The sequence below is a fragment of the Bos grunniens genome, chromosome 16 (genome assembly GCF_055505025.1).
Source record: "Bos grunniens cultivar Pamir isolate PY7600 chromosome 16, Bosgru_T2T1.0, whole genome shotgun sequence".
Taxonomy (NCBI): Eukaryota; Metazoa; Chordata; class Mammalia; order Artiodactyla; family Bovidae; genus Bos; species Bos grunniens.
Window position 1 is genome coordinate 20,588,515 of NC_141180.1, and position 102,961 is coordinate 20,691,475.

The 102,961-nt window shown below is 43.4% G+C and overlaps 2 protein-coding genes across 11 annotated transcripts; both read right to left on the minus strand.

Moving 5' to 3' along the window:
- Window positions 1–726: 726 nt before the first annotated feature.
- TOR3A (torsin family 3 member A) lies at window positions 727–27,441 on the minus strand. 5 transcript variants are annotated; one of them, XM_086343634.1, is made up of 6 exons: window positions 27,111–27,441; window positions 25,669–25,782; window positions 24,801–25,066; window positions 22,999–23,177; window positions 2,103–2,227; window positions 727–1,578 (listed from the first exon to the last, which is right to left on the minus strand). In XM_086343634.1, exons 1-6 carry the CDS (start codon window positions 27,376–27,378, stop codon window positions 1,322–1,324), a joined length of 1,209 nt encoding a protein of 402 aa, XP_086199760.1. In that variant the 5' UTR covers window positions 27,379–27,441; the 3' UTR covers window positions 727–1,321. The 5 variants fall into 5 exon arrangements, 4 of the variants coding, with proteins under 4 accessions (XP_086199760.1, XP_086199763.1, XP_086199762.1 ...); XR_015143208.1 differs by lacking the exon at window positions 22,999–23,177; XM_086343637.1 differs by lacking the exons at window positions 727–1,578; window positions 2,103–2,227 and adding an exon at window positions 5,221–5,352.
- Window positions 27,442–29,869: 2,428 nt separating this feature from the next.
- Window positions 29,870–75,146, minus strand: FAM20B (FAM20B glycosaminoglycan xylosylkinase). 6 transcript variants are annotated; one of them, XM_086343628.1, is made up of 9 exons: window positions 70,438–70,617; window positions 70,228–70,342; window positions 61,372–61,875; window positions 55,749–55,835; window positions 51,897–52,006; window positions 38,786–38,957; window positions 38,380–38,571; window positions 36,271–36,330; window positions 29,870–33,739 (listed from the first exon to the last, which is right to left on the minus strand). In XM_086343628.1, exons 3-9 carry the CDS (start codon window positions 61,746–61,748, stop codon window positions 33,508–33,510), a joined length of 1,230 nt encoding a protein of 409 aa, XP_086199754.1. In that variant the 5' UTR covers window positions 61,749–61,875; window positions 70,228–70,342; window positions 70,438–70,617; the 3' UTR covers window positions 29,870–33,507. The 6 variants fall into 6 exon arrangements, with proteins under 6 accessions (XP_086199754.1, XP_086199758.1, XP_086199753.1 ...); XM_086343632.1 differs by lacking the exons at window positions 70,228–70,342; window positions 70,438–70,617 and adding an exon at window positions 75,095–75,146; XM_086343627.1 differs by lacking the exons at window positions 70,228–70,342; window positions 70,438–70,617 and adding an exon at window positions 74,861–75,056.
- Between the last annotated feature and the right edge of the window lie 27,815 nt (window positions 75,147–102,961).

Sequence of the window (102,961 nt, forward strand, 5' to 3'; positions counted from 1 at the left end):
CTGCAGACTGTTCCCTAGATGCCCTAGACTGAGACAGGCACCTAAGCCTGACCCCCCATTTCACTGTGCAGTTAGGCCAAGTTTACTTCTGTCCCATGGGTGGTGCGAAACCGAGCTCCTTTCACGCGTTGTGTATTGATGGGGTATCTAAGGTGGCTCGGGCTAGGTGCTCCTAGCCGCGGGGCAGCTGTTGGAGTAAATTAATGTAATTGTTAAATGGGAGAGAAGCAGAAGCATTTTCCTTTTACTCGGGCTACAGGTGAGAGGGTGGGTAGGACTGTAAATAAAAGGGCCACCTGAGGTGATGACACTAAAGCAGAGCCGTGTGTGATTCCAGAAGTGTGGCAGAAGGGGAGAGCCAAGGGAAGGGGCAAAACGGTGAGTACCTCCTGTGTATCTAGAGGCACAGTGCTCACATCTACACGTGGCCGTTCGGTCCTCAAGGACGACTTTAAAGCCGGGAGCACAGGAGTGCTGTTTTCATATATAAGGGCAAGATGCTGTGGAGGCCTCTTACTTCAGTAAGAGGCGGAAATAGCCCGGCTCAGTTGATGTGGTCACGCAGCAAACGGAGGTAAGTTGGCAGAGCAGGTGACCCCCCTGTCAGCTCTGGGTGCCAGCACACACCCCGTCTCCACCAGTCCCCATCCATACCACATGGCGCATGGAATTTTGCCGCGGGAGCATGATTACTAGGGCTCAGTAAGAAGGTAAGCCAGCCGAGGGTTTTAGAAAAAAATACAAAATTTTAATCTTTACATATGTTAAGGTCACTAATTTAAATCTTAAAAATCTGCAGAGCAGAAGAAATCTTCACCTATACTGATTAAAAAAACCAAACTTCCCCTGTGCCCTTTAGCCTGAAGCTGTGGCCTGAGCTCACAGATAGAAGCTGCTCAGCCTCCCTCTGGGAAACAACTTGAAAGCTCGCCCACCCAGCCTGCAAACGTGAGGTCAGCCCCTGCCACTGGTAAGCAGAAGTTAGTCTTTCCCTTTCTGTCACCGAGCATACTACAGCCTCAGGCCCAACACCAAGGCCAGGCATCTGCGGGCAGATGCTAATAAATCCTTGGGATGTCTCTCCCACATCACCTCTCCCAACCAGCTGGCTCACATTTCAGAACGTGGCTCTTTAAGGCACCAAGTGATCTGAAGCACTGGCTCTGTCTCTGATCTAAGGCCTCCCCTCTACACACTGCTTGTGTGCTCCTGACTGCTGGTTGCTAGCCTGCCCTTCCAACCCGTTATGTCCCGGACAGTGTGCTGCCACGACAGCCCAGGGTCCATTAGAGGAAGGAAGGCAGCTTCGGGCAGTTTTCATCTAGCCCTCAGGCAGGACATAGCTAATTCTCTGGGAGATAGATTTGCATCCCTGAGAAGAGAAGAGCTGTTCTTCCTTGGGGACGTACACCATCATCCTAGCCATCTCGTCGAGGGCCTCTTCTGTATACAGGAGGTCCTGGCTCAGGAAGGCGTCGCGTGCGCACAGCCTCACGTGACGGAACTCCAGTGGCAGGAAGGGGATGAAGAGGTCAATCAGGTTTTCCTTCACAAGACGGCTGTGCCCAAAGCCACTGTCTGAAATCAAGAGCAGGGTTACATGGGGTCTGAGCTGGGGCTGAGCCCAGCTGGAGTCGAGGTGTTCCCCCACCCTAAGGCCAACTCCGAGAAGCCTGTCTTAAGTCTGTGTCAAGAACTATGCAACTATGTGTCTCCCTTTAGGGAGAGAGGGCCGAGAGGAGCTAGACGTGTGAGAGGGAGAGACAGTGCACGTGCCTGCCAGGCTATGGTTTCATCTGATGGCAGAGGTGCAGCGGCCCTGCCTACGACTGGAGGCTGAGCCACTGGGACTCACACAGTGACTTTCTTCTTCAAGGGTCTGTATGGCCAAGGCCAACTGTTCTCTTTTTAAGGAATAGTTTTCAGAAAAGGACTTTTCTCATGCCTACGTCAAGCTGACGACAAGAATATTATATGGTACCGCCTCTGTGGTCCTGAGTACCCTGTCTGATCTCATGAGCACAACTTCCAGCACATACACGTTTTTCTCTACCTCCCCTCTCACCAGAGGCTTATGTTCTGCAAGGCTGGCCATCACTTACCTGTGGATGCCACAATCTCAGCTTGGAGGCGGGACTCCAGGTGTTCCATCCTGACTTCTTCCCGGGACTGCCCAGCCTTAAGCAGGTTCAGGACCACCTCGTTGATGATATTGCCCCCAAGGTTACTGAAAGAGACAAGTCCTGTTAATAGATTCTGTTGGTGGTGGTTTTTTAAAAATTAGAGTTGATAAACAATGTTGGGTTAGCTTCAGGTGAAACTGATTCAAACTAATCACTTTGAATAACAAAGTGATTCAGTTATATATATATTTTTCAGATTGTCCACTTTGGTTATTATAAGATATTGAATATTGAGCCTTGTGTTATACAGTAAATCCTTGCTGCTTAACTATTTTATATATACTAGGGTGTATCTGTAAATCCTATACTAATTTATTCCCTACTTCCCGTTTCCCCTTTGGTAACCACATCTTTGTTTTCTGCATCTATGGATCTGTTTGTTTTGTATATAGATAATTTGAATAATTATTTGAGATTCCACATATAAGTGATATAATATTTGTCTTTCTCTGACTGACTTCACTTAGTGTGCTATTCTCTAGGTCCATCCAGCAAATGGCAATATTATGGGTGAGTAATGTGCCATTGTGTGTGCGTGTTCCTCACATCTTCTTAAAATAATCATCTGTGGATGGGCATTTGGGTTGTTTCCATATCTTGGCTTTTGTAAAGACTGCTGCTGTGAGCATTGGGGTGCATGTATCTTTTTGAATTACAATTTTCATCATATCTGGATATATGCCTAGGAGTGGGACTGCTGGATCAGATGGTAGCTCTATTTTTAATTTTATAAGGAACCTCCAGACTTTTCCATAGTGACTGCACCAATTTACATTCCTACCAACAGTGTAGGAAGGTTCATTTTTTCCATACCCTCTCCTGCATTTGTTATTTGTAGACTTTAATGCTAGCCATTCTGAGCAGGATGAAGTGATATCTCATTGTGGTTTTGATTTGCATTTCTCTAATAATTAGTGATGTTGAGCATCTTTTCATGTGTTCATTGGCCATCTGTATGTCTTTGGAGGCAGGTCAGTTTAGGTATTCTTTCCATTTTGGGGGGCTTCCCAGGAGGCTCAGTGACAAAGAACTCCCCTGGAATGCAGGAGATGCAGATTTGATCCCTAGGTCGGGAAGATCTCCTGGAGGAGGACTTGGCAACCCACTCTAGTATTCTTGCCTGGGAAATCCCATGGACAGAGGAGCCTGGCGGGCTACAGTCCATGGGGTTGCAAAGAGCTGGACATGATTGAGCATGCACACATGCCAATTTTGTGGAGGGGGGCAGTTATTGAGTTGTATGAACTGTTAGATATATTTTGGAAATTAATCCCTTGTTACATTGTTTACAAATTATCTTCTTTTCTGTAGCAGGTTGTCTTTTCATTTTGTTGATGGGTTCCTTTGCTGTGCAAAAGCTTTTAAGTCCCATTTGTTTATTTTTGCTTTTATTTCTTTTGCTTTGGGAGACTGATCCAAGAATATATTTCCACAATTTATGTTGGAAAACGTTTTGCCTATGTTCTCTTCAAGGAGTTTCAATGGTCTCATGTCTTAGATTTCATTATTTTTATATTTGGCTTCCAAATGCATGATCTGACCACTGGAGCTGTTGGTGACTGGAAGAAAGGAGGTTGAGGGCCCTGGGCCTCCCGTCCTCCAGGAAATCTTGTCACAACACAAGTCTACAGAAGAGGCACTGTCCTGCTTGGTCATCCATTCTCCCTGCCTTGCTCTCTTCTGACCAACACTGAGACTGTACTATATGCAGAGTGCACAAAGAGTGCACAAGGATGTCGGTCTTTCCCTCGACACTTCTCTGTATGGAAAGAGAGGCCCATGTGTATGATTCCAGAGCAGCTGGGGCCTGGGGATAAGACTTCAGAGGGCAGAGGAGGGTTCTGGGCACATGCAGACCCCACAGTGCTCATCAGACATGAGGCAGGAAGGGCACACGTCCAGCCATGGGTGGTCAGAGGGCTTGTGGGGGTCAGGAGCTGCAAGCTGCTTAGAGAGGCGTGTGGAACAGAGGCATGGAGGGCAGGCTGAGGCTGGCATGAGGCCTTTGTCAGCCAGTCACGTGGATTTTAGCTTATAAGCCACGGAGAGCCGTTGAAGGGTTGTGAACTTGGGAGTACAGGGTAGTAAGGTGCCCTGAGCGGCTTTACTTTCTAATAACATTGTTCTTGGGCCACAGTGGTTGGATTGAAGAGAAAACTAGTCAGGGAGCTTTGGGCCATAGTGCATGTTTAGAGAGGATAAAGGCAATGGAGAAGGGTTTAAAGTTAGTGTAGGAGGCACAACTGAGAGGCCCTGTAACTGACAGACGTGAGAAGACAGAGGAGGCCACCAAAGAGAAGTGGTGTCTGCCTGGAGGGGCCTGCAGCCTGCGCAGCAGAAGTGCGGTTTCAGAGAAGAGGGGCGACGCCAGCTTGGATTTGCATACGGTTGAGTGTTGTGCCCTTGCCTGTGACCTCACTAGGGGTTGTAATTTCACTGGAATTGTGGGTCTAAAACACAGGAAAGAGGACTGTGTTAGAGTGATGAGGGGTAGAGGAAATCTTAGAGGCGGGGGAAGCTGGGAAGGAGGAAGTGGAGCCAGGAGCTGGCGGCAGGTCATGCTCCCCGCTCCTGGCGTCGTCCTCTCTGCCTCACAGTACTCACGTCCCCGCCCCCCAGGCCATCTGCTAGCTCCTTACACAAACCGAGCTCTGCCCTGCTTTTTTCCTCCAGCCCAGTACAGTGAGGGAGTACGAGTGATGGAAGCAGGGAGGCAAGGGAAGGGGCAAAGATCCAATATTTCCATCCTGTCCTCATCAAGCTCTGAGCGGCTGACACTCGGGTACGTTAGCTCATCTGTCTGCTCATTCAGCCTTTGAGTGTGTCCTGGGGGCTGGGTTTGGGACACAGAGGAGGAGCTGGGTGGTTCTCTGCCTGCCTGCCTCCACGGATGGACACCTCCTGGGGCAGGCATCCTTTCCTGCCAAGGGATGCAGTCTTCCTTCCTTTAGGGGCCAGTGTGCCCGTCACAGCTCCATTTCACTCCCGAGGCCAGGAACCCCCAGCTGGAAGGCCTGGTATGGATGAGGGGAGTCCCCACCCCTTGTCCCCTGCTCAGCCAGACTTCCTCTGACCTCTGCGGGTGGGAAAGCTGCTTACGTCGACTCTCTTCTACTTCCTGAAGCTGCGATCCTCCTCTTCCTGTAGGAAGGCCTACTGGGCAGGTCATCTGTGTACACGCCAGACCACAACTGCGTCAGCTGAGGCGAGACCTACCCATCCTGCATAACTCACGGGAGGTAAAGGCAGGTCTATACGTGTGCAGGCTGCAGGGCAGGCATCCAGGGCGAAGGGGAGAGGACCAGGATTCACTCACTCAGTGCCAGGCACAGACTCCAGTGCCGTCCCCATTTGCACCTAGAAGGCCACCTGACAGGACGCCTGAGGTCTCCACCTCCCTTCTGACTCTTCTCCTCTAGTCCCACAGCCAAGGGTCTCTCTTCTTCCTCTAGTTTCAGGCTTTATCTCACCCACCAGTATATAATCAGGGCCCCTTTTCTATTCCAACCCAACCCCAACATTATACTTTTTAACAGAGCTTGCCCTCGCAGAGCGCTTCAGTTCCCTCCACATCCTCCCAGGTCACCTGCGGACTGGGAGGTCTGAAGGGACGTGGGACGGAAGGCCTCCCTAGTGACGTGCCCTCTGCCCTGGCTCTGGGAGGGGATAGCATGTGGTCTTACTAGTCCTAAGACCACAGAGGACAGGGACTCAAAGGATTCTCTAGAACTGTGCTCGCCAACCCCAGCCTGGACCACTAAGTCTTCCCTAAAGAACAGCCACAAACTCGACTTGAGCGTCATCTCCCCGAGCCTTCATTTCCTAATTTGTAAAAGGACAGACCAGAAGCAGACGATTAAGAAACCCTCCTTAGGTCACCTTAGATTTGATTGTCGGTCAACAAATAGACATTTCCACAAGTACTTTCTGTGTGCTGGGGTACAAGGCCTTTGATTCCATGAACAATTTACACTTGTATAGTTCTTTTAATTTTTAAAGCCCTTTCTATCCATTCTTCTCCTGACCACAGCCCAAAGAGAACAGGTATTAATTCTCTCTTTACTTTACAACTTCAATGGGAGGACCGTGGTTCTGATCTCCAGAGTTCCACGTGCCTGTCCAGCCCTGTGACACCATTCCCAGAGCTTCTATACTTGGTAGAAATAGGCAAAGGTAGTCAATGTTAGTTTTCTGGTACCCAGCCAGGGGCCCTGATTTCCTCAGGCCCAGGGGCAGGACTGGCTCTGAGGGTTGGGGTGACTCTAGCTGCAGCCCCGCTCCAACTGCCACCTCGTTTCTACCATCAGGCACCACCACGTTGCAGGGGGGCCAGCAAAGCCACTAGCACTTCAAACAGCACGCTCAGGATTTGCTTCAGGGTTAAGCCGCTGGCCTTATACCAGTGATTTGTTTACACCATCCGTGCTTTCCTTTCAAATGTAAGAGTCCTCACCACATAGGTAAGGTCACTGTAGAAATCAAGTCCAGAGACACCGTCTTCCCCCGCCCATCACCAGAACACCCGATGGGGTCTAGAGGTGCTGGGCCACAGGGTCAGTCTGGCTGGCCCTCAGGCTCCAGACAGTCCACCCAGGCCTGTTGGGCCCCACTGGCTCTCACAGGCTGGGCCCACAACAGAGTCAATGGAACTGGAGGCTCTGTCCTCGCCTCCTGTCACCACTGTGCATCCTCCTCCCCAAGGGGCTCAGAGGCTCCTCCAGGGCCAGCAGGGTCTCTGCATCCCCTGCCAGAGCAGGCCCGGTGGGGGCAGCGTCTCCCCAGACCCTGCCCACACTCTGCCCTCACTGGGACCCTCTGGCCTCGGACAGGGCACAGAGGCCGGGGTAATGGGGGGAAGGGCAGGCAGTGGGTTAGATGAGGGCAGTGCTGGCGGGTCAATGACTAAAATACTACAACGTCTGCCTAGAGTTAGCAGGGGCACCTGGGTCACGTTAGGAAATCCTGCCACCAGTGAGGGTGGTTTTCTGTGCCAAGAACTGGCGGGAAAGTCAGCGTCTGGGCAGCTTGGGCCAAGTTGGGGAAAGGCTGGCCACGGCCATTGCCAGGAGGCAGGAGTGGGCTCGGCCGAGGAGGAGGAAGGAACCAGGCAGCGTGGAGGGAAGAAGCCATGCACAAAGGCAAAGGATCCTAGCACTAGGAAAGGGCACCTGAGGCGGCCGGGCTCCAGGCTTCCTTCTATTCTGAAGGAAGAACTCCCTTCAACAGTGGTTCTGGGTCCCCACCCCTGTCAGGGCTTGGGGACCAAGATGACTCCTTATCTGACCCTGCATTTTGGAGCCCCCACCTAATTGATCACAACAGAAAGAGATCCATAGTTCCGGGCTGCCTCAAAAGGGGATGAGTAATACACAGCTGAGGAGGAGAGCTAATTCAAAGCATTTATTGTCCTTGCCTCCTAATTCTGAACCACAAATCACAGCAGAAAATCTTTCCCTGCTTTCCTCTTAAAATAACCTTGGCGGCTCCTCCGCCCTCCTTCACAATGCACTGCAGTGTCCTGTCAGCCTTACAGACCAAAATCCCAGCTCACTCCTCCATTCTTTCCAAGCCTCGAGGGAAAACCAGACCCCTTAATTCTCTTCACAGTGAAAATCGCGCAGTTGTGTCTGACTCTTTGTGACCCCATGGACTATACAGTCCATGGAATTCTCCAGGCCAGAATACAGGAGTGGGTAGCCTCTCCCTTCTCCAGGGGATCTTCCCAGCCCAGGGATCAAACCCAGGTCTCCTGCATTGCAGGCAGATTCTCTACCAGCTGAGTCACCAGAGGGGTATGCTAAAGCTGGGGAAAATCCCCCAGTGAGCATGTACTGGCCTGCGGGAGGAGGGTGATGGCAGGGAGAGTGGTTTGGCTTCCACTGAATGCAAGATGCTGCTTGTGGCACTGAAATTAAAACTGTGATCAAAAACCTCCCCCACAGCAAAAGTCCAGGGCCAGATGGCTTCACAGGTGAATTCTAGCAAATATTTAGACAAGAGCTAATGCCTATCATTCTAAAACTCTTCCAAAAAATTGCACAGGAAGGAACACTTTCAAACTCATTCTATGGGGCCACCATCACCCAGATACCAAAACCAGACAAAGACAACACAAAGAAAGAAAATTACAGGCCCGTATCACTGATAACATATGCAAAAATCCTCAACAAAATTCTAGCAAACACAATTCAACACATTAAAAAGATCAAAAAACCATGATCAAGTCAGGTGTATCCCAGGGGTGCAAAGATTCTTCAACATATACAAACCAGTGTGATATACTAACATTGAAAGATAAAAACCATATGATAATCTCAATAGATGCAGAAAAAGCTTTTGACAAAATTAAACACCTGTTTATGATAAAAACTTCAAAAAATGGGCATAGAAAGAACCTACCTCAACTTAATAAAGGCCATATATGATATACTCACAGCAAACATTATTCTCAATGGTGAAAAACTGAAAGCATTCCCTACAAGATTTCTCACCACTATTATTCAACATAGTTTTGGAAATTCCTAGATATGGCAATCAGAGAAGAAAAACAAAACAAATCCAGATTGGAAAAGAAATAAAACTCTCATTGTTTGCAGATGACATGATACTGTACATAGAAAACCCTAAAGATACCATCAGAAAATTACTAGAGCTAATCAGTGATACAAAATCAATACACAGAAATCACTTGCATTCCTATATACTAATAATGAAAAATCAGAAAGAGAAACAAGGAATCAATCCCTTTACCATTGCAACAAAAAAATAAAATACCTAGGAATAAACCTACCTGAGGAGACAAAACTATAAGACACTGATGAAAGAAATCAAATACGATGTAAACAGATGGAGAGAGATTCCATGTTCCTGGGTTGGAAGAATCAATACTGTGAAAGTGACTATACTACCAAATGTAATCCACAGATTAAATGCAATCCCTATCAAATTACCAATGGTGTTTTTTACAGAACTAGAACAAAAAAAAATCTCACAATTCATATTTCCAATAGACCAATGAAACAAGATAGAAAGCCCAAACCCATGCACCTATGGATATCTTATTTTTGACAAAGGAGGCAAAAATATACAATGGGGCAAAGATAGTCTCTTCAGTAAGTGCTTCTGGGAAAACTGGACAGCTATGCATAAAAGAAATTAGAACATTGCCTAACACCATACACAAAGAAAACTCAAAGTGGATTAAAGATCTAAATGTAAGACCAGAAACACTCTATGACATAAATCACAGCAAGATCCTCTATGACCTACCTCCTAGAGTAATGGAAATAAAAACAAACAAGTGGGACTGAATGAAAAGCTTTTGTGCAGCAAAGGAAACTATAAACAAGGTGAAAAGACAATCCTCAGAGTGGGAGAAAATAATAGCAAATGAAACAACTGACAAAGGATTAATTTCCAAAATATACAAGCAGCTCATACAACTCAATGCCAGAAAAACAAACAACCCAATCAAAAAGTTGGCAAAAGACCTAAACAGACATTTCTCCAAAGGAGACATACAGATGGCTAACAAACACATGAAAAGATGCTCAACATCACTCATTATCAGAGAAATTCAAATCAAAACCACAATGAGGTACCATCTCATGCCGGTCAGAATAGCTGCTATCCAAAAGTCTACAAACAATAAATGCTGGAGAGGGTGTGGAGAAAAGGGAACCAACCCTCTTAAACTGTTGGTGGGAATGCAAACTAGTACAGCCACTATGGAGAACAGTGTGGAGATTCCTTAAAGAACTAGAATTAAACCATCATATAACCTAGCAATCCCACTACTAGGCTTATACCCTGAGGAAACCAGAATTGAAAAAGACACATGTACCCCAGTGTTCACTGCAGCTCTATTTACAATAGCTAGGACATGGAAGCACCTTAGATGTCCATTGACAGATAAATGGATAAAGAAATGTGGCACATATATGAAATGGAATATTACTCAGCCATAAAAAGGAACACATTTGAGTCAGTCCTAATGAGGTGGATGAATATAAAGTCTATTATACAGAGTGGCTGCTAAGCTGCTAAGTCGCTTCAGTCGTGTCCGACTCTGTGCGACCCCATAGACGGCAGCCTACCAGGCTCCCCCGTCCCTGAGATTCTCCAGGCAAGAATACTGGAGTGGGTTGCCATTTCCTTTTCCAATGCTTGAAAGTGAAAAGTAAAGTGAAGTCGCTCAGTTGTGTCCGACTCTTAGCGACCCCATGGACTGAGTGGAGTAAGTCAGAAAAACAAATATCATATACTAATGGATATATACGGAATCTAGAGAGATGGTGCTGATGAACCTATCTGAAGAGCAGCAATGGAGACAGAGAACAGACGTATGGACAAGGCTGGCAGGGGAGGAAGGAGAGGGTGGGATGTATGGAGAGGGTAACATGGAAACATACATTACCCTATGTAAAATAGATTACCAATGGGAATCTGCTGTATGACTGAGGGAACTCAAACCAGGGCTCGGTAACAACGTAGAGGGGTGGGATGGGGAGGGAGGTGTAAGGGATGTTCAAGTGGGAGGGGACATGGGTAAACCTATGGCTGATTCATGTTGATCTTTGGTAAAAACCAACCTAATACTGTAAAGCAATCATCCTTCAATTAAAAATAATTAAAAAAAAAGAAGCTGCTTGTGATGCATTCAAGTTGGGCCAAGAGGGACCCAAACTTGACTGCTAATAGAACTTGGGGGACTTTCTGTCAGCAGTGGGCACAGGACTGGAAAAGGTCAGTTTTCATTCCGATCCCAAAGAAAGGCAATGCCAAAGAATGCTCAAACTACCGCACAACTGCACTCATCTCACATGCTAGTAAAGTAATGCTCAAAATTCTCCAAGCCAGGCTTCAGCAATATGTGAACCGTGAACTTCCTGATGTTCAAGCTGGTTTTAGAAAAGGCAGAGGAACCAGAGATCGAATTGCCAACATCTGCTGGATCATGGAAAAAGCAAGAGAGTTCCAGAAAAACATCTATTTCTGCTTTATTGACTATGCCAAAGCCTTTGACTGTGTGGATCACAATAAACTGTGGAAAATTCTGAAAGAGATAGGAATACCAGACCACCTGACCTGCCTCTTGAGAAACCTATATGCAGGTCAGGAAGCAACAGTTAGAACTGGACATGGAACAACAGACTGGTTCCAAATAGGAAAAGGAGTACATCAAGGCTGTATATTGTCACCCTGCTTATTTAACGTGTATGCAGAGTACATCATGAGAAACGCTGGACTGGAAGAAACACAAGCTGGAATCAAGATTGTCGGGAGAAATATCAATAACCTCAGATATGCAAATGACACGACCCTTATGGCAGAAAGTGAAGAGGAACTACAAAGCCTCTTGATGAAAGTGAAAATGGAGAGTGAAAAAGTTGGCTTAAAGCTCAACATTCAGAAAACGAAGATCATGGCATCTGGTCCCATCACTTCATGGGAAATAGATGGGGAAACAGTGGAAACAGTGTCAGACTTTATTTTTTTGGGCTCCAAAATCACTGCAGATGGTGACTGCAGCCATGAAATTAAAAGATGCTTACTCCTTGGAAGGAAAGTTATGTCCAATCTAGATAGCATATTCAAAAGCAGAGACATCACTTTGCCAACAAAGGTCCATCTAGTCAAGGCTATGGTTTTTCCTGTGGTCATGTATGGATGTGAGAGTTGGACGGACTGTGAAGAAGGCTGAGCGCCGAAGAACTGATGCTTTTGAACTGTGGTATTGGAGAAGATTCTTGAGAGTCCCTTGGACTGCAAGGAGATCCAACCAGTCCATTCTGAAGGAGATCAGTCCTGGGATTTCTTTGGAAGGAATGATGCTGAAGCTGAAACTCCAGTACTTTGGCCACCTCATGCGAAGAGTTGACTCATTGGAAAAGACTCTGATGCTGGGAGGGATTGGGGGCAGGAGGAGAAGGGGATGACAGAGGATGAGATGGCTGGATGGCATCACTGACTCGATGGATGTGAGTCTGGGTGAACTCCGGGAGTTGGTGATGGACAGGGAGGCCTGGCGTGCTGTGATTCATGGGGTCGCAAAGAGTTGGACATGACTGAGCGACTGAACTGAACCGAGGACTTTCTGTTGGAGCTGCCATAAAAAGAAACAGTTGGACACTTGATTTCAAAATTCACTTTCTGCAAAGCCATTTCCAGAACCCATGGCACACAGTAGAGCAAAACAGGAAATGGAGTGCAGTGTTTATAAAGGGATCAGTCCTGCATTGTAAGGTTGCAGACCTCAACACAGTAGCTGGAGAGCTTTTCATTGACATTATACCCTGAATTCCAGGCCAGTGACTTCCTCTCATGATCAGTGAAGAAACAGACTTTCCAAGGCTGGGGAAAGAATTGGCCATGTTGGACTTCATGGGAAACTATTCTCCAACTGTTTATACCTTGGAAATTTTTAAGGGTCGTTTGTACTTAAATTTCAACTAATATGCTGACTTGAAAAATTAACGCCCTTCTAAGAGTCCCTTGGACTGCAAGGAGATCCAACCAGTCCATCCTAAAGGAGACCAGTCCTGGGTGTTCATTGGAAGGACTGATGCTGAAGCTGAAACTCCAATACTTTGGTCACCTCATGTGAAGAGAGTTGACTCATTGGAAAAGACTCTGATGCTGGGAGGGATTCAGGGCAGGAGGAGAAGGGGACGACAGAGGATGAGATGGTTGGATGACATCACCGACTCGATGGACATGAATTTGGGTAAACTCCGAGAGTTGGTGATAGACAGGGTGGCCTGGCGTGCTGTGATTCATGGGGTCGCAAAGTCAGACACGACTGAGCAACTGAACTGAACTGAAGAGGGGACTCCCAGCACATGAACTATTTTACAGAGCTTTAGTAATCAAAGCGGTATGATACTGGCATATAAACAGACACATAGATAAATGGAACAGAGTGGAGAGCCTAGAAATAAATCCATGCATATATGGTCAATTAATTTACAAAAGAGGAGCTAAGAATATGCAGTGGGGAAACGACAGTCTCTTCAATAAATTTCTTAGGAAACCACATGCAAAAGAATGAAACTGGACCACTGTCTTATACCATACACAAAAATTAACTCAAAATGGATTGAAGATGGAGATAAGATGGTAGAGTAGGACATGAGCTCATTTAAGACAACAAACTGCTGAATAACCATGGATGAAAAATGCTGGAACCAACCAAAAAAGGTATCCTACATCTAAAGATGAAGAAGGCACAATGAGATGGTAGGAGGAGCAAAACTGTGATAAAATCAAATCTCATACTGGCTGAATGGGTGACCCACAAACTGGAAAATAATTATATCACTGAAGTTCTCCCACAGGAAAGTTCTGAGCCTCAGGTCAGGCTCCCTAGCCTGGGGACAAGGAGACATGAGATAATCTGTCTTTCGAAGCCAGTGGCATTTGGGCACAGGAATTTCATAGGACTGAGGGAAACAGAAGCTGGGTCTTATCCCTCTTGTCAAAGTGTCAAGGTGTTTAGCAGGTAGCTCTATGCTCAGGAAGACTTTAAGCAGTCTGTCTGCTGATGGGTGGGGCTGTGTTCCCACCCTATCAGCCTGAGATGTCCCAGCACTGGAGCCTACTGGCGGTTGGGTGGAGCCAGGTCTTGGTGAGAAAATGGCAGCCTCCAGCAGGGCTCACACCAATGAATACCCCCAGAACTACCACTGTAATGGTCTTTGTCCCTGCAATGAGCCACAGCCACCCTCACCCTCTGCAGGAGGCCCTCCAATACCAGCTAATAGGTCTTGCCCAGGCTTTTATGAAGTCCCTGCTTTTTTCCTTGGATCCTGGTGCACATGAAACCTTGTGTGTGACCTCCAAGAGTAGGGCACAAGCCTCAAACCTACACAAGCCTATTAGCCTCATCCACCAGGGGGCAGACAGCAGAAGCAAGAACTACAACCCTGCAGTCTGTGGATGGAAACTGCAATCACAGAAAGTAAGACAAGATGAGATGACAGAGGAATGTGTCCCAGATGAAGGAACATGATAAAACCCCAGAACAACAACTAAGTGATGTGAAGAGAGGCAACCTATGAGGTGAAGAGAGGCAACCTATCTGAAAAAGAATTCAGAGGAATGATAGTAAAGATGATCCAAGAAAAAGAATCAGTAGAAAGAGAATGGAGTCACAGATCTAGAAGATAGATGAAACGAAGAAGTAAGGAATAAACAGCACTTCCCCAGTGGTCCAGTTGTTGGGAATCCACCTGCCAATGTAGGGAACATAGGTTTGATCCCTGGTCCAGGAAGATCCCACATGCCACAGCTACTGAAGCCCATGCATCTAGAGCCCTTGCTCTGCAACAAGAGAAGCCACTGCAGTGAGAAGCCTGTGCCCTCAGTGAAGAGCAGCCCCTGCTCACTGCAACTAAAGCCTGTGCACAGCAACGGAGACCTAGTGCAGCTTAAAATAAATGCCTAAAATTTTAAAAAAGGATAAACAAGCTGATGAACAGTTACTGAAATAAAAATACACTAGAAGGAATCAATAGCAGAATAACTGAGGGAGAAGAACAGATAAGTGAGCTGTAAGACGGGATGGTGGAAATCACTGCCATGAAACAGAATAAAGAAGAAAGAATGAAAAGAGGACAGTCTAAGAGACCTCGGGGACAACATTAAATGCAGCAACATTCACATTATAGGGGCCCCAGAAGGATAAGAGGAAGAAAGAGGACCTGAGAAAATATTTGGAGAGATAATATTAATAGCTGAAAGCTTCTCTTAGGAAAGGAAACAGTCACTCAATTCCAGGAAGTGCAGAGAGTCCCAGGCAGGATAAACCCAAGGAGGAACATGCTGAGAAACACAGTAATCAAACAGACAAAAGTAAAGACAATGAAGAATATTAAAAGCAACAAGAGAAAAGTAACAAATAACATACAAGGGAATTCCCATAAGGTTATCAGCTCATTTCTCAGCAGAAATTCTGCAGGCCAGGAGGGAGTGATACAATATATTTAAAGTATGAAAGGGAAGAAACTACAACCAAGAATACTCTACCCAACAAGTTGCTCATTCAAATTCAATGGAGAAATCAAAAGCTTTACGGACAAGCAAAAGCTAAGAGAATTCAGTCCACCAGACTAGCTTTGTAACTAATACTAAAGGAACTTCTCTAGCAGAAAAGAAAAGGTGACAACTAGAAACAAGAAAATTACAAATGGGAAAAGCTCATTGGTGAAGGCAAACATACAATAAAAGTAGAAAATCACCCACACACAAATACATGATACCAAAACCATCAATCATGGGAAGAGGCGAGTACAAATGCAGGATATTGGAAATGCATATAAAAGCTAAAAGACCAGGAACACTTAAAACACTCTTGTTTGTAAATACCAAAACCTCATAGTAACCACGAACTGAAAATCTACAATAGATACACAGGGAAGGAAAAAGAAATCCAAGCACAACACTAAAGTTAGTCACCAAATCACAAGAGAAGAGAACAAAAGAGGAAAGGAAGAAAAAAAGACCTACAAAACAAATCCAAAACAATTAACAAAATATAAGAACATATATATCAATAACCAAATTAAACGTGAATGGATTAAATGCTTCAACTGAGAGACCGAATGAATACAAAACAAGACTCTTTATATATGCTGTCTACAAGAGACCCATTTCAGGTCTGGGGAAACATACAGACTGAAAATGAGGGTACAGAAAAAGGTATACCATGCAAATGTAAATCAAAAGAAAGCTGGAGTAGTAATACTCATATCAGACAAAATAGACTTTAAAATAAAGACTTTACAAGAGCAAAGAAAGATACTACATAAAGATGAACGATAGAGCTATGAAGATCATATCACAATTGTAAACATATCACCCAAAATTCCTAAACAGGTTCTATGAAGACCTACAAGACCTTCTAGAACTAACACCCCAAAAAAGATGTCTTTTTCATTATAGGGGACTGGAATGCAAAAGTAGGAAGTCAAGAAGCACCTGGAGTAACAGGCAAATTTGGCCTTGGAGTACAGAATGAAGCAGGGCAAAGGCTAACAGAGTTTTGCCAAGAGAATGCACTGGTCATAGCAAACACCTTCTTCCAACAACACAAGAGAAGACTACACATGGACATCACCAGATGATCAATATCAAAATCAGACTGATTATATTCTTTGCAGCCAAAGATGGAGAAGCTCTATACAGTCAGCAAAAACAAGACCGGGAGCTGACTGGCTCAGATCATGAACTCCTTATTGCCAAATTCAGACTTATATTGAAGAAAGTAGAGAAAACCACTAGACCATTCAGGTATGACCTAAATCAAATCCCTTACGATACAGTGGAAGTGACAAATAGATTGAAGGGATTAGATCTGATAGACAGAGTGCCTGAAGAACTATGGACTGAGGTTTGTGACACTGTACAAGAGGCAGGGATCAAGACCATCCCCAAGAAAAACAAATGCAAAAAGGCAAAATAGTTGTCTGAGGAGGCCTTACAAATAGCTGTGAAAAGAAGAGAAGCTAAAGGCAAAGGAAAAAAAGGAAAGATATGCCCATTTGAATGCAAAGTTCCAAAGAACAGCAAGGAGAGATAAGAAAGCCTTCCTCAGGGATCGATGCAAATAAATAGAGGAAAACAATAGAATGGGAAAGACTAGAGATCTCCTCAAGAAAAGTAGAGATACCAAGGGAATATTTCATGCAAAGATGGGCACAATAAAGGACAGAGGTGGTATGGACCTAACAGAAGCAGAAGATATTAAGAAGAGGTGCAAGAATACACAAAAGAACTATACAAAAAAGATCTTAATGACGCAGATAACCACGATGGTGTGATCACTCACCTAGAACCAGACATCCTGGAATGTGAAGTCAGGTGGGCCTTAGGAAGCATCACTACAACAAAGCTAGTGGAGGTGATGGAATTCCAGCTGAGCTATTCCAAAACCTGAAAGATGATGCTGTGAAAGTGCTGCACTCAGTATGCCAGCACATTTGGAAAACTCAGCAGTGGCCACAGGACTGGAAGAGGTCAGTTTTCATTCCAATCCCCAAAAAAAGCAATGCCAAAGAATGCTCAAACTACCACACAATTGCACTCATCTCACAGGCTAACAAAGTAATGCTCAAAATTCTCCAAGCCAGGCTTCAACAGTTTATGAACTGTAAACTTCCAGATGTTCAAACTGGATTTAGAAAAGGCAGAGGAACCAGACATCAAATTGCCAACATCTGTTGGATCATCGAAAAGCGAGAGAGTTCCAGAAAAACACCTACTTCTGCTTTACTGACTATGCCAAAGCCTTTGACTGTGTGGATCACAACAAACTGGAAAATTCTTCAAGAGATGGGACTACCAGACCACCTGACCTGCCTCCTGAGAAATCTGTATGCAGGTCAAGATGCAACAGTTAGAATTGGCCATGGAACAACAGACTGGTTCCAAATTGGAAAAGGAATACGTCCAGGCTGTATACTGTCACCCTGCTTATTTAACTTATATGCAGAGTGAAAGAAAGTGAAGTTGCGCAGTCATGTCTGACTTTTTGCGACCCCGTGGACTGTAGCCTACCAGGCTCTTCCGTCCATGAGATTCTCCAGGCAAGAATATTGGAATGGGTTGCCATTTTCTTCTCCAGGGAATCTTCCCAACCCAGGGATTGAACCTGGGTCTCCTGCATTGGAGGCCGACACTTTAACCTCTGAGCCACTGGGCAGAGTACATCATGCCAAATGCTGGAATGGATGAAGCAAAAGCTGAAATCAAGATTGCCGGGAGAAATATCAATAACCTCAGATATGCAGATGACACCATCTTTATAGCAGACAGCGAAGAAGAACTAGAGAGCCTCTTGATGAAAGTGAAAGAGGAGAGTGAAAAAGTTGGTTTAAAAACTCAACATTCAGGAAACTAAGATCATGGCATCCAGTCCCATCACTTCATGGCAAATAGACAGGGAAACAATGGAAACAGTGACTGTATTTTCTTTGGCTCCAAAATCACTGTGGATGGTGATTGCAGCCATGCAATTAAAAGACACTTGCTCCTTGGAAGAAAAGTTATGACCAACCTAGACAGCATATTAAAAAGCAGAGACATTACTTTGCCAACAAAGGTCTGTCTAGTCAAAGCTATGGTTTTTCCAGTAGTCATGTATGAATGTGAGAGTGGGACTATAAAGAAAGCTAAGTGCCAAAGAATTGATGCTTTTGAACTGTGGTGTTGGAGAAGACTCTTGAGAGTCCCTTGGACTGCAAGAGATCCAACCAGTCCATCCTAAAGGAAATAAATCCTGAATACTCATTGGAAGGACTGATGCTGAAGCTGAAACTCCAATACTTTGGCCACCTGATGCGAAGAACTGACTCATCTGAAAAGACTCTGATGCTGGGAAAGACAACGTGGGAGGAGAAGGGGATGACAGAGGATGAGATGGTTGGATGGCATCACCGACTCGATGGACATGAGTTTTAGTAAACTCCGGGAGTTGGTGATGGACAGGGAAGTGTGGTGTGCTGCAGTTCATGGGGTCACAAAGAGTTGGACATGACCGAGCGACTGAACTGAACTGATGCACCCAACATAGAAGCTTCAATATATAAGGCAAATACTTTATATATAAGGAAAATATTAACAGTCATAAAAAGAAAAACTGACAGTAACACAATAATAGATGGGGACTTTAAAGGCCACTTTCATCAATGGACATATCATCCAGACAGAAAAATCAATAAGGAAATACAGGCTTTAAATGATACATTGGACCAGTTGGATTTAATTGATATTCATCGAGCATTCCATGTAACAGCAGCATTCTTCTGAAGTGCACGTGGAACGTTCTCTAGGACTGATCACATGCTGGGCTACAAAGTGACCCCCAGTAAATTTAAGAAAACTGAAACCATATGAAGCCTCTTTTCTAAACAATGCTATGAGATTAGAAACCAACTATAAGGAAAAAACCTGTTAAAAAAAAAACCCCACAAACACATGGAGGCTAAACAATATATGCCACTAAACAACCTATGAATCACTGAAGAAATCAAAGAGGAAATGAAAAAATACCTAGAGAAAAATGAAAGTGAAGGCACTATAATCCAAAACCTAGAGGATGTAGCAAAAGCAGCAAAAAAAAAAAAAGTTTATAGCAATGCAATCTTACCTCAGGAAATAAGAAAAACCACAAACAACCTAACCTTACACCTAAAGCTAGAGAAGGAAGAACAAAACCCCAAGTTATTAGAAGGAAATAAATCATAAAGATCAGAGCAGAAATAAATGAAAATAAGAGATCAGTACAAATAACTATATGCTAATAAAATGGACAACCTAGAAGAAATGGAGAAATTCTTAGAAAGGTACAATCTCCCAAGACTGACTCTGGAAGAAACAGAAAATACGAACCAATCACAAGTACTAAAATTGAAACTATGGTTGAAAACTCCCAAGAAACCAAAGTCCAGAATCAGATGGTGCACAGGCAAATTCTATCAAACATTTAGAGAATAGTTTCTGAAAATATTCCAAAAAAAAAAATCGCAGAGAAATGAACACTCCCAAACTCATTATGAGGCTCCATCACTTGATATCAAAACCAGACAAAGATACCACAAAGAAAGAATTACAGGCCAATATCACTGATGATCAGTCACAAAAATCCTCAACAAAACACCAACAAACGAAGCCTAACAGTACATTAAAATGATGAAGGGTATTTATCCCAGCAATGCAAGGATTTTTTAATATCTGCAAACCAGTGTGATACACCACATGAACAAACTGAAGAATAAAAACCATGTGATCATCTTAATAGTTGCAGAAAATGTTTCTGACAAAGTTCAACACTCACTTATGATAAAAACTCTCCAGAAAGTGGGCAAAGAGGGAACATACCTCAATAATAAGGCCATAGATGACAAAGCTACAGGTAACATACTCAATGATGAAAAGCTGAAAGTATTTCCTCTGAGATGAGGAGCAAGACAAGGATGTCCTCTCTTGCCACTCAACATAATTTTGGAAGTCCTACCCATGGTAATCAGAGAAGAAAAAGATATAAACAGAAATAAAAGGAATTAAAATTGGAAAAGAAGTCAAACTGTCACTGTTTGCAGATGACACACTATACACACAAAACCCTAAAGATCCTACCAGAAAACTACTAGAGCTCAATGAATTCAGTAAAGTAGCAGGATACAGAATTAAGACACAGAAATCTGTTGCATTTCCATATACTAGCAAAGAAAGATCAGAAAGGGAAATTAAACAATGCCATTTACCATTATATCAGAAAGAATAAAATGCCTAGGAATAAACCTATCTAAGGAGGTAAAAGACCTGTACTCCAAAAATTATAAGACACTGATGAAAGAAAGTAAAGATGACACAGATGGAAGATATATCATGTTTTTCTATTGGAAGAATCAATACTGTCAAAATAACTGTACCACTCAAGGCAAGCTACAGATTCAATGCAACCCGTATCAAATTACCAATTATATTTTTCACAGAGATAGAACTAAAATTTAAAAAATTTGTATGGAGACATAACAAAAGACTCCAGATAGCCAAAACAATCTTGAAAAAGAAAAACAGCTGGAGGAATTAGGCTCTCTGCCTTCAGACTATACTACAAAGCTACAGTAATCAAGACAGTATGGTACTGGCACAAAAACAGAAATATAGATCAATGAAAGAGGATAGAAACCCCAGAAATTAATCCATGCACCTAAATGTCCATTGGCAGAAGAATGGATGAAGAAGACTGATACATATATACAATGGAATATTACTCATCCATTACATAATCAAATAATGCCATTTGCAGCAACTTGGACGGATCTGGAGATTAGTCAGATGAAGACAAATATCATATGACATTGCTTATATGTGGAATTAAAAAATGATACAAATGAACTTATTACGAAACAGAAACAGACTCACAGACTGAGAGAACAAACTTAAGGTTACTAAAGGGGAAAGGTGGGGGAGGGGCAGAATAAATTAGAAGTTTGAGATTTACATGTACACACTACTATATTTAAAATAGATAACCAACAAGGACTTATTGTATAACACAGGGTACTATGCTCAATACTCTGTAATAGCCTCAATGGGAAAAGAATTTGAAAAAGGATACATGTATAACTGAATTACTTTGCTGAACACCTGAAACTAACACATTGTTAATCAATTATACTCCAATATAAAATAAAATGAAGAAAAAAATGGATTAAAGACTTGAACTTAAGACCTGAAACCATAAAACTCCTAGAAGAAAGCATAAGTGGTAATTTCCTTGACAGTGGTCTTGGCAATTATTTTTTTGGATTTCACACTAAAAGCAAAGGCAACAAAAGCAAAAATAAACAAGTGGACTACATCAAACCAAAAGCTTCTGCATAGCAAAGAAAACCATCAACAAAACAAAAAGGAAACCTACCAAATGGGAGAAGATACTTGCAAATCATATACCTGATAAGGGGTTAGTATTCAAAATCTATAAAGACCTCATACAACTCAGCAGCAAAAAATAATCTAATGAAAAAATGAACAAAGCTCTGAATAGACACCTTCCCAAAGAAGACATACAAGTGGTCAACAGAGACATGAAAAGGTACTCAATGTCAGTGATCACGAGGGAAATGCAAATCAAAAACTACAATGAGATACCACCTCACACCTGTGAGAATGCCTGTCATCAAAGAGATCAGAAATAACCAGTGTTGGTAAGGCTGTGGAGAAAAGGGAACCCCTGTGCATCACTGGTGGGAATGTAAACTGGTGCGACCACTATGGAAAACAGTATCGAAGTTCCTCAAGAAACTAAAAATAGGACTACCACATGATCCAGCAATTCTACTTCTAGATATTTATCTGAAGAGAGAATGAAAATACTCAAGGAGATATTTGCACCCCCATGTTCACTGTAGCATTATTTACAATGGCCAAGATAAGAAATGACGTGTGTCCATCAATAGATGAATGGATAAAGGGGCAAAAATGCATATATAATGGAATATTATTCAGCCATTAAAAAGAAGAAAATCTTGCTATTTGCAACAACATGGGTGGGCCCTGAAGGTATGCTGAGTGAAATAGGTCAGAAAGAGAGAAAAAATAAGGTGAATACTGTACAAACTTCAACTAGTAACTCATGGGGATGTAATGTACAGCATGGTGGCTTTAGTAAATAATACTGCATTGCATATTTGGAAGTTGCTGAGAAGAGTACACCTTGAAAGTTCTCATCACAGGAACAGAAAGGTTTTATAACTATGAATGGTGACAGATGTTAACTAAACTTATTGTGATCAGCTCACAATATAAACAAATAGCAAATCAATTACACACCTGAAACTAATATGTCCATTATACCTCAATTTAAAAAAACCACTTAATGTCCATCTAAGAGGGGACTCCCGGTAGCCCTCCTTCAGGAGGCCATGTACTAACTGGGGAGTCTGAGGGAGCCTCCCCATCCTGAGAACCAGGGAGGAGGCCAGATAAGGGACGGCTGGGTCTTCCCCAGGCTGGTCCGGGGAGTTGGCCTGTGCAGGTGGTGGGGGTGGGTCAGAGTCCCGCAGAAGTGTTTAGTAGAATCAAGGCTGGAGACCTAAGGCTCCCCACCCTTGCTGCCACCCAAGCAGCTGGGCTTCTGTTTTCTCTCCTGGAGTTTGTGTTGGTTTCCTTTGCGGAAAAGGACAGGCAGCCTAGGAGAGCATGAACCCCTCCCCTCCCCGCCAGCTCCCAAGCTTGGCACATGCACTGCCTGGACAGGGTTCTTCCTCCCCTCACCCAGTCCTTCTGACTTTTGTTTCTCAGGCCTCACCTGAGAAAAAGAAAGATGGTTCTCTTGGACTCGGCTCTGTGGTTGTTGGGGGCCTGGCGTTCCAGGTGTGGCCTGAGGGCCTCCAGCAGTCCTGGGTGCAGCTTCTCAGCCTCGTCTAAAATGAACAGGGTCTGGCGACAGTGCTCCTGCGTCTTCCTGATCTTGTCCGTCAGCTCCTCCTGCACAGAATACGGGGAGCTGCTGGGGAGCAGTGGGAGGCACCTCCCGGCCCTGAGGGCCCTAGTGAGGCACTGGTTTTCCCAGGGTGTCTACAATGGATCACCTGGAGCTGGTTTCCACCACAGAACCACCAATCTAAACCTCTGGGGATGGAGCTAGGGCATCCTCTTTAACAAGCCTCCCAGGTGATTCTCCTGCACCCTGAGATTTAAAAGCCAACTAGTGGAGCCAGCCTGGGGAAAGGGCCTTGGGAAATGGCCCCAGCCCTACTTCCTCCCCTCCAGGATGAGGTTCCATCCCAGAACTAACTGCTAACTCACCCTCCCCAGGGGTAGCAGTCAGGCTCACACAGGGATAACAGGTAGAAATAGGCTCAGGTGCCCAGAGGCAGCCCTGTCTTGAACTCCCAGGAGCAGAGCACCCACCACCTTCTTCCCTGAGATCTCAGCCCAGCCTGGTGCCCGAGGGACCCAACTCAAAACTGGGATTCCGCACCCTGGCAGGATAGTAAGCCCTGGACGAAAAGATGCTGCTCTGCAGGGTTCCCCAGGAAAACAGGGCCGGCTCCTGCCCCAGGGAGAGGTGTTTTTTTTTTTAATTAATTAATCTTTAATTGAAGGATAATTGATTTACAGTATTGTGTTGGTTTCTACCAAACATGAATTAGCCATAGGTTTACCCACGTCCCTGCCCACTTGAACATCCCTCCCACCTCCCTCCCCAAGGGAGAGGTGTTTGAGCAGAGCCCACAGTCTCCATCTACCTCTAGCCTTCCTGGTTTTTTACTTCAGCCCCATCTCCCCAGTGTGTGAGTATGAGAGTGTGAATGTGTCGATTTCCACAGTGGGGAAGCTGAGAGTCACAGGTGTTCTACTGAAAAGCCAGCTAGCTCTTTCTTGGGAGGCCTGACCAGCAGCCTGCCCTGCCAGGCCACACTGAAACTGCCATGGCAATCTGTCCTCAAAGTTACATAATCTTCCCAGGTTAACACACTCCAAATACAGAAACTAAAAGCCAAAGATACACACAGTCACCTCTGTCAGGCTGCAGAGGGGTTTGGTCATTGCATGGCTAACATGTCTGAATGAACAAAACCCAAAATAGCAGAGCAGCAGAAACTTTTTGTATGTGATGAGTCCACCTGTTGGCACGAAATGAGTACTTTTGGGAAGCCATGGAAAAACCACTTATGAGAAGCCTCTTTAAAAAAAGATTGTGGAATGCAACTTTCTGTCCAGTATAAATTATAAAGACATTAAAGAGCGCGGGGGAACAGCTTGAAGGAAGTACACCAAAATGCTAACTGGTTGTGTCCATGTGGGGAGATTACGATAAAGTTTTTGCATGCTCTGTTTCACACTTCCTGAGGCATTTCCACTACTTCTGTTGACAAATTAAACACATGGATTCTCTGGTTAAGCTCAGGCCCTCTTGGGCCTCACCTGCTGAGTAGCTGTCTCTGAGGGTAACAGGTTTCACTGCATTGTCCGCCCCCACCCTGCTGTCCTCCGACCTCCACACCGAGGGCTTGCTTCAGCCTCCCTCCCAGCACACAGGCCTGTGTCTCGGCTGCTCCGCCGGCCCAAGCCCTCACACTAGCTCCTCAGCACAGCCGGCCTCACCTCGTACAGGTCCACATTCTTGGGGTGAGGGAAGTGCAACGTAGAGATGAACACCTTGACACAGTCGCTCCTCAGCCCGTCCTGGTACAGGTTTTCCGCCAGCATCCGCGCCACGAAGTTCTTGCCTGTGCCAGACCAGCCGTGGAACGACAGAGCCAGGGCCTTGTCCGGCCGGGGCTTCTCTAAGTAGCCCCTCACCGCCGTCAGGACCAGCTCCCGGGCTAGGTGCTGGCCGTGCAGGCGCACGCGCAGGTCCGCCTCGAGGCCTAGGGGTGGGGAAGAGGCCACGCTGAGCAGGGACACACAGATGCATCCCCCCCCAGGCTTGGTGATGGCTGAGAGACTGAGCACCGCTGACCATCTCTGAGGTGGGAGCCATCCTGTCTGGGGACTCCACAATAAGAAGCCACTGGGCAGACCTTGCAGTAGAAGAGATTCAGTGCTATTTTCTGAAGAGTTTGAGAAATCCACATTGATTTCACCCTTTCTGAAGGTTCTGAAGACACCCCCCTAGCAGGGTTGCAGAGTCCTGTCTGGAGGAGGAACCCAGCCCCCGACTACCATGAAGTTGCTCCTGCCTGGAAATTTCAGGACCCCCTAAATATTTTATGGAGACCCCCTTATTTTATTCATTTCAATTTAATTCAGCCAACACCTACTGAAGCAGCTACTGTGGGCAAAGCCCTCTGCCAAGGCCTTCCTTTCAGCCATGAGGGTGCAGGGTATGGGAGGTATGGTGGAGACAGGGAGGGTCTCTACCACGCTGCCGGCTATGGGCAGGCTGAGGCTGGGGCCCTATGCCTTGGCATTCCCCTGAACTGCCTCCTCCCCGCCGATTCCTGGCCCTGAGGGCCACGTGAAGTCTAACCTGTGAAGTTGTTGATGATCTTGCAGTCCCCTCTGTCGCAGCAGTCCCAGAAGCTGCAGGACCACGTGCTCAAGATATCCAGGTACTGCTGGCCCAGCAGGGCAAGGCTCCAGCCTGGAAGAGGAGGAGCTGTGAGACAGGAATGGAGCCCAGGGCCCAGGGCGGGCTGAACACTGCCTCCCTTCAAGCCACCAGAGCGGTTCTTCCATCCTCTCTCCAGAACCGCTCCCCCCCGCCCCACCCCTTGGCTCTGCCCTGGGCCTTCCTCTCACTGCACCTGGGAGTGGGCTCAGGTGGCCTCTCCAGGATGAGGAAGCAGATGGCCTTGCTATAGATGCAGCTCTCGTTGCAGCAAAAGCTCAGTTTACTCAACAATAAATCTTGTTTTGTGCCAAAGGGTTAGTTACCCAGGCCCTGCCTGCAAGGAGTTTGCGGTCTCCGAGGAGACAAACAGTAACTGGTGATTGCCATGCTTCCCACTTGCTCTGGATTGCAGAATCATCTGATCACGGCCAACCCCAAGTGTCTCGATTCTTTTGCTGCGGTTCAGTCCCTAAGTTGTGACCCCATGGACAGTAGCCAGGCAGACTCCATTCTTCTGTCAGATGTCAATTTGAATATACTGAACATTGGCAAAAACGAAACAAAAACCATTCACTGGAAATGTAGAACTTTTAGGGACTTCCCTGGTAGTCCAGTGGTTAAGACTCTGTACTTTCAATGCAGGGAGCATAGGTTGGATCCCTGGTTGGGGAACTAAGATCCCTCAAGTCTGGAGGCCCTGCTCTCCTCTCCACCCCCCCAAAAAAGAACTTTTAATTTAAATGAAAGATGTTTCTAGCACTACTGCAGGATTATCACTACAGAACCTAGAGTTAACGACGTCCACTGCAAGGAGTCTCAGAGACCACCAGGGCCAGAACATTGATGTGACAACCCTGCCTCAATTTATCAGTGACAGAGAATAAATCAGAACTCAGGTCTGGGGGACTCGTAGCCCAGCTTCGGCTTCTGTAAGCAGCAGAGGAGGAGGACAATGTACTTGGGGGGAGTGCCCAACTGGGGATTTTCCTTAAAGTCATCAAGAATGTGGGCAAGAGCAGCTCCTTGGAATAATGGCAGGGCAGTTTCGGAGACAGGAGGGAAGTGTAAGCCGTGTCTGGAGGAGCCAGGAACGGGCGAGGAGTGCAGCCAGGACCGCTCGTCTGCATAAGGACGCAGCGCCAGCTGCTGTGATGAGGGTTCCTGGTTCCGAAGAGGCTGCCCTGCTCTTAGCTCGGCCTAAAGGCTGGGCGGAACAGCAGAGCCGGCGGCTAAGGCGCTCGTCTGGTGATCGCGACGGCCCAGGACAGGCGCGAGGCTCTGAACGCCGCGGCCGGATCCCAGCGGGCCTCGCGCATCCCTCCCTCCCGCTCCCGCCCTCCTGAGCCTGAGGGTCTTACCTGGGGGCCGCGCCGACGCCTCCTCATCCTCCCCACAGCCCTCAGGCCACACGCGGCAGCTGAAGAGAGCCCAGTAGCGTCTGGAGAGCGCGCCGGCCGCCCTCAGTCGCTCCCGCAGGCCCTGGAAGGCCAGCCAAGCCCTGGCCGAGCCCGCCTCCTCGGTCCCCTCCCTCGGCCTCGCCTGGCCGCCGTGTCCCCATGCACTCGGGGGCGGCAGCAGCAGCGACAGAAGCAGGAGCCAGAGCAGACGCTCTGTGCCCCCAAGCATGGCCAGGCCGGCAGCAGGCCCTCCACCGCTGGGCCTTCCCGGCCCTTTTCAGGGTCCGGGCCTGAAGGCGGGCGCCCGTACTTCCGAGGCCCGGATTGGCCGGGGATTGGTGTTGCCATGGGAACTGCAGGCGGGCCGAGCTTGTCTCCCAGGTGACCCAGGGCGAGACCGGTTGCGGCAGGAACCGAAACCGAGTGGTTCTTGAGACTGCAACCCGAGGCCACTTGCAGGCGCCGCCTAGCCGACTGGGGCCTCGCTGCCAGGCAGCAGTCTATTCTGGGTGATCGTGGTTGCAAAGAAGTTGAAGCCAGGCCTTGAAATGGCCACTGTCAATCACCTAGTTACTTTCGTTCGGCTCCGGTGGCCCACCTGAGGGCTACGAAGTACGGGCTCCCACTGGTGCCCTGTCCCGTGTCTGCAGATCAACTTCCTGCCAACCTGTTAAATGAAACCGGGCAACCGTCTCACCGGGAGCTTGAGTTAGCCAGGGGAAGTCAGCCCTGGGCCTGGCTTCGCTACAAAGGGAAATGAAACAGAGCAGCAAGCAATCAGCAGGTTTCCACAGCTGGAGAAGGTAATGGGCTCCAAACTGGAGATACTTCCATTTTGGAAACTCCCCGAGAGTCATGGAAAAACCACGAGGTCTCAAGTCAATGTAATCACAGCCTGTTGAAAACAAGCTAGACTGAGTACTGAATGCACTTTCTGGGCCTAAATTTGCAACTTTGAAATGCTGTGACTGAACAGCTTCTCAAGACACCGCTGGCATTAGACCTCTGGGCCTCTTTCCTGGGCCTCTCTTCTCCGTAACATGAGCATGTAACAAGCTTGCTAGATTTCCCAAGTACTTACTGCATTTTTTTCAAAGATCACCTGAGTTATTGAAGCCACTGACCTAAGAGCCATCTTGTCCTAGAAAAAAACTGGTGAATTCATGCTGATAAAATGACTAGTATTTACCCTGATTTCTTAAATAATAATAATAATTCAAATTTTAAGACTGTGGAAATAATTCTCTACTGGTAACTTTCATGGAGGGTTAACTGATAATATTTGAGATTCGATTTTGAGTTTGCATTTCACAGCATAAATAAAGCAGGTCTCTTGGAAGTTCTTGGACAATTTGATTTCAAGACATCTTTTTCCTAAAAGACTCAACGTTTTTTTTCAACCTAAGTCAGTCTCAGGTAGAAACAATGAATCCAAACACCAGTTGTAGGTAAGCCTCTATTTTCAGTAAATTTGCTATTTCATTCTCAGTGCTTGGAGACCCCTGGTTGTAAAGCTAGGAGCAATATCTCATGGATGATGGAGACATCTAGTGGCTCTTGTGAAAACTACAGGCATCTGTGTTTCCTTAGCAAGTAAACAATCCTGCTCTAGAATAGTCCAAGAACCACTGGCTTTGGCACTGCCCTGAAGCTTGTTAGAAATGCAAACTCAGGCCCCAAACCTACTCAATCAGAATACGCATTTTAGCAAACACTTTCAAAGAGCAAATGGGCACATAACACCTTTACTGAGGTCATCTGGATGGAACCTAGCTTTGCAATAGACAACCTCTCCACCTGCTGCAGGCCATCAAGAGCAATACCTGCCTTGAAAACAATCTTTACAACTGTTAACTTCATTCTCTTATTTCCTGGGACTTATAAAGCAGCTTATCTTACAAAACTCACCCATGCTAAATCAGTGGTTATGACCATACTTGTCTCTATTTTATAAAATGAGAGCTGCTAAAAATCATTTTTATAAGAAATACACTGGGTAAAAATAAGCCCATAATATTAATAGAACCACTCCTTCGCTACTCCCAGCTGCCTTTTTAGGCTTCCATACTGGTCTTTCTGGAATGCTTGAGAAGAAAACTAAGCCTGAAATCTCACCTAGAAAAGGATCGTATAAGGTGAGTCAGTAAGGAGCATGTTCTAGGCTTCAGCCTCCCTTTTGTATTCAAGCACAAGTGACTAAAACTGGCATAAACAAAAATGCTACAAATCAAGTCAAAATCTTGAGAACTCTACTCAGTTGTCTGGTTGAGGTTTATGATGTTGCATTTCCATTGCAAAATTTAGAAGTCTGGTGTCCCAAGAATCACTATCAGGACCTGGTCTTGTCTTCCAGGCCTCTATGGTAATGTGCTGACAAGTTCTTCGGGATTAATAATTCTTTAAAGAAGCTGCAAGAATGGAGTTAAGTATTAAATAAAAAGCACCTAAGAGTTATCCTACTGAAAATCTTGGTTCTGTCACAACCTAATAGGCAACTTCTGAAGGCTGAGAAGTGTAAAGAGAAGAAGTAAAGTGTAATAAGAAGTGTAAAGGTCTTATCTGTCGTTGATTCTGTGAAACAACCCCTGTGGAAGTTTATGCAGATGCAGAAGATGTAATCTTCTGTCCCCTAACAAAAATGGAAATCTGAATTGAAAACGATATACCGTGAACCAGCAAGTGGGGTGGGGGGATAATAAGAGGAAAACATGATACGCTGGTACTTATTAAAATCTTTATTCATTGTCTTTTTTTTTCAGAATTGAAACCCATAGAACACATTAGAAATTTAGGTGCATATCTGTCTTGTTTGATGTCTTACCAAGCACAACCTCTATTTGTGCAAGAGCTCTGAGAGGAAATCCTTGGCAGATTAGAACCGAGGGTCGTGGTTCTTAACACCTCTCTCTTAAGCAAATAAATTACTTCCTGGTAAATTATTCCCAGATTCCCCCCCTAAACATTTTGTATTTTTGAGTAACACCTTAGTTCCTTAAAAACCTGTGGCAGTATAGTATCCAGCCCCCACCTTTTCAACCCAGACTTGAGGAGTGGAAGGGAGGAAAACTGGCCCTCCCCTGCTGTATAGCAGTCTTACGAGGCGGGTCTATCTGCCTCGGGCACCGGCCCTGGCTAGCACAGTAGGTGTTTCCTGAATGGTTGGTCTTTATGTCACTTAGGTTCACGCTCAGAGACTGAGAACCTTTTACTAGCTTCAGGTTCTTCAGCAACATAAGTCAGTGTTTCCCTGTGTGAAAATAAATATTTTCTTGTTAGAATACATATATGACTATATACATACATATACCTTGACTCATGTTTCCTGAAGCCCAAGCTCACAAAACGACAGATGCTGTTTACCACCATTTGAGGTGTGGTCATGGACTGGTCAAATGAGAATATGGAAGCTGTGGAGAAGAGAGGGTGAAGGAACACGGTGGATACGAGGGGAAGGCCAAAAGCCTCTTTTTTTTTTTTTTTTAAAAGAAAAGATGGATTTCTTTGGAAGAACATGCGGCTTTCAGGTGACACTGAAATTTTGCCATGTAGAGGATTCATCTTGCCCAAAACAGTATACAATGGATGTACCTGAATTCTCCCATTTCCTTATTACATTTCATTTCACATATTAATCCTGAGAGCAAATACAGAGAAATGCCTTCTTAATATATTATTAAGCAATACTCTGAGCAAGTCAGATCCTGTCTATTAATTTGTTTTGCACAGAAAATTATTTACCCCAAACTAATAATATACCTTCATATTAAAGAAAAATTTTAGGATGAAACCTCTATACCCATATTCCCTCAAACTCTGGAATAAATATATTTAAAAAGTAGGAGGAGGAGTGCAGAAATGCTACTCAGTTCTGATTTTCTTAGCTTTATAATATTGAAATGTATCCATGTTTATCTTTAGATGTTAGCTAGGCATACCCAACTTAAGACTAACCAAAAACCCTTCCAATGACCTGTCTGATTGTAACAACCCTCAATTCTAAAAGATAAACCATAAAAAGGACAGTGTTAGAAAACTTTAAAAAACAATATGTACCTCTTTTTTGAATCAGAATATAGTGTTTATGAATTTTAGGACTAAGAGCTTATGGTTGGTTTTCTCCGAGATTTACCTAAACACACTTTTCCCAGCCTAATCCAATATTGACTTAGAACATAAATTTATATTCTAAGCATCAGTTCACACCACTCTCTCAGCACAATTCTAACTTTAACCACTATACATCTGAACACTTTTTAAGATCATATTAAAATAGGAGAATGAAGCAGTGTTTGGAAAAAAGAATGAGACGCTTTCAAAGCAGCCTTCCCTCCTGCATTTTTCCTCAACAGATCTTCTGCCTTCAGCATTATGAATAAAGTTCCCAAGTTTGAGAACAGTTCTTACTCATTCCACTGGGGCATACCAAAGAACAATATCACGTGTTTGAAAGAATTAGTTCAACTAACATTTACCAAGCACAGCAGCTGACTACCTTCTTACTGGCTCCCTGATGCTTTGAGGTGAGCACCATCCAAGCCCTTCTCAAGCTCAAATGTGTACTCCCTGGACGCACACAGTACACGACTTTAAAACTGAAATCAGCGCCTCTTCCTGTTAATACTAGCTCAGTGTTTTGTGCTGATACGTCTTCTTAAATCCATTTTAAATAATAACTAAGCCCATTCTGTGTACATCTCCAAATGTACAAACTAAGTACAAAAGCATCCTAATTTCATGTTAAAGTAGTTACTGGGTACTCAGTTGACTTTCAATTTGAGAAAATTAGAGCATAAATTCTAAACCACTTTTGAAAGGGCGGTTACCTAAAATTGGTCTCCAGTGGCTGGCAGTAGATTTGTTCAACCACACTGTTTAAATATTAGTCTTTGCTTCACAGAAGTCAAAACCCAAAGAGTCCCCAGACAAAATGCAGGAGAGAAGCTTCCAGCTCTGAGGACGCACAAGTGGACTCACCAGGCCAGCTCTCCTCGCCCTATATTTTAATGCCACTGGTTACATGTCAAAATCACTTTGCCAGAACACACAACTTAGCCTGTTTTAGCAAACTGATATTTCAAAGTGCTAATAGAAGACAGAAGAACAATACTACCTCATGGGTTCAGAACAATATTAAATGATGAAAACAGGGTATGACATAAATCAAAATCTTAAGGCTCTTCCTGGAACCACCTTAATTTTAAGGCTCAGAAGGCTTAAAATCTTTGTTTTTAGCCTTCTGCGTGGCCCAAATCACTAGACAGGTCCAGCCACCAGCAGGATGTGAACTATTAGCTACAGGAGTAAGCTGGCTTTTCTCCAAGAAAGGCACAAATAGGATTGCCAGTCTCTCGGGAACAACAGCTTTAACAACTAAATACCTTGAAGACAAAAGTGAAAATTCATTTTGGAAATCAGGATGGCAGAGATCGCAGGCAACCGGACTCTTACCCAAGATGTTATCTTCAGTTTGCTTTGTTAATCTGCAAAGGATTTGCCTGTTTGGGGCAAAAAAGAAAGTAAACCTCTATAACAGAATTGTGCTTGGGTTGTAACAGCAGGTTCTCTACAGACAATTTTTTTGGGTTAATTTGGACATAACCATGAGAATGCAAATCTTACTTAGGTACAAGTCATGCTTGCTTTTATATATGTTAAGAACTTAAATACAGGGGAACCTGTTTTTCACTAATTCAATCACTTCCTTGATTCTGGTTCTACCAAGCAGGTCTCTCTCTCTCTCCTTCCCTCCTTTAAGAATCATCAAAAGCACTACCACCTTCTTACTTAAAAGCCCAAACATCCTTCCTGCTTTTGTCCTTCCTTCTAATTCTACCTTAACAGCATAGTCCCTACTACTTTGGCTCAACAGAATGCCAGGTTCCTTGCTGCCACTCCCCAGGAAGCAGTAAAATCCCCAATTTGACTAATCCTGGAAAAAAGGACTCAAGAGACTGCAAAGTGTTTTTGGAAGATCCACAAGTGTGGAGAAAGGACTATAAGGATGAACTCCAAATACACACTCCAGAACCAACCACAGCATTAACCTAGTTGAATGTCACACCTCTCTTCATCCTTTGGCATGAGAAATTAAGACTGACCAACTGTGCTGCCCACTGCTAGGATGGGCAAACGCCGAGGAAGTCTGAAGGTGGTTCAGCAGGTACGGTTCCATGGTCTGAAGCTTGTAAGTCTTTGCTTTAGCTTCTACCACAGCAAACACCAAAGAAATCCAAGGCCACCCTATCCCCTATTACCAGAACACGCTGCTGGCCATTTCCAATCCATCTCATACCATCTGGAATTGATTGTGCTGTTTCTCTATCTTTGTAAAAAGCAGTTTCACTTATTTTGTGGAGAACTATAAGTGCGAGAGAGGCATCCTGTCTTCCACCAACACAGTGTCCATCCCAAACTGGTCAGTGCACTGCTTGACGGTGGCCAGGACGCTCAGGAGCCGCTGCTCCACAGCGTCCAGGTGTGGGTCAGAGAGCACTGGGGAGATGGGGTCGTGGGCCATGGCGGACTTTAAGGCAGACTTCAGCACACCATTCTTCAAGGAGTTCAGTCTGTTCCAGGTGGACACACGAATGCTGGGAGAAATAAGTTTTAGAACAGGTTACATAAAGCCTCTCACTGTCAAATGGAGACTGAAGCCTGCTTGACAGACAAATGTAAAGAAGTAATTATGTAAAATATCTCAACTAGAAAAGCCATTTCTGTTCTAGAAGCAGCTCTACATTATGAGTGACATTACCACATTTTGATATTTCCTTCTTAGTAACTAATAAGAGATACACACAATATTTACACATGTTCACTGCAGTGCTCTTTTTAACAGGAAAAATGTGAATCTGAATGTCTGAGAACTGAGAAATAGTTAAATAAACTATGGTTCATCCATTCAATGAAAAACCATGCAGCCATTTAAAGCAGTTACGAAAATTCAGTGGCATGAGGAAATGCCCATATAATATTGAATCAGGGGGGAAAGTTGGAAGGAAACTGTTTTACTCCAAATCTGTGGGGAAAGAAAATGTGTGTATAAGCACACACACAAACATACACACACGGTTAGAATGAAGTACTAGAGTGTTAACAGAAGGTATCTTTACATTTTAGCAAGTAATTTAAATTTCCTTTTTATGTTTCTGAATTAAAAATTCTAGCATTAATCTTACAAAGAGAAAAAGTTTAAGGGTATCTATTTTTTTAAATTATTTTTTGCCTAAAGCGGATCTTTTGTTTATTTGAGAAGAAAAGTACGAACTCCCCTGTAGGTAATGCAAGAACTACTAGGCATGCGTTAAGGCCTGACTCTGCATGAGGCCGGCAGCCTGTTCTGCAGCCATCTGAACAGGAAGAAAATAAGGATCTTTGGCTAAAGCATGGAAGGGATGGACAAGCACACAGGCAGTGTGGTTTTCCAATTCTGAAAAATATGAGTGCCTAGAGCATCAGAATTTCTCCTGCATGACAAAAGTATCACTTGACTTCCTTTCACCTCCAAATCCACTTTTCATGTATGCCCTGCTCTTGTGGACAGAGGTCCTCTAATTATCTCTTCTCTTAGGCTTTCTCAGTATAGGATGCTGGAGGGAGATGCTTCTGGCTGCTGTACAGGCCAGGAGTGTTCAGGGAAGGTCATCCAATGAAGCTCTTCCCTGGCCACACTCCCAGAGTAGACAGGTCCTCCATGACACTGCAGCTTCAGCCTGGCTTGGCAGTAACTTTCCTAAGGCCCTCTTGACATGGAAACCAGAGCCCCAAGGCCACGCACCCATGCTGGTACCCTTATTCCCTTCGCTGGCCCACAAATAAGCCTTGCCTGTAGCCTGGAGGGTTTCTACTGAGTCATGGCTCTCTGTGTACAGGCCACGTCCTGCGGATTGCCTGTTCCTTGCCTGCACTCTGCAGGGTTGCTTCCTGCACGCCCAGCATCTGCAAACTAGTGCACTTCTCTGCTAGCAAGTGGGCTGAACTATACCTTCTCCACTGAGGACCAAACCCAGCCTTGGGGCGGAGGTGGGGGTGGGGGGTCTCTTCCAAATTGGTTACTCTGCCTCGGCCCTATTTGTGTATCAGAGGGTTTAACCGTCCTTTATATTAAACTTTCCCGTTGAACACACCATGTCTTTTCTGTCTTCTAACTGCACCAGACTGATAGTACTGATTAACACAAAGACATCTTCCTTCACAGATGCAGGTTCTGACTGGATGTATCACTGCTTCCCAGTATTAATGAAGATAATTTAGGGTAGCCTAGGTAACACTTTCTGCAGAATCCTGTTGTTATTTAAGAAAAAGAGAAAGAAAAGAAAAGTAAAACAGACCAGCTGCCAGAAGGGGCAGTCTCATGCAATCAGTGTCTCTCTGGGAGTTGACCAGTAGTATCCAAGCAAGGTAGGTCCAAGCTGATTCTTGGTGCTCACGCTTTAAAGTCGTACTGGCAATGCTGATCTGAAACGGAGCTCCTTAGAGCCCAGTCTTTATCTCATTTTTTTTATTTACTTTTGAATTTCTTTGTTCTCTAACATAGACTTTCAAAAAATCAATTACTAAATACCTAGGGAGGGCTTCCCTGGTGGCTTAGAGGGTAAAGCATCTGCCTACAATGCAGGAGACCCAGGTTCAATCCCTGGGTCGGGAAGATCCCCTGGAGAAGGAAATGGCAACCCACTCCAGTATTCTTGCCTGGAAAATCCCATGGACCGAGGAGCCTCGTAGGCTACAGTCTATGGGGTTGTAAAGAGCTGGATATGACTGAGCGACAACACATAAATACCTAGGGAGATAGCTATTTTTGGTTACACAACTTCTGACTGAGATAAGCAAACCACACTGGGTTGTGGTGGTGAGAGGAAGGTGAACATAGCAGAGCAACTAGGGGCAGGGCCTGCACTGGATTCTGTAGGGGAGCAGGGACTATATTCTGATATTAAAACAAACTGATATACATCATTAAAGAAACTGATAATTTCTATTCATATAAAACTCAAAATGCTGTCTAAGCCTTGTTGTAGAAATCCTTCCCTGATCCCCTACATACCAGGATCTCCAGGGGGTTCTGGGTTAGAAAAGTACGAAAAGCACGCAGGCAAATGCATTTGATAAAGTAACTTACATGCAACACTGATAGAGAGGGGCGAGAATGCTTCTCTCATCCAGCGAGGGGTTCCCAAAGCTGAAAATTAAATAAAAACTTAGTGAATTAAATGAAAGCACCAGTTCCCTTCTTAGCATCAAAGTAAGAACAAATTCTATAAGAAACCCAAATGTGATCCTAGATAATTTTACGCCCACACAGCTCAAATCACTTAAATTAGAAATAAACAGGGTATGACCGATTAGACACAGGATTCCTAACAGCCTGCACTGCAGCGCTGAACAACAGATACACTCCTTTACCAGGGTCCTTTCTCCTGCCGGGACACTGCAAGGTGCTGGAGCATGACCGTTGTGACGAAGTGTGAAGTCCACAGACGGAGGGAGAATCTGAAGACCCCCACACTTGAGAAAGTTTTATGGGTGCTCAGAGAAATAAAGGCTATTCATATTAGGTTCTCACAAACAAGTAGAAAGTCATTTCCTGTAAAATGAAGTTATACTTGTTCTACTCCAAAATTACCAATAAGAAAAGACTTAGATTATCCTATTCCCTACAGCAAAGAATATGGTCAGATTTAAATTGGAAAAAACTGCTCACAGAGGCTGAGAAAATGGTGATTGGAAGCATATATAAAAATGCCTTAAGCAGTAATTCAGAGTTAGAAAAGAACTGATTCTGGAATAACTGTCAACCGTCCACTCTTTTCCTAGAAGCTCACCTTAATAGCTGGAGGGTCTGATAGCCCTCAGCGCAGTGCAGGCCCTCGAATAAAAAATGGCAAAGGCAATTATTTCCATGTATATTTCCACAGCACACATGATCACTTTTACAAGTAAGGATAAAGGTATTCAGGAACTGAAAATACAGTGTAAATGAAAATGAAAGACGGCACTGGCCACTTCCTGCTGGCCTCGCACTCTCTGTAACTGTCACTACCCTCCATGGAACATGAGGGGCCTGGTGCTCAGTATGAGGTGGTGGCCTGCTTAGTAAACGCTGCCCAAGCATTCTCTGCTGAGGATCCATGGCTCAGCTTATTCTCAGCAACCGACATTAACAGTTAGTGACCTAGAGTCTGGACAGTTCTGGCTCCAAGGAAGTATTCTATTTAGCAAACACTTATTAAGTATAACTAAAAGTGTGGCACTTAACTGGGTACCATGGGGAATGCAGAGTGCAAACTGAAAATACAACGTGCTCTTCAAATAGCTCAGATCTAAATAAGGACATTTCATTTATTCAAAATTAATAAAATTGTCTTATTCAAGATAGTGACTTGTCTTTATAATCACTAAACAACTGCTCTCCTACTCATAATAGAAAAAATCTGGGCCTAGACTGCCATAAAAATAGCAAAAACACCCTATCAAGTAAATTAATTTTTTAAACTGCATGACCCTTTAGATACTATATATTTAACAGTAACTAAATTTCATGTTCTGTTAACTATGTATTTCTCAAGATTCTAAACATCCTAGTCAAGAAAGAATGATATAAGTAGCAATAAATACAAGACTTTGGTTTCCAGTTGTCCATGAAGAGAATGAGAATCTTTGACTCCTTGGAAAAAATGACTTTTCCATTTTTATTAAAGTCTTAGACCCCTGAGGGTGAAAGGAGTATAAGCTCTGAACAAGCTGGAAGGATGGGTGCCCATGGCAAAGACCCTGAGTGGGAACAGGAAGGATGCCCTCTGTTGAGTCTGTTCTGGAGGTTTCCCAGGACATCCTAGACAGCATCCTTCTTGTATATACAAGACCCCTAATACAAGGAGATCCAACCAGTCCATCCTAAAGGAGATCAGTCCTGGGTGTTCTTTGGAAGGAATGATCCTAAAGCTGAAACTCCAGTACTTTGGCCACCTCATGTGAAGAGTTGGATCTTTGGAAAAGACTCTGATGCTGGGAGGGATTGGGGGCAGGAGGAGAAGGGGATGACAGAGGATGAGATGGCTGGATGGCATCACCGCCTAAATGGACATGAGTCTGAGTGAACTGCGGGAGTTGGTGATGGACAGGGAGGCCTGGCATGCTGTGATTCATGCGGTCGCAAAGAGTCGGACACGACTGAGCGACTGAACTGAACTGAACTGAATGGAGAGGGAGAAAGTCCTGCTGGTCCTACCTTTTGGCATTATCAAGAAGGATGAGCATACTAGCGCCTTCATCGTCTTGGAAACTCTCATAGTGATGGCGGTCAGCATTGCCAATCAGGTAATCAAAGACAGCTGTATCAATGATGTCCAAGAGGCGCGGGCCGGAGTCATAGGGAGATGTTTTCTTCACAGCATCGCAGTAGCTCTCATCATACTCCCACCTGAAGGCAAGCAGCACGGGGGGTGTTTACTGAGTGTCAGCACCGCATGTAGCATTGTTTAAAATACAGAGAAGACAAAGTCCCAGACTAGCAGGTTTCCCCTGAACCATCCATAGTCCTTTTTATTTGTGGACAGAACCCCTGGCTCCTACACAGGGTCAGCACCTGATTAGGTATGGGAGAGAATAAAGTAATGGCTCACAGGAGCATTTACCTGGCCAATTTGCCCTCTCGGTAAGTCCTGCCCCATGGGTGTCGGTGTTTCTGTAAAGGCCACACATCTGGAAGCCAAAGCGTGACAGACCCCTCCATCGTGTCTCCGTCAGCACAGGCTGGCTCTGTTTCTCGGCAGTAATAACACTTCCCATAGAAACAAGTATTATTTCCTAAAGGAGAGAATGGAACCAAATACTTTAAGAGAAAAAGGATGACTCCAAATTCTCTGCAAACAATGCAGAAGAGAGCAGCTCTATGTGAAAACAAAGATCCTGAACTGATTTCAAAATCTTTATTTTTTGTATAGGAAATAAAAGCACATGGTATAAAAAAAAAATTCAAAAGGATATACATGAAAAGATAACTCTCTGTTTCCCTCTCTGCCCTGTCTACCCAATCCCCTCCCAGAAGTCAACTACTGTCACAAGTATCTTTCTGAACTCACTTTAAGTAATGGCCTCTTCTCCTTTGACAGGACTGACATTTTGGCCAGAATGCCACGGGGAGGGAGAGAGGGCACAATGGCCCAGGACTTTGGTTTACATACTGGTTGGGGAGTGGGGTCTTGAGCAAATGAGTAAACAGACTGAGGATAATGGGAACCAGTTTTCTAATAGATAGATAAGGGAGTTTAACACATACAAAGGGAGAAGGCCAGAGTAAATCCTTCGCTGTTGAATTATAACTGAGGATACTGGTTTAAACAGATGGTTTAATACACAGAGATATAGAAGAAGACAAAATACCAATGTTTGTGTGTGTATATCTATGCATAGATATACACACACATGTATATATATCACATATGTTTTCTACCTCTGCCCCTCTAGAAAATCTAGAAACAGTGACACTCAGGTAGTAATGAACACACCTAGCACTCATATATTAGTTTCTAAATATTGTTTTGGTGCTAAATTAAAAATAACCAGGGTTCCCTGGAGAAACAGATGATCCAAGGGCAGGAGCAGAGAAAGTACAACATCAGTCTGGGTCATATTGCTATGCCAGCCATAAGGAAGCACTCAGAGAATGATGGGAACATTCCAAATGACAGGAGACAGTTTGTAGGGATTCCCCCTCGCCAAATCTGTGACAGTTTGATAATAGTAACATTGTTACTGAGTAAATTAAGAGCCTGCATGCTCATAGTTTTATAAATAAATAAGTAAATAAAAGTGAGGCAAGGTAAGGGGAGGTCTACTCGTCAACAGAATGGCAACCAGTAAGTCTAGAAGACTTAGCAAATCACCATTTGACAACTATCACAGTAGTAACTGATGTGGGCAAGAATTATCAATGAATGCTAAAACTTCCGGGCAAAAGTTTGGTGAGGATATAATGTTTATCCAGCTTTGAGTTTCTCCCTACAAAGTACTCAGTAATTACTTAGTGAAAGTGAAAGTGAAGTCGTGTCCGACTCTTTGCAACCCCATGGACAGTGGCCTGCACCAGGCTCCTCCGTCCACGGGATTTTCTAGGCAAGAGTACTGGAGTGGGTTGCCGTTTCCTTCTCCAGGGAATCTTCCCAACCCAGGGATCGAACCCAGGTCTCCTGCACTGTAGACAGACACTTTACCATCTGAGCCACCAGGGAAGTCCCAGTAATTACTTATTAGTAAGTATAAAACACTGGAGAAACCTTGCAGACACTCACCACCTTCATCAAGTGATGAGTTAACATCACAGGTAATGGGACCAACATCATGTGCCTCCTGATACTATGCACCGAGAAGTGAACAATAGCACTTTGTTGGCATTTTCACTAAAGTCTTTAAATCATAATGAAACATGAACATCAGAGATGTTCCAGAAAGTAACCAGCCTGCACTCTTCAAAAACCTCAAGGTCTTGAAAAACAAGAAGAGTGAGAAACTGTTTCAGCCTGATGGAGGCTAAAAAAGACATAATAACTGAATGCAACTGAATACAATATCCTAGATTAAATCTTGGATGTTCACAGGCCATTACACAGACACATGGCAAAATCTGAATAGGGTCTATGTGATTAGTGATATTGGATCAGTGTTAATCTCCTGATTTTGATGGTTGAACGATGTTGTGTACAGAAGTGCCCTGGAAGTTGCGATATACTCACTCAAGTCTTAAGGGAGCATATAATGCAGTAATAGATATTCATGTCTGCAACCTGTTCTCAACCAATTCAGAAGTATTAACAATTGGGAATCTGGGGGCGGACTCCAGATCATTTTCTGCAACTTTTATGTAAACATAGAATTATTTCAAAATAAAAACTTAAGGTAGGTAATGTTTTCTTTGCCCTCCACCTCTATGAAATATAACCATTAAATGAGCTAATTTCCTATACCTATAAAACCTCACATACTATTTTAACAACTGTTTATGTCATTAAAAATAAACATGTATAGGGGTCCTTGAAGAGACAAACTTATTAGTATTTCCACCCTCTGGCCTAGTACACACTAAATAGAAACTAATCCACTATACACTCCCCTCCCCTAAAGTTGACTCTATCACTCTCGATTACTTCAAAACCTCTGCCAGATAAAAAGAGATTTGAACACTAATTGAAAGAAACATCATCCTTATAATGTTTAAAATTATAATATAAACTTAAAAGTTTAATTTGACCCATCAAAAATACCAATGGGTCTTTTATGGGGTAACTAGATATGACAATTTTAAAGGTCACAAGAAAAAATATAAATAAGAACTGTTAGAAAACTGTTAAAATAACTGCAAAGAGAAGGGACTAGATTTATCAGATATCAAAAAATAGTATAATGTCTCATAATTAAAACATAGACCAGCTGAAGAACAGATATAATGTCCGACGGAACAGAACAGAAAGTCTAGAAACTAAAGCTAAATAAGCTGAAGAAAATATATTACAGGGGAAAAATAAGAGAGTCTTTAATAAATGCTACTGGGGCAACTGATAGCCATCTAGGGGAAAAAATAACAGTGGAGCCATACTTCATTATCGCTCCAACAATATCAAAACCTTAATGTGAAAAATAAAACTACAGAAGTACTAAAAAAAAAAAAAAAAATTCTTCCATAATGTTGGAGTGAGCAAGGCATAACTACGATTCAAAATCAGAAAAATCTATCAGAAAAGATGGATTGATACACTGAAAACAAAAAATTTCTATAAAGCATGTGTAAAGCAATTATCCTTCAATTAAAAAATAAATTTAAAAAATTCTATAAATCAAAAAAAAAAGAAAAGAAAAAACTAAGCAAAGTCAAAAGAAATTAAAGAATTGGGGAAAACATTTATATCTCATATCACAAAGAGCTATTATCCTTCCTAAGTATGAACTCTTGTAAATCACGAGGACCAATGACAGAGTTAAAAATGACTGAGGATATGCAAAGACAAAGACAATACAAATGGCTCTTAAACAAATAAAAAGATGCTACATGTGAAACAAACAGAACCCGAAGTTTGGTAATATGTTGTTGGTGAAGCTAGGGGAGAGGCATTCTCATGCATCATTGCTGAGAAGGTAAACTGGTTAAACATCTATGTAAAAATATATGTGCCCTTGACCAGCACTTCCACTTCCAGATATAGTTGATCATGCATGAAATATGTACAAGGTAATTCTGGGCAACACTGGTTGTAAAAACAAAATATCATAACTTTTAGGTCCAACAAGGGACTGGTTAAATGAACTATGGTGCATCCATGCAATGGAGCACGTTGTAACTGGTAAAACAAAAAAAGAATGAAAAAGCTCTTTACATGAAATAACAGATTTCCAAGATGTATTACATAAAAGAATAAGATGCAGAAGCATGTACAGTGTGATACATATTGTATAAAATGGTAGAGTTAGATAAAAATATATATTCATATTTCATACAAAAAGGACATAAAAAGAAATTACTAATAGAGATTGCCACTGTAAGTAGGGAGAAGGAATGGTTGGATGAAAGTTTTTTCATTGTACTCCTTTGGTATTTTTAAAAAATTGTGAGTTGTGGGAATATATTATTGATAAAAAAAAAAAACACAAAAGAAAACAAAACATTGCTTGGTGTACGAAACTTGCTATCTATGTGATGAAATCCAAACTCCTGAGCTTGGTAAATAAGACCCTTTATAACTGAATGAAGTCAGGTGTACAGTCTAGGGGTGTGATCTCAGGTTTGCGGGTTCAAAATATAGACTATATACAGTCATTAGACTGCAAGACATTATGCATGTAATTTGACTTCTCTAAACTTCCTCAATAAAATGGAGATAATAGTTCTTCAACCCACCACTGGGTTGTGAGTGAGTGAGATAATCTCCAGTAGTGCCCAGCACAGTGCCTGACACACTGTCAGAGACCAGTCAATGCCAGCTATTTACTATGAATAATACCTTTCCAGATTTCAATATTCTGGTTTTATGGCCATGAACCTGAGGTTCTCAATCTTTCATTATTCCTGGATGCACCAATTTTAAAAAACTAGTTTTCTGATGACCTTAATCTCCATGCTCTCCTGGGACGAACTACCACTTATGATGGTAAAATCTGTACTTCCAGCCACACTTCTTTCCTAAGCTGCAGACTTTAGATTCTAAATGATTAGTTAACATTTACTCCTGGATATTCCTGTCAAGGTAAGATTCTGCACCCAATATCAGTGAGTGTGGGTTTTCCCCCACCACCAAGCAATTCCTGGACACTGGTGAGGTCACAAGTTAATTTTAATATTATCTACCCAGAGGTAGCATCAGACTCCACAGGTTAAGGGCTCAGTTCCATAAGCCTTCCACTTTAGGTGACAATCGCAAGTGTAGGTTGTCACCTGTGCTTCCTACCAACTGGCTATAAACCAGGGGTTCCTATTAGCCCGTTAGGGTTTAATCTGCTAGGGTAAAGAATATATAATGGGGAGAAGACAGTCTCTTCAATAAATGGTGTTGGGAAAACTGGAAAGCCAGATGCAAAAGAATGAAACTGGACAACTATTTTATAACATACACTAAAATGAACTCCAGATGGATTCAAGACTTGAACTTAAGACCTGAAGCCATAAAACTCCTAGAAGAAAACATAAGCAGTAAGCTCCTTGACACTGGTCTTGGCAATTATTTTTTCGATTTCACACCAAAAGCAAAGGCAACGAAAGTAAAAATAAACAAGTGGACTACATCAAACCAAAAAGCTTCTGTACAGCAAAGGAAACCATCAACAAAACAGGCAACCTACTGAATGGTAGAAAATATTTGCAAATCATGTATCTGACTAGGGGTTATAACTCAACAGCAAAAAGTAATCCAACGAAAAAAGAAGGAGAAGCTCTGAATAGACATTTTCCCAAAGAAGACAAACAAGTGGCCAACAGAGACATGAAAAGATGCTCAACATTATTAATCACGAGGGAAACGAAAACAATGAGATACTAACTCATACCTGTTAGAATGGCTATCATTAAAGAGACCAGAAATAACCAGTGTTGGTAAGGCTGTAGAGAAAACCTTTGTGCATCACTGGTGGGAATGTAAACTGGTACAACTACTATGGAGTAACAGTATGGAAGTTACTCAAAAAATTAATAATTAAGAGAACTACCATATGATCCAGCAATTCTACATCTAGGTACTTAGTATCTGAAGAGAATGAAAACACTCATTCAAAGAACTATCTGCAGCATTATTTATAATACCTAAGATATGGAAAAAGCAAGAGAGTTCCAGAAAAACATCTATTTCTGCTTTACTGACTATGCCAAAGCCTTTGACTGTGTGGATCACAATAAACTGTGGAAAATTCTGAAAGAGATGGGAATACCAGACCACCTGACCTGCCTCTTGAGAAACCTATATGCAGGTCAGGAAGCAACAGTTAGAACTGGACATGGAACAACAGACTGGTTCCAAATAGGAAAAGGAGTACGTCAAGGCTGTATATTGTCACCCTGCTTATTTAACTTATATGCAGAGTACATCATGACAAACGCAGGGCTGGAAGAAGCACAAGCTGGAATCAAGATTGCCAGGAGAAATATCAATAACCTCAGATATGCAGATGACATGACCCTTATGGCAGAAAGTGAAGAGGAACTAAAAAGCCTCTTGATGAAAGTGAAAGAGAAGAGTGAAAAAGTTGGCTTACAGCTCAACATTCAGAAAACTAAGATCGGCATCTGGTCCCATCACTTCATGGCAAATAGATGGGGAAACAGTGGAAACAGTGTCAGACTTTATTTTTGGGGGCTCCAAAATCACTGCAGATGGTGACTACAGCCATGAAATTAAAAGATGCTTACTCCTTGGAAGGAAAGTTATGACTAACCTAGATAGCATATTCAAAAGCAGAGACATTACTTTGCCAACAAAGGTCTGTCTAGTCAAGGCTATGGTTGTTCCAGTGGTCATGTATAGATGTGGGAGTTGGACTGTGAAGAAAGCTGAGCACCAAAGAATTGATGCTTTTGAACTGTGGTGTTAGAGAAGACTCTTGAGAGTCCCTTGGACTGTAAGGAGATCCAACCAGTCCATCCTAAAGGAGATCAGTCCTGGGTGTTCATTGGAAGGAATGATGCTAAAGCTGAAACTCCAATATTTTGGTCACCTCATGCGAAGAGTTGACTCACTGGAAAAGACCCTGATGCTGGGAGGGATTGGGGGCAGGAGGAAAAGGGGACGACAGAGGATGAGATGGTTGGATGGCATCACCGACTTGATGGACATGAGTTTGGGTAAACTCCGGTAGTTGGTGATGGACAGGGAGGCTGGTGTGCTGCGATTCATGGGGTAGCGAAGAGTAGGACATGACTGAGCAACTGAACTGAACCAAAGATATGGAAGCCCTGGAGAAGGAAATGGTAACCCACTCCAGTATTCTTGCCTGGAGAATCCCATGGACAGAGGAGCATGGTGGGCTACACAGTCCATGGGGTCTCAAGAGTCGGACACGACTTAGCAACTAAACCACCACCACCACCAAGATATGGAAACAGCCTAAGTACTCATAAACATATGAATGGATAAAGAAAAGAAATGTGGTATATATATGTGTGTGTGTAATGGAATATTATTAAGCCATAAAAAAAAAGAATAAAATCTTGCCATTTGCAACAACAATGATGGCCCTTGAAGGCATTATGCCAAGTGAAATAAGATAAGAGAAAAATAAATCCTGTATGATCTCACTTAAGAATCTAAAATAAAACAAAACAAAGAAAACAAGCTCAGGGATAGTTGAGAACAGATGGATGGTTGCCAGAAGCTGAGGGTGGGGGGTGGGAGGAGTGAGTGAAGGACATCAAAAGGTACAAACTTCCAGTTATAAAATAAATAAGTCATCAGGATGTAATATACAGCATGGTGATTATAGTAAACTGCCGGGAGCCGGTGAGGCATTCCACTCGTGACAAAGGTCATGAGGAAAGAGGCTCGGCATACGCAAAGGCGGGATCGAGCCTCAGGAGTCCCCCCGGATATTGTCGAGCATCTACCCCCCAAAAAACCAGAGTCTGCCTACTTTATTGCTTTGTGCTCTCACCTCTGACTTTACTGGGGGCTGTCCCCTACCACCATCTCGCTCTCTCTGTCAAAGAATTAACTTACAGCTCCAATTAATAAAGTTCCTGGGCAATTAGGAGTGTTTAAATCCAAACCCCTCAGATAGCTCTCTAACTCGCCTGACAAGTTTACCGGGACTCCTAGAGCCATGCATACGATTGTTTACAGTCTCCCAGCCTCGAGAGGCATGGGAAGCTTAAGATATTCAAATAGCTTAGAGCCTCTCAGAGTTAGAAACTGTCAGAATAAAACTAGTAAAGGATTTCATTGATGAACCAATGTTTGTTGCCAAGTTTTCACATCCCCTGAATTGTATCCTTGAATATGTATTAATTAATAGTTGGTATGTAGAAAAAATAAGTAGTGGCCTTGGTGTTAGTAACTTTAGACCCTTAAGGTAATAAATTCTTTTCTTTGTTGTAAACCCATTACACATCCGCCCTATAGGAATGCAATTTTATTTTTTAAGATGGCGCCAAACCTTAAAATAATTACTCTTAGAGAAAATAAGTCTTTGTTGATAAGTCCTTGTCAAGAGTCATAAAATGTTAATAGGCCTTCTGGCCAGAAGATGATGTAAATCACCTAAACCATTTGTATACGATAAATTTGCAGGAAAGAAATCCTGGTTTTTGATAAGGGTCAAGGACTGCTGACTTCGCATCCCCTATTATCCTCTATGTGTAACTTAGGGTATAAAAGCCCCTGTTAAAAATAAAGCTACGGGCCTTGCTCACCAACGCTTGGTCTCCCCATGTCATTCTTCCCTTTAACTTCCGGCTGAAGTCTCCATCTGGAGCGCGGATATCCTCTGCGACCATTTATTTGCCTGGGCTTCTAAGACCCACTCAAGAAGGTGTCTAAGGTGGGGCACCTTCCGCTATTCGAGAGGGCGCCTGCGGCCTACCTAAGTGGTGCAAACTTCTTGTCTTGAAGTTTTATTGGTCTCCCGCATAAACCAAGCTACTCAGCCTCTTTTCTCCACTGAATTTTCCTACTGAGCTATCTTCATTCTATTACTCTTTATATCTTTGATAAATATGTAAATAGTCGCTGACTCCGTCTCCCCTTCGAATACCCTGGATCAGCCGGGGATGGTCCCAGGCAGTAAACAATACTGTACTGCATATTTGAAAGTTGCTAAGTGAGCAGATCTCAAAAGTTCTCCTCACAAGAAACACAAAAAATTCTGTACCTATATATGGTGATGTTTGTTAACTAGACTTATTGTGGCAATCATTTCACAAAATACACAAATACTGAATAATTATGCTGTACATCCGAAACTAACATAATGTTGTATGTCAATTATGCCTCAATTAAAAAAGCTTTTGCTAGGACAGCTCCTAGGTGTCGAGAAACCAGTTTACTTCCTAGATTACTGGCTTATTACAATGGAGAGCAAGCAGCAGCCAGATGAAGAGATACACAGGGGGAAGTCCTGAACAAAGAAGCTTCTGTTCTTGTTTGGGGCCTGGCATAAGGGCACATAGAAACTTCTGGTTCACCAACTGGTAAAATACCCCAAACCCTGTACTACTGGATTTTTATAGAGACTTCCTTACCTGGACATGATCAATTACTAACTCCAGCCACAATCAGTTATTTCCCACCCTTCGCCCCCTCTCTGGAGAAAGTGCAAGGTACAGTCCTGAAAATGCCAAGCTTCGAATTATGGCCTGATCACTCACAGCTTCCATCCAGGAGGCATCCAGGACCCACCCAGAATCATCTCAATAGAATAAGGTATGCTCCTAGTGTCCTGAGGTAGGAATTAATAAGGGATTCAGGAGCCATGTATCAGGAAGCAGGGTCAGAAGCCAGTATATCTATTTCTTATTGTTTTATACAAAGAAACAAAATACCCCAAATTACATTATCTTCCTTTGCTCTATCTCCCTAAGTCTGTTCCTTTCTGTATCTAGTCATCCAACCCCAAAATTTTAGAGTCATTCTTAAAATTTTTTCTTCTCTCACTTGTCACACTTAGCTCAAACGTTTACCAAATTCTTTCCATTCTAATTCTTAAAGTGAAGTGAAAGTTGCTCAGTCGTGTCCAACTCTTTGCGATCCCATGGACTGTGTACTCCGTCAGGCTCCTCTGTCCATGGAATTCTCCAGGCAAGAATACTCGAGTGGGTAGCTGTTCCCTTCTCAGGGGATTTTTCCAACCCAGGGATAGAACCCAGATCTCCTGTATTACAGGTGGACTCTTTACCAGCTGAGCCACCAGGGAAGCCCAAGAATACTGGAGTCGGTAGCCTAACCCTTCTCGAGGGGATCTTCCCGACCCAGGAATTGACCCAGGCTCTCTTGCATTACAGGCGGATTCTTTACCAGCTGAGCCACCAGGGAAGCCCAGATCCTAATTCTTGAGTATCTCCTTAATCTTTCCATACCTGGTCCCTGCTTTAGTTGACTCACTGCATGTGAATCTACAACAGCCTCCAAAGGCTCTCATCTCATCTTGCCTCTTGCCAACTCATCCACCACAGTGTGGCTACATTCGTTTTCTAAAACTCAAATCTCATCTTTTCATATTCAAACTCTTTCAGTGGCCTCCCAACGCCTAGGGAGAAAGGCTTTATTACTTCAGCTGAACTCTGCAGTTTCCTGAGCTTTCAATGTCCCTCTCTCATTTCTTGTCACTGCTCTCTCTGCTCTGCCTTCTACCTGCAACAAGGTTAACTCAGAGAGCCTGTGAACTGGATGGAAACAAAATTACATTTTCCTTTTCATTAATTCCTATCTAAAACTTAGCATTTCCTTCAAGTATGATGGTAGGGAGCAAACCATAGTATTAGCATTAGCTGTGATTTTTTTCCACCAGAAGAAATCACAGATTTTCATATCATATTAGCATTGTTGCAGATCCCGCAAACTATCAGTTAGATTTATGGTCTGAAATCATGGTAGTTACTAGGTCATGCTAAATCTTGTTATTTAATGTGTAAAATAACAAAGCACATGTTACTCTATCACAAAGTTGCTTTTTATAATTTTAAGTCAAAAATGTATACTTCAATATTGTTGGTTTTACTTATAAATCTGTGTATTTTATGTATTTAAGAAAGGACAGAAAAGCTTCTTTAGGCTGCCAAAGGAATCGCTTGCACAAAAAACTCTAATAAGAGTTCTTTTCCAAACCTGGAGTGTTCTTTTCCACTGCACGTTCCTGCAGGACTGCTACTCTCTCATTAACCTGGTTAAAACTGTCACCGTCCCTGACTTCTAGACCCTCTCCTCTGCCCTTCCACAGTCCCACAGGCTCTCTGTAAATGTCTGGCTCCTCCTCCTTTAGACAAAGCTCCTGAGCGCAGGAAGGTGTGATTCATTTTTGTATATTCAACACCTGGTTTGGAGTCTGCCACACAGAAATGAAACCAAATTTTGTTCAATGAATAAATTAATGAATATAAAAATATAAGCAGATCAAATATTTTAGAGTCTTAAAATCTGGGTCTGAATCCTGGCTAACAGTTAGTAGATCCGTGACTTGGAGAAAGTCTTTTAATTTCTTTAGACTTCTTTTTCATGTCTGAAATGTGGATAAATCTCCCCTATTCATTGCACTCTTTGTCAAGAGGATTAAAATAAGGTAACTGTGTGAAAGTGCTCTGTCAAGCTGCAAAGGTGACCCAAATTTAGTTATACTGTGCAAAGGTCATTATTTGGAGAAGGCAAAGGCGCCCCACTCCAGTACTCTTGCCTAGAAAATCCCATGGACAGAGGAGCCTGGTAGGCTGCAGTCCATGGGGTCGCTAGAGTCGGACATGACTGAGTGACTGCACTTTCACTCTTCACTTTCATGCACTGGAGAAGGAAATGGCAACCCACTCCAGTGTTCTTGCCTGAGAATCCCAGGGACGGGGAAGCCTGGTGGGCTGCCGTCTATGGGGTCGCACAGAGTTGCACACAACTGAAGCGACTTAGCAGCAGCAGCAAGGTCATTATTATTTAAAAACGTGTCTCCAGCGAATCCCTCGAATGGCCTGCTATGGAGTGAAAGCTAATGTCCATCCTAGAATTCACATAATGAAGCCCCAGTACGGTGGTACTGGGAGCTGGAATTTTTGGGAGGGGGCATCATGATGGGATTAGTGCCTTTAATATTCAAGAAGAAGAGACATGAGAGAGCTTATTTCTCTTTCATTCTATCTTTGTCATGTAAGGATACAAAAAGAAGATTGCTGCCTGTGAATCACAAAGAGGGCTCTCACCAGACCCCAACCTTACGGGCACCCTGGTCTTGGACTTCCAACATCCAGAACCGTGAAAACAATAAATGCCTATTCTTTAAGCCACACAGTCCATGACACCTTGTTACAGCAGCCACACTAAGACGCTGCCCTGTGCTGCAGGGTGTATCCAGAAGCTCTTCCCTAAACATACGGTTCTGTGTACTTCAGGTCTGTGTGCGCTTGTCTCTATTTACTTCTTGCTATTCTGCCCAGTGCCCATCCCTCTCCACTGCCTGGTAGCATGCACAGATTTTTCAACACTCAGACGGAGTGTGAATAACCTCCTCTGCACTCCTTTGTCAGGCCTCTCCCTTCTCCCCACACCTTGCGCAGTCGGTATATGAGAGTTAACCTCCATTAGTCTCTAGATAGCGGGCCTATTCTTGACCTCCTCTCATCCATCAGGAATGCATGTTTGCCTGAGCATAAAATCGGGCAAGCAAAAGTGATTAGAAAATATACGAAACAAATCAGTGACACTGTATGCTTCTGGTTATTTGTAAGAAGAGCAGAGCCATAGCCTGCAAGTGTAAATTCTGAATGATGAATCTGTCACAAGTGCTTTAAATATTCAGTTTCATCTCATTATAAATGTAAATACATTCACTCTAGCAAAGCAAGGTGAAGTTCATCTTGAAATGTCTATTTCAACAGTCGTGTCAATGCAGAGCACTGTGTTATTGAAAATGTCACCATGAGGAGGCTCAGACAGGAGGCCACAGCACCTTTGAATTCCTCCTATTTGCACTGTGTCTGCAAGGAGAACAGGAGTGAGAGTTCTATGCAGACCCCTCAACTCAGAGCATGACAGTGGAGAACAGAGGCCAGAGGGTGGCAGTCAGTGCCACACACAGTGAGTTACAGGCTGACCTTCACAGAGTAGGGGGCAGCAGTGGTGATCTTCCAGGCCCAAGTACAACCTACAAGGGAATTTCTGACCCTCTTACAGAGCCGCCTTAAGGTCTGCTCAATTTTCAGGAAGCAGGACACAGTTTCCAGGAAAATACAGGGGCATGAAAGAAACCATCAAGGCAATGATATACAGACAATAATTGATTTAGGCCAAAATTTGAGTTTGAGATTTAAGATAAAGCAGAAGGAAATAAAATTATTCCCTAACCACACTAGCATAAATGATCTCACTTCCAACTTCATACACAAAGTGCACATTAGGGAAAACTTTCAATTTCCTGCCATCTACCTTTAGATCTATTTCCCCCAGTAACCTGAGAACAAGTTGCCTGATTTGCTTTTGCATTCCCTTGAGTTCTTCAATTCCTAAAAGTCATGAACAAGCTTGCTCTATGATGCCCCATTTATTAACTAACGCCTTATCTAAATGTCCTCTATAACCTTCTTACCTACGGTTAGGAAGGTGCTCAAGAGCTGCTCCGTGGCAACAGGCTTGATCTCTGTCCGCAGATTAACAAATCTGCCAACCACCAAGGGAGCTCGGCGGAAACCTAGAATCCTGGTTTGGAAGGTTGAACAGAAGAGAAAAATCTTTGGGGATATATTTTATTTTTATTTATTAAAAAAATTTTAATATATATATTTTATTGAAGTATATTTGATTTATAAAGTTCCAGATGCACAGCAAGGTGATTTAGTTATACATATATGCATATATTTGAGATGGAAATGGCAACCCACTCTAGAATTCTTGCCTGGGAAATCCCATGACAGAGGAGCCTGGCAGGCTACAGTCCACAGGGTTGCAAGAGTCGGACATTACTTAGCAACTAAACCAGAGTACGCATATATTAGTTTTCATATTATTTTCCATTATAGGTTATTACAAGATATTGACTATAGTTCCCTGTGCTATACGGTAAATCTTTGTTGCTTGTTGTGTATCTACGGGGATCCTATTTTAAACAGTAGGGTTTTTTCTTTTTGGCCAAGTTGAGCAGCTTACAGGATCTTAGCTCCCTGACTAGGAAATTCCCTAAACAGAAATCTTAAAAATCACAGCTAATCGTGGTATTAGGTGTGTAAAGGTACCATTGTGTGTGTCAGTCGCTCAGTCGTGTCCGACTCTTTGCGACCCCATGGACTGTAGCCCATCAGGCTCCTCTGTCCATGGGGATTCTCCAGGCAAGAATACTAGAGTGGGTTGCCATGCCCTTCTCCAAAAGATACTGTTGATTACTGGTAAATATTTTTCAGAGGTACATATGTTTATGAATTTAATATTGAGATGTAATTTATTGAAGACAAATCTGGCAAAATGTGAGCAACTGTTAAACCTAAGGAGTGGGTCTATGGGTTCATTATAATGTTCCATGTTTGTTAGAAATTTTTCATAGTAAGATTTTAAAATAAACTTAACAAAGCATTAAAAAAAAGATTGGGCCTAAACCCACACATGGTTTCAAATCTTTGCATAAAACAGAATACTGATAGAAAACTACACAAATTAACCTAAAAGGATAAATTCATAGGACAACTTAAATACAGATACATTTTAAGACACTTCTAATGGTCTCAAGTGCAGCCTTGGTGGAGCACCATCATTTTTTTAAAAAAGGAAATTTTCTTGCTAAAAAAATACACACTCCCTGAAGAAAAGTTGGAGGGGCAGAATTCAGAATACACAGAAAATTTATGGAAGAAAATTAAAATCATCCATAATTCCACAATCCAGAAAAAACTAGTGACAATCTGGCATTCAACCATATTTTTCAGACATGTATATATAGACATACACTCACTCTTGTGTGTATATACATAGTTGAAATTATACTATATGCAATTCTGCCTCCTGCTTTTCACTCATCATTGCATCATGAGCCTTTTCTGACTCTTTTAGAAAGTTGCCTTAAGGTTTCTACAATTACAAATGACTGTGCAATAAATAATCCATTGTTCAGGGCTGCCGACTGATTCTCTATCCTAAACTCATTCTTAAAAAAGCCACAAAAGTAAGGAGATCAACAGATCGATCAAAATAACATAAAAATTGAGAGCACCTTCTGAGGCCAGAGGAGGGGGTTAAATCCTAATGTAATGGAGAAATAGCAACTCAGAGCAGAAAAGTGTAAGGAGCATGGGGTGGGAAAGAAAGTGGGGAAGTACCTTTTCTCCCCACTGACCATTGTCAGACCAAAGAAGAGCATCCATTTAGTGTTGGGAAGCCGTACTCAGTGGCACTTGAGCCTGGCTGGGGCAGTTAACAAAAGGGAGAGGGGGCTGGTCAGAGAATAGCTTTCAGACTTTGAGGGAGGGAAGGGCTTTTAAATATAAGACCCCAAAGCACAGGTCATAAATTGAAACATTATTTAATTAATATCCAAAATAGTAATTTCTGTACAAAGACTACTTCACTACAAGTTAACAAATAGGTGCTGTGCTGTGAAAAGATGAGGAGGTATCTCTGCCAATAACTGGGGGAATATAAAGGAACAATGAGATACCACTTTACATGTATCAGATTAACAGAAATTAGTATGTTGGATAATATGAAATATCGGTATGGTTATAGAAAAAAGATCTTTAGGCACTGCTGGTGTCCATTAACAGAGAAACAGGAAAGGGATTAGGGATGAAGAAAACAAGGAAACAAAGTTTTGCAAAGATTAATGTGCAGTTAAGTGATGAGTAGGATCTATCCAACTCTTTCCCACTAGGTCTTAATAGGGGCAGTGAAAATTCATGGTGTTATGAATGAACATTCATTTAATTTTCCCTGTCATTAGATGTTTAGGGTGCTTTCAGATTTTCAGTACTGAAAATGCTACTAGCTAAGATCTTGCTATATGTATCTTTGAATTTCTGATTCTCTAGAGTACTTTTTAGAAATATCTTCCGAGAAATGTCTTAGATGTTTGCATAAAAAGGTAGCTATTCATTCAAAGGGTATGAACATGAAGATTCTGGATACGTGGTGCCAGAGTTCTTAAAGATGGAACCAATTAACAATGACACAAGCAGCATAGATGCCAATCTATTCCTGCCAATAAAGTACTATCTTTTTTCTAATCTCTGTCACTTTCAGTAGGAGAAAACAGTACCCCTTATTTCACTGGATTTTTTTTGGTCGCACTCTGTGGCTTGTGGGATCTCAGTTTCCCAACCAGGGACTAAACCTGACCCTTCCACAAGAGAGGCGTCCTACCCGATGGACAACCAGGAATTATCTGGATTTGTTTTTTTTTTACTGGTGAATATGAATTCCCTCTGTCATATTTACTAGCAATCAGTAATTTCTATTCAGCCAACTGTGTTCTTAAACCATTTCTACTAGTGTTTTAGAGTATATATAAGATTTTATAAACTTATATATTAAGGCTATTAATGTTTAGATTATATATTGGATTCAGGTATTTTCCTCCCAAGTTAGTTTGCTTTTAAATTTTTACGTTTTTTGACATATGAGTTAAATTTTTTTTTTAGTTGAATCTACTGAGTTTTTAAAAATTTAATCTATTTATTGGCTGCAGTATGCGGGATCCTAGTTCCCTGAACAGGGATCAAACCCATGCCCTCCTGAAATGGAAGCACAGAGTCAACCACTGGACCACGAGCAAAGTCCCTCTTTGTGATTTTTAAATTATTGCTTTTATACCTATAAAATCCTCCCTAATCCTGAAAAAAGACAAAAATTCATCTTTATTTTCCTCTAGTTTCCTTATAGATTCATTAAAAAAATATAGTGAATAATTTCTTTTAAAGTCTATCAACATGCCCTGATTAAAGATCTGATCAAAAGGAGCAACTGGGACACTAGACAATTCAGTTACAAGAATCCTGACTAATAACCGGCTTAAAAAGTATTAAGTTTTCCTCATTAACTTACACATTTAGAATTCACATTTATCCTGGTTATTGAAGCTGTGCATATTTTGTATGAAGGAAAATAATATTTACATATATGTCATGTTATGTTTCCAGCATATGAGGATAAATGAGTATTACTTAAAAACAAAATCAAAACAAAACAAAAACCAGGACTGCCAGGCCCAATTAATGACCAGTTCAATTTAGGGATGTGAAGTCAAACTTTGGTTTTCTTCTAGCCATTTTATTTACCCAAGTAATGAGGCACTCATACAAATTTAGTGGAAGCAATCAGTTATCTAAAGTAAGTTAACAAGTCAAAGTTATTACACTTTTTTTTTTAATTACACTTCTTTGAAAGGAGTCCACAAGTCCTCTCCAAGATATTTTTAAAAGGAAATAAAACGAATGTAACCCACTGTGATTGCACATACCTGTCCAAATGAAAGGCTGCTACCTCTGCATTGTGTCTATCATAACCAGCATATGGTTCCCCTTCTACCACATAGTCCCGGTTATACCTGCAGAGCGAATGGGAAGCACAGATGTAGACATGAATTACATCAGTACCAGAGGTGACAGTACAAGAGGCAGAACAGAAACTCTGCAAGCCTGATTCACTCTAGTGACCTCTGTCAACCCTGAGAACAGTCATGGGTTAGCATGGGTCACCAGTAGATGATGTGAAGAAGTGGAGAAGAAAACTAGAATTATACATCTACCTCTGCAACCATTCTATGAATAAAACACTGATGTTATTTCTACCCCTCCTGAAGACTTTCAACGTAGCTTAAGTAAAACTAGAAGGTACTTTTCTGAACTCTTTGTATCTTCAGCACAGTGCTAAGTCTATAGTTGGTGCTTAATAAATGTCTACTGAATTGTCTATTAGACTAAACTGAAATAATGAAGACAAATATGTAATTAAAAGGTCTTGCTTACCAGAATGGCTATGGTAAGGCTTATTAGAGAAGTTTAAATTTCTTGGGGAAAACAATGGTCCTGATATGCTTCAGGTTTTGTTAAATAAGTAGGAAAAGGAAAAATTTTTTAAAGTTATCTGAATAACTATTCTCTTTTTAAGTTTATGATGATGCAGTGGAAGGAATACTGGACTGCAGTGAGAGTTAGGTAAAGCTCTGTCATTACCTGCCTGGATAACCTTGAGTAAAACCCTTCTTTTCTGTGGGTCTTAGATTTCTTATTGATAATATTAGGGGCTGGACCAAAAAGCAAGTTCTAAGATGTCTTTGCAAAGAGCTGACTGATTGGAAAAGACCCTGATGCTGCAAAAGATTAAGGGCAGGAGGAGAAGGGGGCGACAGAGGATGAGATGGTTGGATAGCATCACCGACTCAATGGACATGAATTTGAGCAAACTCCAGGAGACGGTGAAGAACAGGGGAGCCTGGCGCACTGCAGTCCATGGGGTTACAAAGAGTCAGCCATGATTTAGCGACTAAACAACAACAAAGATGTCTTTCATCTCAAACACCGCTCCGATGATTTACATCACATGCATGACATAAATGAAGGATAATGAAAACTGGCATATTTCTTTCTACTAATTATACAAAGAGATACAACTTAAACTTGCTAATGGGAAGAACTGAACACAATTCATCTATGACTTCTACTGTTCACTTGCATTTCCTGAATCAAAAGGAGACCTAGTAGGCTTTACAAGACAGAAATAAGTTGAGAATGATGTGAAGAGGAGCCACTCCACTAAGGTCACTTGGGTCTCCAATGCTGAAATGGCCATGGGGAAGTGGGAAACAGTACTATACAAGGCAGTGACCTTCAACATAAATGACCACAGGATATAAAGTGAAACCATGTTCATAAAACACATTTTCAAGTCAAAGCAATGAAACATTTATGTGAGGAGACAGACATGCCTCAACACCTGGCTGGACACCAGTTTCTTCTTAGCCTGGTCAATATACTCATGTGTATTTTTTTGTTTCTGGTGTCAAAGCATCATTTAGGCTGCCTAGGATTACACCTGCTACCTCCAAATGAAAAGTCTCAGTTTTTAAATAGGACTGCAGTGAAAGCTGACACTATTCAAGCATTTCTCTCTCCACTACAGCTGCAGGTGACAGGCCTGGAATACTTTATTTCTCAGGACTCCAGCGGAGCCACAGAAGACTGTGGTGATATGCAGTCCACTCCTTTCAGTGAAATGTTAGAGAACTTTCCAGAACATGGAAAGTCTGCACAGAATGAAATGTAAAACCCTAGAAAAATTCAGAAACTTTGGGAGTGGGCTGGAGAAACAGGAAGGGAAGGAAATGGGAAAGGAAGAGGAACCAAATGAAAGAACTGCACTGGAGTCCAAAGGGCTGAATCCTCAGTTCACGTTTGGTTTTTGTGAAACATGAAAGTCAGAACCCTGGATTTCACTTTTCCCAGAAGTAAAATGAGTAGTTAGACTAGTTGATCACCAAGGTCCCTTTCAACACTTCCTATGATCCTTCACTTCTCCCAAGCTCTGGGCCCTTGCCAGCTTGTTCTTTTCCCACCATAACTGTAGTTTTTGTCTATGAAAATCAATGTACTTCCAGAAAAGATACAGCTACATTAAAAAACAAAATTACTTTTATAATAATGTAAGGCAAAATGTGCAAATAAAGGCATGACTGTATTCCTGTATATTTCATGCACTATACAAATCTTCCATCTCTGACAGGAGGACATGGACAACCAGGCTCCAGAAATGCTGAACCACAAGTGGCTGTTAAAGAAAGGTGCACGTCTCAACTCAGCAGGAAGGACTTAGATCCTCCTCTCAACAGAGTGATCCATCTTAAGTCACTGACAGAACAACGAAATTCATACAGTAACTGCCGATAAATCACTCCTATCCTCCTGGTGAAGGACATCAGAATGTGACCAAGGACATTAATTTGCACTTACACTACGACTAAATAGTCTCAGAGGCCCCTGGGGTCAGAATAGCAATTTGCTGGGTGTTTTTGGACTGGAGCAATTTCTACAAGCACTTAAATGTGAACCCACTTTCCCCAGCCTGCGAGAGCGCCAGGTATAATCAGCCCAGGTCAGTGTGTGCAGTGAGTAGGGTGCTACCATCCACTGTAGGGGCCTCAACAGCTTGCAGGGGGTGGGGGAGGAACATCCCCGGAGCCGGGCATAGACAAGGGCTATTTGGGAGATGATGGGAGATGAAGGGGCTGCCTTGACAAGAATAAAGAGCTGGGTATAGAGAGGAGGGCCAGGCTGTAAGAGGCTTGGCCATTAGGTTGCAGAGGCTGGGTTTTGTCTGGTGAGTAATGGGAATCCCTGGATGTTTTAAAACTGGGGAGCACAGTGATGATATGGGTATTTGGGAGAAGAATGAAAATAGTTTTCAGGATGGTCTGGAAGAGAAACGTAATGGGAAGACTGCAGTGGTAGTAAGAGATATGAGACGAAGCATCAGTGACTAACGTTAGCCTATGCATTTATCTGCTGCCACTTCCCCTTCTCACCAGTCTGGCGTCTTCCACCCTCCATTTATATTACAACTTGTCTGAACACTGCAGACCTATCTGCAAAGCGCCTAAACTAACACTAACGTTGCACACCGTCAGTAACATCTGCCTTCACTTCCTGCTGCCCCATCTCACCTTTAATTCCCCGGTGTATAACAGTGGGTATGAAGAGGGTATCCTTTTACTTAAACACAAACTGCCTGCAATTCATCTCTTTACACGAACTTAATTCTTGTTTTTAGTTTGCTTTCTTTCCATCAGTCTGCTTATGCTGCTGATGGCTCAGGCGACAAATCAAGAGGTAAAGGATCACATTTCAAAAGGAAGCTAGCAAATTTTTGAAAATGGATGATCCATGTCATCTCTCTTACAGGAAGACAAACAAATGTGAGAGGCTCGCATGTGTGTGGCAGAACACCAGCTGCTCACACTCTGACGGATCCAAATGCCAGCTCCATTAGTTACTGCAAGCTGACCCTGTCAAGTTACTCTTTCCACGTCTCAGTTTCTGGTTCTGGAAATAAGCACTGTAACTGTCCACGGTTGTGACGAAGGCTAAAAGCGTTAACATACAAAAAGTACTTAGTGTAACACCTGGCAAACAGTGTGCATGCAACAGAAATTAGATTCAAGGTCCACATAACCATGCTTTTCCCACATTACCTGATTTCCACATCTTCCACACACCATGCCTCCCAGTTCCAGGCAAATGCAGATCCCTTCCATTTCTGGAATCCCAATATACTAGCTCTCTGGCTGCCTATTATCTACTGATATTTGGGTCATGAAGAGAGCTGAGCCAACTACTCTGATCACAGTAAGTTTCTGGATATCATCACCCCATGTTTCTTCTCCCACTCCAGCAAGAGACCCCAAGTTATATGTTATAATTCTCTCCAAAGCTCCACTGAGGAATGAAAAAAGTGTTTAGTCCACAGATAATTTCAGACCTTACAAATTTTGAGAAAATGCACTGGTAACTAAATCCTGTCAAAAGAATATAGATTACCATCATGTTAACCTATTTCAAATTCATGTACACACAGAAAACTTAAAAAATAATTATACTATAGAACTGCCACACAAATTCTCTCTGTAGATCCTTAGAGAAGTCCAAAGAGATCACTGTCTAATAGTATATGAACTAGCTCTTTCTCCAGTTCAAATTTGGACTGAGGCAACTAAAATGGCTCAGTTCTCTGCTTAAAACAGGCAAAAGAAACGAGGTATTACTACACACACATTAGAATGGCCAAAATCCAAAACACAGACAACACCAAACGTTAACGAGGATGTGGAATAACAAGAACTCTCACTCACAGCTGATGGGAATGTAAAATGGAACCACCACTTTGGAAGACAGATTGGTAGTTTATTACAAAATTAAACATGTTCTCACCATATAGTCCAGCAACTATGCTCCTTGGTATTTACCCAAATGAGCTAAAAACTTATCTACACAAAAATCTGCACATGAATGTTTATAGAAGCTTTACTCACAACTGCCAAAACCTGGAAGCAACCAAGACAGCTTTCAGTAGGTGAATGAATAAACAAACTGTGGTACATCTACACAATGGAATATTATTCAGGGAAAAAAAAAAAGAGCCATCAAGCCACAAAAAGACACAAAGGAACCTTAAAAAACATGGAGAGAAGCCAATCTGAAAACGTTACAAAAGGTATCACTCCAGCTATATGACATTCTAGAAAAGGCAAACCATGGAGACACTAAAGAGATTAGTGGTTGCCAGGGATTCAGGGGGAGGAAGGGAAGAATGAAGAGATAGAACACAGGGGACTCTGAGGTCAGGGAAGCTGTCCTTTATGATGGTGCAACGGTGAATACTTGTCATTATAAGTTTATTAAAACTTACAGAATATACAGCACAAAGAGTAAACTTTAACTATGGACTTTAGTTAATAAATTAATATTGGCTCATCAATTGTAACAAAGGTACTAATTTGATGGAAGACGCTAATTATAGAAGAGACTGGGGAGGAGGAGGAAGGACATACATAGAAACGCTCTATACTTTCCCCTCGATTTTTCTGCAAACCTAAAATTACTAAAATAAAGTAAAATAAAATAAAGTCTATTAATTAAAACAAAACCAAAGCTCAAGTGAAAGAATCTTAACTTTAGCACTAAAAAGGACTTAAGTTACTCATCCAAAGCTCACTCCAACTCTGGGTAACTCCTACTCCACAGCATTTCTGACACGTGGTTATCTGGTCTTTAACTGTACACTTATGGTGATAAGTTGCTTATTTCCTAACCAATTCATTTTGTACTTCTAACATCTGGCACATAGTACTTGATAAATTTAGAAATCAAGGACAGCTCTCACTGTAAAGTGTTCAATCTAATTTGGTACCAAAACATATTCCTGCAAGTTTCCCTTACTCAAAGAAACATGGAACATTAAGGGCTAGAAAAGACTTCAGAGACCTTCGAGTCTCTGCCTCCCATTTTACTGAAGAGAAGAGGAGATGAGCAGTCAAACAAATTCCAGGTTAGAACCAAACAGCACAGAAAACTTCCAAGATGAAGACTTACCGCTTAGGTTTGAAGACAACTTTCTGTCCTCCTTCAAGTATCAGTAAGGCTTTCAGTTGTGTCCCTTTATAACCCACATCAGCTTTAATGATTTTCTTGGTGGCCATGGCATGCAAGATTGCTCCCAGCTCTGGTGTCTCTTCAGGGTACACTTCCCGGGGAACCACCCACTGGGCTGCAATCTCCCAGGGAGACTGCAAGGTGTGGTCCAGCTTGGGCACCAGCTCCACCCGCAAGCCTGCCATCATTCGGTGAAATGCCCTCTGGTCCTCCCGGTTGGCAGCTGATGTATCTAAGTTGTCAATCAGGAAAACTTTGGTGAAGATAAAGATGACAAGGAGAATTGCTAACAGCACGACTCGCTGCTTTAGCTTCATGTTGACCTCTTTTCCTTCTCCCCGACTACTCTCACTTATCAAGGAGAGCAGGTGGTGATGGTCAGCAAGGAGACTCCATGATTATACACACTGGTCCATCTCTTCACTGAGGTGCCTCCCACAATTCCTGCAAGCCCAAGTATAAAGCACAGTTCATTCAGAAATTCTGTCCTTCCACTCCTGAATCTTTCACAAGCCTCAAATAGATTGCTCACTCTTTTAGCTGGACTAATCCTATGTCTGAGAAGACCCAATAATTTAGAATGAACTGGTCCAAGGAAGGATGTAACAGTTAAGAACCAGGTACACTGAAAATTTAAAAGCAAATACTCCTGTTTTAATAGGGTACAGAGCCATTCCGGAGCCATTTGGATGGCCACCAATTCTTAGAAACCAAAACAATGAGAAAAAGCACAAAAAAGTTAAACACTAAGATATGCATAACTCCTTAACTTTCATTTTACCTTTCAAAACCCATAAATGACTTTTGATTATCCAAAACCACGAGTATTTGGTAACTTTCCAGTTATTGTCTCCAAGTACAAGTATTACGACATATTATAAGACAAGAACTCTTAAAAAATGCCAAAAAGAGGGTACTGTTACTGCTGCTGCTAAGTCGCTTCAGTCGTGTCCGACTCTGTGTGACCCCATAGACAGCAGCCCACCAGGCTCCTCTGTCTCTGGGATTTTCCAGGCAAGAATACTGGAGTGGGTTTCCATTTCCTTCTCCACCAAAGAGGGTACAGAGGAGAGTAATAACTCCCTCTCTGAATTCAAATACCCAGCAAGCCTAAACATGTCATATCTGCTGCTCACATACTGAAATACAACACCCAGACATGAATCTCTACTTATCAGTCTTCTAATTATTTTTCAAAATTAAAAATCCTATAAAATATGGATAATCAAATCTGGATAAATTAAGCAAAGGAAAAACATATCCCTATACCATCTGGCTATTAGGAGAACATGACCAGAAAATTAATGAAACCTGGTACTATAGCAACATGACTAAATCTGGACTGGTCAGGCACGTAACAAAGATACTTATGCTACAGACCTAAAGAAGTGCTTCCTGTGGGGGCCCACCACACTGGCCAGTTCTCAAGCTGAAAGATTCCAAATACAAGATTTTTTTGCCAAGGTGTCAAGAACATAAAATTCAATCTCATTTGCATGCTGACAGGCTGCTTTCCACTCCAGAGGGCCCTTTAAAAACATGCACAAGCTTGCTCTGCTGTATGCCTACAGGCAGCACTGCGCTGGGCTAAGCCAAAGATGACAAGAAGATAACAGGGTGTTGCTTCACTCTCCAATTCATTTAACAACTCAAACTATTAATTGAAGAAATAAAACCAATACAAAAGATGGGGCAAACAAGTCAGGCTGAGCCACTCCCAGCCAAACCGGAGACTGCTCCCCTATTAACCGCTGGAAACACATCCCCAGATAGTCTACTAGAGCAGCAGTGTGTTCTAAGGGCAGCGCCTTGCTGAGAGCTTGCTGACATGCAGTTTATTCTTGGTGATTAACCACTCCCGTTTCATTTTCAGGAAGATGGCAAAGTGAGAGTCAAATTCAAATTCTAATTATCTCCAGCCACCTGTTCCGTTGCATCATCATCTCCCAGGGAGTACATAACACTATTAGCTGAAACACAGGCAATTCAAGTGTATCCAAAATGTAATTGTGATGGTATCAAATTTGGTGTAAAACTCAGTAAAATAGTTCCCTATGATTATTGGTAACAGCAATGCTAGTAGAACAGATTTCAGAGATTTTTGCTAGTCCTAACATGACCCAAACCACACAAATTCTTCAGTTATCTGTTCAACAGTACAGATCTCTGGCTGCAGTGGTAAAATGTAATGTGGAAATCTCACTGTGTCGGCAATCTTTTCCTTAGCCCCTCCAGCTGCAACAACCTCCAGCTGAGATGCTATTCTGGCATAGGGGCTCAGCTGAACAGCCTTTCATGTCCTACAAAACCCTCCTCAGGACTAAAGTCCGGTTAACCCGAGATTCTAATGATGCTGCTCATTTCATTTAGAATGAAGAAATTCCTCCCTCATGTTATATACACATATCATATCTAAACGTTTAGCACAAAGGTTGGGGAGAGTGAGGGGTTTTGTTTTTTTTTAAATCACCAATGCAATGAGAAGTTAGAGTAGCTCCAAAATTCAGACAAAACAAACTGAGCCTGTGTGCTTTTAAGTTCTGAAATCTCATTACCTTTTGATGGGCCACAGAAGAACGCACTTATCAGTTCAGGGCTGCAAATATTTCATCTACTCAACTAAGAAATTCCTATTAAGTGACTGAAGGGTTCAACTGTTACCTCACCTCACTATTTACCTCTGCAGTTTAGCTGTGAGGGTAGGTTTGAAGGGGCTGAACAAGTTTTTGCGTTTGTGATTAGTCACCACATCCTGGTAGAACAAGTAAGACTGCAATTTGGCCCTGCTCTCAACAACTGCCTGGCATGTCCAGAGCCACTGACTGCATTTAGTGAGGGCACCTTTTATTGAATCCCTGAAAGAACAGCCTGTTGGACCTGCAGGTCTTCCAATCCAGAATAATGCAGCAAAATCATTTTTCTAATCACACATCATTTGTGAGTTCCATAAATCCCTTAGCAAAGCAATGATGGCATCGGCCAATCTATGTTGCTAGGCACCACTCTCACTCTCTTCCCTCCTCGTCAGCTTCCGCCAAAACAGTGTGAACACGGTCCCCTACGTGTCATTGCTCACTGGAGCGCTCTCCAAATTTCTCTTAGCTCTTTTCTTCCCATCTTCTCCTCTTTAAAGCCTAATCTAGCTTTCAAGGGCCATCTTCAAAGCCACTTCGGGTCCCTCCTTACCACAGTAACCTCTCTTGCCTTTGGGCCAGTACTTAACTACATTCTGCCATATCCAGTGTCTTCTTGTAGATTGTTCTTAATTCCCCTCTCAGAATTCTGACTCCTTACTGATCTTAGCTACTTTTGCACTCCCTACAGTACGTAGCATAGTAAGGGCAGATGCCTTTTTTCCCTTAAACCGAACAAACCACTGCAAATGAGGCTTTGCAAGTATCTCGAGACTCTGCTGTTGATTTCCTTCGGTACTGTATTTGGTATCAAATGAGCGTGTATCACCTGGCACGTGAACTTGGCTATCTTTAATCAACTACCCATTTTTAGGCAATATACTTCTCTACTGACACTATTCAATTTAGTTGGTAGTTTTGGAGGATAGTCTTTTTCTGAGTAAATATTGACAGCTCAGAAAGAGGTTTTCTTTTAGTTGGAAAGCTGCTACTCCTTCAGCCTACAGGGCAAGCACAAAGATATTCAAGAAATTGACAATATAGAGTTTTTAGTGGAATTTATACAAAAAGCCTGTGAGTCTGCAAGACTCCTTTCCAGGAAAATGTATTAGATACACAATATAGAATGATTCCTTCCTCCAATGATGTAGACTCCTTTACTCTTTACAGTGATCCCTTCCTCTCCTATATCCTTGAGAGGGGAGAGTATCCAAGACAGAGCTTCCATACTGTATTATCTTCTTTAAAACAGCAGCATACTATATCATCTGCAAACCGGGTTTCTAAGAGGATCCCCCATTTCAGATATTAAGGAAATGAAAACAACATCACTGGGTATATTCCACATTATTCATGAAAACTTCTCTTGCATTCTCAGGAGTCTGTCTGCTCTATTTCGTGCCTGCACTGCCTCATATAAATGCCTCCAACAGTGTAACACTGTCCAGTTATATTATGGTCATTTATTTTAATGTTTCTGTTATGCAGAACAGAGCCTACCTCAAAGAACAAATAGACTCAAGGTAATAATATAACACAAAAAATGTTCAATATAAAAAAGGCAGGGCTAATGGTGGTCTTCACACTAAAAGCTGGCATAAATTCCCAGACTGGAGTTGTGGAAGAGAGACATTTATAAGGAATCTTCACACTGAACCCTGGTTTCACTTTCAGCTCTATCAGTGAAATGAGGCTTGATATGGAAGCTGATATGTCATTCTTCTCTCTTACACACATACACACACACACACTCCTACATATACAGTAAGTGTTTTGTAAGAATAAACTTGTGACTACACTGTAAATTGTTTTGGGAGAGGAAATAGAGGTTTTACAGAAAAAAGTGAAGTCACAGTATAAATATAAAGACTAGATCCCTCTGTTCAAGAATCTGACTGATGTCTGGAGGAGCATATACAGAAATACACACTGGTGCAAAGTTCTGTAAGCCAGTGTGTGATAAAATTCAATGTATGTAAAACACCTGGCTCCAACACTTACTTCCTTACCAGGGGCTCCCACAAGCCACCAGCAAGGTTCCAAACCTCATTAGCAGCTGTGCCACCTTGAATCTCCCTTTAATCAGGAGACCTCACACTACTTCACCTGAGGTCACAGAGAAGAAATCCCAACTTCTGTTCAAAGCAACTAAAAACAAAGGCTTCAGTAATCCTTGTTTTTTGTGTTTTCAATTCAATGGTCAAATAAGTTCTTATCACATGAAGGGAGTGCAAGACATTTTGTGAGTGTCAGGTACCAGAAGGAAAACATTCAATATGAACATTTCACGCAGAGGGTGATTAACAAAGAAGATGCTGAAGGGGGTAGGATTTATTATATAACTAGCATATTATCATATTTATTCACACAATCTCCTTGCCCTTCATCCTGAGTGGAAATCTCAAGGACAATTTCATAAACTTCTTTGGTCATTGCTGGTTTCAGCAAACCTCTGAAGGTTTGGTAAGCATCAACAGGTAAGACCTGAGTTTAATTATGAGTTTTTGGGTGACTGTCTACAAAGACAGAAACCAACAATTCTTCCCATCAAGAAGTGGAATCTATTTCTCCTTCCCTAGAATATGTTTTGGCTTTGTAACTTGCTTTGATCACAGAATGCTGTGGAAGTCGCCAAGTGCTAGGTGTCTTAAGAGACCTAGCAGCTTCCATTTGGGACCAAGCTACTATGTAAAGCGGTCAGGCTAGACTACTGAATGAGAGGCCTGGTCAGCCCCTAGTTCTTCTGGCCACCCCAGCTGAGAGCCAGATACATAAGTGAAGCCATTTAGGGCATTCCAGTTCCAGCTGAGGTCTCACCTAAATACAGCCACCCATGTGACTCCAGCCAATATCATGTGTGCAGAAGAATCAATCAGCTGGGCCCAGCTGATCTGCCTAATATGAGAAATAAATCATTTAGTCTTAAGCCACTAATTTTGAGCGTAATTTGTAAACCTAACATTTTCATGTCTACTCTGTCCATATCAACCATCTGGGATATATTAATTAACCATTTAAGTACAAATAAAAATTGGATTAATAAACTCTCTTAAAGGTAACAAAAGAAAAAAATAGCATCTCAAATGGATCATTTACTAAAGTCCATTTATAAACTTTAGAGCAATTAAGGCTAACCCCACACACTCACAGAACTATACACACCCAGGTTATAAATTCTAACCTTTAAATTTCGGTCAGAGCATAAGTAATAGCAAAAATTATAACCCTTTGGTACCAAAATAAAATAAAAACGCATATTTTCACCTTGGGGCGAGTCTGATACACTGCCCTTTTGTTTTTTTTCAATTGGTAGTGACCTTAGAGCACTTTGCTACATTATTATTAGCTGCCTCCTAGAAATAAATGCAGTCTCTCCTGATGGTTAGTGACAATTCTTATAAGTAAAATAAAGGGCATTCAGAAATCTTTATGCTTAGCATCATGAGCCTCTAGCTTAAGAAGTCAAACCCTCTAATACTAAGTGGTATCAAGTGTTCACTACTTAAATAAATCTCTATATCCTCAGAAAACCAGCCCACTCCTGTGCTGCCACCACCGCCTACAGCAGCAAAGTATTATTCTTTTTCATCTTCAATTGGGAGTCTTCAATTAAAACAAAACCTAGCAACAAATAATATCATTAATCAGTATCTACATATAGTTTTCCTTTTCACTTAAATAGGTTCTTAATTCACCTTCTTTCTGCTAACCTCCCTGGGCCTCCATTTCCTTAAATGAAAAATGAAATACAAACACTATTACCTGACTGACAGAATTGTTAAAAATGAACGGTACTACCAGGTGTGTTGTGCTAAAACGAGTGCTTGGACAACCCACAGTAGTTGCTTGTTGGTCATTATTACCACACCAAAAACCCAAAGATGACTTCCTGAGAAGAAAGAATGCAAAGAAAACAACGCTCATTGGTAATGCCGTCTCCTGGGTTTACACAGTTGGGGCTGAATACATATGCTGCATTACCAACAGTTCTAGTAACCTTGTATTTCTGAACCAAAGACTTCCCTAAATTTGAGGAGTAGGTAAGACTGTAAGCAAGTAGGTATCGTCAGAGTGGATGCCAGGTGAAGCAGAGGACTAGGAGGTTACGTCACTAATCTGGCCAGCCTGAGGCCAATGTTTTTCTCTTGTCTACAAAGTTCAATTCTACCACATTCAACATAAGTGAAACAGATGGGAAGCATGAACTTTTTCTATTTCACGGAAATGGCTGAATAGAATGCCCTTCACAATGTTCTTCAGTTTGGAAGATTAAATCTGTGTTTTAAAGGTGACAGCTTTGCATGTCCTAGAGCAGCCATGAAATTAAAAGACACCTGCTCCTTGGAAGGAAAGCTACGACAAACCTAGACAGCACATTAAAAAGTAGAGATATCACTTTGCTGACAAAGGTCCGTACAGTCAAAGCTACGGTTTTTCTAGTCATGTATGGCTGTGAGTGGAGAAGGCAATGGCACCCCACTCCAGTACTCTTGCCTGGAAAATCCCATGGACGGAGAAGCCTGGTAGGCTGCAGTCCATGGGGTCACGAAGAGTCAGATACGACTGAGCAACTTCACTTTCACTTTTCACTTTCATGCATTGGAGAAGGAAATGGCAACCCACTCCAGTGTTCTTGCCTGGAGAATCCCAGGGACAGCGGAGCCTGGTGGGCTGCCATCTATGGGGTCGCACAGAGTCGGACACGACTGAAGCGACTTAGCAGCAGCAGCAGCAGCAGCAGCATGGCTGTGAGAGTTGGACCATAAAGAAGGCTGAGCAGTGAAGAATTGATGCTTTCGAACTGTGGTGCTGGAAAAGACTCTTGAGAGTCCTCTGGACAGCAAGGAGATCAAACCAGTCAATCCTAAAGAAAATCACCCCTGAACATTCATTGGAAGGACTGATGCTGAAGCTCCAATACTTTGACCACCTGATGAGAAGAGCTGACTCACTGGAAAAGACCTGAGGCTGGGAAAGACTGAGGGCAAGAGAAGAGGGTGGAAGAGGTTGAGATGGTTAGACAGCATCACCAACTCAATGGACATGAGTTTGAGCAAGTTCTGGGAGTTGGTGATAGACTGGGAAGCCTGGCGTGCTGCAGTTCATGGAGTTACAAAGAGTCGGACAGGACTAAGAGGCTGAACAATAAAGCTTTTAAGATGAGCCCTGGAGTAACTTAAGTTATGGGTAGAGAAAATCGAACTTCTACACAGTCCAAGTTGGTTCAAGTGTTATATATTCCTCACTGTTTTCACTTCCACTTAAATATTTATTCACATATATAAACTTGTGCTATGTGAAAACCTCTAAGAGTTCCCTGTGAAGGAAGAAAATGATCACCAGATATTAATGAAGGCAGCCTTTCTTCCTGCATGTGAGAGTAAAAATGAAAACAGGCAACAGAGTGTTTCCTCCCTCATTGAAAAAAATTCAATTCCTGCAACCTGTCCCATTTAAATCTTGATTCAGGGGAATCCTCTAATCATTTTTCTTGAAAAGTGAGAAGAAAAAAATTTCAGCTCATACTGCTAGTGAGATTTGCTCTAAAAAACCAACACAGGCAGTGTTCACTGATCTAGAAATTCTGTGGAAATGCCTAAGAATTTGCATTGTTTCAAATGAGCCAAGTATAATGAACTTTTCTAAGTTCTAGGTATTTCACTGCTCAATTATCAGATCTAACAATCATTTAAGGCTATATAGAATGTGATTACTATATACTGTAGAAATACAGAATTTCAAATAATAAAAAAATTTACTTCAAATTTCATGTTTTCATCTTTACTATTCTTGAAAAGGTATGTAAACTTCATTCAACAGTAAAAAATTGAACATATGAAAAAGTATGTAAACTTTATTCAACAGAAACACCTCACACTTTTAACCTTATGTTCTAGGGTCAGTCAAGCTGACAGGCTACAGATCACTTTAGAAATAGGAATCCCAAGCAGGTCTGTGCTGAATTATGGCTGAATGGCTCCTGGCACGATCCCTTGCTATATATGAATATAAATACACGTGCACACATACATACACACATATATTTTTTGGCAGCCTGTCTCCTCTACCCTACTGTGAGTTCCTCAAGGACAGGGGATATTTTACTTTCTTTGTAGTTAGAAGTAAGCTAGTACAGTTCAGGACACATGAGATAAACACTTACTGAATAAAAGGAGTGAAGAGTGAGGAAGGCAAACACCTTTATGGTTTTAAGCATTTCTTCAGCTCTTTGGTTTAAAGGTGACCTCTTTTTTTAATCAATATAGGGAAACTAAGTCCTGTAATGAATTCAAATATACAGTAAAAATGTTGAAATATCAAATATTAATACCAATTTTATACACTCAATTTTAAATTGCTGCCTTCTATATACCTTGCTTCCACCTTTCACGGCCATTGATATTGCCAAGCTGGTGTCTGGTGTTGGTTGGGACTAGGAGTAAAGATGATTTGGAAATGCTAAGAGGAAGATTGGAGATGGTCCAAGACATTGTCCAAGAACGATACACGACAGGGCTGGAACCAAGCTTTCAAGTGTTACTGGCAATATTTTCTGAAATGAGAACCAACACTGATACTTCCATATCACTTTCTTTTTTATACAGAAAGAACTACAGGGACATAAACGCACCTGTATAGAGTGCAAATTCACTATCTAAAGCAACGATAAGAAACAAGAGAACAAAAGGTCTTTGGGCAGCCAAAATAATGGTCACAAAGTTCATCCACTAATAAAGAAAAGCCAGGCAGACCCTCACTAAGCTTATTTAGCTGTTTTACATTCAATTTCAGGAAGCAGAGTTATCTGGGTTGCTCCTCCACAGATTAGAAGCTGCAAAAAATTTTAAAAAGGGCAGCAGGGACACTAACAGCAGCAAAAGCATAGCTTTTTCACCTCTGAAAGAAGAGACAGACTGACTACTGAAAGCAAATTAAAGAATTCAAACAGCGGAAGGGGCCAACAACCTACATATGTCAATCACCTGCAAGCCCTGCAGGATTACTGTCTGTAACCATAATCTCAAATCAACAAAGGCCAAACTACATTGTTTAAAAAGCAAAGGAAACATAAAATACATTGTAAAAAATTCTGCACAAAAAGTATAGCCAAAAAAGGATTTTTGCACACAATATCCTATTCACATGCTGGTAATATCATATTCCCACGCTGGTATTGATACATAAAGCAGAAAGTCAGCATTTAAGAGCAAACAATGATGAAATGATAGACTTCACTGCCTCACCCTGTACTTGGATCTGTTCCGCATTCATAATTTCATATTCCTTGACCTCCTTTCAAAATGTACCCAAATTAACACCATCCCCTCCACAGGGTAGTCACCTTGCCAGAAAGTAGACTCCCAAACACACACACCAAAGCTCGGTGTCTCTTTTCTGCATCAGCCTTCATTTCATATCTCATACTAGTATGACAGATACACCCCCTAGACTGACCATGTCCAGAGCTGGGCCTTCCCTCTCCTGATTCTGGATATGAACAAAATCACAAGTGAGAGCTTTGTATTACATTCTCTCCTAGATGGCTCTAGCAAGTCAAGTTGACATTACAAGTTGGTCAAAAGCTGGTTTCAGTTGCAAAGTAAGGTCTTCTGTTTAGTATCCGAGGTCTGTGCCAATGAATTCCTCAGTCCTTGAGGGTTACAGAGGCAGTTTAAGGAAGGAAAAGAGGGAGAGATTCACAGGTGTGGGATGACAAGCACTTCAGGGAAGGATAAATCCCCTCTCCCATCCCCAGTACGAAGGACCAGAAGATGGACAGTCAGGGTCAGTGATACTGGCATGGTCAGCACCAAGAGCTCGAGTTCTTTCACTAGTGCAAAAATAGTGTCTACCAGACCAACTGCTAGTGAGCTGAGTCAGAGCAGGCTGCAGGATCAAGTCTACGAAGCTGTACCCAGGCTGCTGGTGGCGAGAACACCACCCAATCACATAATCAGATCTCAGGGCAGCTCCAGCAAATAACACCCTTTACAGATACCCATCTCAACTGAACTACTTTCAACATGAATCTAACAATTTTCTTGACTTTTTTTTTTTCCCTTGTAAAGAGGAACTAAACAATTTAATATCCGCACAAGGATGTGTCCTCCTCCCTCATACTGTTTTCCATTCATTCATTCAACCACCAAATATTTACTCCATACCTACTATGCACTATACACTGTTAGGTACAAAAAACAAAACACATTAGTCATTATCACTACAACACTAAACTGTAGTTCCTCATTATAACTGTGCTTCCACCCAGATGGATCAGTGGTAAAGAATCCACCCACCAAAGCAGAAGACAAAGGTTCAATCCCTGGGTCTGGAAGATTCCCTGGAGAAGGAAACAGCAACTCACTCAACAGTACTTTTGCCTGGAAAATCCCGTGGACAAAGGAGCCTGGCAAGCTACAGTCCAAGGAGCTGGGGGAAGAGTCAGACATGACTTAGCAACTAAACACACTGTAACCATGCTTCTCAGCCCCAGACTACCTGGCACTTAGTCCCAAAGTGGCCTGACATCAGCTTCAAAAGACAGTCTCCTTTTTACTGTTTCCAACTGTGGCCAGAGAATACAAAGAGCAGCCTCTTAATTCTATAAAGAGATTGTAGCAATCACCAAGAGACAACCACTGTGGCTGCTATTTTTAAGTTATCAATTCAAGAGTTGAAGCATCTGGCTTCAGGGTTTATGCCATTAAAATGATGGTCACACAAAGTGAAGGAAGCTGAAGACAGCCCTGCAAGTAGAAGAAACAGAAAATTTCATTTAGAAATTCAAAATTCGGAAAAGATAAAAAGCAGAAGCTTTAACACTGTGTGAAAGAACTGGAGTCTACAAATAGAAATCAAGAGAATGGACTAAAAGTCAAGAAATTATCAACTCAGCATAAAGTAACTCTGTGACATTAAGGAGTACATGATAGAAACAGTGATCTGTTTGTTCCCTATTTCAAAGTACCTGGGCATGTTTTCCAATTTTCATTCTTTAACTAAATTATGGCTATTTTCCTAACTAGTTCCAGAGAAACAGGACAAACCAATGTCACATTTTTACCAGTCAAACTGAAGAAAAGCTGTAAGCTCCAAGATTTCCTGATCATCTTTTACCGCCATTCATTTCTATCATTGCACTTTAATGTGAGGCAGAAACTGAATTACTTGTCTGTGCCTCTTAATTCTCTTTTGACAAGCACTTTCAAAGGTGGAAGGACCTCCAGTTGACTGACTGCACTGAATGATTCTAGGGGCCAAAGTCCATCATCTTCACAAACTTCAAAAGTTATTAATTTAACATAAATCGACCTTAGACTGGCTCACACAGAGGATGAGATGGCTGGATGGCATCACCGACTCGATGGACGTGAGTTTGAGTGAACTCCGGGAGTTGGTGATGGACAGGGAGGCCTGGAGCGCTGCAATTCATGGGGTCGCAAAGGGTCGGAGACGACTGAGCGACTGAACTGAACTGAAGGCTAGGCAAATAATTTAGCATCTTTTAACATCTGTATCTCAGATTCTCAAGGGTATGTTTTGATGATAAATAACAATATATGCAGAAATGCTTTAAGGCTTGGCTCATGAGTCCTGCATAAATTCAAGGACTGTACTACACTGAGGTCTCCAGCCCAATTTAAAATAACCCCAATGAAATTTACGCATTAATTTACAACACAAGGAGGATAGCAATTGTTAGTAAACAGTAATCATAGTTACAGTTTTACATAAAGTCCTGCCATTTGAAAGCTAAAAGATCCTTCATTTCTATTCCTTCTTTTCAAGGTGAGAAATCAAACCTTGGCTGGGTGGGGATGATACTGATACTTGGCCCCAGACTCAAGTCGCTGTATCAAGCATTTCTCATTTCCCAGAATTATAAATCCTCACTCCTCCAACCGACGATATGGCCGTTTCAAGGGCTAATAAATCCTTAATGACCAATAAAGTCTTGTCCCCTCCACTTTCCCTCCAACATCCTCTACCGTTTCTCGTCCTATCCGGGAGACATGCAGGTAACAGAAGCCTGATTAGAGTGAAACTCTTATCAGATCCAACAATCAAGGACGCAACTTGACAACTGCTCACGCTGATCAATGGCAACGTTTCGGTTCTCTTTTAATTGCGGGGGCTACAGCACCCGGAAATGAAATCTCAAGCGCAACCCACTTCGCACAACCGTATCATTTCCTTAAGTTGTGCCCTCCTGCGAACGCGGGGTGCACGACCCCGAGGGGACCGCGGATCCCTAGGCACGGTTACCCTGCCTGCCGCTCGGGCCTGGAGGTCACTCGCGCCTCCTGGCCACGAGGTGGGCCCGCGGGCGCGCGATCCCCCCACCCCCGGCCGCCGCAACGGGCGCTCGGCGGGACACGAGGGCGGCACCGGGGCCAGTCGGCTCTGGGGACGGCGTCCGGGCGCAAGGGTGGGTCAACTCGACAGACCCCCGGCTGCCCGAGGCGCCCTCAGGTAAGGCCCGCGCCTCAGGCGGGCCGAGGAGGCGGCGGCCTCGGCCGCGTCCCTTCAGCCGCTTTTACGACCGGCGGGAGCCCGCTCAGGGCCAACGAGGCGGAGCGCCCGGCCCGGGCCGGTCTCTAAGGCAGCCGCCGCTCGGGGACCGCTCAGGGCACCGGTGCCCAGCCCCTCAGGGAGGCGCCCCGCCCTCAGACGGCCCCCGCCCGGCGAGCGCCACGCACCGCGCCCCGCCCGCGGGCCGGCCCGCACTTTCCCGCCTCGCCTCGCCTCGCCAGGGGCGGGGGTCGCGCGCCCTCCCCCGCCCCCACGCCGCTCACCTGCAGGGCCCTAGGCTCGCTCCATGGCCGCCCGCGCGGTGCGGTGCGGCGCGGCCACGGCCGCCCCCGCCGCCTCCGGGGAGGGGCAGCCCCACGCCGCACTCACCGCCCCCAGCCGCCGCTACTGCGGCTCCCGCCCACCCCCGGCCCGGCCATTCCCCGGCCACCTCTCCCGGCGCTGAGCCGGCGGTCCCACACCCACCCCCCGCCTCCGCGGCTCGCGACTGTTGGTACCGTCCTAGCCTAACGCCTTCCCTGCGGCCAATCCAAGGGCTTCTTCCGCGAGGTCCCGCCCCCCAGTGGGCGGGTCTACTGGACCTACTCCGGACCGCCCTGCTTAACCCTTTGCGTCCCGGGCCGGCCCATCTTAACTCTCTCGACGCCGACTCACGCCTCTACTGCTTCTCCCTGCCGCCCCACCCCGCTTACATAAATTGACTTCTCACTAGCCTTCGCTTTCTCCTTCCTGGTTTTCGTAAAGCAGATAGGCAGCCAGGCAGCGGGAGTGGAAATCGCGGTCCCTAAGTTCTATTTGTGAGAAACAGTTTCCCTCCTTCTTTTACTATTTGCCTCCACTTCACTACTTCTGCCTGTACAAAAGTAACCTCTCGCCCAAAAAGACGTCAACCTTCCCATCATGAGAGTTCTTCCTTTGGACCAGACCAGAGCTCCCCGCTAACATTTTGCAGCATTTAACAAAAAGTGTGACTAATTTGCTGTAATAGTTTCTGAACGTCTGTCTTTTGCAAAGGACTGTAAGGCCCATGAGGGCAGGGCAGTTGTGCCTGGGTTTCCAATGCCTGACACTCAGTAGACTCCCTATATATAATTTTGTTATGTTTTGACCTTGCTGCCTGGCTTGTGAGATTGAAAGCACCAAGTCTTAACCACTGGACTGTCAGGGAACTCCCTCCTTGTAAATAGTCTGAACTAAAGATTCTTCCTTTTCTTAAATTGTCTCCTTTCCACTGACTCCATACAGTGCATCCACTGTATAACATATCTATTCATTTATTCATCATATACTAACCTTGGACTTCAGTGTTCCCAGCCCTGAAATACTGTAGTGCATATTGATCCATGTGAAAAGGTGTGTGATGGGAGAGATGGGGCTGACTCTTCGGGCTTTCAGTTCAGTTCAGTTGCTCAGGCGTGTCCGACTCTTTGCTACCCCATGGACTGTAGCACGCTAGGCTTCCCTGTCCATCACCAAGTCCCAGAGTTTACTCAAACTCATGTCCATCGAGTCAGTGATGCCATCCAACCATTTCATCCTGTTGTCCCCTTCTCCTCCTGCCTTCAATCTTTCCCAGCATCAGGGTCTTTTCAAATTAGTCAGTTCTTTGCATCAGGTGGTTGAAGTATTGAAGTTTCAGCTTCAGCATCAGTCCTTCTAACGAATATTCAGGACTGATTTCCTCTAAGATGGACTGGTTGGATCTCCTTGCTGTCCAAGGGACTCTCAAGAGTCTTCTCCAACACCACAGTTAAAAAGCATCAATTTTTGGCACTCAGCTTTCTTTATAGTCCAACTCTCACATCCATACATGACTACTGGAAAAACCATAGCTTTGACTAGACAGACTTTTGTTGGCAAAGTAACGTCTCTGCTTTTTAATATGCTGTCTAGGTTGGTCATAACTTTTCTTCTTCCGATTTTAGAGTTCATTTAAGCAAGGGAAAGAACTCCTTACTGGCGGTGTGATATTGGGCATGCCACTTGATCTTTCAGAATATTGATTTCTTTATCTGGAAAATGGGAGTTAATCATGGGACCTACCTCACAGGGTTGTTGTGAGAACTACATAAGGAAATGTGTGGGGAGAGGACTTGCAGATTATTGTGTAATGTTATTATTCATATGTATATTTATTAAGCACTTAGCATTGGGAGATCTTAGAGGAAAAATTGGTCTTTATACCTGTCCCAGACAATCTAGTTACAGAGGAAGCCCCTTTGCAGAAAGCATGAAATCAGTGCAAGAAGGCGTATGCGGTCAATGCTGGAGAAGTTGTATCAGCCGTGTACTGGATGTATTTGAAAATGTTTGGAGGTCATTTTCTGACCATAGAAATGAGCTGGGTGGTAATGAAAGTCTACCTGATTTCTCCACACAGGAGCATTGGTCTGTCTGTAGTCAGCTAATCCTCCTGAACCTTGTTCATTATATCAGGAGATCATAAAGCGAAGGGCAATTCAACATTTCCTCTAAGAAACTTTGTCCCCAAAGGACTCTTTCTTACCTGTAATGCTGATAAAGACACCAAGGATGGACTGTCCAACTGGTACTTGGGAGAAGCTCGGTGCATCCAGCAGTCTTAGTTCCCTAGTGTCTTTAGGGACGTTCAGAGAGAAGGGTTTGTAACTTCTCCAGGAAACCCACTCCAGGGCTTAATTTCACATCTGTCAAATCCTTCCATCCACCCTGCCTTGCTGCAGGACATACACGCTTTCTCCTCTTCTGTCTGGGGTTTGGGGCCTCTGTGTTAAAGGTACAACTGTTCTGTCCCCCAGTTTTCTCTCTACCAGGCCCTATTATCCAGGCTCTTTGTGCATGTATGTATGGCACTAGCACCCCAGGTTGTGTTTCTGCCCTCCTCCTGTAATGAGCCTTATTGCCCAGCCAATCAACAGTCAATATGTTCTAGTACTGTGAGGGATGCAGTCATTTAAGAAGAGGACTCTGCCTTCAAAGAGTTTACACAACTAGCACACAGGAAGCAGCTGCAAGGAATGCGGGGTACTTAAATTATGCAGCACAGGCTCTGTGATCACTGCAAGAATCAAGGCCCAGGAAGATAGTGTGGGCTGGTATTGTCAGGGAAGGAGGATTGAGGTGAGCAAAATACAAGTGGGAGAAGAAAGGGACAATAAGAACCGAAGGTAGGCAGTGCTATGTGAATTTAAAGACAGACATACTCAGGAGATGATTCACCATTGGGAGAATTGTTTGTTCCTTCCTCCCTTCCTTTCCTCCTGCATCCTCCCCCCCACCACCCTTTTCTTCCTTCCTCCCTCCTTCAACAAATGTCTACCAAGTGCCTGACACTGAACTATACCCAGGCCATGCAAGGACCAAGAAGTCCAGGTCCTCATCCTTGAGAAGCTTACAGTCCAGTACGGAGAAACAGAACAGAAGGTCAGGCGGAGCCCTCTTAGTTAGGTCTGAGTGCTTTGCCAAGGTTTCTATGATGCTTCTTTCACAACTCACATGGTATCTTGTGGTTCTAGGTATCTTTGTGTAACCACCCCCTTTGCCTCTCTAGACCCTGTCCGAACTGCAAGGCTTTTAAAGACACAGACTATCTTTATTTCATCTTTATTTCCATCTGTGGTTCTGCCTCACACAGGGTAGCATCTCTGTACTGATGTGTTCAAGTGAGATTGGGTTGAAATCAGAGCGGGGGTGGGGCTGTCCCCCTCCAGCCTAGGGCAGTGCACTTCCTGCAGGATGCCCACCCCACCTCCATCTTCATCCCTGAAAATGTTACTTATCTCCTAGATGCTGCTTACTCAGGAAGACTTTCATGATTTTTCTAACTGTGCATGTTTTCCTGGGCTTCTGAGTCTCAGTACTTCTCCTGTGGTATGGTTTGTATTATTGATGTTTTTGGGGGATACGTCTGACCTCTTCCCCTGACACGTAAACCCTTTGAAGCTGAAGACAGTGTTTTATTCACATCTGTATCTCCCATAGTACACAGCACATGGTAGCTCCTCAACACTTGAAAGAGTTTTAGGAAAGCAAGTCCTGCAGACGTGGAGGATTGGGAGCACTGGAGTTTCTTTCTTGGCCCTTTCATCATTGTAAGCATTTCCCTTCAACTCTTTTAGAATTTCCAAGTCTCTGACAATTTGTCAAGCCCTAGGACTCCGATAACCATTTAGCAGTCCCAGGGTATAAGGGGAATACTGTCTCAAGGCGCCTGTACACATGAACACACACTCCTTTTCAGAGCATACACCCACTGTGATGGATCTTACTGAAACTTATTAAGTCATTTCTGAACCAAGAAATTCGAAGGGAGCAGTCGGAGAGAGCTCACGCTGGTCCAGAGTGCTTGGAGCCTGGGAGGAGGTGGTGGAAGGGTGAGTGAATGAAGGAGCATGCAAGCTCTGCCTTGCTGCCTCCAGGGTAGGCTTGTTCCCTGCATAGGGCTCTCTGTGGACGCTGCTTCTGCATTTTTTTCCCGACTGGGCAGACATTAGTACAACCATACCACAAGAGAGGTACAAAGTACTGAGTCTCATTTTGCCACCAGCTTTGCAGTACTATTCCGAGCCCACCCTTTGCTTACAGCATCGGGACTGTTCATTCAACCTGTCCTGTGGCACCTGTGTCATGCCCAGACCCACTCAAGTTCCAGGGACAGCACCACACACACACACACACACACCCCTTCATTGTCTAGAAATTCAGAATGCATATTAACTGTTTTGGGTTATTTTCTTTCCACACTAGTATTACAGTTTTTATTAAAGAGCAACTGTATTGAGCTATAAGTTACATACCATAAAACTCACCTGTACAAAGCGTGCGATGGTTTTTGTTACAGTTACAGAGTTGAGCAACCATTATATAATCTAATTTTAGAATATTTTCATCACCCTGAAACTAATATGTGCCATTTTCTCTTTTATTCTAAAAATATATTTCAGTTCAGTTCAGTCACTCGGTCGTGTCCGACTCTTTGCGACCCCATGAATTGCAGCATGCCAGGCCTCCCTGTCCATCACCAGCTCCCGGAGTTCACTCAAACTCACGTCCATCGAGTCGGTGATGCCATCCAGCCATCTCATCCTCTGCTGTCCCCTTCTCCTCCTGCCCCCAATCCCTCCCATCATCAAAGTCTTTTCCAATGAGGTAGCCAAAGTACTGGAGTTTCAGCTTTAGCATCATTCCTTCCAAAGAACACCCAGGGCTGATCTCCTTTAGGATGGACTGGTTGGATCTCCTTGCAGTCCAAGGGACTCTCAAGAGTCTTCTCCAACACCACAGTTCAAAAGCATCAATTCTTCGGTGCTCAGCTTTCTTCACAGTCCAACTCTCACATCCATACATGACTACTGGAAAAACCATACCCTTGACTAGACAGACCTTTGTTGGCAAAGTAATGTCTCTGCTTTTCAATATGCTGTCTGCTGCTGCTGCTGTTAAGTCGCTTCAGTCGTGTCCGACTCTGTGCGACCCCGTAGACAGCAGCCCACAGGCTCCCCTATCCCTGGGATTCTCCAGGCAAGAACACTGGAGTGGGTTGCCATTTCCTTCTCCAATGCATGAAAGTGAAAAGTGAAAGTGAAGTCGCTCAGTCGTTCCTGACTGTTAGCAACCCATGGACTGCAGCCTACCAGGCTCCTCTGTCCATGGATTTTCCAGGCAAGAGTACTGGAGTGGGGTGACATTGCCTTCTCCGAATATGCTATCTAGGTTGGTCATAACTTTTCTTGCAAGGAGTAAGCGTCTTTTAATTTCATGGCTGCAGTCACCATCTGCAGTGATTTTGGAGCCCCCCAAAAATAAAGTCTGACACTGTTTCCACTGTTTCCCATTTATTTCCCATGAAGTGATGGGACCAGATGCCAGGATCTTAGTTTTCTGAATGTTGAGCTTTAAGCCAACTTTTCCACTCTCCTCTTTCACTTTAATCAAGAGGCTCTTTAGTTCCTCTTCTCTTTCTGCCATAAGGGTGGTGTCATCTGCATATCTGAGGTTATTGATATTTCTCCTGGCAATCTTGTTTCCAGCTTGTGCTTCTTCCAACCCAGCGTTTCTCATGATGTACTCTGCATATAAGTTAAATCAGCAGGGTGACAATATGTAGCCTTGATGTACTCCTTTTCCTATTTGGAACCAGTCTGTTGTTCCATGTCCAGTTCTAACCGTTGCTTCCTGACCTGCACACAAATTTCTCAAGAGGCAAGTCAGGTGGTCTGGTATTCCCATCTCTTGAAGAATTTTCCACAGTTTATTGTGATGCACACAGTCAAAGGCTTTGGCATAGTCAATAAAGCAGAAATAGATGTTTTTCTGGAACTCTCTTGCTTTTTTGATGATCCAGCATTATCTAAATACAAATATTTAAACTAAAAATATATTTTGTTTTGGTTTTTTAATCTGCTAATTAAAAGGAAAAAAAACATTATGGACAAAGTGAAATTCCTAGAATTGAGAATGCAAAGGGATTATAGCTCACAGAGTATTTCACTTAACCGCCGTGTATGGCTGAAATCAGGCTTCCCTGGTGGCTCAGCGGTAAAGAATCTACCAATGCAAGAGGTTCGAGTTTGATCCCTGGGTCGGGAAGATCCTCTGGAGAAGCAGATGGAAACCCATTCCAGTATTCTTGCCTGGGAAATCCCATGGACAGAGGAGCCTGGTGGGCTACAGTCCACAGGGCCACAAAATAGATAAGACTTAGTGACAAAACGACAGCATGGCTGATATCATTGAATTATCCAGGCCAAAATGCATACTTTATTGTGGTGTGTGCTCTTGAGTGCATGGCCAGGGCCATGTTTTTGAATGTTTTCCAGTTCTTTGGGCCTTTCTTTAATGCCAGTGGGCACTCCAGTGGTTTTGGCAGAGATAACACTGCAGATTCCAAATGGCCAATTCCCATAAGTTAGGCATTTTGTAATGTGCTTAGGATGCTACTACTTGCACAGGCATATTCAACACCCCCCCCACCTCTTTTTTTTTTGCTGTGATGGAAGCTCTTTTATTTTTATTAACTCAATTTAATGCATGAAGTAATTGCATTAATTACTGTATGAGGTAATTGCAGCCACATGGAAGCTCTGAGCTCCTCAAACTCAGCTCCCATCACCCACAGGTAAAGTGCTAAGGAGTTAAGCTGAGACTCTTTGAGCCTCTCTCAGGACTGACTCAGGGATGTTCTAAAGCTGCAGTCCTTAATCTGGCCACATACGAATTTTGAAAATATCCCTGCGCCTGCCCCCATCCTCAAAGATTTAAATTTAATTATCTTAGGGGAGGTCCTATCAAGGGTAGTTTTAAAAAGCTCCGGCTTACTTTAACTTGCAACCCAGTCTGAGAACCACTGTTCTACTAGTGACTAAGCCGGGATCCTGTGAATCAACTGAACTGTGTGAAATTGCCATCTTTAGGGCGGCAAAACCAGCTCAATATCAGCAATTTCATACAATTTAGTCTAATACATATACGCGACAGGTTTTTATTTTCGACAGGGAGGTAGGACTGTCCTTCCAAAGGCATTCACAGAAAAGTAGTCATTTCTCTCCAAACCCCCATCCTGAAGGTAAGAAAGATGTGGCAGGGAAGCCAATAATCTGTTCTGTCAAGATGCTGCCCTCTGATGGACCAGACTCCCGGCATATCCTCTTCCAGTGGAGTCTTTCAGAAGCCTGGGGATGCCAGGCGTGAAGGGAAACGAGCAAAGTAGGCTGAGGATGAGACAACCAGAGGTTTCCAGGGAACATGAGGGAAAGACTTCATCCCTCCTTCAAAGTCATTTATATTTAAGAGTATGTATTTTTTACTTTTTTGTAATTTTAAAAATTTATTTATTTGATTTTGGTTGCACTGGATCTCTGTTGCTACGCCTGGGCTTTCTCTAGTTGCAGCGAGCAGGGGCCACTCTTCGTTGCAGTGCAACGGCTTCTCATTGCGTTGACACCTCTTATCGCAGAGCACAGGCTCTAGGTCCCGCAGGTTCAGTAGCTGCAGCTCGTGGGCTCTAGAGTGTGGACTCAGTGCTCCATGGCATGTGGAACCTTCCCGGCCCAGGGACTGAACTTGTGTCCCCTGCGTTGGCAGCTGGATTCTTAGTCCACTGCATCACCAGGGAAGTCCAAAAAAATATATCTTCAATACAGGGCAGGCCAAATAAAACACAAATCCGGTGCTCAGGCCTGCAGTTTTTGTGACCCTGTCCTGGAAGGTAGATGTTCATGGAAGAGGGAGGTGGCCCAGGACAGGGGAGGACAAGACACTCGACGCAGCGGGCCTAGGATCCCAGGGAGAAAGCAGCCAACAGCTCACTGCTGTGCCTGGTGTGCCCCAGGGGACCCTGTAGGAGAAATGGGGAGGCAAGCCATGTTGGCACAGGGGACCCCTTGGGGGAAGGAGTACAGGGGACCCACGAGAGGACTGTGCAAGCATTCTCAGAGTGGTTAGCAAATTGCTGGCAGATGCAGTACTACCAGGATAGCATTTCTTCTATGGCCATGCACAAGAAAAGGGTGGGGGGTGGGGGGAGAAAAGCAGTTTAAGACACTCTCTAAACTGTTTCTCCTTTGGCATTCTGGTCTTTGGTCACTGTGGTGACCACTCACCCAAGCCTGAAGTATCCACTCTCCTAGAAGCGTTAGCCTCACCCACCTCCAGTCAGTACTGGAGGTACTGTTTTTGCCAACCCTGGTTTGCTAAAGACTCCTCAAATCCAGCTCCTTCCCTCCAGCCTCACCCCTGCACCTCCTGTTCAGGCTCCATTTTCTCCCTGCTAGATTATGGCAGTGAATCCTTTTTCAGCTTCTCTGTCTCCAATCTTTCCACCTTAACCCCTTGTTATCCATTCCAAAATATCCATATAGGAAACTCCATCTGGAAAGATCTTTCCAAAAGGAAATCTGGGTACTTCCCTGGTGGTCCAGTGATTAACACTCCACACTTCCAATGCTGGGGGTCCTGGGTTCGATCCCTGGTCAGGGAACTAGATCCCACGTGTTGCAACTAAGAGCAAAGATCTCATGTGCTGCATCTGAGACCCACACAGCCAAATAAATAAATATTTTAAAACAAAACAAAAGGAAATCTGAACCACATTATATACCTACCTGCTTATAAACTTTCACTGATGTGAAGACGAAAGCCCAAGGTTCTCAGCAGAGCATACAGAACCTCTGGGCTGGGAGTCACAGCCTTCCTGCACAGACTCATCAGCCTTCTTGGCCACACATTTTGTGTTCTAGAAATGCAGAACTGTGTAAAGCTCTCCTGCATACCCCCTGCTAGTTCATGCCTATGTGGTTTTGTTCAAATTGTTCTCTGTCTGGAATTCCCTTCCTACCTTCCTCCAGCCTTACTCATCCATAAAATGTCATCTTTAAGGAAAAACTAAGTACCCCATCACTCAGCTCGCCTAGGCCTCTGCACACCCCTCTAGATTATAGTGACTGAAGATCTTTCTTCTGTTTAAAATATAGGGATTTACTGTACATTTCCCTCTAAACTTTGGAAACATCCTGTAAAGTTTGGTATCTTGCATTTTGTTTTCATTTGCTAATTCCCCGTGATTACTTCTTTGATCCACTGGTGTTTCAGGAGTGCGTTGTTTACTTTCCACATGTTTGTGTATTTCCCAAATTCCCTTCTGTTACTGATGTCTAATTTCATTCCATTGTGGTTATAAAACGTACTTTGTGTGACTTTAGTTTTTTTAAATCTCTGAGGCCTGTATTATCGCCTAACATGTGAGCAGTCCTGGAATGCTTCTATGACCTGTGAAGAGAATGCATGTTCTGCTTTTTGCTGGGTGGTGTGTTCTATAGGTCTCTACTTCTAGTTGTTTTTTAGTATTGTTCAAGTTTTCTGTTTCCTTGTTGATATTCTGCATAGTTGTTTTATCCGTTATTGAAAATAGGTATGTATTAAAGTTGTGGCTTCCCTGGTGACTCAGCAGTAAGGGATCCACCTACAATGCAGGAGGCGCAGGTTTGATCTCTGGGTCCGGAAGATCCCCTGGAGGAGGGCATGGCAATCCACCCCTGTATTCTTGCCTGGAGAAGCCCATGGACAGAGTAGCCTGGCAGACTATGGTCCCTGTGGTCTCTAGGAATCGAACACAATTAATGCAACTGAGCACACACGCACACGTGTTTAAAGTCACTATTCTTGTTGAATTGCCTGTTTTCCTTTCAGTTCTGTCAGTTTTTGCTTTATGTATTTTGCAGTACCATTATTATGCATATGTGGTTTTCATAGTTATATCTTCTGGATGACTTGACCCTTTATCTTTCTAAAATGTCCTTCTTTGTCTCTAGCAACATTTTTTTTTAAGTCTGTTTTGTCTGATATTAGTGTAGCTACCCAAACTCTTTTTGATTACTCTTTGCATGGAATCTCTTTTACCATCCTTTGTCTTTTTTTGATCCATTCTGTCAGTATTGCCTTTTATTTGGAATATTTAATCCAATTAATGTAAGGTACAAATAAGGTAGGATTTGTTTGCTATTTTGATATTTGTTATCTCTATGTCTTGTGACTTTTTGTTCCTTTACTCATCCATTAATGCCTTTTGTGCTAAATCAGTATTTTCTGAATCAGTTCAGTTCAGTCACTCAGTCATGTCCAACTCTTTGCTACCCCATGAATCTCAGCGCGCCAGGCCTCCCTGTCCATCACCAACTCCCGGAGTTTACTCAAACTCATGTCCATTGAGTTGGTGATGCCATCCAGCCATCTCATCCTCTGTCGTCCCCTTCTCCTCCTGCCCCCAATCCCTCCCAGCATCAGTCTTTTCCAATGAGTCAACTCTTCACATGAGGAGGCCAAAGTATTGGAGTTTCAGCTTCAGCATGAGTCCTTCCAATGAACACCCAGGGCTGATCTCCTTCAGAATGGACTGGTTGGATCTCCTTGCAGTCCAAGGGATTCTCAAAAGTCTTCTCCAACACCACAGTTCAAAAGCATCAATTCTTCGGCACTCAGCTTTCTTCACAGTCCAAATCTCACATGCATACATGACCACAGGAAAAGCCATAGCCTTGACTAGATGGACCTTTGTTGGCAAAGTAATGTCTCTGCTTTTTAATATGCTTTCTAGGTTTTCTAGCATACCATTTTTTAATTCCCTTGTTTCTTTTACTATATATTTTTGAGTCATTTTCTTTGTGATTTCCCTGGTGATTACAATTACTATCTTAATTTAGAACAGTGTAGTTCAAATTAATGCCAACTTTAATATAGTACATGAAGCTTTGCATCTATATAGCTTCTCCTTTCCTCTGTGCTCTTTTGTTATATAAGTTAAATCTTTATGCATTGTGTGTGTCGATCAGTACATATTTATAATTATTACTTTCTTCTTCTGATATTGAAATTATCTATTTCTCATACTGACTGAAAGCTCTTTGAGGATATGGGCTATGTCTTACTCTATAGAAACTGGTAGAGTGTCTGGTACACAGTAGTTGCTCAATAAATACATGTTGACTGAAAATAAAGCAAATGGAACATTGAATATGTAAACTGAGACTATAAAACTTTTACAAGATCACTGAATAAGGATGCATAGGTTGAACTAAACTCACATCGTCATTAATTATGTTTGTATACATGTTTAGGAAAGACAGTTAAATTATTCTAGGGCAATTCCATTTGTTTAGCTCTAGGAGAAGGAAATGGCAACCCACTCCAGTGTTCTTGCCTGGAGAATCCCAGGGACAGAGGAGCCTGGTAGGAGGCCGTACATACCATTTTTTAATTCCCTTATTTCTTTTACTATATATTTTTCAGTCATTTTCTTTGTGATTTCCCTGGTGATTACAATTACTATCTTAATTTATAACAGTGTAGTTCACATGGGGTCGCACAGAGTCGGACATGACTGAAGCAACTTAGCAGCAGCAGCAGCAGCAGGAACATATTGCATTTCCTTGCGTGTTAGTCACTCAGTCATGTCCAACTCTTTGCAACCCCATGGACTGTAGTCAGCCAGGTTCCTCTGTCCATGGGATTCTCCAGGCATGAATACTGGAGTGGGTTGCCATTTCCTTCTCCAGGGGATCTTCCTAACCCTGGAATCAAACCCAGGTCTTCTGTACTGCGCGCAGATTCTTTACTGTATGAGCCATGAGGAAAGCTCTAGGAAAGGATGGGTTCCATATAAAAAATTTGATTGTGGGTGGCCCTTCTTAGTATCTTCTTGGTACTCATCCTATGTTGGGAGGGTAGTGCAGATAGATTACTCCCTGGTTAGGTCAGACAGGTGGGAGGGGAGGAGAGGGAGAGAGAGAGGGAAGGAGAGGGAAGAAGAGGAAGAAGAAGGGGGGAGAGGATGTCAGAAGAATGGAGAATTGCTTTGAGAATGTTGCTTCAAAAAAGTGTTTACAGAAGGAAGCAAACCAACCTCAAAAGGGAAAAGCTTTCATAATAACAGTTGGGCAACATTATCCAATGTCAGCAATAGAGCAGCTCAATGTCTTTTCAAGGACCTTGAAGTAATGAAGTTTCATGCAAGGATGTACTGACTTTAGATTTGGTCCAGTCTCCTCACGCTACTGATGTAGAAACAGGTCTGGAGTTGCAGTAAGTTGCCCACAGTGACACAACTGGTTAGAGCAGAATCGGAAGTAAAGATTGGATTTCAACACCATTCTCCCTCCTGGTACCCAATGGATGGAGCTGTCTGATTAACTAGGACCACCTTCTCACCTTGCGTGGTCCTTCCTACCAGAAAGGAGCTATGGCTCTCTGGATCTGGCTAGTGGTGTCTTTCACCTACATGTGTGACTCTTACTGTACGGGGTAGACACTACTGGCTTCCCATTCTGTAGTCATTCTTTCACACGTCCCTCTGCTTTCAGCCTCTCGTAGGGGCTGGACGTGCCCAAAGTTGTTTCCCCAGCTTCCCGTGCTGCTACAACAGGGACATATGACCAATCCCAAGTGATGGGACCCGAAGAGAAATTACCTGGAAGGTTCCTAGAGATCATCCTCCTTACTAAAAGGAGAATGACAAGGAGAAATGTCCAACTTCCTACCTTGGGATGTGTCTTTCTGAAGAGGTTAGTATGCAACCTGGCAGCAACTTTATAACCATGAGGGTAGAAGCCTAAAAACGGGGCCAACCATCTGAAGAAGGTAGAAAGGAAGCATAGAAAGTGCCAGATGCTTTTCTCCCCTATTTTTAAAGTCCTAAAGATATTATATATATAGAAGATTATAGGCATATAGCTCCATGAAATTTCACACACTGAACATATCTGTTTAACCAGCATCTTCTAATCACTACCTCCCACAAAGTTAGACACTATCCTGATCTCTAACATCATAGACAAGTTTACCTACTTTTGTGCCTTGTGTAGATGGAACCTGGTTGGATCCTGACTGATACGTCCTTTTTTCACTGCTCTGGATTTAATGTTTATATAAAATGGTGTGGTTTGGATTTCTGACTCATCAGAAATCCACCAGATGCAATCAAAATATTAAAGCATTTCAGCCACTCACAGAACCAGCCATGAAGTCTGAAATGTTTTCAGGGCATCAGAATTAGCAACCTGTACCTTCTTAAATTCTATGAACTGGTATGCTGTTTACTTTCTCTGGGATAAGCTCTTCCTTTAAGCTAATATGACTTTGTCTCTTGGAAGCCCAAAGCCCTGGTTGCATTCCATTCCAGGCTATGACACTGGAACATGCTTAGTTGCTCAGTTGTGTCAGACTTTTTGCTACACCATGGACTGTATAGCCTGCTGGGTACCTCTGTCTGTGGGATTTCCTAGGCAAGAATATTGGAGTGGGTTGCCATTTCTTTCCCCAGATAAGTCCTTTTTTGAATGTATGGTATTCTTCTGTGTCTGGTGTCCTTCATTTAACAGTTTGTGGGATTCATCCATGTTCTGTGTGGTTACAGATCATTCCCTCTCACTGCTGAATAGAATTCCATTGTGAGAATATGTTAAAATTTATTTATCCATTTTTACTCTTGGTAGACATGGGGATAGTTTCCAGATTTTGACTGTTATAAGTAATGTTGCCATAAACATTCTTCTGTCAAGAAGGACACTTGGGTTACCTAGGAGTGGACCCACTGGGTTATCAAGTATGCTTACGTCAGACTTAGTGCCAGCTTTCCAAAGGGGTGGTATCAATTTAAATGCACACCAGCAGTGCATGAATGGTGGTGGCTGCACTTTCTTGCCACCTGGAACCTTTCTGAGCCACTGAATTGACCAGACCTGAACTGTCTGCTTCCAACTAAGAGTATCTAAGCAGTGACCAGTCAGACTCTCTGGTATATGCAGCCCAGAACTTTCCAACTAAGGCACTCTACAAGGGTAGATTCTGTGCTTTTCTCTGAAAGGCATCTTTCCTTAAAGGCCAACCACTTTCTGACCTGGTGGGTCACCCACTGCCCTGGCTGAGGCCAGCTGGAGCAGGGCCTTATTGTTTCCTTAGGGAGTGATACCACCCACTCAGACCCTCCTTATTTCTTTATTGCAATACTCTGCTAATGGATTCTCTCATCTGAGTATCTCCCTACTCCAGTGTATCCTCATATATTGCCACATATACCTCCTGAGGTCTCTTGGATAGTCTAAAAACAACTGTAACTGTTTTCTTTGATAATCCACTTAGCTATCCAAGAATAAAAGGAAAGGATTCTTTACTAACAGCCAACTAATCATCCAGTGGGAGAAGGCAATGGCACCCCACTCCAGTACTTTTGCTTGGAAAATCCCATGGACGGAGGAGCCTGGTGGGCTGCAGTCCATGGGGTCGCTAAGAGTCGGACAGGACTGAGCGACTTCACTTTCACTTTTCACTTTCATGCATTGGAGAAGGAAATGGCAACCCACTCCAGTGTTCTTGCCTGGAGAATCCCAGGGACAGGGGAGCCTGGTGGGCTGCCGTCTATGGGGTCGCACAGAGTCGGACACAACTGAAGCGACTTAGCAGTAGCAATCACCCAGTAGTAACTGCTGTTACTGAGAGCTCATTTTGTCCGCCAAGCCCCATGCTAAAGGCCTCTCAGATATTATCTCATTTTTTCTCACAATAATCTTAAAAAAGACCTTTGTGCCAGTTATCAATTTATGGCTCCTCAGCTCCAACCTACCCTTTATTGCCCGCTCTGAAAATCATATTTCACCTTTTAAATATTTTTCTTTTAATGGGCGGCGGCACCATGTTAAGCCCTGTCAGTAGAGGGTGCCAGAGAGACACTGCAAGGAGGAGGGGGCTTTTCTTCTCTGCTCTAATGTGCCCCTGGCAGATGGCCAGGCTCCTGCAGCGCATAGCAGCCAGGGGCTTCCCGAAGTACCCCTTCTGGTGTCTCCAGTGAGATCCCTTTCCATAAATGTCTTTTTTCTAGCACCCTGGCAGGGGAGTGGTGGGAGTCGGGGTGGCATTCAAGCGAGTCCCTGCTTCCTTGGTTCTTTATCTCAGCCGGAGAGGGTGGTGGCTGCCTGTGTCTGCTATTTTTGTATTTTAGAGTTCACTTTCTACTGGCCAGTCCTTCCTTAGTGCAACCCACTTCTGTAGTTAATAAGTTTTTCAAATTACTGTGTGTTTCTATTTCCTGACTGGACCCTGATGGATATAGTGCTTTTCTGATTACCCACACCCTCCCCTTTTTTTAAGGTTAATGACTTTTTATTTTTTGTTTAGTTGTCCTTATTATTATTTCAGCCCAAAAACCTCTGCCAGTTGCCTCTATCTCCTCTCTGTAAGCACAGACATATTTGTTATTTCAACAGTTTCACTGTCTTTAAGCAGTCTTTCCTTGGAGCCTTCTGATTCACTCCTACAGACTTTTTACTTGGTCTTCTTCAACATCAGCTTGGGAATCTCCCTGAACTCCCAAGGGGGGATCACTCATCCACGTTCTTCCAAATTTTGTCATTTTCTTTTTTCTTCCCTATCTTTGCAAGTATATGCCTCTTAAAATACCTTTTGAGGTCCCAGTTACCGAACCAGGTTTAGTCTTATTTTAAAGCAAATTTTCATTTATGTGTTATCCTTTTTAGAGACTTTGTACTTATTTATGTTATTGCTAAGTTTCTAGTAAAGAGCTTACTTAGGAAAAAAAAAAAGCCTTTGATTGTTGTTTTAGCAGGGTTTGGAGAAGAGCCAAAATAGCATATACATGTGTTTATTCTGCCGTCTTTACCCAGAAGCCCCTGTATATATTCCTTTGAAATCCACTTTTTATTTTTAACTTAAGGTATATCATGCACGACTTTTCATACTAATATATATTCCCTTATTAAATTTTCTTAAATTACTAAAACATTTTAAAATGTCTTTTGTATCCTCTGCTGATGGTACGCTATAATTTATTTAGCGGGTTTCCCTGTGATGGACATTTAGGTTGTTTGCATTTGTTTGCTTCTGAGAAATGTGTACAAGGCTTGTGGGGCAGAGCTGCGTAACAGAGATGGGGGTGCTCGCCCAGTACCCCGGCAGTCCTAACCCAGAGACAGTTTGTCATGTTCACAGCACAGTTATATTCCCAGGGGCTCCAGAGAACTCATAAATGACTGAAATTGTCCTCTTTGATCACCCATCCCACTGCCAAGGGCAGAACATCCGGACCACTCTCTTAGCTTGTTGTTCTTATTGTTTAGTCACTAGGTCATGTCTGACTCTTTTGTGACCTCATGGACTCTAGCCCGCCAGGCTCCTCTGTCCATGGGATTTCCCAGGCAAGAATATTGGAGTGAGTTGCCATTTTTATTTCCTTCTCCAGGGGATTTTCCTAACCCAGGGATTGAAATCACATCTCCTGCTTTGCAGGTAGATTTTTTACTGCTGAGCCACCCTCTTAGCTCAGTTCAATCCAGTTGCTCAGTCATGTCCTACTCTTTGAAATCCCATGGACTGCAGCACACCAGGCTTCCCTGTCCACCACCAACTCCTGGAGCTTGCTCAAACTCATGTCCATCGAGTTGGTGATGCCATCCAACCATTTTATCCTCTGTCATCCCCTTCCCCTCCTGCCTTCATTCTTTCCCAGCATCAAGGTCTTTTCCAGTGAGTCAGTTCTTCACATTAGGTGGCCAAAGTATTGGAGCTTCAGCTTCAGCATCAGTGCTTTCAATGAATATTCAGGGGACTGATTTCCTTTAGGATTGACTGGTTTGATCTCCTTGCAGTCCAAGGGAGTCTCAAGAGTCTTCTCCAACACCACAGTTCAAAAGCATCAATTCTTTGGCAATCAGGTTTCTTTATGTTCCAATTCTCACATTCATGTATAATGTGAGATAATGACTGGAAAAGCCATAGCCTTAACTAGATGGACCTTTGTTGGCCAAGTAATGTCTCTGCTTTCTATATGCTTTTATATGCTTTTAATATGCTGTCTAGGTTGGTCATAGCTTTTCTTCCAAGGAGCAAGCATCTTTTAATTTCATGGCTGCAGTCACCATCTGCAGTGATTTTGGGGCCCAAGAAAATGAAGTCCGTCAGTGTTTCCATTTTTTCCCCATCTATTTGCCATCAAGTGACCCTCTTAGCTAGCTGCCTGCTAATCAACAGCTTGACCAAGAAAAGGGCAAGAACATGACAAGCTGTTTTTTATTTCCAACTTGTCTTCAGTTTTTCCTTCTCCCATTTAACTCCTAATTTGCCTTTGATATATGAAACATCTTACATACAAGTAAATCGTGTGGTCCTAATTAAATTTCTGTCGTTGAGTTAGTATTTGACTCTATTACCTACAGTGTTTCTTTGCTTATTCTCCTGGGTAAATTGGTGTGCTCATCCAGGACTGTTTTCCATGGGTAAGTGAGGCCCCGTCTAACTGCTGGGTGGGTCTGGATTCTGTGCCACCACTGTGGCTCATCTGACTTCAGCATGGAAGGGTGGAATAGAACAATTTTTAGCATCTCTGGTTATAAAATGCACCAAATAATGACATAATTACACAGAAATAAATATGGGATGCTCGATGAAAAGCTAAGTTGTGGAGAAACTTACAAGGAAAATGTAATTTTGACTCTTCAAGTCTTTACCCTCCTCCATACATAAACACAGACAGGCAATTCACAAGTAAATGCAAGGTTTTCAACATCCAACAGTTTGGAGTAATGAAAAAAAAAAGGCCCGAAGTAAAACACTGTACACAGTGCCTTTCCTTGTCCTTTTTAAAACTCGAAAGAGGCTCAAGCAACAACATTCTCCTTCTGAGCTGAAACCCACAGGGGCTGAGGCTGCTCTGGGACAGTGTTCCTTTCATGAACTGTGAGTGAAGACTGGGCTTATTCATAGAACTTGCTGGGCAGTCAGACCACAGTCTTCCCGGGCTGCTGCTTGTGACCCGTTCATGGTGTAGGCTGAGCCTTGATGGCATCGCTGACCTCCAGGGGGCGACATGGGGTCCGCTTCCGAAGCAGCCTGCTCTGCTCTTTTCTCTTTGCTTCGGAAGCTGGCTGGGGTAAGGAAGGGCTTTACTGTCAGGTCCGACCGTTGGTCTCCACAGTCAGGCTTCCTTCCAACCTGCGTTTCCTGAGCTTTATCCACATGCAGGGCCCTGGGAATAATATTCCAGGGACAGACACATACAGCCTGAATCACAAGACTGCCTTTTCACGTCCCTTGCTCAGATAACAAACTCCTATCCGCCAGCCACATGGGCCAGCTCCACAGTTTCAATAGAAGAGAGGCTTAAGGGAGCCTGTCTGGTTGGAGGCGGGTAGTAAGGGAACTGGACAGAACAGTTTCTTCTTAGATTGTACACTGCACATCAATACGTATTGGAAGCCCCATATATATGGCAAAGTTTTCCAAACATGCTTTTCCTTACTTATTGGTGTGTAATTGCTTTCCATTGTTGCGTTAGTTTCTGCTGTACAGCAAGATGAATCAGCTATTTGTATACATATATCCACTCCCTCTTGAGCCTCCCGCCCACTCCCCCTTCCCACCTCTCTGGGTCGTCACAGAGCACTGGCCGGGGTCCCCGTTATGTAGCAGCTTCCCACTAGCCAGCTATTTCACACACAGCGGTGTATGCGTATCAGCACTACTCTTCCCTTGCCTCCTCCTGGGTCCACGTGTTCATTCTCCACATCTGCATCTTTATTCCTTCCCTGCAAATAGGTTCATCGGTACCTCTTTTCTAGATTCCACATATATGTGTTACAAAGGTGCTTTTATTCATGAACATAAGATTGAGAAAATGTCGGTTTTCCACATTCCATATTTCACCACATTTTAAAATGTTTTTCTTATTTTGTTATTATGCAAGGAGAGGGAAGGAGCCATGGGTGGAGACGGTAGGAGGGCAGCTAAAGGTCCCCAGGTCCCCTGGGCTGTGTCTAGCCAGGCCCTGCACTAGGCACAGAGGACAGTATCCAGCGTCGCCCCCACTGCGGAGGAGGTTACTGTGTCCAGGAGACTCTGTGCAAGTAAAATAGGCCATCGAGGGTCGTGAGTGCTGCTGCTGGATCCTTCACTGTTGAGTGTCTACTATTAATACAACCAGCCACAGTGCTGGGCCCTGAAGGTACGAGAGTCCCCGTTCCCGGATCTCACGGGGCAGGGAGACCTTAGGAGTAGGCCTGTCTGATTCAACACAGGACAGCCAGCTAAACTGGGATTTCAGAGAAACAAAGCACAATTTTTTAGCGTGTGTTTCACACAATATTCTGATCTCTAAGTCAGGCAGCAGATAGGAGACTCCATAAAGAAGGCAAAGTGCTCAGAAACGCAGAGGGAGGGTTTCTTTCACGTTGCCACCTATGTGGCACGTCCTCAGTGAGGCCACTGAGACCAGCCCTGCACCTTTGAGACTCTGAAATTACAGTGCATGTGGGTGTCTCTCTCATAGTCTCACCCAGGCCAGTGGGAGCTCCCCCAGGGCAGCTCCTCAACCGTCCTACGCACCGTTCTGATTTCCAGCAAGTAGGTGTTCAGGAAATACTTGTTGAATGAATGAGTGTGCCTGGTGAGGTGGAAAGAAGGCATGGTGCCCAGGAGGTGGCACTGGAGTAGGTCTTTACTAAATAGACGAGTAGGAAGGACATTCCAGGCAGGGGGACCAGGGTGAGCAGAGATGGAAAAGAGCAGGAGAGAAGGTGGCCAGATCTTACGGGCGTGTAGGGGATGTGTCTGGGAAGGAGGCGGGCATGGAAAAAGCTGCAGGGGTCTAGCCAGGCAGGTTCTCATGTGCCCACCCCACGGCAGGGAACCAACGGAGGTTTTAAAGTTTAAGGGAGAATTGGAGCAGTCTGAGGTCAAAGCAGAGAAGGTGGCCTGGAGGCCAGTTCATCCTCACAAGGATCCGGGTCAGAGGGTCTGAATTGAGGCCAGGATGGTGCTGGTGGAAAGCAGAGGGCCACTGGCGGGTGCTTAGGGGAAGAATCAAGAGGACTTGCATATGCAAGTGCTAGACTCTGCCTCTGTTGGGAGAGGGAGGGTGACATTTAAGCAGGGTCCTGAGCAGTCCAGGAGGATAGGCGTAAGGTCTTAGGTTGGGAAGAAAGAACTGTAGGCAGAACCACCACCATGAGTACACGCACCGAGGAGCGAGGGGACATGGTAGGCACTGGGGAACGGTAGGCACTCTCTGTAACCAAGGCCAACTGACCTGCAGTTCTCCCCACGTGCATAACAGCTCACATCCCGGACCCGCCAGCTGGGAGGAGTCCTGAGTTATGGGTAAGATGGGTCTATTGGGTGATAAGTTTCCCTCTGTGACCCCAAAGGGACTCTGCATTGGCCATGACCTCAGAGAACAAATTCTTCCTTGGGGAGTCATGTGGGCCACTCAGCTGTCTCTGAGTGGTGAGTTCTGAGGATTAAAAAGCAAACACACAGAGATGGACAGTGAGCTGATGGCATTTCACAGGACGGTGATTCCAAAGCCATGTGAACGGTCGGATAGGAAATTAAGCTCATGAATTTCTGCTCTGAGCCAGGCCCTGCCCTAGTCCTTGAGGTCTCTGCCACCTGCCCCTCCAGCTTGGGCTCAGAGGAGTGAAGGCCAGGATCGGTGAAGAGAGGGTAGAGTTTTGTTTTGGATCTTTGTTTTATTTTTTGTAATTGATTTATTTACTTATGGCTGTGTTAGGTCTTTATCGCTGCACATGGTTTTCTCTAGTTGCAGTGAGCGGCAGCTACTCTCTAATCGCAGTGTGAGCTTCTCATTGTGGTGGCCTCTCTTGTGGAGTACGGGCTCTAGGGCTTCAGCAGTTGCAGCTCCCAGGCTCTAGAACACAGGCTTAGTAGTTGTGGCGCACAGACTTAGTTGCTCTGTGGCATGTGGGAATCTCCTGAATCAGGGATCACACCCCTGTCTCCTTCAATAGCAGGCAGATTCTTTACCACTGAGCCACCAGGGAAGCCCCCGTTTTTTTTGTTTTTGTTTTTTTTTTAGATATAATTTTATCCTTTTTTATTATTAAAAAAATGTTATTTATTTATTTATGTTTTGGCCACGCCACATGGCTTGCAGGATCTCAGTTCCCTGACAAGGGACTGAACCCGAGCCAAAGCAGTGAAGTATGGAATATTAACCACTAGGCCACCAGGGAACTCCCTTGTCTTTTGCTTTTGTTGTTCAGTTGCTAAGTCACGTCCCACTCTTTGCAATACCATGGACTGCAGCACACCAGGCTCCTCCATCCTCCACTATCTCCTGGAGTTTGCTCAGATTCATGTCCATTGAGTCGGTGATCCTATCTAACCATTTCATGCTCTGTGGACCCCTTTTCTTTTTGTCTTCAATCTTTCCCAGCATCAGGGTCTTTTTTTCAATGAGTCAGCTCTTCGCATTAGGTGGCCAAAGTACTGGAGCTTCAGCTTCAGCATCAATCCTTCCAATGAATATTCAGGGTTGATTTCCTTCAGGATTCACTGATTTGATCTTGCAGTCCAAAGGTTCTCCAGCACCACAATTCAGAAGCATCAATTCTCATGTGTTCAGCCCTCTCTTTGGTCCAACTCTCTCATTGATACATGATAACTGGAAAACCCAGAGTTTTGACTGGACGGACCTTTGTCGGCAAAATGATGTCTCTGCTTTTTATTTTATTTTATTTTTGTCTCTCCTTTTTAATGTGCTGTCTAGATTTGTCAACGCTTTCCTCCCTAGGAGCAAGCATCTTTTAATTCACGGCTATAGTCATATGCACAGTTATTTTGGAGCCCAGGAAGATAAAATCTGTCACTGCTTCCACTTTTCCCCCTTCTATTTGCCATGAAGTAATGGAACCACATGTCATGCTCTTAGGTTTTTAATATTGAGTTTTAAGCCAGCTTTTTCACTCTTCTCTTTCACCCTCATCAAAAGTCTCTTTAGTTCCTTTTTACTTTCTGCATTAGAGTGGTATCATCTGCATATCTGAGGTTGTTGATATTTCTCCTGGAAATCTTGATTCCAGCATGTGATTCATCCAGCCTGGCATTTCATATAATGTACTCTGTATGTAAGTGAAATAAGCAGGATGACGATATATAGCCTTGTCATACTCCTTTCTCGATTTGGAACCAGTCTGCTGTTCCATGTCTGGTTCTAACTGTTACTTCTTGGCCCAAATAAAAGTTTCTCAGGAGACAGGTAAGGTGGTCTTGTACTCCCATCTCTTTAAGAATTTTCTAGTTTTTTTGTGATCCACACCATCAAGACTTTGGCATAGTCAATGAGGCAGAAGTAGATGTTTTTCTGGAATTTCCTTGCTTTCTCCATGAGCCAATGAATGTTGACAGTTTGTTCTCTGGTTCCTCTGCCTCTTGCAAATGAGCTTGTACATCTGGAAGTTCTTGGTTCACGTACTGCTGAAGCCTCGCTTGAAGGAATTTGAGCATAAACTTGCTAGCATGTGAAATGATCGCAACTTATGGTTTTTTGCTTTTACTAAATTATTTTTAATTTGCGTAGAGTAAAAGTCACTTTTTGGGTGTATAATGTATGCCTTTTTACACACATACAGATTCTTGTGGTCTCGGATAGGATATCGAACAATTCCAACCTCCCAAAGCTTTCTCTTGTGCTGCCTCTTTCGTATTCAGACCTTTCCTCCATCTCCAAACCCTAGCTACTGCTGGTTTGTTCTCTGTTCTTATGTTTTTGTCTTGTCCAGACTGTCGTAGAAATAGAATCATACAGTATGTACCTTCTTGAGATTGAGTTTTTACTTAGTACAATGTATCTGAGATCCATCTATGCTGACACAAATGTCATAATCTTTTCATTTTCATCACCCAGTAGTTTTCCATGCATATGTGTGATAGTTTATCCACTGGCTATTGAAAGGCATTGGTTTATTTCCAGTTTGGGGCTCTTATCAATAATGCTGGTATAAACATTTATATACAGGTTTTTGTGTGAAACACATTTTCATTTCTCTAGGATAAATACCCAAAAGTGGATTGTTGGCTCCCAGGGAGGTGAAAGTCTAACTTCTTAGGAAATCGCCCATTTTCCAGGGTGACCGTACCATTTTGCCTATGAGAGAGTTTTGTTGTTGCTCTTTCTTTCATTTTTCCCTTGCTTTTTTGGTTTCATCTTTCTTTTTAAATTTTTATTGAAGTAGAGCTTATATGTCGTCTGAATTGAAGAATGTATAACACTAGATGGACTTTCATTTGTATGTATTCCCATGTAACTACCACCCGTACCAAGACGTGGGTGGTCCCGGCACTTCTTCCCAGTAAACACCCGACAGTCCAGCAGTGGAATTGCTATCCTGAGTTCTAGCACATAGATTAGTGCAGCTGTTTTAGAGCTGCATTTATATGGAATCATACAGTATGTAATCTTGTGTCTGTCTTCTTTTTGCTCAGTGTCATGTGAAGTCCATCCAGCAGCATTTTGGTCTTTTTTGCATTTGCTGAGTAGTGTTGTGGTAAATGACTATGCCTCAATATTCACTCTCCTCTTTTTAAAAATAATTTTTTTTTGGCTCCTCCTCTTGGCATTTGGGAATCCCAGTTCCTCCACTAGAGATCCAACCTGTGCCCCCTGCAGTAGAAGCATGGAGTCCCAACCAGTGGACTGCCAGGAAAATCCCAACATTCACTCTCCTGTGACAAATATTTGGGTTGGATCCAGTATCACGGCTGTTAGGGACAAAGCTGCTCTGAAGATTCCTGTGTGTTTCTGTATGTTTGGGGTGGCCACAAGCACTCATTTCTGTTGGGTACACACCCAGGAGAGAATTACTGGGTTCATTTAGCATTAGTAGAAAGTGCTGAACAGTTTTCCAAGAGGGAGGCCAGTTTACAGTCCCAGCAGCAAGGTAGACAGACACTTGCCCTGTTCCCTGACAATATTATCAGGTCTTGTCATTGTAACAATTCTGATGTAAGTCTTATCTCATTGTGGTTTTAATTTTCATTTCTCCAATGACTAATGATATTGAGCATCATTTTATATATTTCTTGGCCATTTGTATATCTCTTATGTGAGGAGCCTGTTTAAATGTTTTGTCCTTTTTTTAAAAGATATTTTTTTGGCCACGTCTCAAGGCATGTGGGATCTTGGTTCCCTGACCAGGGATCAAATCAATGCCCCTTGCACTGGAAGCTTGAAGTCTTCACCACTGGACCCCCAGGTACGTCCCTTGTCCATTTTTAGGACTGAGTTATCTTGTTGCTCTTTCTTTGCAAGAGAATGGAGGTTGTGGGAAGGATCTAAACTTAGCCAGTGATCAAATCAGAGAGAGAACTGACATCGGCCCTGGGACAAAAGATGCTTTTTGTGCTGTGAGTGGGAAGAGGGAAGAGGTGCGCTGTCTCCTCTGAGCTCTTGCACAGCCTGGGGCGGTTCTGTGTAGTTGGCCCACTGACCTCAAAGATCTTGAAAGCTCCTGTCCCATGCCTGGTCTTTCTCACAAGCCCCTTTGGTAAATACTGGGAGGCCTGGGGAAGGATTGGCCTTCCCTGCTGGATCACAGTGTTGATTGCTCTGCACAACCAGCTGGGCCTTGATGGAGTGAGGACCTTTCTGGGGGGTAGAGTGACACAGGGTGCTGGGCAGTGCTCCTCTATCGCAGGGAGACACCCTGAGGGGGGTGTCACCTGAGTCCCCCGGCAGTGTGTCTTGGGGGCTTACAGGACAGCAGGAGGGCTTCACTGCCCACAGCCCTGGGTTGAGTGGCCAGATCTGACTGTGCAAGTTATATCTACATCACTCTTCTTTGGGGTATAATCTAATCAGTAAAACAATTTTTTTAATTGAAGTGAAATATTGTATAGGAGACAGGGATCAAGACCATCCCCATGGAGAAGAAATGAAAAAAAGCAAAATGGCTGTCTGGGGAGGCCTTACAAATAGCTGTGAAAAGAAGAGAAATGAAAAGCAAAGGAGAAAAGGAAAGATATAAGCATCTGAATGCAGAGCTCCAAAGAATAGCAAGAAGAGATAAGAAAATCTTCCTCAGGGATCAATGCAAAGAAATAGAGGAAAACAACAGAATGGGAAAGACTAGGGATCTCTTCAAGAAAATTAGAGATACCAAGGGAGCATTTCATGCAAAGATGGGCTCGATAAAGGACAGAAATGGTAGTGACCTAACAGAAGCAAAAGATATTAAGAAGAGATGGCAAGAATACACAGAAGAACTGTACAAAAAAGATCTTCACAGCCCAGATAATCACGATGGTGTGATCACTCACCTAGAGCCAGACATCCTGGAATGTGAAGTCAAGTGGGCCTTAGAAAGCATCACTACGAACAAAGCTGGTGGAGGTGATGGAATTCCAGTGGAGCTATTTCAAATCCTGAAAGATGATGCTCTGAAAGTGCTGCACTCAATATACCAGCACATTTGGAAAACTCAGTAGTGGCCACAGGACTGGGAAAGGTCAGTTTTCATTCCAGTCCCAAAGAAAGGCAATGTCAAAGAATGCTCAAACTACTCCACAATTCACTCATCTCACACGCTAGTAAAGTAATGCTCAAAATTCTCCAAGCCAGGCTTCAGCAATACGTGAACTGTGAACTTCCAGATGTTCAAGCTGGTTTTAGAAAAGGCAGATGAACAGAGATCAAATTGCCGACATCCGCTGGATCATGGAAAAAGCAAGAGAGTTCCAGAAAAACATCTATTTCTGCTTTATTGACTATGCCAAAGCCTTTGACTGTGTGGATCACAATAAACTGTGGAAAATTCTTCAAGAGATGGGAATACCAGACCACTTGACCTGCCTCTTGAGAAACCTATATGCAGGTCAGGAAGCAACAGTTAGAACTGGACATGGAACAACAGACTGGTTCCAAATAGGAAAAGGAGTACGTCAAGGCTGTATATTGTCACCCTGCTTATTTAACTTACATGCAGAGTACATCATGAGGAACGCTGGGCTGGAGGAAGCACAAGCTGGAATCAAGATTGCCGGAAGAAATCTCAATAATGTCAGATACGCAGATGACACCACCCTTATGCCAGAAAGTGAAGAAGAACTAAAGAACCTCTTGATGAAAGTGAAAGAGGAGAGTGAAAAAGTTGGTTTAAAGCTCAACATTCAGAAACGAAGATCATGACATCTGATCCCATTACTTCATGGGAAACAGATGGGGAAACAGTGGAAACAGTGTCAGGTTTTATTTTTTTGGGCTCCGAAATCACTGCAGATGGTTATTGCAGCCATGAAATTAAAAGATGCTTAATCCTTGGAAGGAAAGTTATGACCAACCTAGATAGCATATTCAAAAGCAGAGACATTACTTTGCCAACAAAGGTCCGTCTAGTCAAGGCTATGGCTTTTCCAGTGGTCATGTATGGATGTGAGAGTTGGACTGAAAAGAAAGCTGAGCGCTGGCTGAAGAACTGATGCTTCTGAACTGTGGTGTTGGAGAAGACTCTTGTGAGTCCCTTGGATTGCAAGGAGATCCAACCAGTCCATCCTAAAGGAGACTAGTCCTGGGTGTTCGTTGGAAGGACTGATGCTGAAGCTGAAACTCCAGTACTTTGGCCACCTCATGCGAAGAGTTGACTCATTGGAAAAGACCCTGATGCTGGGAGGGATTGGGGGCAGAAGGAGAAGGGGACAGCAGAGGATGAGATGGCTGGATGGCATCAACAACTCGATGGACATGAATCTGGGTGAACTCTGGGAGTTGGTGATGGACAGGGAGGCCTGGCATGCTGCGATTCATGGGGTCGCAAAGAATCAGACATGACTGAGCGACTGAACTGAATTGAACTGATGTTTATATTAAAGTTTAAAAATCATAAGCTAACAGATAAATAAATTATCATGAAGTGAATACATCCATCTAACAGCCACCTAGGTGAAGAAATAGAATATTTCTAGCATCCCAGGAGCCCTGCCTACACTCTCCCAATTGCTGCCTTGTTTGTCTTTCTTGAAGGTAACTACTGTTGTCGTTGTTTAGTCGCTAAGTCGTGTCTGACTCTTTGCGATCCCGTAGACTGTAACCCACCAGGCTCCTCTGTCCATAGGATTTCCCAGGCAAGAATACTGGCGTGGGTTGCCATTTTCTTCTCCAGGGGAACTTCCCGACCCAGGAATTGAACCCTCATCTTCTGCTTGGCAGATGAAGTCTTTACCACTGAGCCACCTGGGAAGCCCAACGATGCCCATGTACCACAACTACTGAACCTGTGCTCAGAGCCTGGGAGCTGTAACCACTGAAGTCTGTGAGCTAGAGCCTGTGCTCGGCAATAAGAGAAGCCACCACCGTGAAGCCCACACACTGCGACCGGAGAGTAGCCCTTGCTCCCTACAACTGAAGAAAAGCCCACATAGCAACAAAGACCCAGCAGAGTCAATACATAAGTAAATAAAATTATGTATCTATATAAAGACTTATTTCCTTAAAAAACAAAGAAAAAGAAAATAGCCTAACCCAAACATCGAATTCTCTCTCTGTTCTGCTTATTTTGCTAAAGTCTGCTCTGCTCATCTAAAATCAGGCCCTAAGCAGACAGAGTCTAGATGAGACTAAACTTCCTCTTAATGGAAAGACAGGGAGGTTTGTTTCTCTAAGGTCTGGATCCAGCAGGCTGAAGGAAAATATAAAATCCTTTCAGCATGAGGATGTCGTGGAGGCCACCAGATGTGAGCTGAGGTTGACTTCCCACAGAAAACAATTAAGTGAAAATTTCCCTCATTATAGAAGCTTCAATTTCCCTGAAGTTGGGAGGACAGGGGAGTTATAAAATGCTGTGTAAACACAGTAACTGAGATAAGGATAACCAAATGGAGTGTGAGTGAGCTAGATTAATCGTTTCAGCCTGGGGGCAGAGCAAAAATCAACACCATTCCAAGAACATTCATTTAGTTCATTGATTTTTTTAAACATTGGTTCAGCACCTACTTTGAGTTAGACATTGTTCTAGGGCTAGTGGTATGGAAATGAACAAGATGTTGGGTCTGTCCCCAGACTGTATGGTTTAGTGAAGTCAGCCAACCTCTGCACGTGA

What these genes read in the sequence shown, in the direction of transcription:
- TOR3A (XM_086343634.1), bottom strand. Translation starts at nt 27,378, where the DNA reads ATGCTTGGGGGCACAGAGCGTCTGCTCTGGCTCCTGCTTCTGTCGCTG. An exon ending in GGCGTCGGCGCGGCCCCCAG is followed by an intron (nt 25,783 to 27,110) that starts GTAAGACCCTCA and finishes CTCCTCTTCCAG; the next exon opens with GCTGGAGCCTTGCCCTGCTG. An exon ending in AGAATGTGGACCTGTACGAG is followed by an intron (nt 23,178 to 24,800) that starts GTGAGGCCGGCT and finishes TATTCTGTGCAG; the next exon opens with GAGGAGCTGACGGACAAGAT.
- FAM20B (XM_086343632.1), bottom strand. Translation starts at nt 61,748, where the DNA reads ATGAAGCTAAAGCAGCGAGTCGTGCTGTTAGCAATTCTCCTTGTCATC. An exon ending in CGAGAGGGCAAATTGGCCAG is followed by an intron (nt 38,572 to 38,785) that starts GTAAATGCTCCT and finishes GCTTGCCTTCAG; the next exon opens with GTGGGAGTATGATGAGAGCT. An exon ending in CTTCTTGATAATGCCAAAAG is followed by an intron (nt 36,331 to 38,379) that starts GTAGGACCAGCA and finishes TTTAATTTTCAG; the next exon opens with CTTTGGGAACCCCTCGCTGG.